Genomic DNA, 144,179 nt, shown 5'->3' on the forward strand with positions numbered 1-144,179 from the left:
TGTTTGTAATCATGTCATTATATATGTTTTTTATCTTATAGGTGTTGTCTAATGTTGTAAAGCGCTTATAGCTTCTAAAGATTAGGCGCTATATAAAGTCCTCATTATTATTATTATTATTATATATAAGTCTGAACATAAATGTTAGTACACTATGTGCATGTTTCTTATGCAAACGAACGTCCCGTGCAAGGATTGGCGTCATAAGCCACCTGAACGCGCAAAGAACAGAACCTGCCCTTCCAACCCTCGGATGACCAGAGTTGTCCTCGTCGACTCAACGGACGAACAAAAACACACGTTTCTAGTTTATATATTCGCGTACATGCTGCTATGTATGCCTTTTCTTTATCACTGGTATACTCGATTTAGTTAGGACAATTTATAAAATATGGAGAAAGCACCTTGACAGACAAAAAATAAACATTAAATAAATGATAATATACATATTCTTAGAAAAGTAATAAGCTGCTTTTCGCTATGTGTCAGAATCTATAGAATTTGCATCCCCAAAAATGTTTTGTTTTAGGGCTAATATCTCATAATCTCAGTATCAAAGAAGCATGAACTAAAGTCAGCATATCAACAGAACATTTAAATATATACCATTTCCTCCGCCTGCCATACATAAGTTTTCATAGCAAGACCAGTGTATGTTGTAGTTATACACAGAGTAAGGCAACTTGGTTGACAACCGATATACCTTCCGTTTCAATGGCTAATATAACAAATCGGAATAACGGAAATTTATTCCACGAACGCAATTTTTAAGGTAGCCTCTTTGTGAGATTAGTGTACCATCAACTCACATATTCCGTACAGTATCCGAATTACTGAAATTACCATAAATGTACTTCTGGGAGAATCGTGATCGTCCCAACATGCATTGCAATCCATTGTCTTAGGCATACTTCGTATTCACGCAGCTATGGATGACAGTGGTGACTGACCAAAGAGAGGCCAGTGGCTCCAATGGCGACTCAAAATGACCAGCTAATCCGGGAGAAATTGTCCAAATCCCATTTTCTCTCATCTGATGCTTTGATCGCAAACACCAACACATACCCACGCAAAGAACTAAAAATATCCAAAAGAAAGATAAATGTATCTCGTCAAAATTTATCTAAACTTATTCTACTTACTGCACATATTATGAGAGAGAGAGAGAGAGAGAGAGAGAGAGAGAGATTTACCAAAGTCAGTCATGAAAAGAGATAAACATGACAGACGTCAATTTTATTCTTCTAACTAAATGATATAGTAACACTAACGTAACTAGCATCATGAAGAAATATCCAGATTGCTAATATTTATTTCTGATTGGATTTGAAAAGGTAAAAAACAACTTTAAGTGCAAATTGAAAATTACGACTGTGAACAGTAGAGTCCGAATCAATATTATGACAAACAAACCATACAAACACGGCAACAGCGTTATTCGGATTGCATGTCTTATAAATAAAGCAAAGAGCGAGCGTTTCCATCAGCAACGCTAACAGTCCGACAACCAGTCAAACTATCATAAGCCCTTGTGTAGCCTTGAAACAATCTGAAATGAAACGAAAAATGTCAATGATGCTGACTACTTGGAAATGGTGATCGTTCATTCCTATGCTAAAATGCATATTTTTGTGTATGACTTTTTGCGTTTTTCATCTTGATCGGTTCACGAGTACATTTAAACATCTTGTAGGAGGAGGGAGCTAACACTGCGAGAAATCAGGGACCATGGATAGACAACCTCTTACCTGGAAAAATATTAGTTCCTGACGCTGACACAGGAACCGATAGGGTACAAAATAAATATTTTCTAAATGAATAGCGTCTCCTACCTATAGCATCAAAAGTATGTTTTTATATTGTACTACATGTTTTAAATATAGCTTGCATGATTGACATAGAAAATTATTATATACTAAATTTTTCCCCGTTAACTTTACATTGTCAAAATCGTTCAGTATTACCCGATACTGAACTCGCGGGACAATACAAATATAGCATTCACGTGCATAAAGGAACTACTTTCTATTGTAAACAAACAATGGACGCAAACGCAAGCACTTTTGATTTGTACACAAATCATGTTGACTCGCGTAAGAGGCTCTTTACGTTGTAGTTGTTTAAATTTGTTTCTGAATGAACTAAAACATATGTTTCGTGGACTGCCACATACCAGCTGATTTGGCACATTCCGCGTTGATACAATGTTACTGATTTAGGCTAGCTACATTATATAACAGACGCAAGATAAGGTCCTTACAAATAACATACAAGTGACAAGTCATATACTCTCTTCTTTGGCTGGTGATAAGAATGGCAAAATAAAATATACTTACAGTTTTACATCCTGAATTTCCTCAAAATGCATTTTCTTAATTCTGCGGATCCGAATTACATGAGCTATGTCATAGGTTTTCAAACTGGATTACACATTTCGAAAGTGTGCTGTAATTGCGATGATAAGTGCAATTGCATCCTCCTTACTGCACTCAAAATGAAATAAACATTAAATTCCATAGCGTCTTTTTGATAATTGCAATTGAAAGACTTCATATTTTTCCCACATTATGATTTCAAACATTCAATGACGGAAACAGAAACACATTTGCAGATGTCGCCACGCTTCTACCAAGCTTATTTAAACTTATGTCGAGCGCGCGACTAAGTTCAAATTTATCTGGACGGAGTTATGTGCGCAGTAATAATGTTGATTTGTGTAATGATGAATGTGCGCTTGTGTATTTAGTTTGTAATGCGGCATACATTCATTTACGTTGTTTCTTGTAGTGTATTGTGTTTATATAATTAAACCTTAGGTAGAATAAACAAATGAGCATATAATAAAAAGGTTACTGCATTTGTATGGGAAAATATGAACTCGTTTTGTCGGAAGGATATACTGCACTCCCAAGGTCGTGCAGTATTCCATCCCAGAACTCGTTCATATTTTCCCATACAAATGCAGTAACCTATAAGTACTATATTCTAATACAGAACGGTCTAAGTAACGTTTTGTGTATGCTAGCAACAAATGCTCAAATTCAAAATAAAATTCATTTTATAGCTACATTTTCAGACCGTGATTTCCCATAGTTATATCACGAGGATCATTATTTTTTCCTGCACAATAAATCGTATGCTCCATAACAATATCTCACAGACGTCGTTGCTATATATTCAACATATTAACATATTCATAATATTGCACCATAAAATGTAATGCGGAATGTTGACGTAGTATCATGAAATTAGTGGTAGAGAGAGATGCGGAGTTGAAGGTGTATCTTTGGCATGATTCCACATTAAGACTTCGTGCGTACACTGCAAAACACATATGATATAATCTAGCCAGTACAAATACACATTTTCCTGCGCTTATTAAAGATGCACTAAGATGGTATTTCTGAGGGTTTCAGGCGATTCCTCAAATTTCCATTTTAAGAGTTATATCAGCCTGATTTCCATAAGGGAACATTAATCATTCTGTGTTAAGCTTAGAAAGAGAATGAATTTCCTTTTGAAAGAGACTTGTTGAAAGACGGAAATTTGAAAATGTACTGCACTTATGCACTGAAGATTCTATCTATTATCAAGATCAAGTACAGTCAGATTGAAATTATGAAAGAAATGCTAGCCAGTGTCAAACTATGAGAGAAATGACAAGTCAGTGTCAAACCATACGATAAATGTCAAGACAGCCTCAAACCATGAGAGAAATTTCAAGTCAGTTTCGCAACTATGAGAGAAATGTCAAGTCACTGTCAAACCATGAGAGAAATGTCAATTCAGATTCAAAGATGAAGGAAATGTAAATTAGGTAACACATCATGAGCGAAATGTAAAATCGGTTTCAAACTATGAACGAAATGTCAAGTCATATCAAACCATAAGAAAAGGCAACCTACTTTATAGTCAGCTCAAATGAAATGTGTGATGAAACAGCCTGACACACTATTAGGTTCTTCAGTGATGCAGTGAAACTGCTGTAATATATTTTCGATCTTTAAAATTTAACTGCAGTAATATTGTATTGATATATTAAAATTATACTTCTGTAATATTAAATTGATATATTAAAATTATGCGGTTGTGATATCTAATCGCTATGTATAGGTAATTAAATGAGTATTGGAAAAAATTGGTCCCGAATTCATGTGATAAAGGATGCCCGAGCTCACGAGTACATCCTACGCCACATGAAGGGGGGCTCAATATGTTTCAATACTCAGTAAATAACCTTTTTATTATATACTTCAAATAATCATATTAATCGTTCTGTTATATTAAAAGAATAATATAATTGAAACAATAAAATTATTTTGTTTTATTTCATATTTCACGTGCTCTTCAATTTATAAATTAAACCTGAGCACCGCGCATTAATATTCACTATTTTACTAATATGAACAGCAGATTCAAAGTACGGTATAAAACAATGATATTCAGAGAGAATAAAAGTACATTGTGTCAAAGGTTAGTATCTCTCTCTCTCTCTCTCTCTCTCTCTCTCTCTCTTTCTTGCACATTTAAGTACTTGGATGTAGACCTATTCATGGTTTATATATTTAATTTTGGTGGTGGCTACATTATATATATGTTTTTTAAATTTCAATTGGGATTGGACGAGAGCTATATCTAACGGTCACATTTGAGTATAGAAACCTAAAGTTCGTTAGTCATTCAGTAGATCTGGGTGGATGTTGTCTATTGTCCTACGCTCTCTGTTCACATTCCATAACCATAGCTGACCGCTTTTTACATCTCGCTCCGTCGCCGCTTCATGGTATTGTGCTTTTTCTGATTTCAAATGTCATTTTCCACGTCACCTAGATTTTTGTTGTTGTAGACCTCTTGCCTCCACCTTTATATCTTCTTAAAACAGTTGAAAATATACATATAACTGTTCTAGACTCATCTCGAGTAAACCGTTGAAAACGTCAACATTTTGGATCCGGTCAGCGAGCGTTCGTAGCCATTTTTATTTCGACGTAGACGAAAGTAGTTCTTCGAACGCGGGCACCTTATCACCTTATAAGGAAGCGGAGAATATTTTTACTTAACACCGGTCAATACCTTTGGGTATTGACCCATAGCAACAATGTTAAATTAATGGGATTATTTATGAAGTATATGTTAAATTAAAATTATACGATTGTGATGTGTTGTGATGTGTTATTGATATATTAACATTATATGGTTGTGATATTTTATTGATATGATAAAAGTACACAGCTGTAATATTTTATTGATATTAAAATTTATATGGTTGTGATATGTGTTTCCTTTTTTAATGATAATCTTATTCATGGTCGCTGAAATAATAATGAAGCCAACGTTCAACGTTAAAACTAGTTATATGGTAATGCATTACGTGATCCAAGGAAAATGGATTTTTTTAAAGTGTATAAACTTTGTATCTGTATCTGTGTCTGTCTGTCTCTGTCTCTCTCTCTGTCTCTCTGTCTCTCTCTCTCTCTGTAAGACTAGCTGCCTATTTCTGATGCAGGGTGTCATCTTCCAACATCCACGTGCACTAATTTTTCTTTTCATTTTGCGAGCAGACCCATGTAATTGTCTCACGATTTTTATGTCATCACTTTACAACCAAGATGGCGTCACTAATACAATTATACTTACAACAACACAAATGAATAGGACCATCAAGACAAACGAATTTGCACACACACACACACACACACACACACACACACCAAACGAATTTGCTACACTCATTGTGCTTAATGTCAGTTTGTGTTTTGTTTTAATCTCTCTAAATCGGTTTTCGCCAGTAGGGTTCTCAAACCTAAACCACTAACGGTCAGTGTACAGTCAAAATTGGTGTTAATATCGTTTGGTGCTATAACAGTAGATATGTGTACACTTACTGACTGATACATATTGTTTTTAATTGTGGCTGAACTAGGCAAAATTTACTACAAACTTGAGGTTGACGTGTCAAACAATAAAACTACAGTAAAATTCACTATATATATGTCTCACTGAAGTTATTTCTCGTCACTTGAAACGAAACCGAAACTTTATATTCGACGGTCAATGTGATAAACATTACACGAAGATTTGCTATATTATTCAAGGGAAATCTCTAAGTCATACAACTATACATTACCGACAGAATGGTTCTGTGTTATAGTTATTTCCACTGTGAAGGTATCACGGTACCAATTGTTTTTCCATATACCTCAATGCTAATGTTTTGTGAAATAAATATACTTTCTGTCCTACTTGGGCATGCATGTCACACACTGTCATATAGAACAATGCTAGATTGTCAATTTGACAATGACATAACCAGGTACTCCATTGCATTTAAGAGAGATAACTCTACTGGAACTAGACAGGGGTAAGAGTTATCTAGTCACAACAAGCACATTTTCAGTCATGTGTACCATATTTTAAAAAAATCATAAAAAATACAAAATATGATCTAGATAGAAATTAACACAAACTCACATGTTGCCAAGAGGCTCAACTTTTTTTTAAGCCAAACAGAAAGTACAAGTCTTACATAATGCACCAATCACAGCTAGTTTTGTTCTTTAATTCTGAATACAATGTTCCATACACCTTAAGCTCCGCCCACCTGGACTTGCGCAATTGGTACCGTTATACCTATAGCAAACCTTAATTTTTCCAATAATCTGTGAAATAGTTCGGGACTGTATAAGTAACAAATATACTTAGTCTCACTTGTGAAAAACAATTTGATGAGGTACTAACCTATGTCTTATATGAATGTGTATAGAAATGTCATTGAGCTGTTTGAACTATTGTTTTCATACTTTTGCTTCACCATCAAAATCATCTTTTGAAATAAAATGAATTCTTTCAACTATGAGTTGTATCTTATTCATATCAGCAATTATTGAACTTCACATAGGTGATATGGGATAAATCACATTATATCATATTATGTAATAACTAGGTCAAAGGTCAATGTACCAAATAGTATGCACCTGTCCTACTTCAAAATGTACAATTCACCTAAAAGAAAGGAATTTATATTTGTTTAGTAGGTGCAGAACTTAACATCAGAGACAGGTGGACATGACCCAATCTTATTATAAAGTATAAGCTTTGACCACTTTACACTATCTACAGATACAAGAGGTCACTAACCACCAGTCCTCACACAAAGGTCCACCTACCCATCCTCTTTGTAACACAAATAGTAAGCTTTCCTCCTTTGTAATGTGAATAAAATTGTTTCAATAAGCCAGTCAGTCACCAAATATAGTAAATCGCAGCTTCTAAGTGGTTATGTTTGGATTGGGAGGTGAAATTAGGGGAATAAAATACAGAAAAATGCCAAATATAAACACTAAGTATAGCACATCAAATGGAGTTAAAAACAGGAGGAAAGTGTTTATCTAAAAGGGAGAGGTAGCTTATGATAAAGGAATTAAAGGTGGCAAAATCAGCAATGCGAAAAATGAGAAGTGAAAGTTTGATGACCTTACCTTGGACAAATATATGGGGCAGGGCCCAACAGGTCCAAGGACAGCCCAAAGGCAACTGTGCTATAACATCCCTTACAGGACCCAAATTTCAAGTGAAGTTGTCTTCATTTCCATCTAATATAAAAGGGTGAATAATTTAGATAATATAGATACATATAAAGTATATTTCTTCTACATAAGAATTTAATAATAATTGGCATAAGATGGAGAGAAACTTATCTCAGAGCCAAGCAGAACATACCTTATCAGTTTTTAAACTTGTAAACTTTACTGTGAGAAATTATCAAATTGCTTCTACTTACATTTGCATCAAGATTGAGGGCTAATATAATACTTCACAAATCTTCTCTTTATTTTCATAATCAGTCACTGAAAATGTGAGATTTTATTTCCTTGAAATGTTATGACTGGTGTAAGGGAGATAACTGAATGATATACATAAGGTGTGGTAACCTTGAATACATTATCCATGTAATATAGATGAGTTCATCAACAACCTGTATTAACTTCATTGCAATTAAATTATCTCAAAATACATTACTGACAAAGTGAGAACCTAACATTTAGACTCCTATGTTTAGTGGAGACCTCAAGAGTCATGTAATTTTAATTTCTAAGATGACGCAGCTCTTTCATATCACATAGTTCATATTTTCTACAATGCCGGCATGTAGAGTGCAGCCTTCCATAACCATGCAGATATCATCTCATGCCAATTTGGATTCTTGCGATGGGATGCAAAGTTTCAAGAACAGTGTGGATTTGAATGGAATGAATACGCACTGTGTGACTAAAATGGTTATCATTCTGTAATGTTGGACCAAACATGGAAATTCCACAGGAGCAGCTTGACAGAAAGAAATAGGATTAATTGAAAGTCAATAGTAGATTATAATTGGGCTTATACAAGTGCCAATGGGAAATGCTGACTTAAGGAAACTGTTCTTGTTTGTTGGTATTCACTGCTACTTCAACAAAAGGGAATGCAAGAGAACTGAACTAACTACATGAACAATTTCAAAGCAGGAGAGTGTAAAAAAAAAAGGGACAATTAGAGCAGGACAATTCAAATCAAAATGGGAGGGAATACCAAATCCTTAATAAATTACCTAAAAATTACTCATGCCAGAACATCCCACATGGTACAAGTGATCTATCTACAAGTGTACTTAGAATGTTCTCTATCCTGGTTTATGGCATGCCTTACAAGAACAAGATAGTTGTTTTTGTACACATGATTTTTCATCTTTTGCAGGTACAATAGCCAATATTTGGCCAAAATCAACTATATTATGTTTACATAACTTATTTTGTTGCATGCATTCCAATCTAGGAGGTAACAGCACATACATAAAGGCATCAGGTAACACAAGTCTATATCTATCATAGCTATAGTTATCAAAAGTCCCCATCCAAAGCCATCTTGTGCTATTTTCTAAAGATTTCATACATTTTATTCTTAAAGAACTTTCAATATTTGACCAAAAGTGTTCAGCATACATTTGTTTTCCTACATCAAACTAGTATAGTTCATAAATGCCGCCCACATGTATGCGTTTCTATGGAAACACTGTGAGGCTATTCTTTCCTTTAGGTATCACGGTACCAATTGTTTTTCCATATACCTCAATGCTAATGTTTTGTGAAATAAATATACTTTCTGTCCTACTTGGGCATGCATGTCACACACTGTCATATAGAACAATGCTAGATTGTCAATTTGACAATGACATAACCAGGTACTCCATTGCATTTAAGAGAGATAACTCTACTGGAACTAGACAGGGGTAAGAGTTATCTAGTCACAACAAGCACATTTTCAGTCATGTGTACCATATTTTTAAAAAATCATAAAAAATACAAAATATGATCTAGATAGAAATTAACACAAACTCACATGTTGCCAAGAGGCTCAACTTTTTTTTAAGCCAAACAGAAAGTACAAGTCTTACATAATGCACCAATCACAGCTAGTTTTGTTCTTTAATTCTGAATACAATGTTCCATACACCTTAAGCTCCGCCCACCTGGACTTGCGCAATTGGTACCGTTATACCTGAAACAAATAGAGCAATATCGAACATTCATCATTTACATCTCTAATTTACGAATCATGAAGTGTGCTCTGTATGCCAGTCTGCATATCTAGTTACAAGGCGATACCTGTATCCGCTATTTAACCGAATTCCAGATGACTTTTGTATTCCCGCTCAACATGAAAATATCAACATATGCAACTTTTCAGTCTGTGTAATTCTTAAAACCTATTAAGTTTTTATTTTGGTTAAGTAATATTCAATTAGTTCTTTCATTTCCCAGTTATGGAATGATATGATGCTTTCAAATCCCTTAGTTAGACACATTAGTCCTCTATGCTTTAAAATCCATTAGTTAGAGACATTAGTCCTCTATGCTTTAAATCCATTAGTTAGAGACTTTAGTCCTCTATGCTTTAAATCCATTAGTTAGAGACTTTAGTCCTCTATGCTTTAAATCCATTAGTTAGAGACTTTAGTCCTCTATGCTTTAAATCCATTAGTTAGAGACTTTAGTCCTCTATGCTTTAAAATCCATCAGGTAAAGACTTTAGTCCTCTATGCTTTAAAATCCATTAGTTAGAGACTTTAGTCCTCTATGCTTTAAATCCATTAGTTAGAGACTTTAGTCCTCTATGCTTTAAAATCCATCAGGTAAAGACTTTAGTCCTCTATGCTTTAAAATCCATTAGTTAGAGACATTAGTCCTCTATGCTTTAAAATACATTAGTTAGAGACTTTAGTCCTCTATGCCTTAAAATCCATTAGAGGCATTAGTCATATATATGCATTAAAGTCCATTAGTTAGAGACATTAGTTCTCTATGCTTCAAAATCCATTAGTTAGAGACATTATTCATCTATGCTTTACAATCTATTAGTTAGAGACATTAGTCCTATCTGCTTTAAAATTCATTAGTTAAAGACATTAGTCTTCTATGCTTTAAAATCCATTATCTAAACTATTCACCCTTTTATGTTAGATGGAAATGAACACAAATTCACCTGAAATTTGGGTACCTGTAAGGGATGTATAGGTTATTTAAAGTATAATTGGGTAAATAAACGAAATGGATTTCAAGACGTGTCCAGTGTCTCGATATACTAGCCAAGATAATGACATGTCCAGTGTCTCGATATGCTAGCCAAGCAAATCACATGAAACTGGATGACAGAGAGGTATATACTGGTATTACTATTACGAACAAATGTGCCAGTTGCATTTGCAATTGTGAAGTAGCTGATACATTCGTGCTTAAATAACAGACACAGTTGTAGATTAGCAACTTGCATGTACAAATTTACGTTGATGTAATTTAGAATACCTGCTATGATTACAAAACAAGACATGTTAGAATATTTATTAGCTATGGCAAATAACACTTTCTGTACTAGATCAATTGTTTAACAGAGAATTGTGAATGCGATTCGACAACGTCGATGGCAGTCATACTTACCTTAAAAATGCAAGTCAAAATTATATAGAACTGTCCCAATCAATATTTTATGTCTATTTTTGCATGTGTCAATAAAACTGCAAAGAAATCAATTTCCTTTTTCATTAAGTTTGTCCTACACTTAAAGAACATTGATTGAGAAAGGGATCATCATCCCTCATTGTTTCATGAATTATACAATTTTTAAGCCTTTGTAGTTATTTAGTAGCTAATCTTTATTTTAAGTAACATTCATATTAATGAACAATTGTTTGCCAACTATTTAATATATATCAACATTTAGATGCAAATCGTAGGCAGGTAGCCACGTTTAAAATCGAGTGACATCACCTAACTGTACCGGTCCGAGGTCGTCGGATGATAAAATTCTTAATGCAGTTCGTCTACTAGTACTGCATAAAGCCACCATTATGCGGTTCTGTTATGATTACATTTTGGCCGACATATTGATTGTCTGATTAGCGAATCCTTTGACAATAAGTACAGTAGCCTGGCAAGGATTCGCGTACTAAAGAAAAGTTAAACGGCTGGATTATCCTATTAACTAGACTCGGATACACTCGAGAAGTCCAACCACTCCTTAAATCCATATTTTCCTTCCTTTGGTCATGTTCAATTTGTTCCGAGCAGGATGATAGTAAAGATGTCATGTGTACTGCTTTTTGTCCGTCATATTTTATGTCGAGGCTGCCATTTGTATTCTTGATTCGCATAATGAGTATCCAACTGCTGTTTATACTTGTGCTCCCTACACATTTTGTCCTTGTTTTCTTCAATCGTTGTGGATTTAATGTGTGACGTTTATGAGATCCGCAAGTTGTACATTGGTTTCAGCCCTTCACATATTTTTATTTTGGATCACATTAAATACATAATTTATTCTTTCCCTCGACGGTAATGACACAACTATCTTACTATTTCAAATCGATTTAAGTTATATATATGTCATTTTAATTAAATACATTACATAGTACAGCATCTTGTCGACAACAATGCAATTCATATTTTTTAATCTTGAATTCAACAAATCAACAATTGCTTTTCTGTCATGTTTATTTCTACTACAATATACTTAGACGACATTTATAACTCATTCGAAAGTGTAAACAACCAGGAAAAAATCTCGATGCTGACATTCTAGCTTTAACGAACAAGACAGTAACAATTTGTTATGCCTCTGAAAATAGATTAATATTTTTATAAAGCGTATATCTTGTCTACCATGATGTTGGATGCTTAAAACCTTAAAGGTTATCATTGTGCCTTACATAGGCGGACCCTCTTCGTTCGCGTTTTGTCACTTTGCTGTTTGCTACATACTTGTATAGCCTAATTTCTTTTAGTGATTTTAATCATACCCCAACTACATTTATTGTTTATTGTTTTCGTATCCTTTAAGGTAATTTTGAATGCTAAAATACAATAAATTATGAATGGTTCATCAAGAAGCTATTCCTAACTACTTCCGCACGAACTGATGCTCTCCACCCACAGTGCTGAGTCTCGAAATGCGAAAATAAAAGACTCATCTGATTGACAGATAAATTTAGCGATTACGGCATTAACACGTAGAACATTGTAGATCTGATTATAATCAGATTGACGGCGAGCCTTGAGAATAGTTTACTTCTATCAAGTCTAAGATGAACGCTTTATTACATTAGTTTTCATTTATTCAATTGTGCACATAAGTTAAACTATATTAAAGTCATGTTAGGGTGAATTTCAAAGTTATAAATATATTCGTATCAAAGACTTTGTAACGCATACTTGCTGTAGTTATACCGTAAATATAATTTCTATATACTTTATTCCTTTCCTATGGTGTGGCAATCTTGCGAAAGTTACAATGGTAGAACTGTTACTAGATTAACCTACAGTAACTTAAAAACGTAACTATAGTTATTAAGAAAAGCAGTAACTAGTACTCATTTATTTTTAAAATCTACTACCACATTTAAAAGTGTCCAGTTGTTTAAGTATGTAAATGCCATGCTAATGAGAACATCTTTAAGTCCAGGAACACCCAGATTCGTGCATCTTCAAGTCCAGGAACACCCAGACTCATGCAGCTTCAAGTCCAGGAACACCCAGACTCGTGCATCTTCAAGTCCAGGAACACCTAGGCTCTTGCAGCGTCAAGTCCAGGAACACAAAGGCTCATGCGGCTTCAATACAAGAGCATTTGTAAACGAGTATAGCAACCGAAGGAAGTTTATTTTTATCAATACACAAGCTGGCTGTTAAACCTGAATTTGTTTTTGTACATATGGAAGAGGTCACGACGTTAATGATCATTCGAAGTAAACAGTTTCTAGTTACAATATATATCGTAGACGTCACGCTGAAATAAGGCAGTTTTATGTATACTGTGTACTGTTCGTTTCGTCACTGTAAACAAAGAAAACTTCAATTATCCTTTCTGTATTTCTAATTTTACAAATGAACTAAAAATAAAACCAACACATGCTGTAGGCAATAAAGTCTACTCTGAATGAATTATTAGCTTAACTCGGATATTTAGTCAGTGTCGATCAGCTGAATAAAACAATAATAAATCGTTTGCATATGTGTGACAGAAGGGATCTCGGATCAATCAATTAAAAAAAAACAAAAAAACATTAATTAATCTGGTGTTAACCAGACCGTCATGCAGGCTAATGTGTGGGCTACACTATCGGATTGATCAACAGAGACCACGCCAATGTCATCGACGATAATATGTGTTAGTAATTATGCAGGCAATTAAACAAAAAGCCCACGTTCATCAAAATAAAGCTTAGGTAATTCACAAACGAGGATAGATACATGTAATGAGGATACATAAGAGAGAATAAAGACAGACAATGAGGATACATAAGAAAGAATACAGACAGACAATGAGGATACATAAGAGAGAATAAAGACAGACAATGAGGATACATAAGAGAGAATAAAGACAGACAATGAGGATACATAAGAGAGAATAAAGACAGACAATGAGGATACATAAGAGAGAATAAAGACAGACAATGAGGATACATAAGAGAGAATAAAGACAGACACTGAGGATATTGCAATTCACGACAAAATTCGATATTCGAAACAACATTGAGTACACTGTACCTGATACAAATCGGATTCACACCTGACATTGTAAGAGAAAACAAATGGTTGTTTTAAAAAAAAAAAAAACATTATAAGTAGAGGCAAAGTGCAAAGCGAAATGATGCAATTGCCATCATATTTAATTTGCATATTAGCGGTGCCCAAGATAGAAAGAAAACTTGAAGTTTGTTGCCACGTGTTTACACAACAGGAAAATGTTACTCAAGAGAGAAAGAACGTTTTAAATGTTGAGCACTTTTTTTGCATATAAGACGATATCACAAAATATGTTTAATCTTTGAGCACTTATTTACGATAGAACACGATATCACACTAATCTTTTAATTTTTGAACACTTATTTATGATATAAGACGATATCACAATTATGCATAAATGTACAAGATAGGTTATAAATGTTCCTTCGACATCCACTGACAGACAAATAGAGTATACGGTGCTTGCTGGCTGGATCGATCGATAGATAGATAGATAGTTAGATAGATAGGTAGATAGGTGGAGGGACGGACATACAGACAGAAAGACAGACAGATAGATAGATAATCACTGTACGAAATTATTGGTCATGGTCAGTACTGGCCTTTTTATTAAAGCAAGTTATGTTCCTAAATATAATGCTATTATATAGATCAATGTAAACTCTGTATAAAGATAATGAAAACTATCATGTATTTTCAATCATGAAAACTCTCATGTACTTTCAATCATTATCCGCTCTATAACATAGTTTTAGTCATATCTATGATATATAAAAGGAACCATTTAAGTACAGATGACACAAAAATAGAAAACAATTCACAGTAATAAAATATGACAAAATCTGATGCAGCACACTCTGGCCTTTCCGCCACCGATCGGAAATACCTCGTAAATACTACAGATGCACATACCTTGTTTAGGGAAATACGTCGTGAGCATATCGTGTAAATCGATTGAAAGATATATTATTTGCTAAAACGTTTTCAGGCTTCCTTTCTCATATATTGACACAATATATAACTTTCCTTTACTGAACTTGTACAAAGAATTCCATAAAGGTACTATAATTCGTTTGACATGGTTCAGTTATTCCTATCATCTTTAGTGAGTGTCTAAGTTCTCTGCCATTTTATGGGGATTACACCCTTTATACTCTATCACTACATCGAAGTATTCGGAACTGTAATTCTGCAGAAGAGCCACGAGGTGGTCCGATTGATGTAAGTCTTTTTGTACGATTATGAATGGTTAACAGTTAATTCGCAAACACTTTAGATTTAACATAAGACAAAAAGTCATAATTTAATTGGTTAAATGATCATATGAGAGCTGCCAATTAAATTCCAAAATTAAACAAGAGTCCTTCGAAGGGACTAAGGCTCTACTGGCTGAAAACAGGTCCCAGAAATTTAACATAAGATTATGTCTTCCTTATAACTGCAGAGTGTTGAAACCATCTTTGATATTCTTCAGTGATGACAACAATTTGAAACTAACTGCTGCGGTAGACACTTTGCATGATACCATGACACAGTGTTCATTTACAAGGCATCCAGACACTTCGCATGATATCATGACACAATGTTCATTTACAAGGCATCCAGACACTTTGCATGATACCATGACACATTGTTCTTTTACAAGGCATCCAGACACTTCGCATGATATCATGATACAATGTTCATTTACAAGGCATCCAGACACTTTGCGTGATACCTTGAGACAATGTCCATTTACAAGGCATCCATTCACTTTGCATGATACCATGACACATTGTTCATTTACAAGGCATTCAGACACTTTGCATGATACCTTGACACAATGTCCATTTACAAGGCATCCATACACTTTGCATGATACCTTGACACAATGTTCATTTACAAGGCATTCAGACACTTTGCATGATACCTTGACACAATGTCCATTTACAAGGCATCCTAAGGAGTCTTCCGATGGAGATCCATGTTGACATGTCTTTGAGGATGACCATTATGGCATTCATATTAGAGATCGGACCTGCATCATTTTCATTTAAGACCAACTATACTTATAAGAAGACAACCACAATGTTACCGTTCATTCAGGAGAAATAGCGATAATAAATGTTTCAGTCAGTTTCTATAACAGGAAAACTGAATGTCGAATCGCAAAAACTGGGGGCAACCAGATATTTATAAGAAGTTATTTAGAAAAATCGCCATGATGATACTTTGATCCATTCAGGAGAATTAGTGATAATAGTCTTTCAATATAACCGCTCCTGTGACCATATTTGACATCTGATTTACACCCCAACATTTATTCTGAAACAAATAAACACTTCCTGTGATGTAAACCCCAACGTTAACGTTACTTTTTCTTTCAAATGGATTATAAGTAATAAGATTTTCAAGATGGTCACTATGTCGGTCACATCTGGCCTCAGATCGGTATTACTTTCATTTAAAACCACCAGCTAGACACCATCATAGTGGAAACCCCATGTTTAGGGGGAGCACCGGCTAGATATCATCATAGTGGAAACCCCATGTTGAGGAGGAGCACCAGCTGGACATCATCATAGTGGAAACCCCATGTTGAGGAGGAGCACCAGCTAAACATCTTCATAGTGGAAACCCCATGTTGAGGAAGAGCACCAGCTAGATATCATCATAGTGGAAACCCCATGTTTAGGGGGAGCACCGGCTAGATATCATCATAGTGGAAACCCGATGCTGAGGGGGAGCACCAGCTAGACATCGTCGTAGTGGAAACCCCATGTTTAGGGGGAGCACCGGCTAGATATCATCATAGTGGAAACCCGATGCTGAGGAGGAGCACCAGCTAGACATCATCGTAGTGGAAACCCTATGTTGAGGAGGGGCACCAGCTAGATATCTTCATAGTGGAAACCCCGTGTTGAGCAGCACCAGCTAGACATCATCATAGTGGAAACCCGTGTTGAGGAGCACCAGCTAGACATCATCATAGTGGAAACCCCGTGTTGAGGAGGAGCACCAGCTATACATCGTAGTGGAGACCCCGTGTTGAGGAGGAGCACCAGCTATACATCGTAGTGGAGACCCCGTGTTGAGGAGGAGCACCAGCTAGATATCAACGTAGTGGAGACCCCGTTTTGAGGAGGAGCATCGATAACAATATTTTCATGCTGACTATTGTGGCGGCCATAACAGACACCAGATAAACACCACATTCATTTAGGGCCAACCAGGCATCATAACAAATCTTCTGGTGAAAACACCAAGTCAATGTCTTTTCATTCAGGGTTAGCGATAACGAGGTTTTCAAGACGACTACCGCGACGGCCATATTTGACATTAGATCGGCCCCTATTTTCATTTAAATAATTTTCACATCATACTCTATAACAGACTGGCACCATTTTCTTCATTTAGGAACAACCAGATATTTTATTTTCATTCAGGAAAAGTAAAAACGACTGGATAGTTAAGGTGGCCCATCAACTCGCCATCGTAAGAAATCTTTTAGTGAAAACCCTATGCATATTCGATCAACTATTTCGGAGGAGTAGCTACAAGAGGATTTTCAAGATAATAAATGCGGCGGTCATACTGCACGTTCAATCGGTACCACTTCATTCAGGCTCAGCTTGGCTATGCGACAAAATAGTGTTTAAGGTTTCATGGCAATCCTCCAGATAGCTCAGGAGGAGAAGCGATAACAAAGCTTGTGTTAGCGGACGGACAAACGTACAACAGACCATCCCATAAGCTCCTCTGGTTTATGTCGAGTTGAGGCAAACCCCACTACTTTTATATGTACACATTAACATGTATCTGCTCTTGTATCGCTGATAACGATTTTACTAGCTTATTAGTCGAATCCAACTGAAAACGGCACAGACCCAGATATGCCGTGGCATAATACGCCGGCAACTCTGGGTATATGTATCTTGTGAGGAACAATCAGCAGAACAATTAAATCTTGGCCAGATTAAGATCTATGCTTTTTGCAGTGGGATTCAACTTATAAGCGAGTACCTATAGTTGAAAATCCATGACAATTTTATGTCTTTACAAAAGACGTGTTGAGTGCAATATTTAAAGGCAAAAAACGTAATACAGATAGAGCGTAATGTATAAACATTGCTAGAAAGGACAAAGAACACATACATTCCTATCTACCTCGTACCTGCATATACATATAAAACAAAAATGGTTTCAGAAACACGTTCTGACTAACAAAATTATATTATAAAGCTTTCCATCCATCCATATATATATATATATATATATATATATATATATATATATATATATATATATATATATATATATAATGCAATTTAAGGTTTCTATGGGGAAAATTAACACCAGACTCGACTGTTCATTTTCAAATTCATATGTCATGAATATACATATGCTATGACCTACACGATCGATTAGTGATGTGAAAAGTAGAAGTTTTAAGCGATATGACGAATCAAACAGCTGGAAGTTCAACATGTCCTCTACAGTGGGATATCATGACGTGGCGCCATCAATTTTATTATAGCATTATTAATAATTAAATTCAAATAAAACAGGACAAACAAATAAAGCCTATAGAAGTCAACTGCAAGTGGACCTTGCATTTCTCTCCTGGTAGACATACATGTGCATTTGACAGATAAATTTGGATAAGTATTCTATTTAAATTCATCTAGTGCTGTTGGTTGCATATGTCATAAAACAACTGTTTCAAAGTTTCTCCCTTTACTTAAAAATCGTTTGTTCGCAAATCAGCATAATATGTGCCAATATGGCCATATGCTTTCAATCAACCAAAGTGAGTCAAAGGTTTCCTCTGAATAAAGTTTTTTTAAAAAAAATATTTGTCAGATTTTGGTAAATGCAGACATACAGCATGACAGAGCGGCATATTTTAAATCAGTCTGAATGTCGTTCAAATTGGGACAGATAACTGTCATACTGGACAATGTATGTTAAGCGGACATTTTAAAGAAGTTATTAAAGTTGTTATTTAAACTCTTTGCTATTTTTAGTAACAGTAGCCACATTTAACGGCAGATTTCCGTCATTTGCGTAAATTTGAAATCCCATTTTTGTAACGAGGCTTTATTTACAATTTGATTAAATACTGAAGAGTGGTTTATAACACGTTGCTAAAAACAAATAAACAAATCCATTTTTTGATACGGCGGCCATATTTTTCAAGGCAAAATGTTTGTATAAAGGTCCATACACTAGCCTGCGTTCAGACAAATTAGGATGATTTATGCAGTGAAATTTCTGAGAACAAGTAGCTTCGTTTCTAGTTTGAGTGACAACGGCTATATCTGACAGCATTCAGATTATTTGTAGAAATGTCTTTAATCCAAAATGATTTCTGTAAGGACAGCTCGAACTATATATAGCCGTTTTCGTCGAGAAGTCAACGTTTTGTTTATTGTTTCTAACGGCAGTTATATTTCTTAGCGATTCGGCAGTATGTATATAAATCTGATAGGCCTTTATGCCAGAATGCCCTAGGTAAACTCTGGATGAATTATTACGATGCAATTAAGGAGTTGAAAAAATCGATTGTTTATAATTATTAATAATACATGTACAGTGCAAATTTGGACTACCTTTCAAAGTTGTAAAATGTCCATTTCCACTGCTTCTTTAGTCTTAATAGAGACAACTTTTATCAGAACATGAACTCAATCCCATGCTTATCGGTATTTGCAGTGTTTCCCGCCGTGGTGAGTTTAGTTACATAATAGTTAAGCTCCGGTGGCCTAGGTGGTTAGACAGCCCGCTTCGGATGATGGAAGAGGTCGCGGGTACGATCCCTGGCCGTGTCATGCCAAAGACTTGCAAAATGGTACTTAAGCTGCATTGCTAGGCGCTCAGCATTAAGAGTTTAGTGTTAGGGCTGGTCGGCCTAGTGTTAGGATAAGGTGACTGGGTGGGACATCATGCCATAATTGTCACAGCGACGTTTAAAATCAAATTCACACATAAAACACAGTGGGGCGTATTGATCAATTACATTATTCAAGGCTTTACTTGCACACATAGGCACGTGCGCAAATATTTAATAGAACAGATTAAATCGATTGTTTTCTCCTGCATGAATATTAAGAAACTAAACAATCAATAGGTGACGAAATAGCTGTCACAAACCTGTCACGTTCATTAAAAAAGCGACAATTTGGCAGGGCACCCTGCTTGGAAAACTTTTTGATGTGCACTGATCCCATCGTGCGTGGATTCTAATGTATAACGCTTGAAATATCTGCTACATTCCGTTTTCTACATCAATACTAAGAACAAATCTATTTTTTCTACAGCCATTTTGGATGATGAATAGGATACCGTTGCATACAATTCCCACGCTTACTATATCCTGTTCCCAGGTTAAGCAAAAACAGAAACAATTGTCAAAAAAATTGCACCAGTAAAGAATGAACAGTGGGGAAAACACACATAATGCATGCCCTTTTAAACTATAAACAATGTCAATTTCCGCTGCTTAACTGATTTTACAAATGACAGTTACATCCTTCTCTCTCTCTCTCTCTCTCTCTCTCTCTCTCTCTCTCTCTCTCTCTCTATATATATATATATATATATATATATATATATATATATATATATATATATATATATATATATATATGTGTGTGTGTGTGTGTGTGTGTGTGTGTGAGAGTTTACTCAGCCCTCAATAAGAATCCATATGTTTATGCAAAACAATTTGTTTCATGAGCCTATTCTGATTCACTTATACACGTCATTTACTTTGGACAGTAGATAAAATATGTATACACAGCATAATAATAAAAAAAATGAACAATAACAGTAGAAAGTAGGCTGGGCATAATTGCTAATACGTATTGTGGTGCATGTAATTTGCTAATACGTATTCAGTGAGTAACATTTATATCCTTACCATACGGAAGAAGAATTAAATAAATGATACATGTACAGATACGCATAAAAGCGACAAATTCTTGTCACTGTGTGTCACAATCTATATAATTTATAACAAAACAAAAAATGTTTCAATTTAGGACTGTAATCTCATAATCTAACTTTAGAAAAAGCCTGAAACACAGCTAGCTTCTCACCATACATTTAAATATATGCCGGTTCTTCCGCATGTCAAACAGCTTTTCGGAGCAAGATCAGAGAATTTTGTAGTTGTACGTCTCGCGAGACTACTTCGTTCACAACTGATATACATTCCGCTTCCATTGACTAGTATACCAAACATGAGCAACGTTAATTTATTCCATGAATACAACTTATTAAAATGGTCCCCGCGGAAGATTCGTCAACCATCAATTCACATACATATATCCGAATTACTGAAATTAATATTGTTCTAATTATGGGAGATTCTTCATCGTCCCAGCATGGATTTCAACCCCATTTCTTAGGCATACTTCCTGTTCATGCAGCTATAGATGACAGCGGTGACCAAAGAGAGGCCAGCAGCTCCTATGGCGACCCAAAATGACCAGCTAAAACGGACGAAATTGTCGAAGTCCCATTTTAGTTTAGCTTTTCTCTCATCGGATGCTTTGATTGCAAACACCACCACCGCAACGCCGATGCACAGAACTAAAATGTCCAAAATAAAAAAGGAAATACATTTCGTCAAAGATTTTTAATCTTATTGTAAGTTCTAAACGTATCGAGAGAGAGAGAGAGAGAGAGAGAGAGAGAGAGAGAGAGAGAGAGCTGTGATGGTTTTACAAAGATCAGAACTGAAACCTTTACAACTACAAGACGATATAAGATGGACACATGTACACAAAGCGTAATTAAATAAATATAAGCATAGCAACAATAAAGTAACTCATATTGTTAGCGAATATAAAACTTGGTAATTTTCTCAATTTATTGCCCGATTTGATTTCACAAGGTAAACAACATTTTGAAGCGCAAGTTGAAAATTACAGTTGTTAGCAGGAGAATCCGTATCAAAATTAGTAACGCCATTTTGATATTACCATAGGAAATTCAACTTACATCCAACTACAAGCAACACGGCGACAGCGTGATTCGGATTGCAGTTTTTGCAAGTGCAGCAAAGAGCAAGGGTCGCCACCAGCAGCGCTAACAGTCCGACAACCAGTCCGACTGTCATTAGTCCTTGTGTAGCCTTGAACCAATCTGAAATAAAAGGGAAAATGTTAATGATGCTGACGACATAGAAAAGAGGATGACTATTCATTGCAGCACTAAAATTCTTTGTAACTGTCTAATGTTAAAGTGATGCTGATGCAACGAAAGTAAATTATGCATATGCTGTGCAGTACATATTACAAAAGTTTGCTTTGCACATATATGAATACTCATGACGGGCCCAAGTGAACACTTAAACATTTTTCAGGAGGAGGGAACCAAAACCTGGGATATAAATCTGTGGCCCTGGGTGGGCGACCCCTTATCCTTGAACGTATATGGTCCAGACACTGACTCAATGAATGATGGGATTCAAAACGTATGTTTTTTATAATGTATAATAAACGTCCTGCAGAGAGCACCGAAGTCTGTTTGTTATTGTTGTACAACATCTTGTAAATATAACTTGCATGGCTGACCAAGAAAACTAGAATGTTTTAAAAAACTGTCTATTTAAAGTTGCGTGCATGCTCGCAACAAAAGCTCAGATTCAAAATAAAATGCTCGCTGAAAATACAGGTAAGTGGTAAAAGCTGCGGCGAGGCGCACGGAGGGGGAGGTGCGTCATACCGTCTTTAAAGTTTGTGCGTACATTGAGTTGTTAAAGCAAAACACTTAAGAGCAAAATAACTCCAACTTCTTCTACTCTTATTAAAGTGCCACTATGGCGATAAATCTTATAATTTTCGGGCTGTTCCTAGAAGTTTTATTCTAAGAGTTAGAACAGCCTGATTTCCACATGGGAACGTCTATCGCTTTTTATTAAGAAAAATATTTGCCTTTTAAAGATACACGTATAAAGACGAAAGAAAAATCCTCTTTTGTAAAATGTTTAAATGATACGAACGTTCCACTTGTAATTAGTTTTTAAAATGAACTGCACTTCTGCACAAAGGATTATATCAATTATCAAGATAAAATATCAATTATCAAGATAAAATAAAGTCAGGTTAAAAAAATACGACAAATGCAAGTCAGATTCAAACGACGAGACAAATGTAAAGTCAGATTCAAAAGATGAGACAAATGTAAAGTCAGATACACAAAATGAGACAAATGTATATTCAGATATAAAAGATGAGACAAATGTAAAGTTAGTCTCAAGCCGTGAAAACAACGTAAAGTTAATCTCAGATCATAAGCAAAATGGCGACCTGCTAAAACGTGTGTTGATTTAGCTTGATGTCATTTTGATAATTTCTTCTATGCTGCAATTACATACCATGGTATTTCATTGATAATTTCTTCTATGCTGCAATTACACTACCATAGAATTTCATTGATAATTTCTTCTATGCTGCAATTACACTACCATGGTATTTCATTGATAATTTCTTCTATGCTGCAATTACACTACCATGGTATTTCATTGATAATTTCTTCTATGCTGCAATTACACTGCCATGGTATTTCATTCATAATTTCTTCTATGCTGCAATTACAATACCATGGTATTTCATTGATAATTTCTTCTATGCTGCAATTGCACTACCATGGTATTTCATTGATAATTTCTTCAACGTTGCAATTATCCTGTTGTGACATTCTGTCGACAATTTCGTAAATGATGCAATTACACTGCTGTAACATTTCGTTGCCAACTTCTGCAATGTTGCAATTACAGCAGCTGTGATAATTTATTAATAATTTCTTCAACGTTGCAATTACACTGTTGTAATAATGTATTTCCTTTCTCAAGGACTGTCGTATTCTTGAGCACAGAAACCATATTTAAGCCAATGTTTAAACGCTAACATTAGTTATATGGTAGTTTGACACTTGATTAGAAAATATATGTATTTTATTAGTGCATTGACGCTCTCTCTCTCTCTCTCTCTCGCTCGCTCGCTCGCGAATACCTGGTGCATATTTCTGATGCAGCATGTCATCTTCAAACATCCACGTGCACGAATTTTCTTTGCATTTTGCTAGCAGACCCATGTGGTGTCTCCCGGTTATGATGTCATCACTCTCTAACCAATATGGCGTCACGAATGCAATTATACTTGCAACAACACAAATGACCAGCACCATCAGGCCAAATGATTCTGCTATACTCATTGTGCTTAATGTCAGTTATTCTTTTGTTTTAATCTCTCTAAATCCGTTTCCGCCTCTAAAGGATTACAGCTGAAGTAACTATTGGGATGTGCACCGCATTTTTGTACGCTTGCTTAGTGATAAATTGCACGCAATTTTCGATAAGCTAAGCAAATCTTCCTGTTAACTTTGGGGTGACATATGAAACAATGCCACTAATGTTAATTGGTAAATTGGTCAAATTTATTCCTCTCTGAATTTATTCTTCATCAACTTAAAACGAAAACTATATTCGATATTCACACGCCATATACGCACATTTGTCAAATTATTCATCTGAACAACCCAGTGTCTGATTCATACAACAATATGCTATCTGTATAATATTTTTATGTTATAATTCTTTGGACTGTAAATAAAAAAGAGCAATATAAAAAATGAATCATTTACATCTATAATTTACGAACGATGCAGTGTGCAACAAAGGCCATTCTGCATTTGCAGTTACAAAGCCACACATGTATCCTCTAGATAATCGAATTCCATATGACTTTTTATTCCCGCTAGACCAGCCAAATATCCACCGATGCACCTCTTCAGTCTCTGCAGTTCTTAAGACCTATTTTTTGCCCGCTTAGTTAAGAATATTCAGTAAGTTCTTTCAATTTCCCAGCTAGGAAATCGGTATCACCCAAAATAATCCAAGAAGATGGAATAGATAGTTTGAACATCACAGTACAACCTTGGTAAGGTAGATCAAGATGTGCTAATCCAACAGAAAGCTATTCCTAGTACTTCTGAAGTTTACGGTATAACTAGCTCTGATTTCGAAACCAAAGATTTTGTGAAGGTTTCCATGGAAACACTGCTTGCCTAAAGAAAAGAAAAAAAGTAGTCAATATGTATTCTCAGAGGTGGCCTGCGTTTCCATAGAGTCCATGGAAAATGCATTATCATAATAGAAACATTTTAAGTTTTTTTAACACACAGGGGTGCTTCTACTTACTTTTGAATTTCTACAACCGTGAGTTTTGATGTAAAATCTGCATTTCTACTGTACAGGTCGCACGCCCCTACACGAACAAATTTTCACGAACTAATATTAATGGAGATTTTATGAAATACATTAGAATTGTTACGCATAAACTGGCACACGGCTAATGGACCTATCAAAATGTACCAGGCTGTTTATTCGTTGCTGTCGGACATATCCAAATGTACTCCATTCATTACTTATCGCTCCTGGAAGTGTCAAAATCTATTCGACTCTTCACACATTGCTACCGGAGATGATTCAATTTACTCGAATCTTCACACATCGCTCCTGGACCTGTCAAAATGTAATCAGCTATTTACTCATTGCTCCTGAACCTGTCAAGCTGTACTCGATTATCACTAATCGCTACTCGAGCTGTGAAACTGTGCTAGATTATTCACTCATCGCTATCGGATATATCGAAATGAACTCGATTGTTCGATTGTCGCTACTGTGCTTTTCAAAGCTAAATCGATTCTTTACTCATTGCTATTGAACCTTGTAAAGTGTGTTCGATCAGTCACAAATACACAAACACATAACCAAACATTACCAGATGAAGCTTAACTAAGACGCTAGTTCCATGATCAGACAAAAATGCCTTAAAACCTTTAGATTCGAGACATTATTCCTGTACATTTAGGGCTTTTCACGCTTCTTTCACCTATATGTTGTTTCCTGCTTTCAATATCTGACATCTATTTCAGTCTTTGACCTATTTGTCTATGTTTCTCTATCTTATCTCAGTGCGTCAGTTATGACAGATCCAGATCTCACCGTCTCAGTATTCGACTCTGTTTCTGTAGCTGACGTTTGATTCTGTATCCGATATGTTCTGCGTCCGACTTCACTTTTCAGTATGTGTACGCGCTGTTTCAGTATCCCAGTTCAATGGTTAGTATCCATCCATTGTCACTGTCTCAGAATCCGACATTCGTGTTCCGGTGTATGACCTTTGTGTTTCTTTACCACACTATTCAGTATTTGTTATTACTATTCATTATCTGACTTCGTTTCTTTTCTGGATCTCTGTTTAAACATCAGCTCTCTCTGTTTCTATATTCGACATTTCAGTGTCGGCACCCAGTCATATAACAATTTACCCGACATGAGCCCATATTTATATCTAACTCCTATAGATAAGGATTTAATACAGACATATGTCATTATCACCAGCGATATCGAGCATCAACGTCAGTAAAAATAATAATAATAATATCTTACGCGTTAATGTCATGTAGCTATCTTCACTATCAATGAAATCGTCTCGAACGTCTTATAACTCTCAGTTGCACTTCTAGGGATCCGATCTCTATTCCATCACAGTAATATCACTAGAAGATAAATTACTAAACTGTGAAGGATTAAAAGCTGATGCAATACAAATCCTAGTATCTCTTTTACAAGTACTATTAGAATGTACACAAATTAAGCCAGTTACAGAAAACGAATTCATCTTCTTTTTAATAATCATTGCGATTCATTTTAACCGTGGAAGACTTGTAAATATTCGTCTGTCAAAATGAAAGATATCAGTATCCGACGTATGCAAGTCACAACTGAACCCATCAATGTCACTTTGTTGCCGAAAAGTAAAAACGAAAACAGTGTTTTTTATGGAAGCAGCAAGATACTTATAAAATGTGACAACTACGGAGACTAGATTGATATTGTAAAGGTCTCCCAAAACAAAATTGTGCCGATTCGAATCCTGCCCATACCACGTCCCAGTAGGCTGCCTTGGTTTGTCGCTGGGCAAGGCCCTGTTTACAATAATATCGACACCATATAACCCTAGGATGTGTTGATGTCACTTGAACCATTAGAAATCAAAGGAAATGAAATGAAAACAGTCCAACACCAAATACAAAAATACCTGACCTAATCGTCTAACTGGAAATAAGTCCCTGACCTACCCCAAGTGTCCAACGAGACATAAGCATCTGATCAAATATAACTGTCTAACTATACATAAGGTTAAATATCCGACGTCAGCTGTATTAGGCACGCTATCTCTAGACTGAACTATATTAGGCACAATATCTCTAGACTGTGAACTGTATTAGGCACGCTATCTCTAGACTGTGAACTGTATTAGGCACGCTATCTCTAGACTGTGAACTGTATTAAGCACGTTATCTCTAGACTGTGAACTATATTAGGCACAATATCTCTAGACTGTGAACTGTATTAGGCACGCTATCTATAGACTGTGAACTGTATTAGGCACGTTATCTCTAGACTGTGAACTATATTAGGCACAATATCTCTAGACTGTGAACTGTATTAGGCACGATATCTCTAGACTGTGAACTATATTAGGCACAATATATTTAGACTGTGAACTGTATTAGGCACGCTATCTCTAGACTGTGAACTATATTAGGCACAATATCTCTAGACTGTGAACTGTATTAGGCACGCTATCTCTAGACTGAACTATATTAGGCACAATATCTCTAGACTGTGAACTGTATTAGGCACGATATCTCTAGACTGTGAACTGTATTAGGAAGGAGATCTCGAGACTGTAAACTGTATTAAGCACTAGATCTATAAACTGTGATCTGCATTGGGCACGATATTTCTAAACGGTGAACTGTACTGGGCACGTGATAAAAAGTGTGATAACTATTTCACCCTAACATACCATGGAAAGTGCGGTTGGTAACTATTACAGCCTAAATGACCATGACCAGAATGGTATGTAACTATCTCAGTCTAACAGACAATGAAAAGGATGGCACGTAACTATTTTAACCTAACAGACCATGAAAGTGTGATAGGTAACTAGTTCAGCCTAACAAACCATGAAAAGCGTGGTTGGTATCTATTTCAACCAAATTCCCCATGATAAAAATATTAGGTAACTATTTCTGCCTATTGGCCCATAAGTACTGATATAATCTGAAAGGAGCGGAATTTAGATATACGAATAATTATCAATGACATCATTTTAGAACTTGTCATTCAGCGCAAATCTCTAGAATGTGAACTGTATTGGGCACGAGGTGTCTAGACTGTGAACTAGATTAGGCACGATATCTCGAGACTGTGAACTGTATTAGGCACGATACATCTAGACAGTGAACAATATTAGGCACGAGCTATCTAGACTGTTAACTGTATTAGGCTCGAGATCTAAAAAATGTGAACTGTATTTGGCACTAAGGTAATAATAATAATGATAATAATAATAATAATAATGAGGACTTTGTATAGCGCCTAATCTTTAGAAGCTCTAAGCGCTTTACTACATCGGACAACACCTACAACATACAAAACATATATAATTATATGATTACAAAAAAATAAACATCATGAAATTAGAAGAAAAAATAAATATTTAAGGTAGGAAACATTATTAGGTCTTTAAGTTTGTTTTTGAAGTTGAAATAGTGTGTTTAAGAGCACTCTTGAATGTGATCACTGTGTCTTTGTGTCTAAGTTCAGTGGGAAATTCATTCCACGTTGCTGTTCATATGACTTGGTTTTCATAGTGGGAATAATGAATATACCATTGTCAGAAGAAGAGTGTAAGTATCTTGCTGGTGTGTACACATGGGTGATGTCAAATAGGTATGTTGGACTGGAGTCCGTCAGTGAAGCGTAGCACAGAGAACAAATTGTGTGTTTGATTCTGGATCGAATATATAGCCAGTATAGGGTACAGAGCAGCGGGGAGGTGTGCTCTGATCGTGGTACTCTTAAGTATGATCCGAGCAGCTGTGTTTTGAACTTTTGAAGTTTCTCGAGTCCATATTGAGATGAACCATACATAATTGAGTTACAATAGTCCAGTCTTGAAAGTACTAATGAACACAAGTGTTTTAGTGGCATCAACTGAAAGATATTTGCGAATGGAGCGGATTTGTCTCAGCTCAAGATATGCAGCCTTGCATATGTTCATGACATGTTGGTGCAATGTGAGAGTACTGTCGAGAAGACCTAGGTTTCGTACTGACCGTCTGAATGTAATGTTGGTGTTACTGATATTTATTGTTTGAGGTAAAGGATGTGAATGAGAAAGTCTTTGTGTTGTGATCAGAATGGCCTCAGTTTTATCATCATTCATATGCAGCTTGTTAAACGTCATCCATGATTGTACATCAAAAATGCACCTCTCTACACACTGGATGGTAGCATCAACTTCAGTTGGGTGGCTAGATTTGCATATTTGGGTGTCATCAGCGTACACTTGGTGAGACACTGGATGATCATCTATGACACTTGAGATCGGCCGAGTGTTTAGAATGAAGAGATCAGGTCCAAGAACAGACCCTTGTGGTACACCACAACATAGATTAACTGGGCTGGAGTGTATTCCCATTTGCAGACAAAATTTGTGTCCTGTTGACCAAGTAGGACTTGAACTACAGTAAGGCTGTATCATGAATGCCAAATACATTCTGGAGACGGTGAAGTAATATATCATGGTCTATTGTGTCAAATGCTGCAAACAAATCAAGGATGGTGAGGACTGTAATCTTTCCGCTGTCCAACGCAGAGAGAATGTCATTAACTACTTTTAGAAGAGTAGTTTCAGTACTGTGGCATGGGCGATATGCAGGTTGTACATTGCTAAAAATACTGTTTGAATTCAGATGAGATACAAGCTGGGATAGAACAACCTTTTTTAAGATTTTTTATATGAATGGGAGATTAAAAACTGGGCGGTAGTTCTTTAAATTGTTATGATCTAGTGTTGGTTTCTTCAGCAGAGGATTTACAATGGCAGTTTTGAAAAATGATGGGAATTCCCCGGATGAGAGAGAGGTATTAATAACATTAGTTAGTGATGACAATACTGGATCTAAGCACTCAAGCAGCAGTGATGATGGAATTGGATCAAGTTCACATGACTTTGGTGCACTCTCATTAGGATTCCACGTACGAAATCCATAGAGACGTATTCAAATGCTGCTAATGGTTGCCACTGAAATTCTGTATCTCAACTGTATGGTGACGACGAGTCAATTGAAATCGTGTTGTCAAGTTTATCTCCAATGGTTTGTACTTTGTCACGGAAAAATTTTGCAAACAGGTCCGGAGGTCGACTGGACAGAAGGTAGTTGGAAGTGGTGTACATTTGTCCCTTGACATTAGCTTGTTAGTAATCTCGAAAAGCTCTTTGCAGCTGGAACTTTCCATGATCTTAGTTGTGTAGTGGGCTGATTTCGCTGCATGGACTATATTTGTGACATTCTTCTTAGCGGCTTCATTGATTTGCTCATGAATAGTGAGTGTGGTGGAAAGCCAAAGCCCTCTGGGGCATGTTTGTCGAGCAATGAACGCAGGTACTTACTGAGTTGTTCTGCTGTAGGAGGTAAGCAAGTTGTTAGGTTTGCTTGGATGTCGTGCATTAATTTGGTTCTATTTATGATACGGAAGTTTCTGTTAGTAGCAGATAAAGGTGGAGGGTTAGGGACTAATACGCCAAGATGGCATATAATGCAGAGGTGATCTGATACAAGTTCGTGGGATACCATGGAGGCCCGTATAATGTTATCATCAGGTCTATGAAGAATCCAGTCTAAAATGTGACCATGTTTATGGGTGGGTTGGTTAACTGACTGTTTGAGGTTGCAAACATTAATGGAATCTAGAGCTTTGGTATGTTTGGTTTTCCGGGACAGTCAACGTGAAATTTGAAATCTCCAAGAATAATCAGGTTGCCACCTATCGAATTTCCATACTCCAGGAGATTCGGAAACTGCTCCAAAAAGAGAGATTTAGTTAGCTGGGTTTTTTTCTACTAGGAAGAGGGTGGTACAGACAGAAAAAAATGGACTGACCTTTGCTCCAGTGTGAGTGTGGTTTGGACTAGTTCAAACGATGTGGTAGAAATTTAAAGTTGTGGTGTGGTTAAGACGTTTGATCATGGAGTTCTTTGTGATGACAGAAATTCCACTTCCGCGAGAGTGGCGGGGAACGACTTGATGGAGTAACCAGTGGGTGTTAGATCCGCGCACTTGGACTCATCGCCTGATGTTTTTAGCCATGTGTCTGTCAGGAAAAAGACGTCGATATTCTGGTCGTTGATAAAATTAACTATTTATTTGCGCTTTTCCGGTGGTCCTACTCATTGGGCATTGAATAATGCAATACGCAGACGTATCTCTTGGATAGTTGACACAAACGTTGACGATTTAATAGGGATTTTAATTAGGTTAGCTAAATTAACGGTCGAATTTTTCAATTGTTGAGCCGGAAAGGCATAAGGGAGATAACTTGAATTCTTCTTCCTGTTCTACGCCAGCCAGTTTTGAAACAACGCTTCTTTTTTTCGCTTCTGTTTACATTTAAGTAATGATGAATGTAGTCACAGTTCGTTTAATCTAGAGTACAGTGTAGTGTGGAGAGCCAAGGAGTGGCCATTTAAAGCAATTAATGAGGGTCCATCATAGCATAAACGGGTTGACTGGCGAGTATCACGTGATGGCGGTTTGTTCAACAAGAAAGGAAGTTGTAGGAGTGGAGCAAGACAGCTGATAAAAAGTCTAATTGTTCTCGTTTCCAAAACAAGGAGATGAAGAAACACATACCAACTGAATAGCCAATACACGATGAACACAATAACGTAGACGAAGACAGGCAACAAGCACACATGTCATGAAAACGGCACAAGAAACGGAACAGCTGCTTCAAGCCGGTTAAGCGATAGTGGCCATCTTATGGGAGTTTTAAGTAATATCGCTTGGGAAATCAGTCTAAATTTCTGTGGAAGGCAGAATTTAGCTTTGGGAATTTTCAAGTATTTCTCGATAAACTGCAAGAGACGGTCCTCTGGAATAACTTGAGAGACACGGAACCATACATAGATGTGGCTGCATGGAAAAAGATAGTTTCGAACAGGCACAAAGGGAAAACATAACTCTATACCTGTGCTATACATTGGAAAATCAGTGCAGACTACTCCCAACCTAAGGATGATGACCAGAGGAGGATGGAGAGAGAGAGAGAGAGAGAGAGAGAGAGAGAGAGAGAGAGAGAGAGAAGAGATACGGTACGCTGATCTGTCACCAACAGTGATTCGAAAAGGACTGGAAGCAGCCAAGTTATGCTGACATATCGGCAATGTGAGCTCGATCATTCACTCGATTCTATGATGAAATCTGCTGTACCGGTATCAAAGAAAGTCTAATTGAATTTCACATAAATATTGTAATTCCATTTCTAAGAGAAAGTGTATGTATGTATGTATGTATGTATGTATGTATGTATGTATGTATGTATGAATGAATGTATGTATGTATGTATGCATGAATGAATGTATCAATGTATGTATGTATGTATGTATGTATGTATGTATGTGCGTATGTATGTATGTATGTGTGTATCAATGTATGTATGTATGTATGTATGAATGTATGTATGGATGTATGTATGTGTGCATGTATGTATGTATGTATGTGTGTATGTATGTATGTATGTGTGTATCAATGTATGTATGTATGTATCAATGTATGTATGTATGTATGTATGTATCAATGTATGTATGTGTATGTATGTATGTATCAATGTATGTATGTATGTATGTATGTATGTATGTGTGTATCAATGTATGTATGTATGTATGTATGAATGTATCAATGTATGTATGTGTGTATGTATGTATGTATCAATGTATGTATGTATGTATGTATGTATGTATCTATCTATCTATCTATGTATGTATTTATGTATGTATGTATCAATGTATGTATGTGTCTATGTATGTATGAGTGTATGTATGTATGTATGTATGTATGTATGTATGTATGTATCAATATATGTATATGTGTATGTATGTATGTATGTATGTATGAATGCATCAATGTATGTGTGTATGTATGTATGTATGTATGTATGTATGTATGTATGTGTGTATGTATGTATGTATGTATATATGTATGTATGTATGTATATATGTATGTATGTATGTATGTATGTATGTATGAGTGTATGTATGTATGTATGTATGAGTGTATGTATGTGTGTGTATGTATGTATGTATGTATGTATGTATGAATGTATCAATGTATTATGTGTGTATGTATGTATTTATGTATGTATGTATGTATGTATGTATGTATGTATGTATGTATGGTTTTACGGTACCTCAGCATGTCTGTTTTCGGTGCCAACCAAAGGTAAAGTTCTATATATGTTAAAGCCTTTGGAGAAGAAAAAAAACATAATTTTTAAATTTGTTATTTAGGTTTACTGCATTAAATGAATACTTGTGTTTTAACCATTTTACATACAGCTACCTATCATAGATTCTAAAGTGTAAATATTTTCTCTGAGGTAGTATAGGTCATATTAACGTTAGTATGGTTAAATCACAAATTTTCACCTCTACAGCATGTAAACATTATCTTGGTTTCCCTGACTACCAAGATAAGAAAACATGATCTCCTAGCTAAATATACTGTATATTGTATACTTGCTTCATAATGTAGTGAGATCGATTTCTTTCAGATTCATAAGTCATATAAAACTCATTGACCGCAAAATGGGATTAAGCATAATTATTTATTTATTTTTTTTGGGGGGGAGGGAAGGGATAAACAGGTAGGAGTCAGCTATTATGTTGTACGGATTTATGCCAAAACATCTTTAGATGTGCCTGCCCCCGCTGGAGCCCAAGAAGCTACCGATAACCTATTATTTATCTTCTCTGTCAGTACTATGAAAAGCAATGTGACTATGAAACCAAAATGACTGAATACAGAGAGAGAGAGAGAGAGAAAGCGAGAAAAAGAGGGGTGGGGGCTCTCAGTGATTTGTTTTTATTTAAATTATTGCTATCAAGCTTCGCCATGAATATCCATACAAACTGCGTGTTGTTTAATATTTAAAATCTCCATTTTTTTACCGATATGTATAACCTATAGAAAAATATTCTTTACATTTTCTGGGAAGGTTAAGAGAGGTATTGGTTTGCATAGCGGTTGAATATTTATGTCATGAAATAACGGTCTACAGTCAATCAAGAATTTTCAACATATAAATCAGTTAGACTGACTGTGAAACAAAATTGTTGATTTGGAATATTCAATCGAAATCAATACTTCAATTGCCTTCAGATCACTGATACACAATCTGAATCTATTCGAGTCTAACAAAGAGGTACACAGCTGATGAGTTGCATTGTCACTGAATGACTGGCTGGAAGCAAATGTCATAAAACATCCGAGACAATCTACGAGCTGAAACCAAAGTCTCTCATTTTCACCAAACCATATAGTGATATCTTCTGTTTCAACGATTATGCTTTCCTGCACAATGAGGCGGAAATTAGATTTTAATAGGATGCTAAAAGATGAACTATCTTCCACTCCATTTTTAGTACTCGTGACTGCAATATCCAGTCAACACAGAAATAATGACTTGCCCAAATGCTTGAGGGAATGGTGTTGTTGCCAACTCGGCTGTATTAAATCGGTGTATTTATGCCATCGTAGACGCCACGGTTTGTGCGTACGCATGGATATATGTCGCTATGAGACAGGCCATTTAATTTATTTACTGATGGTGGTAGGGGTGGGGGCCTGAATTAAGAGCAAAAAATCCAGGCCTCAATCAAATCGAAACAAATTATCTTGCAAGGATAAAAACCGGAACCTTGAATATGATAGCTGAAAAATGAATTATCTTGAAATTATAGAGAAAACACAAATATATATATTCCGGCCCAAGACAGTAAGAATCCCAGCATCGCCACCCCCTTTCGGAAATTCTGAGAGTTGCCTTTGTTTGACGTAAGCGGTTTGGGTGGAGGCATAATGCCGGAGGGAAGCGTGGAAGAGAGTTCCGGAAATGCAAGGAGAGCACGGAGACGAGGAAACCGGAAGTACCAAAGGAGAGAAACGAGGCGGACAGATGAGTAACAGAATCAACACCGAAGGGAAACACACTCTCTTATGACTGTAGTTTCATATGAGGATAGTAATTGGCAACGGAATATGTCATTTTGTTTGAATTTGTCGAAAGAACTATGGTTGAGAAATTGTCGATGAAATAGTTGAATACGTTGGTATTTTATTAAATTGTTATACCTTTCACCTTGAGTCTTTTATACACATAGGCCGTCGGCATTGCTGACTGGGGGCTCGGAGCTATTTCAGATTTTAACTGCCCACCTTTTTCGGTGTTATAAATAATACCGAAGGAGGCTCGTGACAAATATTAACTGCCATGTAAAGGTTTTCTTAACTTTTGTATTTCTCATTTTCATCCGTAATGACCTAATTACAGAGTATGACACGAGTATTGTTTGCAAGATGAAAACACCTACTGAATCACTTATTATATTTTAATGCTGAAGGTGAAAGTTACACCCTGCAACGAATTTGGGTTATCTATTTTGATTGCTTTCTGTGCTCCTGACTAACAGGGATCTTTTCAACTAAGATCACGAGCGTACAATAATTATCACCTCCAAAGGTCGAGCATGAAGCGACCCCTAGAAAGTTTATGAAAACAATTTGATGAGAAAACGTACTTGAGAAACTTCTTTCTCATAATTCTCATCAAGAAAGTTTCAATGCACAGTGATAAGAAAATATTCTCGATCTACCTATTTGACATCTAGATGAAGGACAACGTACGTTTTTATATGAAAATGTCCTCAAAAGGTACACTTTGATATGAAAATGTCCTCAAAAGGTACACTTTGATATGAAAATGTCCTCAACAGGTACACTTTGATATGAAAATGTCCTCAACAGGTACACTTTGATATGAAAACGTCCTCAGCAGGTAAACTTTTATATGAAAACGTCCTCAGCAGGTACACTTTTTATATAAAAATGTTCTCAACAGGTACACTTTAATATAAAAACATCCTCAACAGATACACTTTGATATGAAAACATCCTCAACAGGTACACTTTAATAAGAAATCGTCCTCAACAGGTACACTTTGATATGAAAACATCCTCAACAGGTCCGCTTTGATATGAAAACGTCTTCAGCAGGTACACTTTGATATGAAAACGTCCTCAACATGTACGCTTTGATATGAAAACGTCCTCAACAGGTACGCTTTGATATGAAAACGCCCTCAACAGATACACTTTGATAAAACAACGCCCTCAACAGGTACAATTTGATATTAAAACGTCCTCAATAGGTACATTTTGATATGAAAACGTCCTCAACAGGTACGCTTTGATATGAAAACGTCTGCAAGAGGTACAATTTGATATTAAAACGTCCTCAATAGGTACACTTTGATATGAAAACTTCCTCAACAGGTACGCTTTGATATGAAAACGTCCTCAACAGATACACTTTGATATGACAACGCCCTCAACAGGTACAATTTGAAATTAAAACGTCCTCAACAGGTACACTTTGATATGAAAACGTCCTCAACAGGTACGCTTTGATATGAAAACGTCTGCAACAGGTACAATTTGATATTAAAACGTCCTCAATAGGTACACTTTGATATGAAAACTTCCTCAACAGGTACACTTTGATATGAAAACGTCCTCAACAGCGCTCTTTGAATGCTTGTATTAGTTTACTGACTGAGTTTCGCGTTAAGTCGCGTAGAGCAGCAATTTAATCATGCATGACACTGGTATTAACTGACGTACTTCGTCTATATTTCTTGTACCAGACAGAGCGATCGTTCATGAATCGATTAATCGGTTAAATTTACAGCTTTATCAGGCTGAAACAACACGTTGCCGCATGTCGTATAGTAATCGTTGCTTTCTGTATGATTTTAAGTGTATAAAAGCAATATACAGAAAACTTATTCGATCGGTTTTGATAATGGTGAAATTGATTCTAACATGTCAAAAATGTTATGAAAATTTTAAATAATAACATCCTTCAGTTTCGATCTCAAGACCTTAGTGAAACGTTTCAATCGTTCATCCTGATATAATTTTCCGGTAAACGTATATCATTATACGTTTCAACCTCGCATTTCGAAACAACTTCAACATGGTTATTTTGTAAGTAAAAGAACAATCAAGTACCTCGTGATTTTATCCTACTGATGAATCGGTCTTGAAATATGGCGTTATACCACACAGCACCAAAACCACAATATCGTTTAAATTAATTACGAACGTTTAAATTTCTGCCGGTGATATCAGTTCTTGAGGAATTTCATAAAAATCTAGGAGATGATTTATGCAAAAATATATCAACTTTGTTTGTCCTGTTGAAATATAAATTTACGGTTAGAAAAACTGCTATTAATGGAAAAATCACATAAAAAAATACATTTGTCTTTTACGCTAATGTCAACGTGTTTTTTACTGACGATTAAAACATCTCTTACTTGAAACCCAATCACCTCCACCAATTTACTTAGCTTTCAGAAGTGCTGATGGTGCAGCTATTTAGAACAATATTTTATGTCATGCAAGAAGATGCTTTGAAACGGTATTTTAAGCCTTCCACTAACAGCTGCTGTTCCGTAAAACACCGAACCTGTATGTAATCCAATCAATTGAAATCCCTGAAACTGAAAATCGGTAGGGGTGATATCTCTCGTGGTGTATAGAGCACGCACATGGAAACGCATCCTGTATAGAATTAAGTACGTGTAAGATATTGGGTTTAAGTGCTTCCCAAACGTGATCAATATGAGTCCAATCATATGCGCGAGCTACTAAGGATTCTAGGAAAGGAAAGGGTGTTGGACATAATTACTGTCATGTATATCTGCATTTTGTAATAACATAATACATAGCTAATATTTCTCTACGATCATAGGTCAAATATTCAGATCATTATTATCGGAGGTAAACATGTTTATCTAAAGCTGAGTCTAAGACATAAATTTTTCACTTCGAAATTCGACAACCTTGAATGTTTTAGAAAGGAAACTGACTTACATCCTGCGTCTTATTGTGCAAAAGCTTTTTGCACCAATGGTGTTTGCTTGCAAAAATACTCATTCCTACCTTAACACCCGAATTGGAATCAGTCTTACCGTTGAGCTCATTTCTTTTTTCCTTTTTTGGTTTGGGTGGATTTATTTATTTAAATTATTCAATGGAATTACAAAGTGCTCATTAATACTTATTTTACTAAATCATTATTTGGAATTAGTGTGGACCTTTTGTATTATATTAGTGTGTTATATCACAAATGTTAACATATATAGCCATATTCCAAACCATTGGCACATTAGCACATTCGAAACTAAAAGGCGCAAAGGCACACCAGCATATTCAATACTGGAATTTATTTTGAACACCAATGATATTCATTTGGAACTCTCTAAATCTGGACTTATGATAGAACTTTTTGGACTAATTAGTATTTAATTCACAACACTGTAACTTCTTTTAAATTTTCACTTTGTATTCTAGTGAAATACATTATTTGTTGAATTTTACAAAAATTATTTGTTTTCGCTCTTTTCCATTACTTACTTCAGGGCCATAGAGTCGTAACAATTAACTACGTAAGAAATTAAGCAGATAATAGTAAAGCTTACTTCATGTTGTTTCAGGAAAGGATCACAGTGAATCGCGTACGTACTGAAATAAATCAGCGATGCCAAATGGGTGTCATTTTCATCTAGGACCAACCATCAGAAGGTTTCTAATAAAACTACATGCTGATATCACTTTCCGTTTTGTAGGATTAATTAAATAATGAAAACAAATTTTTAAAAATGAGAGCCACATTGGTCATGTGGGAGATCAAACTGACATCATTTCCATTTACTACTAACTAGACATCAAACGAAGTCTTTGTTAAAGTCGCAACCTCGATATAACCAGACATGTACAAAAAGTAGTGACAACATGAATTTTAAGATGGCACTTGCGGTGGCAACAGATCGACACCATTTACAAATAAGACCAATTAGAAGTCATAAGAAGTATTAAAGTGACAACCCCATGTTCATATGACTACGTACTGAATAAGAGTAACGATGACGCGATTTACAAGATGGCCGCTGTGGCGAACATCTTGTACATCACATCGGTAACATTTTCTTGTATGACCAACTAGATATCATAAGAACTCCCTTTTTAACATTCACTCAGGAGGAGTAGGAACAATACGAATGCCAAGATGGCAGCTGTATCAGACATACTGGATGTCCGAGCGGAACCGTTACCATTTAGGACCATCTAGATGATGGAATAAATGAGTGTGCACGTTTCTTGTCAATCCAATAAGTAAGTTAGGAGGAGTAGCGTTAAGAAACTTCTACTAACGGACGAGCGGACTGCGGACAATAAACTATCCAGCAAGCCCTTCTGGTATATGACCAGTAGAGTTAACAATTAACAAGCCGTTGATTAAATCTGAAACTGCGTAAGACTGTTTATGTCTACTGCATGAAAAGCTCACGAACGGAATACACTCGTTTTAACAGATTAAAGCCCAGGACGGATAGGCGGCATACATTTACTTTAAAGCAGTGAAGATGCTTACGAACATAATTTATCTGGCGTCTGGAGTAATGTAATCACATTATTGCACATGTTTATTCAGAGGCAAGTAGGCAATTGATAAATGGTTAGTAATGCAGAGTGTAGTTTATGTCAGCGCTACCATGCTTCAAGTCCTACTTAGTCAACATGACACAAATTGTGTCAATAAATGGAAAACATTACAGCCAAGTTTATCTATATTTTGGTGTTACACAAGGATCTGCTCTACACCACGTTCTCTTCATTCCAGACACTCAGAGGCTCTCAAGTGTCATAGATTGAGATCTGGTGTCTCACCAAGTATACGCTGATGATACTCAGATATACTAATCTAGCTGCCCAATTGAAGTTGAGACTATTATGGCATAAAGAGGTCCATTTCCGGTGTGAAATTATGGATGAAATGTAACCAGCTGCAGATGAATGATGATAAAAATGGAAGCCAGGACGGTCACCATGCAAAGCGTTCTCATTCACACCCTTTCCCTCAAAACATTAACTATCAGCAATACCAACAGTAAATTTACACGGTCTGTACGAAATCTAGGTGTCACTCGAGACAGTAAACTCTCATTACATCAACTTGTAATGAAGCAAGGTTGCATATCTAGAGCTGAAACTGATCAGCTCCATTCGCGATTTCTTTCGGTTGATGCCACTAAAATACTTACGTGTTCCTTAGTACTTTCAAGACTGAGTTAATGTAATTCACTTCTGTTTCGTCTCAGTATCTTTTTAAAAAAAAATTCAGAAAGTTTAAAACTTGACTGCTAGGATCGTCCTTAGAGTACGAAGAACGGAGCACACACACCGCCCCCCCCCCCCCCCCCGCCGCTCTGTATCCTTCACTGGCTACCCGTTCGATCCAGAATCAAACAAAAAATCTGTGTACTATACTACATTTCGTTGTCTCGCTCCAATAAATCTGTCTGATTTCACGCACCTTTTCTGACACACGCATTCGTATTGTTCCCACTGTTAAACGATGTCATACGGATTACGTTCTTTGGCGTAGCAGGGCCCATCTACGTGGAACGAATTTGCCTTGGATCATAGACGCAAGGACACTGTGACCTCATTCAAGAATGCCATTAAACGCACTCATTTCAACTACAAGAACAGAATTAAAAGACTTAATAATGTGTACTTCCTTAATTGCTGTCAGCATGTATTATTTTGCAAATTTCATGGTGTTTGTTGTTTGTAATCTTGTTGCTTATGTTTGTATGTGTTATCTAATATTGTAAATCGATTAGGGCTTCTAAAGACTAGACACTGTACTAAGTCCACATTATTATTATTCTTATAGTTATTATTATTTATACATATTTGACATATCTATATAAATAGAATTCCAATTTGTATGAATTGATTGCGTTTTCTATGTTTTGATTGGATGTAAACAGTCACGTGATACTGATCTGGAATTTTTTACACATCGATAAATTCTGCGGACTACTTTTGTTTACCTGTTTCCAGATCATTTGATGTGACGTTTTATCTACATCAACGCCTTACACCCTCATAATAAGAACAACAGTATCCCACACAACCACTCCTGTGATTTCCGATTAAAAAAAATGACAAGCCACAGATTAAAATAGACCATTAGAAGTTAAAACAATGTTAATTCCACAGAGTTTCCTGCACTCCAACACTCACCCATTTTGCTGAAGAAGGCATATGGCAGGCTTTAGAAGCCAATCTTCGGAAAATATTGCATTTCACCTCGACAACATGTTACAGCAGAGATTATTAAGGGTCAGGGTCATATGTTAATGGATGTCACTAAAAATGGACCCGATTTTGCTTTTGAAAGATCGAAATGCGTAGAACATAACAACGACGTTGCTATAACAACACGTGTCATACGCAAGCCTAATTTTCGAAGAAAAAAAAAGGGAATATTCCTGGTTTAACCGCAACAACCATTTTTTATATATTAAACTAATGGTCATAGCAATATATCGATGGCATGACCCGCTATGACATGCTACCCCGTATCACTGTATAAAGAATCAATGAATCTTGGCTAGCGAAGATAGGGCTATGTATTCTATCGCAGTTAAGAGGCTAATGAAAAAAAAAACTTCCATGTACCTAAAAGTGAATGTTTTGTTGGTTAAATCTGCTGATCTGATGTTAGAAAGGAAGTAAATTGGAATTATAAGGATTAAATGATCATGGTTGGGTATTTATCGATGTGTAAATTTTACATAATCACTCACAAAGTAAATAAAGTCCGAATAAATCCTATAGTATAATCTGATCTGACCAACGTGCAAGTCACACAAATTAATGCTAGCGTAATGCAGTCTTTTTCGGAAACACCATACTTGTGGTTATTTCGCAAGACAATGCATCTTCGTCTGGCGTGAAGACTATAGCAACCAGAGCAGTTCTAACTTTTCGTAGTACTGTAGTACATTATACAAATATCAGCGAAAGTATACACTTGGGACTTTCTCATCAATTTAATCTCCACAATACAGTGTATATCTGTCTTAACATCAATGTCGGATTGTGAATATACGTGACAAGAAACATGTTTCAGAGTGGTTTAAACGGAAACGCATTATGAAAATATATCCAGGCATAAGTCTTCTTGATATCAAACAAGATCCCAAAGTGGTTGGCTAACCTGTCTGACATCTGCCTATTAACTAAATGGAAGTGTTTTATAGCAATGTGTTGTACTGCAATTGCTTGCATGCTTCTCTATTGGCAAGGGGGATCATAATCCATATTGGTGTACACGTCGTCATCATTTACCCAGAATGCAATGTCCTCAATGACGTAATTTCAATCAAAGCATGTCAAATTATGTCAATTAGGCTTTTTTCGGTGGTGGGGTGGGGATGGGGTGTTTTGATACAGCTTTTATGGGTTTTGCTTTCAACCCATTTAAGTTTATCTAGTTACAGTAACATCTTTACGGGATGGTGGAACGTGACAATATGTACAAATTAAATGCCATGATGCTTTTGTTCCTTTTTTGGTTTTGTTTTGTTGGAGTTTGTTTTCCTTTTTGGTTGGGTGAAGCGGGTGCGTGGGCACATATTTGACCAAATTAGTTTGTTTATTATTTATGAGATGTAGATGTTTGAATCATAGACTATTTCCAGTTACTGTGGCAAACTCTAATCGGACTCATTTGGAAACTTCAATGCCTTCATGCCAGAATGCTTCCTGGCAAATCTCGTCAAAATCGGCTGATACGTCTCTATGACGTAAACGTGTAAAATAAAATTTCTATCTTTAGCAACGGCTGAGTTATTGATTGCGGAATGGCATTATTTGTAATAATTGGCAAAGTCTTTATGCCATAGTGCCTTCGGTCACATTTTGACAACTTATTATTCATCGGTTTTTCTTGCAAAGATTTGGACGGATAATACCCGTACCACAATGATGTAAAGTTGCTGGTCAAATAAGAGCGTAACACTCGGTTCATATTGCATTTATGCGCTCTTTTCTCAACAATGGCCTTGGCGCATAATGTGAAGATTTGACCTCTAAACGTTGCAGGAAGATGTCTAAAATTTTGTACTTTGTAGAGATGGAGAAATGGGCTGATGACACTAGAAGTTAGCACGTGGCGAACGTCACACTTATATAATGACAACGTCATAATGAAGTGTATCTCAACCGCCTTACGCGATCGGATTGTTTAAACCTCGTTTTGAACTGGATTTCTGTGAAAACAGATGCAAAGTGGGATCCAGTCAACATACTCGTTTATTAATGCGCAGAGTGTACTAAGATCTAAATAACTCTGAGACTGAGATCAAACCAGCTTTCAGGCACCGATATATTCTGATACAGCATGAGCTGTGAGGAGCAAGCGGATTTTGTATTGTTTTCTTTCATAAAGGTTTTTTGACCGCTCCGGTGGCATAGTGGTTAGAGCGTCCGCTTCGGATGCGAGAAGTCGTGGGTTCGATATCCTGCCGAGTCATACCAAAGACTTAATAACTGGTACTAACAGTTGCCTCGCTTGGCGCTCAGCATTAAGAGGTTAGTGTTAGGACTGGTCGGCCTGGTGTCAGGATAATGTGACTGGGTGGGACATCATGCTACATGTCTGCGGCATGATGCCCCAGTGCTAGACATCACTATAAACTGTGACACTGTAGACATCGAAGCGATATGACTGAAAGAAAGTTAAAGGTATGTTAAAAATCCAAATTTTGCACACACTCATAAAGGATTTCTAATTTTGCCAGGCCTCGTTCTGTAAATTTGGTAAAGTTATGTTTTGCTGTGTAGGAAATGTTGCCATTTAAGAGTGTTTCACTTTCTGGCAACGGCAACGGCAGCCATACTTAATGGCGGTTCAGCAACGCCTGTATCAACTCAAAGGCCTTTATGTCAGGATGCGTTCAGTAAATTTTGGAACACTCCTCTTCTATTGCCAAGATTTGTACCACTCCCTTCAACGTTTTAGATTTACCAGCGGTCCCATGACAGAAACAGAACAAACCCTTTATTAATGAGAGTTAATCTCAGGCCGCACATAGGTGGCATATGAGAATACCACAAATGCAACAATACTGTAAGGTAATATTACTAACATATGAAGATACAAGTCACATCACTGGTCAACATTTACAATTAGAGCCAAATTAACATTCTGACGTAATATGGGATCATTTGGGTACAAAAATACAGCATTGTCATTGCTGATTACAATGAATATCATGGAGTGCACAAAAGCTGTACAACAATAGGAAGAAAAAAGGTATATCATTATGAAGTAACAATCCGTTTCCGCAAATAGTAAAAAAGTCATTATGACAGTAAGAAATGTGATATTGGAAAATTTTGCGATTATTGATAGCGAATAATGTTTGTATCTTTATAATAGAGGGTTTGCGGGGGGGGGGGGGGAATGTTTATCATCATACCCCATCAACAAATGGGCAAATCTTGCAAAGTAATTTCAAAGCGTTCGTGCTATTACGAATCTAGGGTCATAACCCAAGTCAAAGAAAAGAAAGGAAATAAAAATAAAAAATAAAAAAACCGCATAATTTATTTCACTAGAACACAAAATGAACATTTAAAAAGAACCTACAGTGTTGCGAATTAAATCCCAAATAATCTAAAATGTTCTATCACTAGTGCTTATTGATAAAATTCTAATAAAATTCCGGTGGTATTCGAAATAAGATCCAGCATTGGGTGTGTTCATGTGCCTTTAGGAGCATCTGACGTGGAAATGTGCCAACAGACTTTTCATGAAACACAATAATAAAATCCAAGATGTCATTGTATGAATTCGCTATAATTCTACGTTAATGTTTCTGTCCAAAATAGGATAGATGAGCACTTTGTATTTCCAGTAAATAATAATCTGAAGAAATACAAATAAACCCAAAATACAAATGATTTCTGATTCAAATGTTATCGCAAGAATTAGTAATTTCTCAAATAAGCAAGATTATAAACCCGTATGTATGACATAGGTCACAATTAGAATATTCTGAAAATAACTTTCTACTTAGTGGACGTTTCCATTCTAAAACATTCTGTTTTATTTACAAGATAAAATCTGTTAATATAATTATTCAAACGACCGAGGTAAACATCAGCTATAACGAGTTATTATATGGGTGATATAACGAGTTATTATATGGGTGATATAACGAGTTATTATATGGGTGATACAACGAGTTATTATATGGGTGATCCGAATGTCCCAGATTCAGGCTATGATAAATATGTTTACATTAATAATAATCTGAATAGTTAATCCACAATCACAGGGAAAATATTAGCTATGCATTATGAGTTTACCGCAGCCAAAACTATATCAGTGTCCCTGGTCAGGTACAACATTAACTTGCCAAAGTCCAATATACAATTTTACATAACACATGATCATGGAGAGAGAAAATAACAACAATACAAATTAAATATACATAACAATGTCAGGATGCAGCCTACCAAGTATGGTTTCGAGTGGTTTAGGCTGAGTTTTTTTTTTTAGAAGAAGTTGATGATAGTAATTACTGCCGAGCCCTATCATAAGCTTACTTGATGTTACAGCCAGGCTCTTGAGGATCAGCAAAACAAAATATAATTTATTCCTACCACATATATATATATATATATATATATATATATATATATATATATATATATATATATATATATATATATATATATATATATATGAGCTGGGCGTTGTACAAAAAGAGGCAAACACAACACCCTCGGGGCGTGGGGTTTATTTTCCGTCAAGGATACGAGATTAAAGGATAAAGAAGAAGAAGAAGAAAGAAAAAAAAACAACAACAAGAAAACCAGACACAAAGACCCTAAATATTCAAACGCTACAATTCTCGCGAATTGTGCTGGCCACCATTGGCCTACACAAAATGCATATGTTCGTCTAGAGCCGCCGATACGACGAGTCGGATCCAAGAGCAAGCGGCACAGACCCTGATCTGACGTCGCATACTGCGCCAGTAGATCACGGCCTCTGTTGTTTGTTTAACTGATTACTCCTAACAAAACTACTAGGACCCATATCTTGCGGCACATTATGCGGCGGCGGACGTAGGTGCATCAAGTTTGCAATTGGATTGGACTTATAAGCGAACAAAGACGGTATGTAAAACCGGAACATAGTGCCGGGCCTAAGCTTTAAGAATTGAAAAGAATTAAAAAGAAAAACCCCACTGATGTTGCAGATTGATTGATTATTGTAAATGAGTTAATAAGTCTGTGTGGGGTTTTGTGTTGCTTTGTTTCAATTTTCAACTGCATCTGTGGAGAAAGAAATTTATGTCATTGCGTCAGTAATGTCAAAAAGCCGAGTTAAAAATATAATTTCAGTTAAGTTGATTTTTTCGTCACATTAGATACTTAAGTGTACCTTAAAATACAAAAGAACAATTCTCTACAACATGTTCAACATCTTTACTAATTTAATTTGTATAGAGGATGAATTCCCTGAGGAAATTCTCCTTTCAAATTATAAAATGTTTCACATCCTTGTATCATTGCCATCCTTAGTGCTCGATTAAGCCTTGCGTTAATCAGTCAGTAACTTTTTCAAAGGAGAATACGTGTTAAACATTACAGCTCCTGAAACCATGATCATGTTAATTATAGATACAAGTCGTCAGTATTTGACCCGTGCAAGTCAAGGTTTGATATAAACAAGTCAACACCTGACAAACGTTATATCAACGGAGAGGCTGTTCTGAGATAGGACAGTAAAATCCAGTTATATCAACGGAGAGGCTCTTTCGAGATAGGACAGTAAGATCCAGTTATATCAATGGAGAGGCTCTTCTGATTGATGAGTGTAAAATCCGATTATATCAATGGAGAGGCTCTTCTGAGAGATGAGCGCAAAATCCAGTTATATCAATAGCGAGGCTTTTCTGAGAGATGAGTGTAAAATCCAGTTATATCAATAGTGGGGCTTTTCTGAGATATGAGTGTAATATCCAGTTATATCAATAGCGATACTTTTCTGAGAGATGAGTGTAATATCCAGTTATATCAATTGCGATACTTTTCTGATAGATGAGTGTAAAATCCAGTCAAATCAATAACGAGGCTTTTCTAAGAGATGATTGTAAAATCCATTTATATCAATAGCGAGGCTTTTCTGAGAGATGAGTGTAAAATCCGGTTATATCAATAGCGAGGCTTTTCTGAGAGATGAGTGTAAAATCCAGTTATCATTGGAGAGGCTGTTATGAAAGGAGTTAAAACACAGATATATCAATGAAGAGGCTCGTCTGAGAGGATTGTAAGACCAAGTTATATCAATGCAGAGGCTGTTCTGAGAGAGGAGTGTAAAATGCAGTCAATTCTGTTCTGAGACAGGAAAGGCTCACATGAAAGATTTAGCTAAATTCTAGCTATATCGTAATCGATAGGCTCTTCTGAGAGAAGAGTGTAACATGAGTCAAATGACAAAAGAAACAACTATCCTTGAAAATAAGATGCAGCTTTAATCGTATAAACCCTTTGCGCACAAAAGTACTAATTACTCTGTTCAAATTGCCTTGGAAGTATTCAAAAGGGTTAGGTACCACAATGCCTCTTCTGGCTCGAAAATTCATAAATTTTCAAGAACGTTGTGTAACCGAAACTAACATGGTAAACAATTTCAACATCTGAATCGATTTTTAAAAAATGGATATGATGTCAAAGACACGTGTTCATGACGTCACATTTGGCTCTGAAATAGCCGGTTTGTGCTAAAATTGGTGCAATTTGTAAGAACTTAAAGAGGTCCACATGCGGGAACAAAGTTGATATTTTTTGACAGATATAAAGATATGCATGAATTACCTTTTACTAAATTACAATTTTGGATTTTACATCTGGGCCATGTGAAAAATGATAAAATGTTAAGTATGTCGACATTCATTGCTACCTTGCACCTCTACATTGGTCAAGCCTTAACTACACCTGAAATGACGTTTATGCTACATTGAATGTAAAACATAATTTTGACATATACCACAATAACCATATTTCTACTGCATCGTGTATTTATATGGTATCGTGTTCACCCTGTGAAATAAGCATTTACTTTCCGTTCCTAAGCAAATGGGGGGAGGGGGTATGTTCGTAAAAACCAGCATATTTCGCCATATTTCTGCATCTTTAAAAGATCTTGCAAACGTACAGATCATTGAGAACATGTTTTATCTTTGCAAAGATGACACGTTTTAAAACCATTTAACACATTTACAAATTTCAAACTTACTATCTATTGCGCCCCACCTTAACGAAACGACAAATGAAACAAACCGTGTTTTGAGCTCATCCTTTATGTCCCTCGCCATATGGGACACAAAAGTACAAAGTATCACAAAATGACATTTTCTCCTCAGTCATTTAAAACAATAATTGACATTCAAAATTGTCGCCATCTATTTGTAATATGTTTGCCCTTTCCTTTGTGCGTTTTTGAAACATTCTGAATACTTGAATGAGTGAATTAAATATAGAAGAGGCGCATTGAGGGAGTCGACACACAACTACCAAGAAGGTATTGTTTTATAACGGGTTTTAAAAGATAATGATGATATAAATAATAATAAAACAGTGTGTATTTTTGGACCGGGATCATTTTAAATAGTATGTATTTTTTTCATTCGTTTTGTTGACAATATTCTACCATTTTATGAATTTACTTCATCTTGAACTTTGATGAACCTATTCAGAGTGTGAAATAATTATATGAATCCTAAACATGCAGGCTGAAACTAGTTAAATCATCATTGAAAAAAAATTAAAATGCAATATGTGAAAGTATTACAATTTAAACTTCCCATTTGATGAATTACTCCAATACCGTGTGTGTGTGTGTGTGTGTGTGTGTGTGTGATTTGGATTTTTAACGTAGCTTTAACAATTCTTCAGTCATATCGCTACGATGTCTGCAGTGTGGCAGTTTATAGTGATGTCTGGCGATGGGAGATCATGTCGCAGACATGTAGCATGATGTCCCACCAGTTGGTTGACATTGTAATATCGGATAGTTACCTTTGGCTTTTCAATGCAAGAATAGAACCAACAAATAAGAAATACATACCCACTAGGGAACACATGAGATGTGATGTGATTTTTTTGATTTTTTAACGTAGCTTTAACAATGTTTTAGTCATATTGCTACGATGTCTGCAATGTAGCAGTTTATAGTGATGTCTAGCACTGAGGCATCATGCCTCAGACATGTAGGATGATGTCCCACCCAGTCACATTATCCTGACACCAGGCCGACCAGTCCTAACACCAACCTCTTAATGCTGAGCACCAAGCGAGGCAGATGTTAATACCATTTTTGTAAGTCTTTGGTATGACTCGGCCGGGAATCGAACGCATGACATCCCGCATCCGAGTCGGACGCTCTAACCACTAGGCCACTGGAGCGGTCTACTCCAGTACACAACTTTATAATATCCTCTACTGAGGACCAGATTTCGGTCTCCAGCTGACAATAAAACGGGGGAAAATATGAATGCAGAAATAATCGAAGAAGTATTTACTAAAGAAATGGATTGTATCGCAGTGTTAAGATTTTTTACTCTTCTTGTAATGCAAAGACATATAAACACAAATTCAAAAGAATGACTGCAGAAATCGGTGAAATATGACCAAAATAGTTAAGGCTACTTAAAAAATCACACACACACACACACACACACACACGACTGAGCTTAACCCAAAGAACCCTACATGGCAACACGCTATCTATAATAATCTGCCTGCAACGATTCAACGACATCCTCGTGGTGCAGACGTAAGGTGTACGACTATTGCTAAGTACTGCCAAGTATTAAAGCATTAGTTACATGGAAGCGTATTATTTTAACTTTTTCGATTTTAAATATATCAATATGTTTTCATTTATATTTCCTTCACTGATTTAAATCTGTCCCTCTTGCACTGTCTTTCTTACTGTATTTCATTTTCATGTCATCTATCCAAAGATTTGAATTATAGCTTAACAATGACCTAATCCAGCTCATTATCATTCCGCTGTTTCCTGATTTCTGGTTAGTGCAATTCTTTTGCTGATGATCATTCGTGTTTTTGTGGTGCGTGTGTGCGTGTGTGTGTGTGTGTGGGGGGGGGGGCAGGCAATAAGAATGGCTATATCGAGAAGAAGAAAAAGAACTGAAGGGGATGGAACCTTTTGGGGTCTATCTTTCGCATCTTTGCCGGTGTTCATTTGCGGGGTTTCTGATCAACTATAGCTTCTCCATTTATTCAGATCAAATTATAAACGAACAGTTCCATTGCGGGCCTCACCATTGTTGGAAAAGTGGCCTTGTCTTTGAGTAAACAACCTCTTTAAAAAGTCTCTATGTCCTTTTTTGGGGACTCTGTACGTGCGTACGAGCGCGCGCGTGTGTGTGTGTGTGTGTGTGTGCCCGGATAAACGCTCGCCTGAATTTATATAAATCATTTTTATGCACGAACTCAATATTGATGTACATGCAAAACATATGGACTTTTCCACATAAGAAATGTTACCAATTTTCCTGTGCAATTGTTCATTATAACACTAATATATATGTGGTGCACGTCTTTTCAAGGTTTAGTTCTATGTCCACATGCTGACACGAAGACAATTGTTACGACCGACAACTTGAAATTCAACGCCTTGTGATATTGGTCATTTGAAGGTCAATGGTTCGGGAATACAAACCTCATAAAGAGCAAATGCTACGGTGTATATTTATAATCAATCGTCCTTAATTTTCATGTCATTTAATATAACATTCAAAACCTCGAAGATATTACACGATTACACAAACCTCCATTATCGAGACCCATTTGACATATAATGAGAGTCCAGTGCAAGTTCAGTCACCGTCTTGACAATAAATGTTATCAAAACTGGCATCCTCAGTCGGTGCAGGAATTAGCCTGTAACATACATATTAAAAGTGTATCTCATGGCCATACGATTATGATGTACTTCAGATTTGATAAATCTGAAAGTACCTCATAGCTATTGGATTATGACGTCTTTCCCATCTGATTCAATTCCCACAAGCAAATCAGAACGTGACTACATAGAAGCCAATGGAATGAAAAATTCAACATGTAATTGGAATTAAGCCAAAGTTATTGCAATTTCGAAATCGGAGCTAAGATTCACTCTGAGAGAAATCGATAAAACAGCCTTTAATTTTACCGTGATGCATTACTCTTTGCTGTTGCAGTTACAAAAGAATGGATGCCTTTGATGCACTGTATCAGTTAACAACTTCTATTCACGTAAATAGTGCACTTTATCTCACTCAGTCTAAAAATGCTCAATCCTGTCTTAGCAATTTAATGAAATACATGCAAGTGCAAAATGAATATATATCCTATTTTCAGGTGTGATCTGAGACCGATGGATCATTAGCACCGTAGCAACAACCGTGACGCACGCCGACCTTCTAAATTTCATCTCCAACATAGCAACAGCATTGAGACAATAACAATAATGTCCTAAGACGGAGTTATTTTGACTCAGATTTTCCCATGTTATCTTCAATTTTTGTAAGTAATGTGTCATGTTTTCCTAATATCTGACGTTTCGTTGTTTCTTTGGATACATGACATTGCATCTTCTTGAACAGACTAAGTTTAATTCACTGTTAAATTAAATCGCCCTGCAGGCATGTAGCATATTCAGGTTTCAGGTTTCATCGTATAAACGACATGTAAAATGTTAAATAAATTTTTGAAATAGCATATTATTATAACTGTGTTATTTATATAGCATAACAGGATGATAAATATTCCGTATTTTAGTATATAACAGAAAGGCAATTGACTGAGCCTTTTTCGTTGATATTGGGCCCTAGTTTATTTTGACGAAGTGTCATCGCAAGATCCGGCATCTTTCGCAACATGACCATTGTCCAAATGTTTTTAGATAATCAGTTAACAACTTATCAATCCTCTCTCTGTGAAAATCTCCAATAATTGCATAGATATTATTGCCAAATTGACGAAAAAAATGTTTAAAGCTTCGAAGTTTACTATCAGAAACAGATTATCACCTTATATTTTCAGCCAAAAATTTGGGTGATGATGACAGGATGTGCGGCGGTGAGGTCACTGAGAAAGGAGGATAATTACAGTGAAGATGTCTAGCTTAAAAAATAAATATTATTATATGTTCATTTTTGTCTCAGTTAACTTTATATTGTCAGAATCGTGCAATATTCTACGATATTGCACTCGAGCTCACTTCATATTGAACTCACGTGAATTATAAACTACTTTCTATTAGTAAAAAAAAAATGAACGCACACGCCAGCACTTTTTATTTATTTTATTTGTGGATGAAGTAAACTAACTGTTTGAGTCATTTGAATGTAGAGATACCAACATGACAATGTGGATGAATTCATAGACTAAAAAAAAGATTTTCAACGAAGCAGGTATTGAATGTGATATCAGAAATGTGCAGCGATCGTGGTATGATAACTACTTTATAAACAAATCATGTACACCCATGTAGTATGTGCTTTAGGTTTTGTTGATTAAATTTGTTTCTGAATGAACTAAAGCAGATGTTTCGTGAACTGTCACATATCAGCTGCTATGCCACATTCGGTGTTAACTATTTTGGTACAATATTTCGGATTTAGGCGCGCCATAGACGCCAGATTTCATGAAATTGTTCGGTTCCTACAAATAACATGAATGCGACAAGGCATAAACTGGCTTCCTCAGCTGGTAATATTAATGGCAAAAAATATACTTAAAGGTTTACATCCTGAATTTCCTCAAAATTATTTTCTTAGTTCTGCAAATCCGAATTACATGAGCCATGTCATGGGTTCTCAAGCTTGATTACACAGTTCGAAATTGTACTGCAATTTCGACTATATTCCAAGTGCAATTACATCCTCCTTACTGCACTCAAAATGAAATAAACATTATATTCCATAGCGACGTTTCGATAATTGCAATTGAAAGACTTCATATTTTTCCCACATTATGATTTCCAACATTTAGTGACAGAACAGAAACACGCTTGCAGATGTCAACACGCTGTTCATTTCGCCGCTGAAATCCGATGTACTTCATGTAAAATTGGTATAGATAAATCGGGTCCATAATCACAAAATTTCGTAGAAATGATAAAAATACCAAAATCTATTCATACCAGATCAAATGGAAAAGTTGTTGCAAGTCAGAATATGACTCCAAATTTCAATTTTAAGTAGACCTAAACGTCTTTTTTTTTTCTTCGAAAGTTATGTCTAGCGCGACTAAATTCAAGTTTATCTGGGCGGAGTTATGAGCGCATTAATAATGCGGTTGTTGTGTAATGATGAATTTAAGCTTGTATATTTTAGTTTGAAATACGCCATACATTCAGTTGCTTTGTTTCTTGTAGCGTATTTTTGTTTATATAATTAAGCCTTCGGTAGAATAAGAAAATGAACATATAATAAAAAGGTTACTGAATTTGTATGGGAAAATATGAACTCGTTTTGTCAGATGTATATACTGCACTCCCAAGGTGGTGCAGTATTTCCATCCAAAAAACTCGTTAATATTTTCCCATACAAATACAGTAACCTGTACATACTATAAATTAAGTAAAACATTGGAAATGAGGACCTAAACATTAATACATTTAAAAAACAATTTATGAAATTATTTACAAGCATATAAAAGACTGCCTCCCGTCATTTTGACAAATCTTTGATGAAATGGCATGGTTGAAAAAGAAACGAAGTGGAACAATGTTCACTAGAGGAAACGAATCCACTCGCCAACAGGCTGGGCCGTTGCAAGTTCGTGCTTAACAAAATGTGCCCCAAGCGAGCTTCGCCTATGTCGCCCAACACTCAGGAAAAACTGTATTAATACAGCAGACTTTAGACGGCCCTGCCAACAGAAGCACATTTAAAACAGCCGAGCTGAGTGAAGCCTAGGCAATAGGAGTTTTGTGCTTGGCATAAAGACACCTCACGATAGCGGACACTAACCGATCTTAATATACGTATCCATTTCATTTTACATGGTGTTCAATACAGATGTTCAATATGTGATTCCGTATCGCACACCTTAATTATCCGTATCGCACACCTAAATTATCCGTATCGCACACCTAAAATTTCCGAATGGCACAACCAGTCCAGAAATACAACATGAAATATTAAAAATAGTTCACTTATAAAATGTTCAGAATGATTGATTGCGATACATTTTAAATTATTCAAAAATGCCAAACATGTTTTGAACTTTAAGAAACAAAGTAATATCTGGTCAAAATGGACTCGTTTGCCGCTGGTTATCATGGGATAGTACCAGAAGTAGCGACGGGAAGTTTATTTGAATATCAGAGTAACTCGGCCGTGAAGTCAAAGTGGACAAATCAATGTCTTTGGCAGAATGTTTGACAAAGAGTTCTGAGATGAAGCTGGTGTGCAAAGTGTCATCAAACGAGAGAGAGAGAGAGAGAGAGAGAGAGAGAGAGAGAGAGAAAGTACTTTGCCGCTGAAATCTTGTATTAAATTTTTTTTTAAATTCGAGACAAGACAGAGTAAGAAAGAGACATAACTCCCTGAGTCGGGCAGTCAATCAAACTTCAATGCATAGTTAGAAATGTCCCACTTTTGGAGAAACCTTTACACCATGTTTAACTACCAAGAGACATCCCACTATGCAAATTATCTCAAATACCGAACTTAGATTAAATCTATTTCAACTTTTAAAACAATGATCTGCAGAATTATATTTTGTGAAAAGCAATTTTAAGTGGAAGGATTTACATTTTGTCTATTACAATTGCAGGAGATGAATATGTTTAGTAAACATGATGATTAAACTGAGAAACATTTTGCAACATAAAGGTAGATGTATTAAAGAGAGAAGCATCTGTTTTGATTGTGACGCAAATTTAGAAGATTTACATCCTGTAACAATGATGCTGAGGTTTTTGTCGTTACTGGGTCACATGAAAGGAAGTTTACGTTTACATTTTAAATTCTTGCGACTTTTTAAGCAGAAGATAATGAAAAGAAAACAGAAAAATATTACAATATTGCTTAGAATTTACTTTTTACTTATATCAAAACGGATGTTAAAAACCGTCTGTTATAAAGAGGCCGATACTTAGAGATCTTTTATGCCTAAATCACGACCTTACGTTCATCAATATTTTCTTGTATTAAATGAAAACATAACAATCAGAGAGTTTGACTGCAATGTAAGTGAATGAATTTTCTGCATACAATTAAAAGTATTTAATTACTGTTGTCTATAAATCTGCCATGAAATTTGTTTGGAAGTAGAGCGTCTTTCCAACAAGTAGTATGTGAGAAAATGGACCACGTGATGGTCAAAAAGCTATGTTCCATTTTTTTGATAAGTTAGGACACAATCACTGGCCGGGGACTGCAGATTAAATCCATTCAAATGTCCCATAATCTTTTTTAAAACTCAAGGAAAAAGAGTAAATCCATATCTGTAATACAGACAGACCTGTAATATAACTGCTAAGTCTAGTCCCAGTTACGTATATGTACTTGTTGAGGATTGTAGATTATCCTTCAACAAAAGGTCAAATTTATGATTAAGGTTTTAAAAGTATACATTTGTGTGAATAAAAAAAAAATATGTAATAAAGACAAAACAAGATAAGTGTTTTGATCCGAGCTGGTGGAACGAATTCGTTTGACACAGCGAATGAACATATTCACGGCCTCTGCATTTCTACAAGGTATCAAATTCGTTTTTTCCATCCACTCGGAAGGAAACAGATATGCAGTTTTATGTATGTGCAGGTTTGAAACACTGACAAGTCTATGCAGGATTTGAACCATCAGAGGTCTGTACAGGATTTGAACCATCGAAGGTCTGTACAAGATTCGAACCAAAGGAGGTCTGTATAAGATTTGAACCATCGGAGGTCTGTACAAGATTCGAACCATCGGATGTCTGTACAGAATTTGAACAATCGGAGGTCTGTACAGTATTCGAACTATCAGATGTCTGTACAGGTTTTGAACCATCGGAGGTCTGTATAGGATTCGAACCATCGGATGTCTGTACAAGATTTGAACCACTGGAGGTCTGTACAGTATTCGAACCATCGGTGGTCTGTACAGGATTTGAACCATCGGAGGTCTGTACAGGATTCGAACCATCGTAGGTCTGTACATGATTTGAACCCGACAACCACAAGTTGTGGTTCTCAGTTAATAACTAGTCCACAAAGTAGACAGAAGATATTACGGCAACGCATCGCCCATTTAGATTTATGAACATTCACAGTTTGATCAGTAAGGTCGAATAAATCTGTCCGGATGTAATAATGTTAAAAACACAGAGGATGTATCAAACAAATGACTAAAGCGAAATCAGGCATGCATTAAGATGAGGTCTCCGTCACCAAGTTTTGTTTGCTTAATTTATTCTCAAACAAATGCATCCCAATACCAATATGCATGACTCTGCGTGGTACATGGTCAAAGATGGGGAGCTGTAACGAACGCATAGCCGATAATAAAATCGTCAATCAAATTAGGTCGCAGTCACGAACTTTTTGTCAGGCTTGGGTTATCTTTTTGAGACGCATCTAATTTTCATTTGTGTGAACGTTTCTGGAAGGGGGGGGGAGGGTCCGAGAGATTGAATGTTTAACGAACAGATATCTGAAAAACCAAATGTCACTCCAGCTTGAAAAGTAGGACACTGTGTTCTAGTTTCGGAATTCTTAAATTACACTCTTTAGGATACACCAACAAACTATGTTTAACGAGTGACAATGACAAGGGAAAACTCTTGATTACTCTCAGGCTGCAATACACAATGTATGAGGTAACATATTAGTATATCACTTGCTGGCGTGTACCATGGACGATATATTAGCATAACACCATGGACGATGTAATGTTTTCCACCGCAATTACAATTTAACTCAGATTGACAGCAAAATTACCGCAGTCAATACTCCAACGGAATACGAACAAGCACAAGCTTAAATGCATGGATTTTGCGATCAGTGGAAAGACGAGGATGTAAATCACGATAAATGGAACACAAAGTAATTGGAAAGACAGGCTATAAATCACGATAAATGGAACACAAACTAATCAATGGTAAACTCATTACTTTATAATGATGAACCTGTTGTACCTTCTCTTCTTGAAACAAATGATCGGATATTAAAGTGTTTGTGACGTAGTAGCTTTTTTTGTTCTCTGGAATAGGTACATTCAAGAAGATAAAGAATTCATCATCCACACAGTTTTACATATAACGTTTGTGCTAGGAAAATTTCATATCCAGGAAAATATTCTCATCTTCCTTCTTTATTTATAAACAATGATTACATGTTCGAAATTTTAATATATTTGCATTTTATTTCAATCTGGTTAAAATCAGATCTCCTCTATCCTACATGATGATCTGACAGCAACCGCTTAGAGGTCATGTTCTGGTGACCTATGCTATTACCGTAATCGCTGGTTTTATCAGCCAATCAGATAAAGTCTTTCGCGTTTGAGAGTCTGAACATTTGGCTTAAGATCATCAATGTGCGATTAACGATTTGATTCACTTAAAAAAATTATGGGAAAAAAAAGCCGAATATCCATTGGCCAATTCAAAGAGTAACAAAACATGTCCCCTAAGCTGTCGCAATCACGTCTACACGAAGGACAGTGGTCTGATTTAAATCAGAGTGCCTTATATTATTATGTGTCCTGCAACAATAATGTTGCAAGTGACAAATAGTCCAATATGTTGTGTGTGTAACAAAATGATAGTTACAAAAGTCATTAAAGCGTGAAAATTTGCTGATGGCTCTATGTTTCTTTTAATTAATTTGTTATCTTGTCTCCTTGACTTAAATACTACATAAAGCCTGAGATACTGACTGTGTAAACAAGTGATTGCCGCCAATAAAAAAGTCGATAAACAACAAATCGCGAAATGAATTTAATCACTAACCTATATTTATATACGGTTGAGTTACCGCATTGAGCTTGTCCCGTATATCAATTTTCACATAAAGGGTCAACGATATTAAAGTTGAAACGTAGGGATATCTGAAAATATACAAGCCACTCACTCACGACAGAAAATAAGGACATAGTACCCTAGTTTTGGCATGGCCGAGTTACTCTTCTTGATATGCCCCCATGTACTAATAATCTTCATGAATGTAGGCGATAACGGGTCAAAATTCTAGGTGTAACAAATGGATAACTGAAACAGAAAAGCAACTCAAGAGTGAAATTAGGTCAGTGTCCTGGTTGTGGAATTACGGATTTCTTTTATCTTGAGATCCAAGATACTGATAGCGTCACGAACGAACGCTCGAGCATATACTTTGCTCTTCTTTTATTACTTTCCATAAACGATATCTTCGTATTCTATCGCAAGTGTTTTGTATCAATTTTACTTTGTATTAACTGATATACGAATATAGTATAGTACATTGTAAGTATATTCATTTTGATAAGGACCATATGATTTGGAAGATTAATTGCTAACGTATTAAAAACAACAGTCCCCACCGCACCCAACCCCAAACTTCGGTGGCGAGGAGATAAAATAAAAAAGCTTCAACATCAGCAAGCTGAAACAGAGACGAGACAGGTCCCGTCTTAGATGCGATCAATATGCTGCCACTCTGACCCTCGAGTGTCAGTCAAAACAAACGATGAATCCTAATATATTCCATAGTTATGTGATGTGGAGGACATAATCTGGCATTACTCGGATTCTAGCTGAGGGATAAATGTGCATCGTAATTTACGTACATCTGGGATAACCTTAAAGAAATTTGATTTATTGTCATGCAGTAGTGATGAACGCCTGCAACTCACATCAAACTACTAGCAGTATGCAGTAGTTTATCATCATCAACATTATCACCATTATTATTATTATATAATCATAAAATCTTGCATTTTCACGAAAATACTCTTGCTTAAGTCTTAGAAAACTTGAGCGTTTCCTCATATATGAAGAGCTGATACATAAATAATTTTAGTAATATTTCAATTATTTCCTAGCTACACCTTGGCGGATCGAACAGCTATTTGTTTTAGTGCTTTGCCCTAGCTACATCTATAGGATTGCATGAGTAGCCTCCCTTAGTATGTAATGCCCACTAACCAATAGTGTGTAACAGCGGTGCATTGTACATCGGCCGAAAATGGTGGAGCCAATTAACTTCATAAGAATACTTTGTCAGTTTAACATTGGAAGTATGACTACGTACCAGGGAGAAGCCATTATATGTTTGTTTGAGAGAAAAGTAGTTGTACAAACACGGTCCGGCAGTGGAAAATTGCTCATGTATGAGTCGATTCAGGTTGAGTGCTCCTCTTGTCTCGACGTTTGATTGGGTGCGGTGGCTTGTTGCTGCATCCAATGAAATTTACAGACCCGAAGCACAGAAATATATGCTTGATACGTCAAGATTTAGACAGGGTTAACATATCGGAATCTTGGCTAGCGAAGATGCAGCACCGTGTCCCCAGTGATATCCTCAGCTTGACCCATGACCTCCAATCCCTGCCCTAACAGCCAAACAAGGATATTATTTACTACAAAACTCACTTGCCATAGTCGACAAAAACTACGCAGTACATAAATATTCAACACCACCCTTTCCCCTAGCCCTGGCAGATCCATATACACTTCATCAAAGTGTAGAAGATGATGCCACCAACCAGATAATTAAAATACATTTGCTAGCAAGGAAGCCCTAATTTCTTTACACCTTCAACAGCACATGCTTACACAAGTAACACAATGCCTAAATATATAACACATCACCGTCACCATATCCAGGTAAACCCATTTATCCTTCATCAAAGTGTAGGAAACAATGCCACAAATCAAGATAATGAAACTTATTTCAAACATAATGCAAGCCACAATGCACTGAAACTTATGTTCGAAGTGACTTGATTGTAATGACATTGGATCTTGAACAATATGTGTTTAAGTGCGTATGCATACGCATGATGATCCATTCATGAGGAGTAGCGATAACAAGATTTTGTGGTGGCCCTATTGCACGTCAGATAGGCGCCATTTTCATTTACGGTCAACAAGACATCAAAGGATATCTTCTGGTGAAAACCCATGTTAATAAGACTTTCTGTTAAGGATGTGGTGCGGTAACAGGATTTTAATGATTCCTGTCGTGGCAACCATATTGGATATTAGATAAGCGCCATTTTTATCTAGGACCAACTACACATCATAAGAAGTAATGGTACAATTAATATGACTATCCATTCAAGAGCAATAACACTATTTTCAAGATGGCTGCTATGTCATCAACATTGGACGTTAGATCCTTAACAGTCTGATTTCGGACCAAGACATCATAAGAAGACTTGTAGTTAAAACGTCATGTTGATATGGTCATCCATTCAGGAGAAGTAGCGATAACAATATTTTCAAGATGGCAACTATGACAGCCATATTTTATGTGCTAGCAACATCATTATCATCTATGACCAACAAGACAATCGGCTGAAAGCATATATAAGATTCATGGCAATTCCCTAAGTAGTTTAGGAGTAAAAACAACAATCTTGCTCTAATGGACGGACGGACAACGGACAACTGACCATCCAATAAGATCTTCTGGTCTATAATCAGTAGAGCTAAAATAAAGAAGTGACAAGGCAATTGAAGAACGTAAGTTAATAGATATGAAGTATATATACGTTTGTAATTATTGCGTCAGTGGGTGAATTTTTTTTAGACAGATTAGTTATTGCAGTCTAGCAGAGGAGAGTGTGGCCTATTTTCATGCTCTAGTGATCATATACGGTACATTTGTCAGACACAATTGCATTCCCCAGTTGGCAGATCTCATAACCCGAAATTATAGGCACACTTTTGATTGTAATCGGCAGTAGATCTGAATAGAATATCAGAGTATAGTTCCAATCACTCAGTAAGTCCATAAAGGCACCGGTGAAAATTAAAATTTGTTTTCCTTTATACTACGTGACCGTTCTACCTGCTTTAACGCGGATCTCCTGGAAATATGAACAGTAATTTTAGTCTTTTATTTTATATCTTTTTTGCTCAGCGTCAAGAAACACATTATATTAATTAAGGAAGGTACTTTGATGAAAGCGTACTTGAAATCCACAAAAGAAAAGTATACCTGTTTAGCCGAAGAATCCAACTTTAAAACAAAAATGCTGCAGTGCACAATCTGTGGATGTTAGCGGCAGGTGCGTTATGCGGACAGTTTGTTGCAGTCGAATCAGGCTGGATAAGAAGGTAAGAATCACATATCGGTGAAGAATATAATTGTTACATGTGGATTTTGCTGCACTAGAAGATGAACTCTGTTGCGTGCAAGAATATTTACGAGTCCAGATTGCTGTTGTTGTTGGGTTTAACGCCATTTTCAGCACACGATGGGCTATGCATGGCGGCCAGTAATAATGGTGGAGGAAGAAACCGGAAAAAAAAAACCGGGAAGAACCACTAACACAGGAGAAGCTTCTTGCAAGCTTTCTCACATACCCACATTGGCCGAATCTTAGACTCGAACCAACGCAGACAGAGGTGAGATGGCAGTGATCCGTAACGGAGAGCACGTTAGACCACTCGTCCACTCGGGGCCCTCCAAGTGATGACAAATCTGTTATTGTTGTTGTTGTTGTTGTTGTTGTTGATCTAGGGTTTAACGCCATTTTTCAGCACAAGATAGGCTATACATGGCGGCCAGTATAACTGGTGGAGGAAGAACCCTGGAAAACCCAGGGAAGAACCACCGACCCACGAGAAGCTACTGGCAGGCTTTCCCACGTACCCACGCTAGCCGAGCCTTGGACTCGAACCCACGCAGACAGAGGTGAGATGGCAGTGATCCGGAACGGTGAGCGCTTTAGACCACTCGGCCACTCGGGGCCCCTACAAATCTGTTACGAAAATCTACTGTGACATGGTTTTGAGAGCAGCGATCGGAGGACTTTCTGCAATAATTTAAATTTGAGGACTTTCGCAATAAATTAAATTTGAGGACTTCCGCAATAAATTAAATCGGACGACTTTGTTTCAGACAGTTTAGTGGATAGGAATTGGACATGTAAGACATACGTCTACTTCAATTGTACTTGACCGACATGTAATGGAGATAATTTGCGACAGTCCACTATCCACGATGCATATTGTTTTGACGTCACGATGTACCATCTGGTTTATCGTCGATATATTGATCAATCCGATTCGCTGTTGCAATTAAGGTGTCTTTTGGAATTGACAAAAAAAATTTTTAAATAAACATAACATAACTATGACGATTTATATATTTAATAGTCGAGATGTCATAAGATTATAGAGATGTCATATGACCAATTTTAAAAACCTGTCCAATGTAATCAAACCAACCCCAGGAAACAACAGCTTTCCATAACTGGAAAATAATTATTAGTGATTAATGACGTATACGCAAGAATATATCGATTTACTGGTAGATAAAGTAACGACATAAAATTCTGATGTCAGCATAAATGAAACTCATATTGTCTAAAAACTTAATAAACTATGCCAAAACATGCAACATAGCCGAAATTATCTAAGGTGGTAGAGTCCAGTTTCATAAACTGGCCCCTGGCACATTTCTAAACTTAAAGCTATGGTGTGAATTTTTCAGCTATTATTGTTTACTAATTATGTTGATAGTGAAATACCAATAGTCGGCTAGGAAGAAGAGCTAGCCTCCCATAGCAGTAAACACATGTGTTTGGAAGAAGTAGACTATCTCAAAAAAAAGCTTGGATGACAACTATTTTAAACTGCATCAACCTGTTTAGTACATACTGTTTTGCAGAACTGTCATCTAGGAACAGGGTTTGTGTTTGCACTGTGAGCATTAATTGGTGTCAAAAATGACCTTCAGGCGTGAAAATTATAGATATAAATTTGGGGTTGGAGTGCATAAACTTCTTCTGCTATGAACTGCAGTTGACTTCTCTGGTCAAGTGGATAATATTTTTATGCTTTGTTTCAATATAGGTATCCAAAATTATGGACCTTTTTTTTACCTCAATTGTGTATTTGATTTTTTTTATGCTTTGTATACAAGGTCGCTGATTGCGGCATTAAATTTGTACATAAAAACTGAGGGGCCCCGAGTGGCCGAGTGGTCTAAAGCGCTCTCCGTTACGGATCACTGCCATCTCACCTCTGTCTGCGCCGGTTCGAGTCTCGGATTCAGCCAATGTGGATATGTGAGAAAGCTTGCCAGTAGCTTCTCATGGTTCGGTGGTTCTTTCCGGGGTTTTCCCGGGTTCTTCCTCCACCATTAATACTGGCCGCCATGTATAGCCTATCGTGTGCTGAAAAATGGCGTTAAACCCGACAATAACAACAACAACAACATAAAAACTGGTCCCTGCCCCCTAACCAACGATGCGGTACGGAGCAGAACTTCTTTCACAGTCGAAGGGCTTAAAAATATGGCAAGATCTAATGTCAAAGAGGAAAATCATCGACTGTGCAGAAGGTGAGAAAACATCACTTACAAGAGTGTTAGAAAGAAAGAAAACTTCTGCTAAATATCGAACGTTCTACAAATTTCAAATTTAATTAAATCCAGTTCGCCACAAGAAGTTAGATTTCATGTAATCCATTACAAGAGGCGGAAATCTAGTGTTTTTAAAACAGGGGTGGGGGGAATACAGGCTATATTACTGCAAGGGAATTGTTCACAGTGTCGCTTAGCGACAAGCATACAAAAAAAAAAAAAAGACAAAACAAATACACGAACAAATATGCCTCTGTCACTGGTACAATTAGGATGGAATGTCATGTGACTTCATTGCAAATGTATGAAGGTTAGTGAAACGTTTACGTTTACCATTCAACACAACTCACTCCAGTGTCCTTAATGTATGCACTACACCACTAAGTTAAATGGGATCATGTCTGATTATTGATTAATTATTCCCAAATACTGTTCCCTAAAGCCGCCAGTCCCTCTACCCCTTCTCCCCTCTTCACCACATATAAAGTTTCTCCAATATTAACCAATAATTCTTTACGCTGGAGAACTTAAAGGCTCTAAATTCCAAAGACATCTGTTACAGAAGGTTGCACATCTGTTTAAAATATAGCACAGCAGTCCTATAACACTCAATACAAACACTTCAAATTACAGCTTTTACATTACCCTAAGTGCCCTTTGAAGAGTGGAAATTTCACTCTATGTTCAGCTAGCAGTTATAATGCGGAAATCATGTATAAGGTGTTTAGTAAGCTTACTGATTTTGTCCATTTCCTGCCGACTCAGGGATCACGTTTTCAGTGGTTGTACAGATTTTGTCCACCCCCTGGGGGGCTCGAGGATGTAAATGTTGGCCATATGTGCTCTGTTGCTTGTCTAAAGAAGCTATTACAGGAGGTAGGAGCTGCAGTGTATAGGTGGTTAACCTGCCGGACTAGTGACCTAAGCTTGCAAGTTCGAATCTTACGATAGGATCAGCTCAGGTCGGCTACGGTGAGATGTACTTCACGAGTCACTATACTACAATTGGCTCCGCACTAAATATCCTATTTGTGCTGACGTACCATAAAACATCTGAGAAAAAACCCAAACCAAACATATTTTTTTCCAATTTAAAACCTTTGAAAATAAATTAACATCACAATGCATGAAATTGATATCGTCAGTTGTCTTCTCCTGACTACATGTACTTCACAACTATTTCAAATATTTGATAGTATTTTCTTTTTTACATCACTTTATTGGTTAAATATGGACTAACTATGCATTTATGCTTTACGTCATCATAACACCGTAAAACTTGTTCCAAAACTAAATCCCTATCTCAAGGCATAACTTCATTTTGAATGACCCCAATACCCAAACGGGTGACACAAATCACACCTACATAAGTATATTATTGTTAACTAGATTATCGGGGCCCCGAGTGGCCGAGTGGTCTAAAGCGCTCACCGTTCCGGATCACTGCTATCTCACCTCTGTCTGTGCGTGTTCGAGTCCAAGGCTCGGCTAGCGTGGGTACGTGGGAAAGCCTGCCAGTAGCTTCTCGTGGGTCGATGGAACCGTTCTCCCTGAGTTTTCCAGGGTTCTTCCTCCACCAGTTATACTGTCCGCCATGTATAGCCTATCTTGTGCTGAAAAATGGCGTTAAACCCTAGAACAACAACAACAACAAAAGTTAACTAGGTTAATAAAATCGCGATATAATTCTAAGTTCAGTTAGCTCTTCTATTTTATTACGAATACAACTCTCTTATATGTCTCAATCAAACGAGTTTAACAATAAAAAATAGTATATGGGTCACTCACACGAATTTAACAATGATAACAATTTTTATTAAATGGGTCAATCACGAGAGTTTAACGATAGTAAATGAGTCGCGCGCAAGTTAATGAGAAAACCTTGCTAACATTTGAAATGTTTCATGAATAAATTTGCTTCTCTTTTGTATGCAATACAATGTACGTCTTTGTTGACAAGATGTACGATTTTAGTCATTACAATTATAAAATTTTACATTGTACCTGAAAGTGTTTTCACTATATATTCAGGTCATTGTTTGCATGTTAAGGATCAACTAATTAATGTCATTGGTTTTATACCCTCTACTTAGTCTTATTTTTGTTTCTCTCTTAGATTTACAGATTTGTATAGCTTAATTCCACATGGTTTACATTTGATAAATGAATTTTGTAATTTAGTTATGTATATTTACATTAGCCACTGGTTTCGCCATTTCGTCATTTTTTCCATCTTTTCACCCAAAGTATTTGTTAATTTCTTTTTCACCCAAAGTATTGTTTTAAAATTTGATTTTCTCTTTTTCTTTATGTCTGTGTCAATTTATTTTCTGTCAGGTTTGGTTTATTTTCCATGAATAATCTGAAATATATAGATGTAACCCTATTTACCACTTTCCACGTTTCGATACATTGTACTGGTGAGGTTGCTTGGAGATGGGTTAATGCAAGCAATTTGGAGCCTGACCCCATGATCCTATTGCTTTTATAGAGATACAATTACGTTTAAAGTAATCAAAAGAAATCAAATAGTCAGCAAAACAGGACAAGGAAATGTTCATTTATATTTCGTTCATTCGATCGTTCTCAGGCAATGAGTGTGTGCTGGAGTAGTAAAATGGCAAACATCGCTCCTTTTTAAAAAATGAAGTGAAAGTGAAACAACTTTTTTCTTCATTCATTAAACTCTCTTATACGCATGCCGTAAAATTTCCTACTTCTGTACATGTATGTGTCTTGTCTCAATATTTCAGTCTGCATTCAGTTAAAAACAATATGGGCTTGTATTAAGTATCAACACATCAGCGCTTGTTTTAAATACGAAAACAATCAAGGCCTGCGTTAAGTATTAACACGATCTGGGCTTATGTTCAATATCAAAACAATCAAGGCTTGAGTTACCTACCAACACAATCATGGTTCGAGTAAAATTCCCAAACAATCTGGCCTTGCATTAATTACCAACACCATTAAGGCTTGCGTTAAATACCGACGTAATTAGGGTTTAGATTCTGATTCAGAGGAGATTATTATTTTGATCTAAAGATAACATATTATTTTCTGGTACTCTAAAGTAGATGTCAAGACCAGTTTTTATTTGGATCCCCACCCACCACCTTCCGGGCTTCTGGAAGTAATTAGCGTTCTGTATAGCAGACGCTTATAGCTAAAATCGTAATATTACGTGTGCAAGCAGCTGGCCTATCCATCACTGACATTATATATATATATATATATATATATATATATATATATATATATATATATATATATATATATATATATATATATATATGTGTGTGTGTGTGTGTGTGTGTGTGTGTGTACGTGTGTGTGCGCGCGCGTGTGTGAGAGAGAGAGAGAGAGAAGAACGTATATCTATATCCACTATATCACGACATTGACTTTCTAGATGCAAAATAAAATTGGACTACGCCCGTCTATACGCCTATTCATCACATTACAGACCGTATATACACTATATACTGTCTCTGCCCTTGCTGCTTCAAAAGCCATAAACAGTAGATAAATCAATAGGCACATATAGAAAGCCAAAACAGTAGACGGATTGATAGGTACAGACAGAGACGTACTTAGAAAGATACAGAGATAATGAGACAACAATTATATATAGATTATTTCATTGGTTGTTCTTCTGGAAAAAGAAGCAAAGTTACTGCACGTGATGACTGACTGTCGGATGATTTTATGGATGTACGTTATATGAGTATAATTCTCTCCTCACACATCTTGCTTCACGGAAGCGAAATATCCAACACAATTATACCCAAACGAAGGACACACACACACACACGCATATGTATGTATGTATGTATGTATGTATGTATGTATGTATGTAATTCGTCCTACGTGTGGGCGTATCACTAACGCGATCACAATTAATTATTTTGTTTGTAATCGAAAACAAACCAATAATGCATCGGCATATCAGGGTCTACCTTGTTTGTTGTTTGCTACCAACTTCCTGCATATACAGAAAATGTGGGTCTATGAAGTTTGCAGCTGGATTCAACTTACAAGCCAGTATATGTGGTATTACTGCGGTATACAGATTTGTAATGTCAGATCATAATGATGAAAAACGAAGACTAGCTAGCTTATAATCAGGAATGGACTGACACCACGTGACTACATAGGTTACCTTAAAATGTTTAAATACCCAATAGCACGTGATGCTGCCTAACACTGAAGGTGTACTCAGCAGAACAAACACGACAGACCCTGATCTGCCGGTCCTGATTAAGTTCCACGTGAATTTTGGCAGAAATCCCGTTATCAAAGAATCGCTGAAGGATAGATGATTTAAAGCCGCCACGCAGCTGGAGGTGCTGTTTTCCATCGCATGAGCATCGTGCCAAAATGTGAATAAAAAAATGACATCGAATAAGTGAATAATCACACCGAGAAAGTGTGTAGAGGTGCATGGGAAGTACACTGACGGGATGCACTACTGTAGCATTCACTAATAAAAAAAAATAACATTTATTTTTAATGCGCACTAATAATAATAACTTTATAAGTATCTTTTAATACAAATTCAATGTATCAACTTGTATCAATAAACTATTCATGAGCCTGAAATAAGTATAAGTCATCGAAGTTATAATTAATTCTATAAGTCATCCAAGTTCTAAATAATTCTATACAGTCATCCAAGTTCTTAATAATTCTATAAAGTCATCCAAGTTATGAATAAACGGACAAAGTCATCCAGGTCATACATACGTTTATACAGTCATCCAAGTTATGCATGATCGGACAAAGTCAACCAAGTTATAGATAATTCTATAAAGCCATCCAAGCTATCAATGATCGGGCAAAGTCATCCACGTTATAAATAATTCTATAGTCATCCAAGTTATGTATGAGGGTCCCAGTGACTGGGTGGTCTAAAACACTTGACTTCACCGCTCATTGCTATCTCACCTCTATCCATATGGGTTCGAGTTTCGGGTTCTGTCAAATCTGGGTATGTTAGAAAGCTGCCAGTATGTTCCTGTGGGTTGGTGTTTCTTACCGGGATTTTCCCGTATTCTTCCTTCACCTGTTATTCTGGCGGGCATGTAGCCTATCGTATGCTACAAAATGGCGTTAAACGCAAAAATAACAACAAGACGTTATTTATGGGTCTCACAATCCACAATATAGCTCATACAACTTAAAATTCGGTCTGTTTGTAGTATGCACAACAAAAGGATTTCAAAATCATATCTTTAATATTCCGCTTTCTTGTGGACCAAACGCCGTATAGTCTCAAAATAAGCACAATTTTTAACTTGCATGACACAAAGTCAATGGTAAACGTTGCAGTGGTCAGATGTAGTCAAAATATAAAGGTCAGGTCATTTAAGTAAAGGTTGGTAAGGCGAAGGCTAAAAACAGGCCTACATTTTTTGCGAAGTCTTTATCTTTGTTAATATGACGTGTATACACCTCATAATGTGCATTTATACGAAACGAAATAGACACCGAAACTAGAGTGCGTGTGTACACCTCATAATGTACATTTCGAAACGAAATAGACACCGAAACTAGAGTGCGTGTGTAGACATCATAATGTGCATTTCGAAACGAAATAGACACCAAAACTAGAGTGCGTGTGTACACCTCATAATGTGCATTTCGAAACGAAATAGACACCGAAACTAGAGTGCGTGTGTACACCTCATAATGTGCATTTCGAAACGAAATAGACACCGAAACTAGAGTGCGTGTGTACACCTCATAATGTGCATTTCGAAACGAAACAGACACCGAAACTAGACTGCGTGTGTACACCTCATAATGTACATTTCGAAACGAAACAGGCACCGAAACTAGAGGGCATTAAACTAAAGAGCGCTTATAGTTTGATGGCTACGGATCGTGCAGTCTTACCCTATTTCTGAATCCAACGCAGAAAACCCGTTCATGCTGCCTGCTATAACAATTGTGATTTGATCGTTTCCAAGGAAAATGCTGACAACGGTTCCCAGGAGGTAAAGACCAGATTCACATGACCCAATCAGTACAAGTTAACTTACACGATCGATTTAACAATGGAAAGCCGATAGAGGCCCCAGTTATATTCGGCTAAAAGAACTGGCCTTAGGACAAAACGATGCCAATACGGGGGTATGACTTACACTTACAATTCGATATTGATACACGTGATACACCTAAACGTCTAGAAAAAAACCAAAAATCTTTGCGCCATAAAGGCCGACAAAAGGGAGGGTTGGCACCGGGAATATATCCCCGGGGCCCTGGCCGAACAACACTTTTTAATTTGATAAATAAAAAATTTGTTTGAACAAGAATTAGGAGAGGCCCAGGTGTTTCTTACCCCAGGGCCCGTGTACGTGAATAAACTGAACCAAGCTTATACCTAAACCTTAAACATCATGGAAACATAACATACAATTGTACAATGTCATAAAATTGCTGTATGTACTTTAAGAATTGGATCCAATTCTTTATGGTTTGGTAAGAGATTCCAGAGCAGGCGTGAACGTGACGAATCGTGAAACATGATGTTATGATGAGCGATTCTTAGGTTGGTTGTTTGCTTGCTTTAGCAGCACTTTTAATACATTATTGGTTATGTCTTACAAAGGAAATGGGAGCTAAGTACCACTTCCTCTGAGACAACCAATCCAGGAAAGACCGAGCGGGTACCGGACATATGACCCTTGGAATTCGAGTTCCACGCTCTACCAGATAAGCTACGGGGACTCCCAGAGCGACTCTTATTTACTAAATCATTTTTCCAATCTTCTTGTTTTTCCTCTTTTGTTACTTTTTTTTAACACTGTTCCATATCCACAGTTGTACTTCTACAAAATTACTAGTGTAGAAATATGTGTACTTTCATTAGCCCTTGACTTTACAAAGATTTATGGTCTCGCCAGTGGCTTCTTTTCTTACTGATTTCTTTCGTTATTACTAGGCGGCAATAGCTCTTCCAACCAGAGACGTGCCACTTGCACATCAGTGGCCGGTCATGTTAGAAGTGCAATGCGTCCCTTTATAAAAGTAACTTGTTAGAAATTATTTATGTTCCCAATATATTCAATACCAAACCAACGCTGAACTTTCAAAAGTGAACACATTCATTTAAAAACTTGACGAGTTAGAAACTTATATGTCTTGATTTTGGTTGTTGATTTTGTTTTGCCAATATAAAATATTTATATAAAATACTGCTATAAAATTTGGATTAATGTTTGCAAAAGTAGCACGTTCTTTTAGCGAAACGCAACGCGTTACATTTTACACTGAACATGTTCCCTTTAGGCTGATGATGACCAATTTACAAACCATTTGATCGGTTTAATTTGCCACCGACACTTTCACTGCAATCACGTCGAAATGGAATATTCTGTTAAATGATAGCGTACAGCATCGCTTGGAAAAATAATATTACTAAACACTTAATGGGCACTGAGGCAAAGGAAATCAAATAAATGAAGAACTTGACGATACAACAAACCTGTTTGGACCAAAGATTATGTAATTTGTCAACACGCATGATCAAAAGTAGTGCAAAATTAGTTGCATACTAGTATCACTAATGCTGTGGTTTCTAACATTTAGATGTGCTAACGCTGAATTATGGGCCCCAGAGTACATCAATGAAATCATTCATAATTTTATTTTTCACTGGTCGAAGCAAAAGTCTATGTGATGTACAATATATTTTTCGCAAAGGCCACACACTTTGACCCTAATGTAATATACGGATATCACGAAATGTGTCACAAATAGGGTCAAAATACTGAAAACAGGCTACTATTACTTAATTCTACAAATGATAGTTTTGGATAAAAGTATTTAAGTTTCACCTATCAAGGTATTGTTTTAAATATATCCATTAATCTAGTTTAATATTTGTTTTTGTTTTCACCCTTATTATCAGGCCCGGCCCTAGGGCAAGGCGAACGAGGCAACCGCCTTGGCCACGCGCTTTCAGGAAACAAGAACAACGCGCTGAATGGAATACTACCTTCTCATTGGCCAACTGAAAATAAATTATAAATAAGCAAGACGTCATTTTCTTTTAACCAATGAGAGAACATTCAGCGCAATCTCACTCGCGTATTAAGCGGGCGCGATCACGGTCATGTCGAGCAGTAGCGTGGGAAAATGGTTTGGCATTCCTTACAAGTATGATAGCAAGCCAAACTTTGAATATGCATACAAAGTTAAATGCCTGAGCTAAACATCGGTACGAAATGTATTACTCTACGCGAAATATAGCTTGAAATAACAACGTTTATTCTTAAATGGGTCGCACGAGTAAGGAGAGAGGTGTCCTCCCTAGTAGTTATTATATAGTACATGTATGAAAGGCAAATTGTAAGCAACGATAAAAGCCCCTGTGCACTAATCAGGGCCAGCCTTAGGTCGATTGGACCGACTTGCCCTGCGCTGACAGGGGCCCCGCGCGTTAGTCATTTTTAAAAAATATATCAATAGAAAGAAAGTAATTTTAAAGCGATGAAACAAAATTTGGAGATCAATATAAAATAAAACGTGTTTAAAAGTTTATTTCCAAATGCGCACAGTGGGACCCACGCGCAAATCCAGGGGACCCCGCCAAAATGATCCAAATCGGGCCCCGCGTTTGCAAAGGCCGGTGCTGACACCAATGTTTGGTTTCCACTCAACCTGACCCTTGTCACTAAGGGGAATTTTGATGCATTTTTACACCATTATGGAAAAACACTACGAGTGCCCGAGGTTTACACAATATAGCACAATTATTAGTTGCCTGTTACTATTTTAACCTCACGTTTTCGCACGAGTCCAAGTTCGTTTATAGTTTAGAATTTTTGCCAATATTGCGAAGGGCGACGAGCACAGCTTGTTTTGTCTTATAGTTATGTGCAGTATCCACGAAATTTGGATCAACCGTCATGTATGTATGTATGTATGTATGTATGTATGCGTGTGTGTCAACATATCTAGTCGTCCACCCGTCCATATCACAACATATTTGTAATGAATCAAAACAAGCAGCTTTGATACGGATTGATGTTGAAAATTCCCCAATGTACTCACCTTCAATCTGTGACTGAAACTTGACATTGTCCTCGAAGTACCATGTGCACTCATTGTCCACACAATAAGCCCACAGTCCCTCATTCGTATTATGTATGGTTCGGTATTCTAGCCAATACGGCGTAGCGAAAGCAATCATAATAGCAAGGTTCGTCAATACAAGAAATATCAGTCCCACGATGGCACCGCACGTGTTCTGCATTCTGCTAGCTGTCCTGTTTATGTGAAGTAGACTCTTTGACCGTTATCAAGATAAAAATGTTATAACACTACAACTATTAATGGCGTACAAAAGAGTGACAGTAATACGTATTTGCTACTCCGTAAGAGAATGCACAGCTAAACGTTAAAATCTATTTGAGCAGCACTGGTTAAAATCCCTGACGTGATATAATAGCAACACTGCCGAGAGACATGTTATCTAGGGCTCCAGAGAGCAGTGGTAGGATAGAATACTAGGCAGGGACGCTGAGTCAATGATTGTAAACAGTGCCCGCTCTGGGTCACTTGTTGTATGATGCATGGGAGTGTGGTATATCAGCCTCCCCGCTGTTGCTATATTTAGGTTTGAGGCACAGTACGGCTGCTGCTAAGAGTTAATGGGCGTTGCCATAGCAACAAACCGTCGATCCGGCCTTCTTAATTGGCCAGTAAATCATATTCGTATTTTTCAAGCAGGAAAATTTCAACAACAGATGATATCGCTTAGGTACCACCTGCACACTGGTGGAAATGCAACTGTAGATAAGGATTAGCTAGTTAGTTAAAACGTTATGATCAAAACATTGCCATGCTAAATTATTACGTACACAGGTAAGTTTCTTTAACTCTTCCAATTTTGCTTAAAATATGTATTCGTCATCCTGCCGCTCCCTATCATCGTTTCCATTGTTGTCGTCATTTTTTCTTCGTCTACATTTTCACAGCATATAAGATAACAGCAAAATCAAGAGCACAAGATTAGCAAAATTAATTGTTTACGTAGGGTTCTCCTGTCTGAACTTTGAAATAGAGGATACTCCATAGAGTGGGACTATCTGTAGCGGTAGCTACCAACTCACATTGTATTAATATGTTTGGAACGCAAGAGCTGTTTTAATATGAACGTTGTTATTATATGATGTACAAACCTGTTAATAAGACGTGTTATTGTATTTTGGTCCTTATACAAAACGCAAACTTCTTTGGGATGTTGTCGACCTTCTATTTGCTACTCCGATGGCCTAAGTAGTTAGAACGTTTGCCTCGGATGCACGAGGTTGCGGGCTTAAACCCCGGCGGAGTCATACCAAAGGCTTTTAAAAATGATACTAGCAGCCCCCTAGCTTGGCGCTCAGTATTAAGGGGGCCGGGGGCAGTTTTTATGTACAAATTTAACTCCGCAATCAGCGACCTAGTTTAAAAAATCATAAGAAATCAAATACACCAGTGAGGTCATAAAGGTCCATATTTTTAGATACTATATTAAAACAAAGCATAACCGTTCAAAAAGACGTTACATCTTCACTGTATTCAAACGAAACACATGCAAAATGGAACATGACTGTGTCGAATGTCAAAACGAAATATTCCTGAAATGCTTTTAGAAATATTAAACTATATATTAACAATTAACTTTTTAACTTGAAAGATAACCAAATGATTGATTTCATCCCATAAAAATTAAAAATTATTAAATATTTCTGCTTGTTTGTGTATCCATTTGTTTATGTGTTTGTTTATCAATCGATCTTTTTGCTTATGAACGAATAACAAAGATTGCTGAAATTTAAACGTTTTATTTGAAGAAAACAAGCAGAAAAGTCACGCATTCTGTCTCGTGCGTTTGACATGCACAACAGTATGTGATGTATTATTATATTCTTACGCACAAAATGAGACGTGCCTTCGTAATTATGCGGGAAGAACAATGTTATTAGGTGCCGATTTGAGGGGCTAGGGGCTCAAAATGGCGGATATAGAAGTACACACGTTTTGTGACGTCACGTGAAAACAACGGATACATGCATTTTTCACGTCCAAATGCCATTTTGACAGCATGTGGTGCTCTCAGTGCAAACGCAAGCCCTTTCCATGGATGAAAAGTTTTAAAAACACTGTCTATAGTTTGATGCAACTGAGAATAGTTGTCATCCAAGCCGTTTTTTAGATACTCTAGTTGCCCTGAACCCACCTGTCTACTGCTATGGGAGGCTAGCTCTTCTTCCTAGCCGACTATTGGTATTTCACTATCAACATGCTGCAGAGTAGTCCTACATGTAAGACCTGACACTGATATTTATGTTGTGGGCGTCAAGGTCTTACAGTCTAAGGGGGCAGGGTCCAGTTTTTATGTGCAAATTTAATGTCGCAATCAGCGACCTAGTATAAAAAATCATAAAAAATCAAATACACAAGTGAGGTCAAAAAGGTCCATATTTTTAGATACCTATATTAAAACAAAGCATAAGAATAGTATTCACTTGACCAGAGAAGTCAATGGCAGTTCATAGCAGAAGAGGTTTATGCACCCCAACCCCTATTTTATACCTGCATTTTTCACATCCAAATGTCATTTTTGACAACATGTAGTGCTCACAGTGCAAACGCAAGCCCTTTCCCTGGACGAAAATTTTGAAAAACATTGTCTACTAAATAGTTTGATGCAATTCAGAATAGTTGTCATCCAAGCCGTTTTTGAGATACTCGGCTTGCCTTGAACCCACGTGTCTACTGCTATGGGAGGCTAGCTCTTCTTCCTAGCCAACTATTGGTATTTCACTATCAACATACTGCAGAGCAACTATGGAAGGTGTACATGCCTGACATCAATTTCAAGAACAACACAAGCCCAAAACACCTAGTTCACAAATATATCCATATCTATAAATAGTAAACAATAATAGCTGAAAAAGTCACACCATAGCCTGAAGTTAAGAAATTTGCCAGGGGCCAATTTACGAAACTGGACCCTGCCACCTTAAGGATTTGGCTCAAAATGGTTTATGTCAAAAGTTGTGTACATATCACATATTTAGACATTATCTAGTACAATGGTATAAAGGAAAACTTTTTTTTGCACCAAACTAAAAATGGTATTATGCTTTTAAAAAAGTTACCTCTTTGCGGCAAAAAGCACTGCATTATTTACATTGTGAATTATGACTGACTGCATTTCTTGAAAGATTTCAAATTGTTTGCAACCTACAATGCTCTTGGTCTTTGTTTACCACCATAGCATCAGTACAAAATCAAAATTCCTTTACAATGTTTCATGAATGTCAAGAAGAGATCTGGAAGTTATAAATTTTAGGAGGGAATAACAGAAATGCTATGTTAGGTGTCAGTGACAGAAGTGAAATTTTCTCTAAACTATTCTAGCAAACTTGAAGAAATCACACATTTAAGTAAATCATGTGCTTTAGAAGTACTCTTAGACGGATATAAAAGAAGTGGTTCCTAACTTTTCATTATCATTCTGGAGATGCTAATAGCAACATCAGTGTTGTGTCAGTGTATATTGTGTGTGTGTGTGGTGGGGGGGTAATCGCAACACAAGTCTAGCTAGTCTGGAAAAGTCAAAGTTTAATCAATTAACATTAGACAATGCTGGAATATTGATATACTGATGTGTAGGACCCTAAAACTTACAAAGAGTGACATATCAAATAAATTCATTGATACATAGCCAATGAAATTGACCATACATATACAAATTACTCAATACAGTTTAACAGAGAAATTTCTTCTCAGATACCAATTTACTTACAACTGACTTTAATGTTTTCTGGAGTTTACAAAATCATAGTAAATAATAAGATAAGGTATAGAACAAATATTTATAGTGGAAAATCCAGTTAAAGGTAAAAAGCATATCACCGGCTTGGCTTTTGATAAGCACGTACCATAAAACAACTCCTGCTGAAGCTAAGTCTGTCCGTCAAAGTCACTCTCTTGTGCACTTAGATCAGAATGAGTATCTGGATGAGATTGAAGCTATTGTTTCTTTCAGCATGACTAACCGATTAATCCTAATCTCTTACTATGCAAACTGACACCTGCAAAAAGAAAAGAAACAAGTGATATTGATGTACTTTTAACATTCAGTGAAAACATAAGACTTTCAGAGGAGAAACTGTATGTGCATTGTCAAATGCATGAAGCTGCCACTTAATTTTAAGCTTTTCCCCCTTTGTTAACTGAACCTAGAAATTTCAAGATATATACGTAACATTGAAACATTTTCTATTATCACCCAAGTGCGAGATATGAATCTCTTAAGTCAACTTCAGAGTGGGGTCATGAAGGTAGAAACTATGTCGGTGTGCTAAAACTTTCATTCTTCTCACCAAAATATAGCAAGTAATATGCCATATGCATCATTATTTCTAAGACCGTTCCACTGGTGACATTCAATATTCACAACAGTATGTTTATGTATGATTCCTCTGAATTCTATCTGCTCCTGTGGAGTTAAATTACTTTAAAGAATACATGTTGACATGCTATGTAATTGTGTCTGTATTGAAATGTGAATAGTATTCATAAAAATAGAGGTGCAAAACCTTGACAGCTACAGAAAGTGCAAGACAATACATTATGGTTACCATTTTGTTCCCATATTTAGTAAGTTATATCCAAAATATGCTATTTTGTCATGATGTAAACAGTTCTCACATGGAGGTACAAAACACAGTTACCTCCCTCTCCAAAGAACATCACATACAACACTAAGTAATATAAGGAAAAAGGAAGGAGATATAATAAAGCTAATGCATAAAAATTATTTAAATATACACAAAGAAACAGAAGAGTATAATAGATGTGGCTGACTGCACCATCAAAAAATGATCAATTTTCCTTAAGGGGGCAGGGTCCAGTTTTTATGTACAAATTTAATGCCGCAATCAGCGACCTAGTATAAAAAATCATAAAAAATCAAATACACAAGTGAGGTCAAAAAGGTCCATATTTTTAGATACCTATATTAAAACAAAGCATAAGAATAGTATTCACTTGACCAGAGAAGTCAATGGCAGTTCATAGCAGAAGAGGTTTATGCACCCCAACCCCTATTTTATACCTGCATTTTTCACATCCAAATGCCATTTTTGACAACATGTAGTGCTCACAGTGCAAACGCAAGCCCTTTCCCTGGATGAAAATTTTGAAAAACATTGTCTACTAAATAGTTTGATGCAATTCAGAATAGTTGTCATCCAAGCCGTTTTTGAGATACTCGGCTTGCCTTGAACCCACGTGTCTACTGCTATGGGAGGCTAGCTCTTCTTCCTAGCCAACTATTGGTATTTCACTATCAACATACTGCAGAGCAACTATGGAAGGTGTACATGCCTGACATCAATTTCAAGAACAACACAAGCCCAAAACACCTAGTTCACAAATATATCCATATCTATAAATAGTAAACAATAATAGCTGAAAAAGTCACACCATAGCCTGAAGTTAAGAAATTTGCCAGGGGCCAATTTACGAAACTGGACCCTGCCACCTAATTAACTGCGCTGTGTAGCGTGTTTTGATGACGACTAACATCGTTACGAAAGTCAAATTTTCAGGAATACTTCAAACAACTGACAACTAAAATAACGACGCTTTATACAAAGTAAAGTCGTAGTGTTTTAGTCAGACTTTACTTAATCTGGTGTCTTTTCTCTAATAAATTCAAATTCTCACAAAAGAAATGGATCTATTTTCAAGTTTTGTTGGCCTACATTTCAGTTGGCTGGAAAGCGATGAAAGCCAGGAATGCCAAAATCGGGTTAAGTTGAAATATTATTCTTTAACGAAACAAATAAAAATATATTATGCCTATTGGAACTGTAAGTAACGGTTCGTTTCGTTCAAGAAACTTATCCCTAGCATGTACGTCCTTGAACTTCCTTCGGCATACCTCGACTACTCTCGCGTTGCAACAAATTCAACTGTATGTTAACTTAACATGAAAATGCGTCCATTTGCTAGTATCATATTTTCATTCCGCCAAGATAATGACAGCAGAGTAAGTATATTAATTACACATAAATTAGTGGATGAGTGTCGATATATGCTGCCAAGCGTGTGAGATGTTCCTGCAATTTTGATTACTCATTCCGATGTCGTTGACATCGGAACACGCTATACAGGACCGTTATTTGGATAGTAAGACCTAACACCTAAACAAAATCAACATGTGCTATGTTTTACATGTAGGACTAACTGCAGAGCAACTACGGAAGCTGTACATGCTTGACATCAATTTCAAGAACAACACAGGGGCCCCGAGTGGCCGAGTGGTCTAAAGCGCTCTCTGTTACGGAGCACTGCAATCTCACCTCTGTCTGCGTGGTTTCGAGTCTAGGATTCGGCCAATATGGGTATGTGAGAAAGCTTCCAGTAGCTTCTCGTGGGTCGGTGGTTCTTCCCGGGGTTTTCCTGGGTTCTTCCTCCACCATTAATACTGGCCACCATGCATAGCCCATCATGTGCTGAAAAATGGCGTTAAAACCCCACAACAAGAACAACACAAGCCCCAAACACTAAGTTAACAAATATATCCATAGCTATAAATAGTAAACAATAATAGCTGAAAAAGTCATACCATACATAGCCTTAAGTTAAGAGATTTGCCAGGGGCCAATTTACGAAACTGGACCCTGCAACCTATGAGTTTAGAGTTAGGATTAGTCGGCCAAGTGTCATGATAACGTGATTGGGTGGGACATGATGCTACATGTCTGCGGCCTGATACCTCAGTGCTAGACATCACTATAAAATGTCATACTACAGACATCGTAGTGATATGACTGAAAAATGACATTAAAAATCCATATCACTCACACACCCGCGACCTTATAGTAAGTGCAGACGTTTTTATGTGCGGTACCTGTTTCCTTATATCGTGTATTAAAACGGAAAACAATAATCGGTGGAAACTTCCTTATACACATGTAGTCGGTGCAAGGTGCTTTTGATGATGAAAAAAGGCAGAACATTTTTAGGCGCGATAAGGGCCTAAGCGGATAGTATTGTCTCACTACACTGGTAGAATAACGTCGTAACATAAGTATGACTTTAAAACTGTTTGAAAATATTTTTAAATATTCATAAATTGGAGTAGAAATCATTAAAAACACTTCATCAACATTATTATAGTTTATATCGTCCATTTCATTAGCTGGTGGAAATAATATTACTATCTATACGAACCTCTCAAGTCATCCAGTAGCATAGTGGTTAGTTTTTATTTGTATCTTTAATGTAAAATTATTCTTATTTTGCTGCAATAGGGCTTTTTCTGATGAACATTCACCAAAAACAACTGACCATTGGGACCAAAGAGTTAAAATTTTGAGAAATTCTGGACATCTTTCGCTAAGTTCATTATTCCAAAATTTGTTTGATTGAAAATATCAATAGAATAGAATCTTGTATGATTTTGACTAACAGAGCGTATTAGACTCGGAATTAATACCAATGGTGATAGAGTACGCTTGATTTCAAGCAAAATGTTTAACCAAACTGATATACAATCCATAATTCCGGGTTACAGAAAAATGAAAATAATTCTACACCGAATATGCAAATAAAAAAATAACTAATGATTTTTGTAGAAAGCATGTTTGATTGACATAGTCAGGTATATTCCGGATGTTGTTTGTAATATTTTGATTGACATAGTCAGGTACATTCCAGATGTTGTTTGTAAGATTTTGATTGACATAGTCAGGTACATTCCGGATGTAGTTTGTAATATTTTGATTGACATAGTCAGGTACATTCCAGATGTTGTTTGTAAGATTTTGATTGACATAGTCAGGTACATTCCGGATGTTGTTTGTAATATTTTGATTGACATAGTCAGGTACATTCCGGATGTAGTTTGTAATATTTTGATTGACATAGTCAGGTACATTCCGGATGTTGTTTGTAAGATTTTGATTGACATAGTCAGGTACATTCCGGATGCCGACTTTCATACTGAACCGACACTACTAGCAACATCTATTTCTTAAGTTCAGTTTTGACAGCAAAGAGCTTTTTGAATTGTATTAATAAATATGATCAAATATTCTGAAATGTCAACATATAATTAAAATAAGAATAAATTATATTAGTTAGCAAAATTATGAACAAATAAGAAACTGAACAGAAGAATGGATAACTAACTTAGATGATTTCACATAGCAACCATTTGCGACTCTTCAAATATTAACTAAAACATATTCAAAATGCTTTCTTTATAATAAATCATTGATCACTTATTTTTGACTCAGAATTTATTCCATAATATAGTTAATGTACACACCATTTCCTTTAAGTAGTATTAATCAAGATTTGTACTGTTAATCACCCTAATTTATATTTTATTATCTTACTACCCTTTATACACACCATTTACGACCCCGTCGCTCCGGAAACATAATATAATTTCACTATAGCATCGTTGTTTTTGTGCTTTTAGGTTCGTTGGTTATATTAATTTTGATACATGCTATTTTAGCAGACAACCTTTATGTGGTGCTCTTGCGCCGTAAAATTCACAACCAATCAATCAGTTAGACATTTCCTGAACTTGCAATATATATATATATATATATATATATATATATATATATATATATATATATAAAATTCTCTCTCTCTCTCTCTCTCTCTGATTGTCTCGTTGCGTGCTCACACCTCTCGCTCTTGCTACACCACGATGCATTCGTGCATAACAGATCTTTGAATGTGCTTGACACATTCTTTGTATGTATGGCCTGAGTATGATTTGTTCGCTATACCTTTTTCTGTTCTGTCCTGTAGTTCAGTACTTCTTTAAAAACATATTTTAATCTGATTAGAGCTTAGCGACAAGTGAACTAGATAAATATAACACATCTCCGCAAACTCCCCTAAATCTTGTTTAACTCGTACTGCTTTCTCTGTTTTCATTCTTTTCGCCAACATTTGATTACAGTATCTAAGCCATGACTGCACGATGCTGTCAATATCTTAGTTTCCACACATGCATTACTTTGATATTTCTGAGAAGAATAAATATCACAACAAAGCGTGCTGACCGACAATTGTTTAAAGGGTACTCCATATCAAAGGAACTTTTAGCAGAGAAGATGCTTTTACATTATTTAGTAAACATAAAGGAGAAAGAAAAAAAATCAATCTACAACCAAGCATACATTTTCACATCTTATGGAAAAATATAATCTATTGGTATATGGAACTAAAATAATAAATGTCCGAAACTCAACGTGTTGGGCTTGCTTTAATTTGTGTATTTCAGGTTTTACAACGTGACAGATTATGTGTATCTCTAGTTCCCGGAAGGTGAGGTGCCATTGTTGGTACAATCAAAATCCAATTCAAGGGGAGTAGCCTCGTTTCCGAAAATTTCTTTATAAGTACTCTGCTAAGTTATTTCCCTTCCATCATGCAACTTCACTTTTTAACTTTCTTGTTATTCTTTTTTCTTTCAACATGTTGTGCCTGACAATCTAGTTTGTATGTTGTTTTCAACAAGATTAAGTAGGGTTTCTTTTCTTCTTTTGGCTGATGTTTGCTTTCAGCATCGGAAGCCTTCCTCTTATAGCAACCAGAAATGATTTGGTGGTGGTTTTATGGCTTTATTAAAATCACGAAATAATGGATACAGAAAAATATTCTGTAATATGGATATTAAATCAGTTTATTTCACTCTCGTGTAGATATCCGTTGTAGTACAAACATGAATTGTTTTAGCGCTAAATTCGATGCTTGAACAGAAAACATTATATAGCAAGCAAAACAAAAAATATCCATATATTTCGTTTTTACAAGACGTTTTGTTAAGAATTGAGAAAAGTATCTTATGTCAAGCTATGGATATTACTGGGTTTTTTTAATAGTTTAAATGCACCAAATGTTAGTGTGTGTGTGTGAGAGAGAGAGAGAGAGAGAGAGAGAGAGAGACAGACAGACAGACAGACAGACAAACCGAGAGCGAGTAAGACAGAGAGACAGACAGACGGACAGAGATATTTTGATTTTTAACGTATCTTTAACTGTATTTCAGTCATATTGCTAGGATGTTTGCAACGTGGCCATTTGTAGAGATGTCTAGTATTGGAGCATCATGCTGCATACATAAATTATCATGTTCCATCCAGTCACATTATCCTGACACTAGGCCCACCAATCCTAACACTCACCTCTTATTGCTGAGCGCCAAGCGAGGCAGCTGATTATGATATTTTTTTTTAAGTCTTTGGTATTATTGGGCCGGGGTTCGAACTCGCGACCAAATAATGGATACTCTAACCACTTAGACCACGGATAGGTCTTATCTCTCATGTACATAATGTAAACGTACTTTGACAGGTGACTTAAATCCTACCATGAACAATACCATAGACACTTATAAGTACTGGAATATTAATAATCACAAGGCAAGGGAGAAAGTCTTTGATCTATATCAGGAATTTTATCTAATTGATACTTGGAGAGAATTTAACATGGATACCCACAAATCTAGAAAATAAACTGCTCAAAACAAGTTAGGTTAATATATATATATATATATATATATATATATATATATATATATATATATATATATATATATATATATATATATATATATATTAGTCGACATTTAAGAAGCTTTGATCAAATCCGGTTACAGAACATAACTTATTGGTGGCTGATTATTAAATCTGAATGAAAACAATATAGAAGTTTAGTAATTTGCATAATATGTACAAATTGTTAAGCAAACTGTACACCATGTTGTGGAACGCTATGCGGAAGCCCCACATGGCATTTCACAAGATACATGATAAATCCCACGTGAGATAAATCGACAGAATATTATTAGAAGGACCTATATAGTATGAAGAAACATTAAGTTGCTTGAAACAGGTGTCAGACAACAACAGGCCAGGTTCAGACGATTTTATTATTGAGCTTTTTCTTTTTCTAAAATATTTTTATTCTTTTTAACGAGTTGTCATTTCCTTGTCAGATACATAAACCATAGTTACAGTATATGGAACATTCATCAATACAGAAAGAGGGAATATTTACAAGTCTATCGAAAGGTGACAATGAAAAGCAGCATCTTAAGACATGGAAACCAATAGCATTACTATATGTTTCATATAAAATAGCTTCCGCTTGTATAGCAAATAAATTGAATGGCATCTTACTTCACCTTATAAATGAGGATCGTTTTGGTTTTATTAAAAACTTATATTTTGGGGCAAGCATCGCAACAATGAACGATCAAATCTTTTACATAAAATAAAATAACCAAATAATTCCGGGTTTATTGCTATTGATTGATATCGAGAATGCCGTTGGTTCGTTTGCATGGTCATGCATTAAGAACGTTTTATATTTCCTCTATTATAAACTGTATATCAACGTATTATAATCATACTAAATCATGTCTCTGCCTGACACGGTTCGAGTCTTAGATTCAGCCAATGTGAGTATGTGAGAAAGCTTGCCAGTACCTTCTCGTGGGTCGGTGATTCTTTCAGGGGTTTTCCCGGGTTCTTCCTCCACCATTAATACTGGCCGCCATGTATAGCCTATCGTATTCTGAAAAATGGCGTTAAACCCAACAATAACAACTAAATCATGTATTACAGTAAATAGCTGCCTCTCTTCTTGGTTGTCCATACAAGTAGGCAGGGTGACCCCTTATCTCCATATCTATTTATCATATTTACAGAGATACTGGTACACATGGTAAGAGGAAATCCAAATATTAAAGGAATACAAATGTATAATAGAGAATATTTAATGCAGATGATACTTTATAATCTGGATGGGAATGAATATCAAATCACAGAAGTCTGAACTTGATCTTTTATTTATTATTTTTACTTTTCTGAACTTAGCACCATATTCACAAAACTAATGTTACCCAGTTTGGGAGTAAAATTCGAAGTCTCAGAGATATCATGTAAATTGGGGAGACAATGATGCTGCATTACTATGTGAAAAGTATTCATCTAAACTTAGACAAATATCGTAAAAAATTATATTAAATAAATTAAAGAAATTAATAACATCTTAAACCAGTAGTCGAAAAAAGCCATCACACAATTTAGTAGAAAGGTTATTTTAAAATATTTAACATTATCTAAACTAAGTCTTCTACTTCTATCTTTACAACCGCTATGAAAAGGTCTAATCGAAAATAATAATATATTTTATACATTTGTGTGGAATAATTCAATTGATAAGGTTCGAAGAAATGTTGGCGTAAATGAATACGATTCAGACAGGGTATCTGAAAATTATATGTGTATTTGCATCGAAGAAGCATTGAATATCCCTTGGATTAGACGCAGGACCGGCGTTTGTGGGTGGCAAGTGGGGCTACCACCCCAGGCCCCGCTCTTGATGGGGCCCCGCGCTTCAGGCCTAAGGTCGTCCTTATGAGTTTGTCAAGCTATATTCTCCGGTAAATTGGAAACGCTGATAACAGGCCGCACGTAATGGACGCAAATCGCGAAAGCTGATATAGTCTAGTCATAATAAGTGTTTGCAGTAGCATGCCAATCGAGATACCGATATTCTGGCCCCGCGCGGTCATGGTCGGCCCATGGCCCCGGTTACTCCTAACGCCGCCTCTGAAATTTAGACATTAAACCGGAGAAAGGCAAGACAATAATTTGGCAGTGCCTTAGAAAAATTTGGGTAATTGGTTTCTTAGACGCATGCAGCGTTACCATGGTCAGTTCATATTTTTTTTGATGGTGGCTGGGCAATGCATGTATCTCATCGTAGGTCGGTCGCAGCGAGATACCCATTTAGCACGATGTGCACGGGTACTTTACCCCTGGTCGTGTACATGTTCTTTTTCTTTCTTTTATTTATAGGAGACATATTGTCTTATGCGACACAACGATCGCTTGGATGTGTGAACTATGCTCATTTATTCGTGTCGTATATTTATATGTACCATATTCATTTTTTATATTTATGAATCTGTTTTCATTTCAGAACATGTTCAGCATGGTAGTCTTATATCGTATACAGTCGGTAGGTTTTTGAGTCTACTTGTGCATGTGTAATTATTTATTTTTCATTTCATAAACATCCATCCACTCACAGAGTGTTTTTCTCTGTCCCAAAAATTCATTCGGTTACAACCATGTTACACTTGCAACTGCAGCAACAAAACGAAACACATTTTAGAGAAATCTTGCCAAAATATCTCAAATTTCCTCTTGTTTGGGGAAGACTGATCGAAGCATAACATTAATTAGTTCATGCTTTCTGAAGAAATCTGCTTTGACATGGATCAATTGTGAAAATACTTTGAGTTGATACACTTTTTTTTTTTTTTTTTTTTTTTTCATAATCCCTCAAGGCGCAATCACAATGTTAGAGTAGGGATCAAGTCTGTTTTTACTTTAAATGTATAAATTGATTTGGACATGGAATTAGAAGAATTAACGACTTAGTGGACACGGAGGACAGTGGTTTAGTGTGAAAGAGTTCCAGGTTTGATTTCAATTAAAAAATAGCTTAGTAGAAAATAGTCCAACTAGACTTCAGCAGCAGAGAGGGTGAACAGACCATAGAATTCCGACAAACAAATAAAACAAACAAATAAATCATCTCGTAGAAAGGTCCAGATTTTACAAATGAACTTTCCTTGAGATGTTTATTTTTGCAATGACCGATTGTGCTAATAAAACCTCAGTTCGAAATAGTAGCTGAAAAAATAAAGTACTCTACGTGTTTATTTATTTCTTGTTTATTTTTTTGACGACCAACGTTGGTAGGTACCCTCTCTGCTGCTCCTCTTCTGCTGATATTAATTAAATTATTATGTTATAATAAAAATGGTACATCCAGAATCTCATACTGCAAGAACAGCTCGAGAACGATTAGAAACAATTAAAAAATTTCTTCCTGTCAGAGACTCATTTAGAAAAAATCTGCAAGCGCAGCAAGAATCAAAAGTTGAGTTTGAAGAAGACACTAAAAAACTATTTAAACCCGTCACTGCAGCTACTGAACAAGTTACAACTGTCATCAAAGAAGATCTTCTTCCGGTATCAAAACAAACTGTGGTACAGGCTGAAAAAATAGCAAGAAGAACCAAACAAACAAAAAAGATTTTACGAGACCTTCCAACTAACATAGCCGCAGCTCAGCCTCCACCTGTTGATGAGGAAATACTTGAAGGTATTGGAGAACTTTGTGCTGAAGTCGCCGATGTGAGAAAAAAACTTGCATCTGAACCCAAATCAGCAGAAGAAAGCTTAAGATTAATTGCAAGATTTAAAGAAGGAGTTGTTGAGGAAATTAGAAAAACTGAAAGAGAGAGATTACCTGAAGCAATATTAAATAGTATATCTAATAAATCTAGTATTTTAAAACCCGGTCATGAAAAAACAAATGATGATAATTTCATTAAATGGATATATCGCGTATATTACAATAAAAAACAAGCTAGAGGTCAAGAATTTAAAAGACTTAAAGAAGAAGTAGAAAGACTTAGAGGGAGACGGGAACAACCAGAACAAGGAGAGTCCTCCCAGTATCAGCTTCCTCCACCTCTGCAACAAATAGAACAACAACAATCTTCTTCGCCACAACAAAGGTTGATGTCGGAAATTAAAAAGGTTAAAGAGTCATTTAAATCACCCTTCTCGAAGAAAATTTCTGCACCGAAAATGACATTTACACCGACAGGTTCACCACATGGATTTCGAGAAGGTGACTCACCCCCGGACACCACTGAAGTACCTACTCCGGTAATGCAACCACCACCCCAAGATGAACCTAAAACAGGATCTGGTTTATGTCCTGATAATATCATCAATGACGTGTCACGGTTAGAAGTTCTCATAGGAGGAAAACGAGCTGGAAATAATTCACCAGAAATAACCAATGAAGCAGCTGATATTTGTCGGCGACTATTTCAAGGTGGCATCATGGATATCGGCGTTTTCCGAGAACTTATTGATGAGCTCGTTGATAACTAGTTGTTAGATAAATGGTAAATAAAATAAGATGATTGTGCATGATAATCATCGTAAACCCACACAGGTTAGAGCGGTAAACTCACGATTACCAATCTATAGTGTTATTTACGGAGATGGACTTGGTGATGTCATTCGAGGATTATTCACGAGGATAGCTCCAAAAGTAGCACCTGTTGCAAAACAATTATCGATGAAGGCTATTGATATTGTTCGTGATAAAGCTCCTGGTGCAATTGTCAATGTTGCTGGTAAGGCGTTCTCGGCGATCAAGGAAAGATTATCACGATTATTGCGACGAAAACAACAACCACCGGTGAAACTGGCAAGTACTGAGGTGATGCCCTCAGACGTAAGTAAAATAATAAATCAGGCTGCAAATCAAAAACTAGCGGCGATATCTGAAGAAGCAGAAAAAAATATAACAGCAAATTTAATAGCAGGGAGCGGTCTTCGTCGACGATGATCATCATTTGGAAAAATGGTAACTATAATAAAAATGTTCAGGCGCGAATCAGACCCAGCATTTGATATGGAGGCACCTGTCCTTAAGTACGAGTCAGTACGTGATTATCAATTTTATTCTTATGACGCAAGACTACCAATTCAGCGGGGGAGAATCGAATTACAGGTTCATGATACAAGTAGATATTTCTTGCCCGCTGAGGCGTTTATTGAAGTAGAAGGTAGACTTGTAACGAATGTTGTAGCTGATACGGCATATGCTGCTAATTTGCGTGTTGGTTTTGTCAACAACGGGATTATGGCACTGTTTGATAGCGCCACATACATGATTGATGGAAAAAATATTGAATCAATTCAGAAGGATGTCGACGTTGCTACAACAATAATTGGTCTGGCGAGATATTCTGACGACTTTACAAGATCAGCTGGTCCAACAATGATGTTTGCTAAGGATATCACCGACAACGCTGATCATATCAGGTATGCTAAAATACGGACACCACAAAATACTGCAGTTGATCCACAACCAGTTGACTTTGAACACGCAACCAGACCAGCTGCTGATTTTGATATTGTAAAAGGTGATAGCGCGACTTTCAACTTAGGATTTGCAACACGCCAAACAGCGCTGTCAGGAGATAATAGAAATTTTTCGTGTGCAATTCCATTATCTCACATCTTTGGATTTTGCAGAAATGTTAGAAAGGTCATCTTTGGAGCTAAACACACAATTGTGCTCGTAAGAAAAGGTGATGATAATGATGCAATCTGGCGAGGTGGTGGTATTGCCGATGGTAAAGTAAATATATCAAAACTTTCATTGTGGATGCCAGTAATGACTCCATCTATTACTGAGGAACAAAAATTACTATCTTTTATGGATCAAGGCGGTAAATCATTGCTATCATGGTTAACAGTAACCACAGATGCTGCTCAAAGCAATATTAATGGTTTATTTACATGGCATATAGCATCACAACAGGGTGTTTCTGCACCACGACATATTTTTATTGCATTACAAAATATTAACCGGATAAATAATCAACAACGTTCACATATGATATTTGACAACCTTGGAGTTAATGAAGTTTCTTTACGGATAAATGGACATCAAGAACCAGCCGAGGATATACAACTAAATTTTGTTCAAAATCATGTAGCGCGCGCATATCATCGTTTAATGTCATTCATGGGACGTGATCAAAATATAGATACCGGGTTGCAAATATCACAACTAGATTTTACAGGTCTATATCCGATTTATTATTTTTCACTAGAACATCTTGATTTATCCAAACAATCTGTTGTTGATATACACTTTCGAGCCCATGTTACTAACCCTCCTCCTGATATACCCGGTCCACCAGTTGTTCCCGGCTTCTACAGAGCGATCGCGGTCATACTTAGCGACAAGGCCATGTTACTTGAAGGTGGCAGTGGTCGAATGAGGGTCGTTGATGCACCGGTGGAAAATCTTTAATCGTGTTATTTAGAAAAATATATTTTATATAAAAATGTCGTATGGTCATGTTAATGTTACTCTGACCCCGGGTCAGGTAAAAAAGCTTCAATCAAAAACCGCCAACAAATGCGGAACTAAAATATCACTAAAACGAGATCAGATTAGTGGTGGTCCAAACAAATTATCGTTGACAAATAATCAGATTAAACATTTCAATAAAGCCCTAGAATCAAAAACTGGAGTTCAATTCCATCTCTCCCCGAGCGCCATCAAAGACATGGTTAAAACAGGTGGTATATTCCCACTATTTGCGGCCATTCCGGCATTACTAGCTGCGGCTGCTCCGGCCTTAGTAAAAGCGGCCGCGTTAGGTGTTGCTGGAGGTGTTGCTGGAGCGGCGGGTAAAAAAATTTTCGAAAAAGCTACTGGTGGACGATATAACAAAAAAAAGGGACGCGGTCTAAGATTACCGGGATCTCGTTGGGGGAGAGGCCTAAGGCTTCCAGGGTCATTTCGTTAAACGTTCCATCATCAAATTTTGATTTACTTGATGCTGCTAAAAAATTAAAAATATCTGCCTTTAGAGGTGTTTTTATGCGAGATCAATTACCGAAACAACCAAACAAACTAGAAACAGGTATTATTAATCTTGACAAACGTTCCGGACCTGGTACTCATTGGGTATCATACGCGATTGATCCGCGTGGAATTGTTTATTTTGACTCGTACGGGTTAGCTCCACCTGTTGAATTTATCAAGTATGTCGCACCACTCCACGCAACAACTAGCGGTTATAAAGTTTGGTATTCAACGCTACCCACACAAACAATGACAGATCCGCCAATATGCGGCCGTGAAGTAATTAATGTACTCGACGCCATATCAAAATCATCCAAGCCGCCACATAAAGTCGTGCACGATTATACAAGCAACCGATATGTTGCGCGTAAAGCATTTTAAACAACGGATCTTATATAATGGTTGACATTTACGGAAGATCTTCTACTGGTAAGAAAATAAAATCCGACGTTGATCTGTCAAAGTATGCGACTAAAGATGACCTCGCTGATATTATGAACCTTGCTGGAGTTGACCCAGATGAAGTTGTTATTTTTCAAGATCGATATGGTAAACTAAAAACCAGCAATATCAAATGGAATGATATAGTCCGGCGAGTACTCGGTGCAGTTACGGATAATATTCCCGTGTTTACTGATAGCGGCAAAATCAGAGATTCAAGTATATCGTTTGCAACAATTAGAGATGAAATTGTAAAAAGTGTTGCTAATCGCGTGAGAAACACCGGTGACACAATGATGGGTGAACTCAGCATGAACGGAAACAAAATAGTAGTTTTAAGAGATCCAACATCTGACGAAGACGCAGCAACAAAAAAATACGTTGACAACGTGGATGGTAAACTATCCACGCTACGGGCCGAGTATGACGTTCACGCGGGTGCTTTTGCAAGATTTCGCAGAAACCATCAAAAAAACACAGAAGAATTCTTCGGCGCTCCGCCTGTCGTCAACATAAAACTCGTTGATATCAAAAGTAACCTAGACACGATCAAACGAACACAACTAGACATCGTAGCGGGAATTCCTGAGATTATCAGTAAAACCAATCTGATTAAAATTTCAGCTGAAATAACTCCCTGGCATATCACAAACATCGTATGCACGGTATCATCGGGATTTGCAACATGGTCAACGCAGAATAAAAATATCAAATATACCGCAACAGTCACTGGCGTGTACAGGCTATCTGTGTTTAGTGCTGCAAAATTTGAAATATTTACAACGTTTCCATGGCGTTATTCCACCGACAGGTTTTCCGGGGTTGTATCTGTTGTATTAAATATCGGAACCGAAGAAATATTTATTCTGGAAGCAGATGATAAGAAATTAACCGCAACATCTTACTGGTGGTGTTTGGAATTTGTAGGTGAAACACCTCAATTGTTTGTATAAAAATATATATGGACGGTGCGCAATACAGATACAATCAAGCGCGTGAATGGCAGGCGACGCTAAAAGATCAAGTTGATCAATATACAGTAAAAGTAAAAAAATATCGACGACGATTGGTTATCGTTGATGTGATTGTTTATTCAGTATCCGCTGTTGTTGCTGGAACCGGTGTAATATTATCAGCGTTGACAACGATGGCACCAGTAGCTGTAACTGTTTGTATTTCAGCAGCAACAACTATTGCAGGTGTGCTTAGTATCATCACAAAAAAAATATGTACTTGTACGAACGAAAAATTATCCGATTACAAAATAAAATTACATACAGCGACGGTAGCATACTCGAAATTATCCTCGTTGTTATCAGCGAGTCTCAGTGATGGAATTATATCTGATTTCGAATTTTCAATGATGACCAAAATATACGATGAAGGTATTAAAGATACAAGTATCAATAATGACAGAATTACTCCAGCAGATCGTGACCAACACAACTCCGCCAAAGATAACGATGATCTCGGTAAGTTCAACTAATCCTGAATTTAGTGTTAATTTTCCTACTGCAATTCCAGTAAAAGAAATAGCACTAGCACAATTACGGGTATATTACAGCTGGCCAAATATCAGATCAAAATCATTTAATGGTACACCAGCAAATAATTCGCTCGTATTTACTAACAAGAACAAACCCGATGGAACACCTGACTGGGTTGTTGTTGGAATACCAACCGGCAGTTACCAGATTGAAGAGATCGGTGAGGAATTTGCGCGTAGAATAAAATCAATAACGGGAAAGGAATCAAAAATATCAATAAACGTTCATGAGCCGACGTTGTCCTCGACGGTTGAAATAAACTCGCCTGATTATGCCGTTGATATTTATCAATCTTCAATCAGATCAGTGCTAGGATGGCCGGATGTTCCCCCGGTGCATAAAGGACCACCAGAACCAACTCGGGATGATTTTACGTCAAAGACCAGTCTTCGTCATGATATTAAAATGAATTCAGAATGGCTAGATTACATAGAAGTAAAACCAGGATGGAGGGGGGGAACACCTGTATATGATCCTAGAGCTCTTTTGTATAATCTTAATGAACGTGTTATTGCTTTGAATATTGATTCTATATTTGCTTCAATAAACTTAGACCATGAAATACAGGTAAATAATTTACGTGATAGTTTTCAAGAGTATTTATTTGATTCAACATCCGCGCGCGATAATATTATTAGGTACATAGAAGTTTTAAATTATATAGTTAATTCTTCTGAAGTTATCTATAACAGAATTAGAGATATGGTTCTTAAGTCATCAAGCGATTATAAAAAATCCTTCGCAGCCAAGTACAAAATACCCGAAGCTGACATTGTAACGTTTAAGTTTCCTGATTATAATCCGGATAAATTAAGAAAATCTGTCAATGATGTCATTGATGAGTTTTTTCCTAAAATACTCCATGCATGGAGAAAACTAGCACCATATCCAACTGTTCTCAGACATGATAATGATCCACACGGCGGCGGAAGACACGTATCCCCGCGGATCGTTAATATAACATCGACGGTCGCGGTCAATCTGGTTTGTGACGTAATCGATGGCAGCTATCAAATAGATCTTGGAAGATCAAATCAGGCTCAACAAGGATACATCCTGTACACGTTCACACCACAAGTTCCTCCTGGAAATTTAATCGTGCAAGAACCAACTAATCCCGTGTATTTGCGGTGTCACAATAATATGTTAACACGAATCAATTTTAAACCCACAGACCACCTTAATCGCTTGATTGACATACGTGAAGAAGAGCTTGTAATAAATCTGTATGTAAAGTCGTAAGACTTTTGTCTTAAGGATTTTTGTCGTAAGGACTTCCGTCGTAAGACTTTATCGTAGATCTTCATGTGGAGGAAGGTTTTTACACGCGAGGATTTCTTAACAGTTAGAAGAACATTTGTAACAGAGATCAGAATCAAATTCGATCAACTTAAAAAAATATTTTATTATTACTGGCACAAATTTGTGTTTGGTACAAATTAATCGGCCTAGGCAACTAAAAAAGCTAGTCGATGAAAGTAAAATTAAAATTTCTATCACAAAAAAAATAATATTTATTAATTTTCCTGATTTTTACTGAAATTGTACAAATTACTTGATTTTGACTACCAACTACCCCCTCAGAAACATAAAAATGCACGAACTACTTGATTTTGACTACCAACTACCCCCTCAGAAACATAAAAATGCACGAACTACTTGATTTTGACTACCAACTACCCCGTCAAAATCAAGAAAGTTCTAACCTTGTCAAATTGTTCCTAACAAATTTTATTTATTATAAATTAATTTTATTTATTTATTTACTGAGATTTTTATTTTTTTTTTACTAAAATACAACGAAATTGCTCAATTTTCCTGATTTTGACTACCAACTACCCCGTCAGAAATCAAGTAATTCGTGCATTTTTCTTTGATTTTGACTACCAACTACCCCGTCAGAATCAAGTAATTTGTGCATTTTTCTTGATTTTAGTATAAAAAAAATAAATTAATTCAGTAAATAAATAAATTAATTCAGAAATAAATAATTTGTAAAATTAAGAAATTGTACAAATTTGTTAAATTTCAGTAAAAAAAACAAATTACTAACCCATCAAATTCAGAAATAATATTTCTGATCAAAGATCTCAGTCATCTTCAAAATTACTACCTTGGATCGTTTCACCAGTAACGAAGTTACTCTGGATCGTTTCACGATCTGACATTATTTTTCTTAATAGTCTTATGCGAGTACTAATCGTTTTCTTTGCCTCATACTCGTGGGATAATAACGATTTAATTCTTTCTACGGCGGTAGAAAGAGGAACGAACTCCTTCACATGATCATCTTCTACGGTAGCTAGCGACTGAAACATTGCCGATTGAATCCGTTTCATGAGACTGTATTCAGATGATAGTGTGTGTGTCCCCATGGTTTTACGTTCTTGTAAAATCTCAAAGTCAGAAACTATTTTTTCAGGATTAAGTTCATCAGATATATTAATTCCATCTTTTTTTTAATTTTTTAATAGCGACAATTACATCATTGATATTTTCATGGTTCATTATATAATATATAAATCTTTAAAATAAAAAAAATATCCCTAGAACACCTATCGAGTGTTTAGCGAGTTCGTCGGGATGTTTCAGGGACAGCACAGCCAAGAACTCGTAGCTTGCCACCGCAATCTACCAAGTTCATTAGGCAAATATTCCCTCTACGAGAGCCCCTAACCCGCCAAACAACGGTCTAGAGGCCCAAGAGGGAGGACGGCACAACCCTCATAAACTCGTAGCTTGCCACCGCAATCTACCAAGTTTAGAGGTATACACATAACATATAACTAACTAAGGACAGCACAGTCCTCATTAAACTCGTAGCTTGCCACCGCAATCTACCAAGCTTAGAGGATATACATATAACATATATACAATGAATGAAGAGCCCCTATCGAGTGTATTAGCGAGCTCAGATTATGAATGAAACGGCACTAACTAAGGACAGCACAGTCCTCATTAAACTCGTAGCTTGCCACCGCAATCTACCAAGTTTAGAGGATATACATATATACAATGAAATGGTTATATACAATGAATGAAGAGCCCCTATCGAGTGTATTAGCGAGCTCAGATTATGAATGAAACGGTACTAACTAAGGACAGTACAAACATGTACGCTCAGCAAAATCACACCCACAATAATTAATCCAGTGGGTGATACGAAAATATGTATCAACCACAAGTCAATATTGTGGTTTGTGAATTTGCTGAGCGGAGGGGTTATTGCGGTTCCCCCCACTATTATAAAAATCGCAATTATGCGCACCACCGACAAATTGTCAGCCATGGGGATTCGATCCTGGACCGCGAGCGTCACAGTCCAATACCATACTGATCGAGCTATCAAACATTGTTACGAACATATGTTTCGGAAGTTAATATATAGCTAGCTATATAGCTAAGGAACCAATATTTACACTAAACAGCGGTTTCTGAATAATAACAGTTTCTGTATTTAACAGTTTCTGTATTTGTAGCGGTTTCTGGATAATAACAGTTTCTGTATTTATAACAGTTTCTGAATAATAGTTTCTGTATTTATAACAGTTTCTGAATAATAGTTTCTGTATTTGTAGCAGACCGAAAATCAATAATAACAGTAGCATTAATGCACCAGTCAAAGAACTTTCCAGAATTGTAAGTTCAGTGAACACACAACTGCAGGTCAATTACAATGAGTAACGGTTTCTGTTTCACACACAACTTCCTACGGATCAATAATATTATCATGTGTTGTATGATGGGAAAATATTTAAAAACCATAAATAATACTTATGAGTCTAATGAGTTAGGTTCGTCGGCACTATACGATGTAATTAGTTAAACTGACTAATTACGATCATAAAAAACCAACCATCTACGAAGAAAACTATATATTACAAAGTAATCTCCCCTTAAATCAAAAATTCAGTAGTGTATGGAGGACCTACTGTGACATAAATTAAAAAAATTAATTCAATGTAGTGATGATAGTTAATAATGTGGTGATGATAGTTATTGATACTGAAAGATGATTTTCTGCTTATATTTTTTCGAGAGAGCAGATCTGGTTATATTATCTGCTACATTTTGTACTGAACGCGAGTTAATATCAAAATATGTCGCAGCCGCGTTCATAGACTGAAACATAATTACTTTACCGGTTTCTATGTTTGTAGAAATTACCCCCCTCTTTCCGATTGTCTTATATCTTCCTGTATTACCACATGCAGAGTTCACGCTTCGAGTGACAACACGAAGGTTGGATAAATTATTGTTTTGAGGATTTCCATCAATATGATCAATAACAAGACCGTCATTGATCAAACCCTTGTGACACTCGTATGTAAATCTATGACATAGATATCTTCTCTTTCCAACTGTAAATCTAAGATAGCCAGTATTAGAAACATTACCAACTTGTCTCTTCAACTTGCGGTGTCTGATGATACCATTAATATTTGATTCATAGTTTGTTATAACAGGATGTGGGACAAATATATTTTGCTCCATTATAATAATATTATATGTTTAAATCATTGTTTGTCTGAAATCTTGATATATAATCCTCCACGGATTTTATAGCGTTTTCACCGCTATTATTTTTTTTGTCATAATATCTTTTAAGTTCTCTGAACCGTTTCCCGCCGCACTTCCCACATAATTCTGTCTTTCCTCGCACTCCAATACCACACCGTAGACATGGTATTGGTCCTAGACTTCCTCGTCGTATGTTTTGTGAGTGCATCCAACAAAATTCCTTTCTACAGGATTTGTTGCATCGATTTACTGAGCCGATCATCAACCATCTACATTGGGACATTGTGTATATATATATAATTTTCTTTATTTAAATATTTGTTTTAATTATATGAACGAGTTTGAGAGATTATCCCAAACTAGGCCTGTTAAGTATAAATTCAACCTTGACAGATTATCTTCTGACTTGCCAGTACGAGATCTGGTTGATCCGAAAAATAAAAGTTTGATCTCGAAAATTCATGACGCTAAGAAAGAATTTTACACGGATGGTGCATCTCATACATGGTCAACGTTCAAGATCATACGCAACACTGTCACGGACGCCACAATGAACGACAAGCGAGCGGCAACTATCATTAACTACATCGCTGAATACGAGGGCAATCAAAAATATTTCTTCAGAGTAAAATTTATTGTATTAACAGAAACAGGTAGTTGGATTATCCGTGACAAATATGATCCTGTCCTTGGTAATAATAAAACTATCATATTAAGTAAAAATTCCAGACCGGGTCTATTGACTGGTATTGATAAACCGTATTATGAGCGAGCGTATCCTGTAACAGCAGTTATTTATGGAATTTATGAGATAAATAAAAAACCTAACGTTGATAAACTAGCGCCGATGAAATTATCATCCTTGACCTTGTCAAGGCTAAATTGTGTAGCTGAACGAGTAATAGAACACTTTACAAACGCGATGCGTGGAAATGGATTAACCGATTTAAGGCGTGAAAAAATAAACTCGTGGGCTGATTCAGTTAAGGATAAAGGTGCTACAATAAAAGATGTTGCTGAGTTAGGAAAAATATTAAAATTTCCAATAACCGTAGCAACAATAACGGGAGAAGTACTGTACCAGTCGAAATATAAATCGAAAGGAGCTCCAATCAATATTATCGATCATAACGCGCACGCATGGACTAACGCAGTAACAATATTTCCACGTGATCGAACTGTTAGATTTTACCCCACAGATATGGCTGTGGCAGATATGGCTGTGGCAGATAATTCTGGGGCAGATAATTCTGTGGCAGATATGAGTATGTTTGATTTTATCAACGAAATAAGTAAAACCGATCCTGTATCGGTATGGTTATTCAAAAGTAATGAGGAGGGTGAATTTGATCAGTTTGTCAAACCGAACGGTGAAATATATCGCACAGAATCCCTCCATGACGAGATGAAAAATCTTGCGACGTTTTTACAGTGCAAACACGCGGAAAATACTGACAAATTACTAACTAATTGTTTTACCGTTCCATCTGTTGCGGCTCATTTCGCCAGAGAACGAAATTCATGGAAACCAACACGATTTGATTTACTCGAGGACGTACGTGCAAGTTGCGTCGAATATGGACATGGCGGATTATGGAATACCAAATACAATTACAATGATGTTATTTCGGTTGATATGGTTGCATGTTATCCAGGAAGTTTTCTGGGATACGGAGATTGTTCTACGTACTTTGAAAGATTTGGTCACCCTACAAACGAGATGACGCGAGTGGCAATTAATGGACCATTACCTGATTTTGATCTGACTGGATTCGCCTGTATTGAGTCGTTCGAGTTTAACGAAAATCTTCACAAGATTTGTTATGTTTGGTTTGGCAGACATTTTTGTGAAAAACGTTGGGCACCTATAGTTCTGTTGCGATATATGCTAGATTGTATGATACTGACATCGTTGGTGGTCAGTGAGGCAATTATATCATATCATGCACAGACCAAAGTTTGGTTGCCCATGTCAGATTCTGAAGTTATCAGCGAGTTTAAGGAAAAATATCCTGATGTTTCCGAAGATGATATTCCTAAAATTCTCGAGATTAAACTCAAAACCGCAAAAGATCTCGGTAGAAAAATTATAGGTAAATTTACTCAAGGTGGTGCATATGATTATAAAAGACATCACGCACGATTAATTTTAGATGATGCCGAGTACGATTTTATAATCGCTGATACAACGGCGAAAAATACATTTGTAAATCGAGAGAGTGTTTATTTATCCGACGGAACAAAATTAGGTACGATCGTTAGTTACATAAATGACGTATCCCCGCAATATACTCATCTAAGATCTTCCATGTTGGCTTATGTTTCTATAAATTTATTATCGATGATTAATAGATTTCCTGAGACCGCAGTCAGAGTCGCAACAGATTCGTTTTATATTTCAAGTAAATATTTAGAATCTGTTATGAAATTTACAAGTAATGATGAACGATGGGGTTCGTGGAGAATAAAAAAGGAACTATTACACAATTATGCAGAATCAGCAGATGTTCCAGTGAGAGATGTTTATCGTGAGGGTAATAAAATATCAGAAATGTCGAAAGCACCATCGTTGAGTGATCCAATAACCAGATATAAGACAGTATATCTCAATGGACCTGGTGGATGCGGCAAAACAACTCGAACGATTAATGTTTTTAGAAATTCAGATATAATCGTGCTGACACCCACACATAGACTTGCACGTGAGATGAAACAGCGGCAAGTACAATCGTGCACGTATCATAGTTTCTTCCGATGGCGCGGGGATACATGGACTCCTCAACGGATGGGGGAAAAATATATACCTAAAATAATTATTTGGGATGAGATATGCACGGTGTCATTGGATACATTAAAAATGTTTCTTGATTGGTTGTTGACGAAAAATACCGCTATAATAATGTGTGGCGATCATGGTCAACCTCCGCCCTTTGTTGGACCATCTCCACATGATTGGTTAAAAAATTTCGTTGATTATTACGAAGAAATAGATGATGATCATAGAGCTCTTGATGCAAATTTGAAAGAGTTTAAAAAATTAATCAGATTACAATCAAACAAAATTCAGTGTGAAATAATACGTGGAGTGATCTCAGAGACATCAATGAGTGATTTTTTGAACTCATGGAGACCCAACGATTTGATCGTAGCAAGTAGAAAAATAATCAGAGACGCTTTACAACAACAGTTATTTCAGCTACATAAAGAACAATATTCAGAACTACCCGTACCGTTGTGTTATAGACCATCAGATACACGAAAACAGAATATTAATGTTGATATTCCAGGACCCTTGACAGAGTCAAGGAAACAGAATCTCGTATTAAATGATATTGTCGCCGTTGATATCAGTGCGGTCGAAGATGCATTACACGCTGACAAATCTCCATGGGTGTTGGGATACGCTATGACAATCCACTCGTCTCAGGGATTAACTATTTCTGATACACGAGTCTGGATTATAGACGATCGTATCGAGTGGTCAAATTTAGTTTATTTAGCGGTATCGAGGGTCAGAAATATATCTCAATTACGTAGAATTATAATTCCTGAAATCGTTGATAAATTTAACATCATCGATGATGATATAATAAGAAAAAAATTAATCGGATACAAACAATCTGACAAAAAAAATAAACGCGACTTTGATCTTGATGTTGAATTTATTATTGAGTTAAAACAGCAGCAGAACAATCATTGCGCAAGTTGTAATTGTATAATGTTATGGCGGTATTCGAGTAATGATTCAAGACAATTTACCGTAGATAGGAAAGATAATAGTCGCGGTCATACACGAGAAAATACCATGTTAACCTGTCTTGAGTGCAATCGACGTAGAGGCGCTAGCGCCTTGGGTGCAGGCACCCTTGGCGCTAGTTAAGTGATCGAAATCACCGGAGTGATCGCGGCGGTAGTTGTGTATCCGCGGGAATTATTTGTAGTTGTTCACGTGTAAATCCACGTTGAGGAGCAGCAGAATCTAATCTGTAGATTGCAGGTCTGGAAACGCCTACATTTCTTCCAGTGGATCTTGTCACGGTAGATATTTTGTGTGTGGTAACACTCCAAATAGGATCAGTTGCTCTCGCGCTACCACCTTCAAGTTCACCAGGCTCATATAAATATCTGACTGTGACATCACCTAATATTTTTTGTTTTCCAGCATCTTTCCGTTGTGTTGGTATATTTTTTTTTGTGACCGCGCTAATGGGTTTCATGTTGGTTGTTCGTGTGATTTCATTATTTAATACAGCTATCACGATTGGTAATCTTGCAACCCATTCACGAGATCTTTTATCCTGAATAAATTCCCTCGCGTATTGATATCCAAATAACCGTTCAGCAAGTGTTCGATTAAATCGCTCAACAATTGCTTGATCACGGTGAATTGCAGTATGACCTCGTCGTATTTTGGTATTATGTTGTTTCATCAACGATGATACTGGACCAAGAAATTCCTTACCAGGATCAACCTGTAGTAGCTGTGGCCATCGTAGACCACCTTGTGGTCCGAGTCCTCGTTGATAAATTCGTTCAAACGAATCAGCTACTTCAGATGATGTTTTCGCCGATAGCGGCTCTGCTTCTTTATATCTACTTGCAACATCAACTACGGTTAGCGCGTATTTGTACGTTTTTCCACGTACAGTATCATGCGGTAAAAACAGAATATCAGCTTGATGAACTTCATTAGGAACACTGACATCGAAATACGAGTACTGAATGTGTTTAGGACGTGGTAGATAAATTTGCCATATTGCTTGTTTAGATAACCACGTTTTAGCAGTAGAATGTTTAACCGATGCTGCATCAGCGAGTTTACCAATTGCTGCTTTGCCTCTCCAGTATCCTCTCGGTGAATAATAAATTGATTCCATTATTAATTACCAGCCCCAATCGCTAATTTACCTTTCATCGAGGATCTTACTAACCAATTAGCTAATGATTCTCTAATATTTTTATTTTTTATAGAATTTAATGAATGAATTAATTTTACATCTGCAATATGCCTATCTTGTAGATTTTGACTTTTATAAGCTACATCATGAGCATGACAAGCTCGATCAATAGCGTTTATTGGTTCCTCGCCTGGTTTTGGTTGATCTTGATTATCGAGCCTGATATCAAGTCTGGTACCAGGACCGCAATAATTATATCCTGGTAGATGTTTTTCTCCGCTGTATTTAGCCCATGGAGCACCTGGAAACTTTGACATCAAATTAGCAATATCACCACCCCGCTTATTAGGTAAAAATGAAAATTTCTTTCTACAGCATACAGAACATTTTCCACCGTACGCTATTTTTTTGTTTTTTGTTGTAACCGTAGCTAAATCAATAGTTGGAGTTTTAACTTTACAGCGTAAACAATATAAATTCATGTTATAATATATATGGATATAATTGATTTCTCAGCAACTCGGCAACGAGAGCCAGTTAAACATCATCCTGCGCTACCGAACTCCATCAGAATGATTATCATAGGACCATCTGGATCGGGTAAGACGCAATTATTACTTAATCTGATAATGAGATGGTTGAAATGGGATAAATTATATTTAGTAGCACCATCCGTTGATGATCAACGATGTTATGATGTACTTAAAGATTTCAATGAAAACGCGCGATTACTGGATGAGGATAATGATGTTATAGAGTTTATAACCGATATTGATGAAGCACCATCCGTAGATTCCATAGACGGATTTATTAATAATTTAGTTGTATACGACGATGTGATGCTAGATAAACAATCAAATCCAGCCAGAATATTTTCCCGAGGTAGACATAAAAATACAGACGTGATCTATGTTACTCAACGATATACACAAATTCCAAAGGTGATCAGAGACAACTGCAACATTTTAGTTGTGTTTAATGGCGTAGACACACACACGTTGCGAAATATTCATCAAACCTGGTGTGGTGGTGACATGGATATAATTAAATTCAAAAATTTCTTCTCACGAGCGCAAGCTACCCCGCATGGATTTATAACAATAAATTTACATGATCCAAGAACAAGATATCGTGTGGGTATTGATAAAATATTTGGGTAACAGGGGGAGCAGCAGAGAGGGTACCTACCAACGTTGGTCGTCAAAAAAATAAACAAGAAATAAATAAACACGTAGAGTACTTTATTTTTTCAGCTACTATTTCGAACTGAGGTTTTATTAGCACAATCGGTCATTGCAAAAATAAACATCTCAAGGAAAGTTCATTTGTAAAATCTGGACCTTTCTACGAGATGATTTATTTGTTTGTTTTATTTGTTTGTCGGAATTCTATGGTCTGTTCACCCTCTCTGCTGCTACTTCATATTGTAGCGAAACTAGTGCAAATGTATTTAGAATAAGCGGATACAAATTGGGTAAATTGCAACCTAAAATGGCAAGTGGCACTTAGAATCTTGTTAAATAGAAGGCGGTGATTGACAGTAAATGTTTTCTCTCATATTCAAGTTAACAAAGTGTCACACGTAAGGTCTATGTCATGTTGTGTGAGAATTATTTTAACAATACATGCTCATGTTTATAAATGTCCTCTGATAGAATTCGTAATTCAAAGTACTTTAATGTCAGTAAGTGTTACATCATTACGACTTTAGATATATTCTGCAACAAAGAAACAACCTGTCCATAAACTAGCCATTACGTTACGGTCAAATTTGCAGTTACTTCCTTCGAATAACCTTGTCGCAGGGCGAGAAACTGTTTGTTGCATTTAGCAGTGCTGTCACCGGTCGGCATAGGCTTGGAGGCCGGAAACCCGACTTAGTTGGCCTTGTGGACGTATAATTAGGCATTGATATTTGTATGTGTGTTTCATAATTTATAAGGTAGGAAATGCGTAGGAATATCGCTGATGTTGATAGTTACTATATAGAGAATTAGTGATATGCGTGAATATATTAAAAGTCGCGATATTGGTGTTGTTCTTATAGCCTTTATTATATTATAGAACAAGCGTGTGTGGAATATTCACATGTGAGTGTACGAGTTGACCTAATGATTTTATTGCCATTATGCTGATAAAGATCTGTGTGTGTGTTCGAACAAGGAGGAACCTTTGTACGTCCATTCAAATTCACAGGAAGCTTTTTGGTTGGAATCGGACGCCACCCGAAGATTAGAGGGGAGAAGACGTGGCGCGTACGTGGAGATAAAGGCTGTGCAAGTCAGTAGGGCTAGAAAACTAAGGAAACGAAGCTACCGAAAGTATCGACAAGGTGGGCCGAGAGAACAAAAACGAGGGTACCGGAAGTACCGACAAGAGGAGCCGGGAAACGGAACAAGGGTACCGGAAATACAGAAATGATTACAAGGCGGATGTTACGGACGAGTAGCATAGAAGGGACACGGGAAGGAAACCCTCTCATCTTTAATTTCGCTTGAAGAAATAATTGGCAATTTGGATAGGTCGTGTATTGATTGGAAGCAATTGCCTTGAAAAACTGGCTTATAGTTGTGGAATACTGTGATATAATTTATTAAGTTTTTATACATCTGATCTTATTAATTTTTATATTTTAACACCTAGACCGAAGGCTTTGCTGACTGTGCAGGTGTCGGAGCTGTATAACCTTTAAGTTGTCCCTCCTTCTCCGGAGTTAGTAATTATTGAGCAGGGGGCACGTGCCAGTCGATTCATATAAAGATTCTGCATATAATTAACTGTTCAATTTAAAAAGAATAATAATTCAAACGGGTATAATATATAGTGATTTGTTTGGGGGTGGGTAGGGGAGGGGGGTTGTGGACAACATTCTGAATCCAGATGCCATTTGTTCTGGGAATTTAACACAGTTTAGAGGCTTGGGTAGGCTTTGTGCTTCTGATTATTACTTGTAACAGTGAGTTTTGAATATTACTGCACGATAGCTGAAGTCAATATTGTCGCGGACAGCATGACACGTAACAATTAACTTTAACGTTATAGCTACGCCTCCAATATATAGCTAGTATGCGATGGCTTAACCCTCCGTGTTTAAGGGCATGATCGATTTTAATTAGGACCACCTGGTATAGCGGAAGACAGATAGAGAGTATTAACTAGGGGGCTAAGTAGTTGGAAAAGTCAAAGTAGAGACAATCCAGAGATGATTTATGCCATTTGGAAGTGTCATAAAATGATATTTCGTCCAGACATAATAATAATGGCGGAATAGAAAGAGATATCACAACTTCGATGGACGTATTAGATATTTGGCGGTTACACAGGGTTAAGAAGGATGGGTTCGGCTAAACGAGGATTGTGCATTTCCCAGGTGCAATTCTTTGTTTTAAATATTCACCAGCGTGGATTTATCCAGTCTTAAGTTTTCATATGAAAGGGGAAGCCTGACTCTGAAGAAAACTTAGCAAGTATCTTTTCTTGCTAGAAAATTGTTTGGAAGTTCAGAGACACGTGAAAGATATTCGGCCTCGTAGAAAAGAAAGCGGGTCTCGGAAAGCACAAGGGGAAAATTAACTCTATATGTGCACCACGCAGTGAAAAGAACAGACAACCAAGCTACGATTGATGATTCGAAGATGATGGGGAGATAGAGAGAAGAGACCAAAAGAATACGACGAATTGACCTGTCAACAACGTTAACTTTGAGAGGCCCGGAAGCAACCAAGTTATGCGGGCAGTTCAAAGATATATATGGTCCAGCGACAGACCTATATTTGAAGCTTTTGAATGTTAGTCTTACGAGATTGACGATTCCAATTTCTATCATCTGAAGAACGATTAGAAAAGATGACCATTGAAAAGATATGAAAGTGTTAAGAAATAGGACAGATTGTTAGAGTGCTATAAGACATTTCTTCCAATAAACAAGATTTTTTTTTAATTGCATAGCTAGATAGGGTATGCTGTAGATCTCGCAAGCATAAATAATCTCTCCATTTAAAATTTCAAACCCCTCGTAAAGCCCTACCGGAATATTGATATGAAGGATTGCATAAAATCATGGCTAATAGAAGATAATATTATGATAATACACATTTTAGTTTAAATCTTTAATTTATTTTTAACATCAGTTATTATTTGTAGTTAATCACAGGTAGTATTTGCATTTGATACAAATATTTGTAATTAGTTTATTGTGCTTATTTTAGTACTAATGAGAGCTGACATCATGTCCGTGTGTTGTGCTAGCCGTTTAAGTTTTACTAATGTGAATCATTTGATTAATTTCCTGGAATTTTATTTTAATTTTGCTGTAGTTGGAAATCTTAAAAAGCATCTTTGCAACCATGCCTGCTGTGTTTACTTAAATTGCAATCTGGCTGTTATAATGTTTAGAAAAACATTGAAAACGAACTTTGACCTCACGATATATGAAGATTATCTTCCTTAGTTCTCATAGTGATATTTCACCATTTATGCGTTTTTTTTCAGGATCTTTTGTAAATGTATGTCATTTCTCACCTTTATTATTTTCTGTCACTTACCATATTTCCCATGTTCTTCATATAATCGATCGTATCTCTCTCTCTCTCTCTCTGTCTCTCTGCCTCTCTCTCTCTCTCTCTCTCTCAACAAAGATAGAATACTCTTGATGTTGACAAATACGTTTAATTTCCACTGACTACATATTTAAAGTTTAATATTAAGTCCGTAAGATAAAATCATCGCTTCCTGGGCGTCCTTGATGTGTCTGAAAATATAGCATTACATTTGCATTGATCTCGATACATTTCTGAACAAATATAAATGTTCATTACATGCTATATTTATAGCAAATAAAAGCTACGGAGTCAAAAGTACATTATTGTCATCGTTATAGGTATGTCTGTAATGTCGCTGTCAAGTAAACAAAACACAAGCTATTTCACTTTAGATAAATTAATATTGTTGTCAAATCACTTATATTGACTAATAAATGTTAAAACATCAGAACAGAAACAGTGATATCCATGAAAGGAAAATAAAAACATAGTCTATATCAGACAATTGTCTTTCGTTTATCCTTACGATCCTTAGCCTGCTGCATATAATAATAACTATAATAATAATAATAATAATAATAATAATAATAATAATGACAAGTAACCGTTCCGGTGGCCTAGTGGTTAGAGCGTCCGCCTCGGATGCGGGAGGTCGTGGGTTCGATCCCCGGCCCAGTCATACCAAAGACTTACAAAAACGGTACTAACAGCTGCCTCGCTTGACGCTCAGCATTAAGAGATCAGTGTTAGGACTGGTTGGTCTGGTGTCAGGATAATGTGACTGGGTGGGACATCATGCTACATGTCTGCGGCATGATGCCCCAGTGCTAGACATCACTATAAACTGCCACATTGCAGACATCGTAGCGATATGACTGAAAAATTGTTAAAGCTACTTTAAAAATCCAAATCACATCACATCACATCACAATAATGATAAGCACTTCCCTACTTACTATGCAACGAATTTTACTTTAATTACATTATTTCTAATAATCTTTGATACGTTTGTTTGCCTTTTTTTCTATATTATGGTTCTTTCATCTATCCATTGATACACGCACAGATACACTAGAAGGAACGAGGAAGAAAACTGAAAGACCTCAAGAAAAATATATCCTTCAGCTCTTAAAGAATAATATTGGAAAAGAAATTACTTGCAGTAAGGTAGATACAGATCTAGAAAAAAACGAACACAGACAAATGAATATACGTAAAATGTATAACAGAAACGACATATAATCGGAGTAATCAGGTGAAGGCAGGGGTGGATTAAGGCTCACTGGTGCCCTAAGCACTGAAAAATCTTGGCGCCCCCGTCCTTTCCACGCTTGGTGCCCCCCTCCTTTCCACGCTAACCCAGTCCATTTTAGTTGTTGACCTGTCTGACCAGATATACAATGCAGGTTGCCGCAGTACAAAAATGTATTCATATGATAACACAATATACTGTACAAACTAAGCCAAGCTTAGGCTACATAAAGTTCTACAAAAATGCAATACACCTGGGAAGATAACCCTAGGGTGCACCATGATCAAGAAACAGAACATTATGATCAATTTGCACTAGTTTTATCAATTTTTGTTACCAATCTTCATTCGTTATTTTTTTCTTTTCACCCTTTTCTCAACTTTGTGGTGCCCCTTTGGCCCTGTTGCCCTAAACACGTGTTTAGTCTGCTTAACGGTTAATACACCCCTCGGTGAAGGTCCAAAATAATTTTTCACGGTATATAAATCGCAGGTAAATGGCTACACATTTGAAACTAGAAAGAACGCATACACACGCATGCAATTACCGACGCATACTCGGATATCAAATGAGTTGACCTACTGCCTAATCTCTATGACAGGAACATGTGCCCCTTGTAACACCTCCGATCTCTCGGATTACACAGCGCCATATGGGTCGAGAATCCGAGCAAATGTGGATACCATCCGCACATTCGGAATCTGACTCGCAACCTGAAAAATACAGAGGTTATCCATTGCATTAAGTCATCATGTGTAGCTCAGACATAAGTACTACTTTCTAAAATGTTTCAGTGGCAGATTTACAAGGGATGACTCCGGTATGCACCACCTTCTCATATCCAAAGATCATGTCCCCCCCCCCCCACACACACACACATGCACACGAAGCCTGCACCTGTAACTGGAGTTTACACATTGATCCCCACAGTTGTCGCCTAGTTTATCTCTCACCCACCCACCTCATTAAAATCCTGAATGTACTGATATTGACACTTCCCAGGGGTCTAAACCAATTTGCATGACTACACCTCAAAATGACGAACGCTCTGGGTGAGCTTGGCGTGTAGTTGATTTTCCCTTAATTACAATGTCAACCAACTGGTAGGACATTGTGCTACATGTCTGCGACATGATCTCCCATCGCTAGACATCACTATAAACTGTCACACTGCAGACATCGAAGCGATATGACTGAAAAAATTGTTAAAGCTACGATAAAAATCCGAATCACACACAAACACACACACACGAGACTAGTCCGCGATGCCATAAAGTGCCTTGTAATCCGGTTCCCTATGAATGACGCAAAAACGGACTATTTGCTTGGTCTCTTAAATATCTTGTTAACGCCGATTCCTCCATATTCGAACAAAATGATACAATGATACATAAATACAGATTGCACATACCCTTGGTTTATTAAATATGTTTTTATATGCCTCAGTAATCTATGTGGAACTTGTCACTACTTCAAAACAAAGTGAAATGGGATTGTTATTTTCTATTCAAAACATTTTAGTTTTTGTTTAACTTGACACAAGCGCCTCCATCATTAAAGCTGGCCGCCATGTATAGCCTATCGTGTGCTGAAAAATGGCGTTAAACCCTACAACAACAACAACAACAACTTGACACAAGCGTGTTCTAGGATCAATGAAATAGATAATAATATTGATACATATGTACAAAATGACATATTTGTATTCATATAGTCTTACTTGTATGCATCCATCCATACACACATAAATGCATACCTTTAAACAAATATAAACGCGTTCGTGCAAAATCGGGGATATAAGATACCAAAACATGCAAAATAGGATATTTAAATTACCAGAATACACTGTATAGAAAAACGGATATGTACGATATCAAACTTGCCCAAAAAAAACCAGGACATGTACGATATCCCAAAATACCCCCAAAACACGCAAAACCTACATTTACATTATTAAAACATGCTAAAAGGGACATTTACAATACCAAAAGCATGCAAAACGGTATTTATAATACCGCAACATGACGATACCAAACATGCAAAACGGTATTTATAATACCGCAACATGACGATACCAAACATGCAAAACGGTATTTATAATACCGCAACATGACGATACCAAACATGCAAAACGGTATTTATAATACCGAAACATGACGATACCAAACATGCAAAACGGTATTTACAATACCGCAACATGACGATACCAAACATGCAAAATGGTATGTACAATACCGCAACATGACGATACCAAACATGCAAAACGGTATGTATAATACCGCAACATGCAAAAAAGGACATTTACGATACCAAACATGCAGAAAGGGACATTTACGATACCAAACATGCAAAAAAGGACATTTACGATACCAAACATATAAAAAGGAACATTTACGATACCAAACATACAGAAAGGGACATTTACGATACCAAACATGCAGAAAGGGATATTTACGATACCAAACATGCAAAAAGGGACATTTACGATACAAAACACGAACAAATGCCCCGGACAGTTATCAACACTAATATTGTTATCAATTCTTGCGTAATATACATGTATCGACGTCTGCATTTCGTAAGGCATCTACCACAAATAAGCGCGAGACCGCTCCGGTGGCCTAGTTCTCAGAGTGTCCGCTGTGGATGCGGGATGTAGTGGGTTCGATCTCCGGTCGAGTCATACCAAAGACTTATAACATTGGTACTAACATCTGCCTCCCTTGGCGCTCATCATTAAAAGGATAGTGTTAGAACTGGTGAGCCTGGTGTCGGGATAATGTGACTGGATGGGACATCATACTGCATGTCTGCGGCATGATGCCCAGCGCTAGACATCACTATAAACTGCCACAATGCAGACATCGTAGCGATATGACTTAATTAGTTTTTAAAGCTACGTTAAAAATCCAAATCACACACACCAAATAAGCGATAAGTGCTGTTTTGTAGTGTAACATTTCATCTGTTGCATTTTCACTTGAAATGTACAACTAATGTAGCCTAGCAACCACTCTTACTATACTTCTAAAACGATCAAAATCTAAAGAAATAAGTGCTGTCTTCAATATATCCATGTCTCACCAACCTGGAACAAAGAACACTCGGCTATTATGGAATGTGACCAGTACTTCCAGACCCGTACTTAAGGCCTTTATATGTTTGTTTTAAACTGTGTTGAGAGAAAGTCGACCTAGTTGATTTTGGTCTAAGCAGTGTTGAGAGAAAGTCGACCTAGGGGAATCTGGTTTAAACTGTGTTGAGAGAAAGTCGACCTAGTGGAATCTGGTTTAACTTGTGATGATCAAAATCTAAAAAATGGACATAGATTTCATTTCGGTACAAGAAAAGTCAATCAGAAATATTGAGATCATATCAGACAAAAACAATAATTGCAAGTAAAGCAAAGGTTCCTTAATAAGTTTCTCAGCGAAATAGATTTCTGCCCGGTATATGTCAACGTAGTGATACAATTTTAGGTCGACTTTTGCAATAATAAACAAAACCAGATGAAATGGATACTAGTTCATGCTTTAACAGTGTTTTACAATCAAATTATATATCCTCCTGTTACGAAAGTTATTACTAATTACCACTTTATCCTGTCAAAATGTGTCGACTTTGAGAGTTTTGGAAGACGTTTTGTCCTGCTCAGGGATTGCTGAGCGTTTCATACACCTCTACCCTTGGTAATATCACGTTTTGTAGGCCCCATTCAATCCTACTCTACTGTTGATTAAACTGTTTAAGGGTTTTGCTTGCCATCAACTTTCTCAGTGGCAAAGTCATTCATTAGAAGCCAAACCCTTTTGTTAATCAGAACGAAGGTCCCATGGTATAGATTTCGGAAGAACATCAATGGTATCAAATGTGAATAACGTTATTATGATATAGTTTAGCACTCCAAATTGCCTCCTTGCTCAATAAGCATTTCGTCACAATTCGTTTTAATTTTCATATACATGACATAATTCCACTTAAAACGTTTTGGATTCCATGATGAGCGAGATTCCTCCCATGAAATGTATTGAAAACATGTTAGTCAATTGGTTCCTAATGATGAAAGTCAAAAGAATGCACTTAGTTTGGTGAATGTTATAAAAAGTGTTCTTATGATGGTGTAACGTATACATGATTAAATAGGCAGGTAGTATAAGAACATCAGCGTGGACACCTGAAGGGGCCAGACTTCAAACCGCGAGATCGATTATTCGTCTTCAGTGATAGAAACAAGCGCCTGTGACAAGAAAATATGCTATTTGTCCCTGTTTGTACATAATGACCTTTCGTGACATTTGTATCCTTATAATGGTCATCTAGCATGCGGGCTGTTAGAATTCAATTGATAAGTACTAAAATAAAAATTTCGTCCCACAAACTTTGCTGCTGCCAAAATAAAGGTTTAATAAATCAAAAGGAATTTTGCATTTGCAAATCGTCAAAAGTTATATCTCAACATATTTCTTATCGTTTGCATTCCAGAAAACTACATGAAAGGAAAAAGTACAATACTAACCTTGAACTGCACCATTCTGGGCACAGGTGCATAGTGTATGATCGCATTGTACGTGCCAGCCACTTCCACAAATGACAGTGTTAGAGTCACATTCTGCGGTGGTTGTGCAGGCTTGGCTGTATGCTGTATGGAAAATAGCAAGTATATAATATCTGGGATATAGGTTGCAGAGACAATAATAGATGATTGGTTATTAACCGAGTCAGCATCTTAGTTTCACTTTTGCCGACGAGATAAAATTTATGAAATCGGTAGAACTACAAAGATGTTCCTTGTTATATAAAGTCATCTGAATATATTCATAACATAAATATATTCATTCACAATTTGTAACAGGTGGTGGAAAAGTTTAAATTCATCAGCGGGAAAACGAAATTTTCACGGTATAGCATTGTATTGCAGTGTATATTTTAATTGAAATTGTGCAGTATAATGTTTGTATTTATTATTAGACTTAGAGTATATCATTAATAAACTATTGAATATGAAGCAAAAATAATTAATGCACTAATTTTGATTAAGGTGGGCCGAAAGCATGCTCATCATCCAACATAAAAAACAAATATTGAATGGTGCATCATAACCTTTTTCTTATCATATATATATATATATATATATATATATATATATATATATATATATATATATATATATATATATATATATGTTGACCATTGGAGTGGGGAACACAATGAAAAGGTCACCGTACAGTTAAAAAATTTCTGGTTATCAATTAATCTAGGGACAATAAATATCATGCACAAAAAAAGAAAAGGACACACACGCACACATGCACGCACGCACACATGTATGCATACATATATCACACAATCTCTATCGACTAACCGATATAAGGATACAGCGTAATGGTGGCACAGCCTTTATAGTATTAAAGTATTTGTTCCTGTTTATCATGAAATCTGACCCAAATAAATATAACAAATTGCACAATTTACGTGTTCATAAATGAGGCCCAGTTGAGCAGAAATTCCTTTTTATTTAACTTGGGAGTGTAATTTTCAACATTTTCTTGCATCAGGACCTGGGTTGAACAGGTTGAATACTGGGAGACGTCTACATAGAATCTTAAAAATAACTGCATTTGTGGTTAAAAATGTTTTTCAATCTAAGCTCAAAGCCACCATTTTGCAGTGAGTCTCAAGGGAGGATACAGTAGTAATATGTACAAAAAATGCTAAGCCGTAACAAATATTAAAATTAGTGCACAAAATCTCAATGCTAAATGAAACTATATATATATATATATAATTTTGTATTGTATTATTAGACATAGAGTATATCATTAATAAACTATTGAATATGTAGCAAAAATAATTATATATATATAAATATGACAAAATAAGTACCTACCCACTAGGGAACACACCAGAAGCAAGGCAAATGACTTCATTTTGTAAGGAAGAAATCTAAAACTGGACTGAGCAGCTCTTACACCTGTTGGTGATTTTGATGGAAATAAGGTCATGACTGAGTCACGATATGTCACAACTGATTGGATCACGATTTGACACAAACCTGCTTGAGACACGTTTAAGCTGATCTTATCTTTCTAAGGTTGAAAATTTAGATCGGATTTGTACGTAGGTAATTGTGAAGGACCGCATTGCAAGAAAAAGCTTTTTAAGTCGATGCATATGTTATTTATCATCATCATCATCGTCGTCGTTTTCCTCCTCATCATCACCGTCTTCTTATTGCTAATAAGCCGTTAACATTGCTGTAAGTTAGGCTATCTTTAATTCTCTAATTCTCTTACTTGTAGTAGTAGATGACACATAGCTTATTAAGTCCATCATCTAATACCCTCAAACTAAATTGCAGTGACATGACGCTTTTAAATACTCCCCACTGAATCGAAGTGAAACGACGTTTTAAGTTCATCCACTGATACCCCACAATGAATCCAAATGAAACAACGTTTTAATTCCACCCACTTACACCTGACACTGAGTAGAAGTGACACAGCATTTAAACTCCATCCACTAAAAAATCGCATCGACAGTACCCCCACCCCCAAACTGAGTAAACAGCTCATTGTGCATTTCGGTTTTATGTTGGTAAGAAATAAGTTTATTTGACTACTTTTATTTTACAATAAATTAGAATAAAACCTGATTAGAGAACATCTAATTCCAAAAGTAATCCAAGAATAATCCATGAAAAAAAGTTTAGAATTTTTAATAATGAAATGTTCTAATGAATTCAAGTTCGAGTCCCGACGAAGAATCCAAGATGGAAGATGATAACGTATGCTACATCCTGTACAACGTTGTTGTCTAAAATTCATTGTAGAAACACAAGAAATAACACCCCAGTGTTGGAAATCCGAATAAAAATTTTAAGAAATGTCTTGTTCAAGAATTATGTATGATCACACATGTATTTCCAGGAAACAATTAATCCTTTTGAATCCAAATAATTCAAATAAACATTAAAATAACTCCAAACTGACACAACAAAAGAACACCCTGAAATCAAGTGTTGTAAGGCCAGACTGAGAATATTTCTCTAATAAAATAATTATACAGTAATTCTGAGGCGCAGAATGGGTGCCCGTACGATGGTCACATGATCATTTTTACATCACGCACTCAAAACATGGCCCGGACGAAAACCAATAAAATATTTTTAAAAAAAAGGTGTTTACTTCATTAAAACTATTTACCAGCCTAGGGTTACGAATTCAATACAGCCTCGATCTCGTCCTTATTATTCCCACAATAAAAATAAATTAAGAAAAAGAACTTGTTACGTAACTGTTACTAATGTTGATACGTAAACAAGATTTTATTATAATAGCATGTGCAATAAAAATAAATTTTTAAAGCTGACAAACAAACAAAAAAATGAAAATAAATATGAACTATATCAGATATATGTAACAGTATATGCTGAGGAAGTCAAATGTCTGCTTAAGTTGTTTCCTCAAACAGGTGTCAATCCACAACCAAGATCCCATGACAAGGCTGAAGAGCATAAGTCAAGCCTTACCAGACGCACCAACATTGGTACAAGGCCAACTGCAAAGAAAGTCCAATCCAGCTCCTTGGATTTCGAAGCTGATTGCTACACCACGATGCTACACCACGAGAAACGCATAACAGTTCGACATTCGAAAATACCGCAAAATAGGTCGGCACACAAGACACAAAAGATTCAGTGTTATGAATATCTAGACATGATGCAAAACGAGAAGGAGGCCCCAAGTAGGGACACCTAAAACATTATAGCGTACCCTGAATAATCTTCACACACCGAAATGCAAAGCACTGCACAAAACATTACTTGGATAATCCCAGCGATACCGAGATCGTAACGGAGTTGTTTTTCTTGGTCTGTTTGATTTGGTTAGCTTGATTACCAAAATAGTTTCGATCCGGAGTTTAGAGTTCTTGCTACTATATAAAACATTTAGCAAAGGCAGCCACTCCACTGGCAGATACATCCGCTTTTGCATGGGCCATTGACATTGCGTCATCTGATCGTCCACGCTTTGTGAATGCGTTCCTAGGGATGCTCAATGAATCCTTAGAAAAACACAAAGGCGACCAAACAAAACCTAGTCAACAATTTACAAGTTTGTTTGTCCCAATCAAACCTTCTCGGTTACCACCACCCTGGGAAATGTCTTGTGGTGACGAGCACGTTTGGTTAATGGAATGGTGCCTTCCTGAGACTGATCCAAGGCAACGTTGATATCCACATTGAGCCAGGACGGTGCATATCAAACGTCAGAACAACCCTTCCAATTCTGGTCCAGAACTCTCGCATATGCGAGGTCAACACAGACATCAAAAGCTTCAAGCGGTTACATCCCATCCAATGCGTCGAGACCTATCCATCAAACCTATTGGGCACAAATGATATATCTGGCAGGTGGCAGCACATTTCTATCCCGTGAATCGCATTATTTCGCTGCCTAAGTCTGACACAGTGGTAACTGCAGACCACCGCTCAGACAGAGAGAGAGGGAGTTTGAAAGCTTCTAAAGCCATATATTTGTCTGGATTTGTGGGAACTTGGTTCTACTAATCTGATTTTCAAGAGGTTCATGAGTTTTAGCAACCCTTCTGGGTGCTCTGGCAGCCTAAAGGTTGAAAACACCTGATCTGTAGGGATATCTACGACCAGCAAGGTTAAATGCCCGACCGCAGCTACATTGTGCCTATAGATCTGGCATTTGCTTTAGCGATAATAATCATAGAGGGCGAACGGGAGTGCTTTATGGCAGTGAGCGTCAACGAAACCGGTGCTATGGATGATCAAAAGCGGTGATAAAGTTAGCACTGTTCAGTGGCGAACGCGCATTTAACTCTCGAGTCTTCATCAAACTTTGTCGTTGAGATGAAATTCGTACGCCAACTCCACATACAAAAGATATTCTGCGCGGTCGATGTTGTTGGTTATAACCGAGCCCAACTGCACTTTCTACCATGCCTAGAATTTGTCAATGTCTGTCAAGGAAAAGTTTTGCCTCAAATACCTCCGGTGTTACGAAAAATTTGTACCCAGTTAAAAATGTGTCCCGGAACGTGATTCAACATTGCACAACGTGAAAACCTGTCCCTGGTATTGAGAAACGTTCTCATGCCGCTAAATTTCAACGTGTTAGTGAAAGAGACAGATATGTCAAGCCACGATGGCTTGCTACCTTTCAAAAAGTTGACAAACGCATCTATGCGAGACACATTCTCGTTGTTCAAATAGGGTTGTTACTAATCTGTAATGAAATAATATTTGAAACAGTCGTATGGCTGTGCAGTACCCATGCATTGTGAGTTTTGTGCGTAAAAACATGAAGGGTCGACACTGATCATTTATCAAAACGCCTTGCTTACATTTGTTAAATATGGAATGATTTAAACAAAAATATGTATAGACTTTCTTAGAGCTTTTCCAAGTGTAAAACATATTTCTTTAATATTGCTTAGCAGCAGAGAGGGCAGACAACCTCTAAATGGTTCACCCGTATTTTCGCAAAATACGCCTTCCTGAGAGATCGCAAAACACCCCCCCCCCCAAAAAAAAACGCGATATCCAGCGTAAGAAAACTCCGTCGATGACAAATTGGCTTACCCGGTTATCGCTGATGGGGATTTTTTCTTTGCGATACATCGAAGGAAAATATGCGATTGTGTCGGTACCAATTTGGAGGCGCGCCCTCTCTGCTGCTATTATCCAAAAATCGTATCAAGACCGACTCGATATCGTGCTCGAGGATTGTGCAAATTTATTGTTATAAATCTGTGCGGGGTTGACTGAGCAACACTGAAAAATTTCTAAATTTATTCATGTCCATGTCGCCGCTACACCAGGTCTGATGAATATTTCGTAACGTGTGAGTATCAACTCCGTTAAACACGTTGAGAATATTGCAATTGTCTCTGATCACTTTAGGGATTTGCGTATACCACTGGGTAACATAAATTACATCAGTGTTTTTGTGTCTGCCCCTGGAAAATATCCTAGCAGGATTGGACTGTTTGTCCAGCATGACATCATCGTACACGACTAAACTGTTAATAAACCCATCAATATCATCAATGCGATATCAGTGATAAATTCAACAACATCATCACCGTTTTCATTTAACGATTTTGCATTTTCATTAAAATCCTTTAGTACATCATAGCACCGCTGGTCATCTACAGACGGAGATACCAAATACAACTGATCCCACCTAAGCCATCTCATTATCAAATTAAGCAGTTATGTTTTACCACTTCCAGATGGTCCAATTATGATCATACGGACATAATTTGGTAGCGCAGCATGATGATTGACTGGATCTTGTTTTCGTGTTGCAGAAAAATCAATTACATTCATGATATATATAAAAAGAATATGGATTTCTATTGTGTGAAATGCAGGGCGCGTACCCCAACAGGTGATCTAACAACCATTACAACAAAAAATAACAGATCAGCGGTTATGGGTAAGTGTGAACGATGCGGTACAAAGAAATTTCAATTTATTTCCGCACAGTCGGGTTTTTAAAAAAAACCCAGGAGGTGATATTACAGCAAAATTAGCAAAGTTATCAGGGAGTCCGTGGGCTAAATACCCAGGAGAAAAACATCTTCCAGGATATAATTACTGCGGGCCTGGAACCCGACTTGATATCAGACTTGATAACCAAGACCAACTAAAACCAGGCGAGGAACCAATAAACGCTATTGATAAAGCGTGTCATGCTCATGATGTAGCTTATAAAAGTAAAGATCTACAAGATAGACATCTCGTAGATGTGAAATTAATTCATGCACTAAATTCCATCACTGATAAATCTTTCACGGAGAGGTTAGCTAGTTGGTTAATAAAATCCGCAATGAAAGGTAAATTAGCATTAGGTACTTGTAATTAATTATAATGGAATCGATTTACTATTCTCCAAAAGGATACTGGAGGGGTAACGCAGCAATTAGTAAACTCGCTGAAGCAGCAAAAGTTACACGTGTTACTGCTAAAAATTGGTTATCCGGACAGGCAATGAGGCACATTTACCAACAACCGCCTAAACAAATTCACTTTGAACATTTCAATGTCAGTGTTCCTAATGAAGTTCACCAGGCTTATATATTATTTCTACCACATGATACTGTTAAAATACAAAGACGTCAAATAACATACAAGTATGTGCTAACTGTAATTGACGTTGCAAGTAGATATAAAGAAGCAGAACCGTTGTCAACAAAGACAGCAGCTGTATTTGCTTCTGCGTTTAAACAAATTTATCAACGTGGACCCTTGCAATGGTCGAATCTGCTACATGTTGATCCTGGCAAAGGATTTCAGGGTGCAGTATGATCGCTGATGAAACAATATAACGTCACCATCAGACGAGGACATACTGAAATTCACCGTGATCAGGCAATTGTTGAACGATTTAATCGAACACTTGCTGAGCGGTTATTTTGATATCAATACGCGAAGGAATTCATTCAAGACAAGAGATCTCGCAAATGGGTTGCAAGATTACCAAGCGTGATAATTGCATTAAATAATGAAATAACTCGAACAACCAACATTAACCCATTAGCGCAGTCACAAAGAAAACATATACCCGTACAACGACGTGATTTTTCAACACAGCCAGTGCTGGGTAATGACACTGTGAGCTATTTACATGAACCCGGTGAACTTGAAAAAAACTGGTAAAAAAAAGAGCGACTGATCCTATTTGGGGCATCACGACACACAAGATATCTAACATAACTAGATCCTCGGGTAGACCAGCAATCAACAGGCTGGATTCAATTCCTCCTCAATGTGGATTCACACGTGAACAATTACAAGTAATTCCGGAGGACACACAATTACCGCCCAAATCACTTAACTAGCGCCCCTTCGTCGATTACATTCAAGACAGGTCAACATCTTATTTTCTCGTGTATTACCGCGACTGTTATCTTTTCTATCTACGGTAAACTGTCTTGGATTATTACTCGACTACTCCCACAACATCACACAATTACAGCTCGCACAGTGATTATTTAGCTGTTGTTTAAGCGTGTTAATAAATGCAACGTCGAGATCAAAGTCGCGCTTAATTTTTTTTGTCACTTTGTTTATAACCAGCCAATGTTTTTCTTATTATATCACTGTCACAGTTGTCATTGCCGCTAATTGTATCGGTCATTGACTCATCTAAGATAATTCGTCGTAGTTGAGATATTCTTCTGACTCTGGACACCGCTAAGTAAACTAAGTTTGACCATCCGATGCGATCATCAACGATCCAAACAACTGTGTCAGTGATAGTCAGTCCTTGTGATGAGTGAATTGTCATCGTGTATCCTAGCGTCCACGGGGAATTATCGGCGTGTGAGCATCTTCAACAACATTGATATCAACTGCGACAATATCATTCAACACAAGATTCTGTTTCCTTGACTGTCCTGGTATATCAACATCAATATTCTGCCGTCGCGTATCAGCTGGTCGATAACACAGGCAACATTGAGAATTTCTCTTTGTGTGGCTGAAACAACTGCTGTTGAAGTGTGTCTCTGACTATGTTTCTACTTGCCACTATTAAATCGTTTGGTCTCCATGTTTCCCAAAAGTCGTTCATAGAAGTTTCTGAAATTATTTTACGCCCTATTTCACATTGAATTTTGTTCGGTTGCAGTCCGATTAATTTCTTGAGCTCGTTTAATTCTGCATCAAGAGATCTGGACAACAAATTTTTACAAAAGTCATGTTACTGAAATAAAATTAGTCAATTCTTATCAATTTTTATGTGCTGAACACGAATATGACAGTCAAATTGCAAAATTGGCTCTAGTTTTTTTGTAATCTGCAAGAAATTAATGTTTACATAACGAAATGCATTCCAATAGTAAAAGGTCAACTGTAATAGCCTACCTATAAAAAATCAAGTCATTGACTACATCTTAGATTTCTTCGCCTGTCTCTTGTACAGCTGTTCGGGAGCATCTCTGAGGAGTGTCCAGCAGTAGTCAGCCAGCATTGTAGTGGACCATTTTCCCTGGTATCTTTGTTCCATTGTTGCGATATCTTGATGAAAACGTTCGCCGTGTTCATCACTAACAATACCACAGTTGCTAGGAAATAAATCCAAATGGGAATGAAGGAAGTGAATCTTTAGAGACATATTGCAGCCAAGTTTCTTATACTTCATCAACATGTCTTCTACTAGTTCCTTATAGTTTTCTGCCCTAACATTTCCGAGGAAGTTTGTAGAAACTAGGCGAAAAGCATTCCATGCTTGTTTCGCGTCACCTTCCAGCAAGTTGTTGAACCGGTCATCTTTGAAAAGCTCTCGAATCTGAGGACCCACAAAAACTCCCTCTTTAATCTTTGCTTCGCTGAGTCGAGGGAATTTTTCATGCAGGTATCGGAATGCTGGCAAAGTCCGGTCAATGGCTTTCACGAAGTTCTTCATCAAACCTAGTTTGATGTGAAGGGGTGGTAGCAAGATTTTCTGAGCCTCAACCAGAGCTGGGTGTTGGATATTCTTCTCTCCAATGGCTACATTCTGCCTGTGAGTCCATTCCTTCCTCATGTAGTGCATTTCCCTTGCTCGGCTATCCCACTCGCATAAGAAACACATGTATTTTGTATATCTTTGCTGCAGTCCCATTAAAAGGGCAACTACCTTCAAATCACCACAGAGGTGCCAGCTGTACTTGTTATACTCAATGGAATTCAGTAGCTGCCTTAAGTTATCGTATGTCTCTTTCATGTGGACAGCATACGCTACTGGAATAGATGGAAGAATGTTTCCATTGTGCAAAAGCACAGCCTTGAGACTCAGTTTCGAAGAGTCCACAAATAGTCTCCATTCTTGTGGGTCATGAGTGATTTTTAAAGCATTCATGAGGCCCTCAATATCGGAACAGAATATCAGATTACTTTCGTTTCTGAAGAAAGGCTCCAATTGCTGGTGGCGCTTTCGATATGCAGTAATTGTGACATCTTCTTCTAGAAGATTCCATTGTTGGAGTCTTGATCCTAGCAATTCTGCCTTGTTCTTTGATAAGTCCAAATCACGAATCAGGTCATTTAGTTCTTCCTGTGTTATTATGTGTGGGGTTGATGATGCACCACAGTGAAAATCTGGATCACTACATGCTGATGGACCAGGAGAAGAACAGGTCAACTCACCTTTGTCTTCGTCAGATGAATCAAGAGAATATTGTGCTGGAGGTTCTGGAATAGGAAGTCCCTCACCATGTGGAACTGGTCTCAATGCAGACGGAATGTTTGGGTAGACTATTCTCGACTTCTTTCGCTTCGTTATTCCGCCGGAAAGAGGAGGAACCAAGCAGAAGTAACAGTCATTTAGGTGGTTGCTTGGCTCTCTCCACACCATTGGGACTGCAAACGGCATTGATGACCTTTTGCAATTCAACCACTGTGAAAGCTGTGTTGTACATGTAGCACAGCATATATGCGGAGCCCAAGGCTTGTCTTGGTCACCAACCTTGCATCCGAAGTAAAGATGATATGCCTTCTTCACTTGAGAATTGATACTTTTCTTCTGGTTGGCAAATGTCACTTCCCCACAAATATAGCAAAAATTGTCCGCGGTATTAACACACTTTCGAGGCATTACTGTTCTTTATTGTACGTAAATGGATAAAATAATAAGTTTTATGTAACAGTAGCTTGAACTGTCTCGCACAACGTCTAAAATATTTTAAATGCTGAACCTATCTGATTGGGCTTTATATAGTACACTGCTTACGTCAGCTTCAGCAGCCGCCTGGCATTAGTATAATAGGCCTACACATGTATAGTACACTGCTGACGTCAACTTACTTCAGCAGCCGCATGGCATTAGTATTGCATTGCATCAGAAAATGATGCAATCAACTGTGGATGATGTGAGCATGATGGTATTATGCAATGTTACATCATTATTCCGGATGTTGCTGCAGTCCTACTGGAGAAATTTACACAGTGAAACATAGAAAATGAGGTATATGAATATCTTCAAAACGAGAGCCAATACAAATTTTTCACGGTTATATTCGTGTTCGGCACACCAAAATACTACAGATTAGGGCCTTTTCAAGTCAGTAATGATTTCGCTGTTGACCAGTGATTATAATCATCAGTTATCTCCGAGTAATAATCAACAAAATTCTTCAACCAGTCGTGTGGAGATGGTCCGACAAACAGTGGTGGTTGACCGTATCGCCGCACATTATCACAGCTGTCTTCTTCAATAACAACCAATCGAGAAATGTTTTTAATATTTCCAATGACATTGCACACTTCATTCCAAATGATGATCTTTGGCATATATTTCTCTCCCATTCGATCTGGAGCCCACACACCGCCGCTGTATTTGAAAAAGCTGTGATAAGTACAAGAATTAACCCCTCGTTGTTTCATCTCCCTGGCGAGTATGTGTGTTGGTGTTAGCACAATCATATGATCGCGTTTCCGTCGAAATGACTCGCTTACCCGAGTTGTCTTACCAGAACCTTACGGCCTGTTCAAATAAATCGTTTTGTGTCTGGATACTAGATCATACACGGATGGTTCCGACGATGATTCTAATAATTCTGATTTGCAATAACTATCTTTAACCGCAACATCTGCGGATTCACAATAACAATGTAGCATTTCCTTTTTTATTCTCCACGAACCCCATGATTCATCAGTGCTCGTGAAACGAGCCAGTAATTCTGAATATGTTTTTTTTTCAAGTAAAATGAATCTGTTGAAACTCTAACTGCAGTGTCAGGAAATCTATTTATCATCGATAGCAAATTTATAGAAACATAAGCTAGCATCGAAGATCTTTAATGTGTATATTGAGGAGATTGTCCATCAATGTAACTAACAATTGTGCCCAACCGTGTTCCGTCAGACAAGTAAGCATCTTCCCGATTACAAAATATATTTCTCGCAGCGGCATCATCAATTATAAATCTAAGTCAATATCATCTATAATCAATCGTGAGTGATGCCGTTTATGATCATATGCACCACCCTGAGTAAATTTACTAATTATTTTTCTACCGAGATCCTTTGCGGTTTTCTCACTGTTGCTGAGTTTAATCCTGGGAATATTAGGGCCATCAACAACAATGACATCAGCAGAAACGTTTTGGCATATCCGTGCATATTTTGCGAAGAATTCATTGAGATTGATACGCTCCGTTGTTGGTAACCAACTCGAAGTCTGCTTCCGATATGATATAATCACTTCACTGACCGTCAACGATATCAATATGCGGTTGTCTATCATATATCTCAGTAACACTATTGGTGCCCAGCGTCGCTCCGAGAAGTGTCTACCAAACCAAACATAACAGCAAGGATGAAGATTCTCGACAAATTCAAACGACACTACACGAGCGAATCCTGTCAGGGGGAAATCGGGTAACGATCCATTAAACGCCACTCGTTTCATCTCGTTTGTGTGATGTCCAAATCGCGCAAAATACTCACTATACTCGCCCATCCCTAGAAAATTTCCGGGATAACACGCATTCATGTCCACGGAAATCATCTCGCTGATATCATACTCAGTGTTCCATAAACCGCCGTGACCATACTCGACACGACTCGCCTGGACATTTTCGAGAAACTCAGCGCGTGTTGGTTTCCATGAATTCTTTTCTTGAGCAGCATGGGCAGCAACCAACGGCACTGTAAAACAATTAGTTAATAATTGCTCAGTATTTTCTGAATATCTCTGTGCTAGTTTCTTTACGATATAATTCACCGTTAGGTCTTACAAATTGATCATATTGGCCATCTTCAACGCTCTTAAACAACCACACTGACACGGATCGTTTTTACTTATCCGTTTGATGACATCAAATATGTTTTCCGGGGAATTTTTCACAGAGTTCTCTGACGAATAATATCTCACGACACGATCTCGTGGAAATATTGTTAACGCGGAGGTCCACTCGTGAGCGTTATGATCAATAATTACAGTTGGTGTTCCCTTTCCTTTATTCGCTGATTCATATAAGACCTCTCCCGTTAACGTTTATATTACCATTGGAAATTTTAATTTACTCGATAACTCATCGACATCGTTTGTTGACGTTCCTGTATCCTTAACCGATTCAGCCCACTTCGCTATTTTTTCACGTCGCAGATCAGTTAAACCGTTTCCACGCTTAGCATTCGTAAAATATTCCATTGCTCGCAAGGCTACACAATTCAATGAGAATCTCATCGGAGCAAGATCATTAATGTTAGGTCTATCATTTAGTTGATAAATTCCATAAACAAGCGCAGTCACAGGATACGATCGAGCGGAATATGGTTTGTCAATCCCAGTTAACATTCCTGGGTTGGAATCTTTACTTAATACAGCTGTTTTTCCATTAGCAAGGACAGGATCACGTTTGTCTCGGATATTCCACGTATCGGAACTAAACTTTATTCTGAGAAGATATTTCTAATTGGGGTAATCGATAATCGCTTTCGCTCGTGCATCGCTCATTGTAGCATCAATAACCTCGTCGTCGTGTATAATTTTGAATGTAGACCACACGTGAGATGCTCCATCATCACGAAATTCTTTTTTGGCATCTCTGATAATATCAATCAGATCAGTCAGGGCTCGCCTTCACGAGTCAGGGGTTAGTCTGTCAAGATCGAATCTAGAAGCTTTCCAGGGCTTGATTTTGGATAATCTCTCAAACTCATCCATATATAATTAAGACAAACATTTAAATAAAAAATATTATATATACAATGTCTCAAACAAGAAAACTGTGCAAGTGGCTTAAGGTAGGATCTGTGACTCCATGTGGCAAATCCTTTGTAAACGAATTCTACGGGCAACATTCACAGTGTGTTCGTAATGGAAGCTTAGGACCAATACCCTGCTTACGATGTGGTTTCGGAGTCCGGGGAAAGACACAGTTGTGAGTGAGTAGCTCTGGTAAGCGATACAGGGAACTTAAAGATATTATGATAAAAAAATAATGATCCTGACTCTGTCAGGGGCATAGTTATAGCGTGTGAAGAGGATTATCTAAGTTTTCAGACAAATTATAATTTAAAAAACGAAGCGTCTCGTAATGGCGTAGTTAGGCACTGTAGGCTGAAGAAACCAGTTGGTATAGCTAATAATTCTGGTTATCTTATGTTCAACGTTGGGAATAAAAGAATATATTACAATCACATGTTTGTATTCGAATGTTTCTTTGGAGAGATCAAAGACGGCCTTGTGATCGATCATATTGACGGAAAAAATAAACAATAATTCATAAAAACTACAAGCTATCACACAATGCGAGAATGTTGCAAGTGGGAATGCTGGGAGGGGGAGCAAAAAGCCTAGGGCTGGTTCAATCTTTAAATATAGCGACCGGCGAAGAGAGAATTTTTCAGTCAATGAGAATGGCTGGCAGACATTTTGGTTTTCACCAATGTTCAGTCCAACGTGTTGCAGATGAAATAATCAAATCAACTTTTTCATATCGGTTTGGAAGCTGGATTTCGTTTTCCTATGTAGATACAGATAACGGAGATAACTCTGCAGCGATTGTGTAAAAGTCAATTATGGAATTCCCGCCCTGCCCAACCCACGTCATTACCTTTACAGGTGATATATTATCCAGAAAAAGTAGAACTAAATTCAGGTTCTATTATTTCTTTGGTGTGGCGAACCGTCTATTATATACACACTACAGGTAAACAATTCTCCGTGTTACCTGTACGATTACAACATGGAAGTAAAACATCTCCAATTACTTCCCGTAGATTTTATCAAGGATTGTCAGTACAGGTAGGCGTTTATGATAAAGATTCATAGACAATATACTTGTTTTCTCAGGTTTATCAAATCTGACTTAACAAACTTGTGTATTCAGAATTAAAATTCAGAATTAGAATTCAGAATTAAAATTCAGCTGCAAATTGGTAACTGTCTGTAAACGGTTAACTATATAATAATTTTAAATTCCATATCAGTAGATTAGAGCCATGGCGCAGTGGATAGCGCAGCTGACTTTCGTTCCTTGACTCTGTCGAGGGGTCGGCGGTTCGAATCTCGTAACGGGCATATTGTCGACGGTACCGATTTATAGGATTTTTCTTATATAAGCGGGGCTCCAACAGAAGCAGCCCCATGTACCCCCCTCTCACCACGTCAAATACCGTGATCAGAACGTTTTACTCACCCGGGAATTGATCGTGGGGGTACATGAAAAGTGCGCCCCCCAAAAAAACAGTAGCGTGGATGCATATGCTCTAAGTCACATGGGTACCCCACAGAAAGAATATTTGGCTAAAATAAATGGTCATGGGACCCGAGAAGATAAAAAAAAGAGATCTCAAAAAAGACAAAAGTCTCAAACAAAGACAAAAGTCTCAAACAAAGGACTCCCAGGCCAGTGCAGGAAACCATGAATGATAACCGCTCATCATAGCTACTGTTTATTTTTGGTCTAAAATACTTTTCTTGTAAATATATAATATTCAGTATAATGAATTACGAAAATATCAGTGATGTAATTGTTGCTATTAAAAAGTTAGAAGAAAATGGAATTAATATATCTGATGAATTAAATCCTGAAAAAAATTATTATTGAGTTTGAAACACTGCAGGAGGATAAACAATAAGGAAGATATATTCTGCCGGCTCAGTATAGATCTATAAAGAAAATTCAGACGGCTATGTATCAATCACTAGCCACAGTAGAAGAAAAACAAATAAAGGATTTTGTTTCGTTGTCTCGTGCAATTGAAAAAATTAGGTCGGAATTATCTCTTGAATATGATTTATAAAAGATAGTTAATCCTCGCGTAAGGCGACTAAGAAACATTATGTCAAATCCTGAAGCGATCGAAAATGAAAGTTTATTTTATCAAGGAAATCAAGTAATTACGTGGAAATGAAATTGAAAGTAAAAATAAACTGATTACAATATTATTTTTTTGTTTTTCACTGACAATTGCTGGATTTCCATGATTTTTACTAGTAAATACCCTATCAGAATTAGCAAATCGGTCAATTTCCATAATGTTTACTAGTAAATACCCTATCAGAATTAGCAAATCGGTCGATTTACACGATTTTGACTACCTAATTACTTTCCAAATTGAGAGCGTCGACAGATTTTCAGTAAAAAATAAATTTCTTATAATTCTGAGCGACAGTAAAAAAAACTATCCACGTTGACTGTCAGGGGGATTATTTTTTACTGTTTTCTTGAATGAGATCCTTAGGATTTCACAAGTAAATTAATATTAACTATCTCATTCCTTAAATCCAACAAGTGGTCGGACTGGTCAGTTAGTTTGAAATTTATTCTTGATAACAGTGGATTATGACATAGTAGATAGACTGGATTGATCGGCTCTTGCACAATCAGAAATCCAGGTGGTTCTTTCGGGGTGAATGAATAAAGAACAAATCCTTGCTGGGCTAGATTTGATACTGTCGTGTCCGTGCTGTAGCTGCCATCGATTATATCACACACAAGATTGACCGCGACCACTGAGGTTATATTTACGATTTCCGGAGATACATGTCGTCCTTGCCCTTCTGGGTCATTGTTGTGCCGGAGACTAGTTGCCGGTGGCAGTGTTTTTTTGTACTGCGTAAGTATATCGGGGTGATTTTGGTGGTGGATTTTCTTAATTCGTCTGCGTTATATCCGGGAAATTTATAATTTGGCAGCGTAAGTTCTGTTAACGAGTATGCGGTTAAAAACTGGTTTCTGTGGCCAGTTAAATCATCAGGGAGATCAATAGTTGCCTGGACTATTCGCTGCTTAAGATATTCCATGTCGGATACAAGTTGATTTAATATTTCTACGTGTTTGATGATTTCACTACGTAGCGTTAAATCAAAATGGTGTTCTTGGAAACTTTGCCGTAGTTGCTGTAGTTGTGTTTTGTTTTTGTTTAATTTCATCGAAAGATGCAGTAATTTTTATTAGGTCAATAATTTCAAAATATCTATTAAACTCGATTACTCCTGGATACACTCCTCGTTCACGAATGAATTTCCAATTTGTATAGTTGATGACATTAAAACTCCCAAAACTAAATTCAGCACCCAACGTTGCACATGCTATATCAGGCAGATGTTGTTTGTAACGGGGTTCAACATCAAGGCATGATTTATTGTCCGTGACATAATCAGACTTTTTAGGTTCTGGCGGTACTGGTGGCGGCGGCGGTGAGATTTCAGGCCCTCCTAGCACTGTTCTGATCGATGATTGATATATATCCACGGCGTAGTCAGGATAGTTTATTTCGATTGCAGAAGACAGCGTTGGTTCATGAACGGTTATTGCTAATTTGGATTCTTTCCCGGAGATATTTTTTTATTCGACGTAGTAATTCCTCATTGATTTCATCAATTTGAAAAGACCCGGTTGGTTTTTCAACAGGAACATTACGGTTGGGTGTGCCATCTTGTTTATTTTAATTTGCAAACACAAACGAATTATTTGCTAGTAATCCACCAAATGATTTTGATCTGATATTGAGCCAACGGTGATATACTCTCAACTGTGCCAGCACGATCTCGCTTACCGGAATCGCAGTTGGAGAATTAATACTGAATTCAGGTTTAGTCGAGCTTACTGTTATTATTGAGGTTTTCACGGGGCTTGTGTTTGCGGGTATCTGCTGAAGTAATTATGTCATTGTTCATTTTCGTTGTTTTCAAATGGCGGACTTGTTTGTAGTCTTCGTATATCTTTGCCATGTTCATGAATTCGGAATATGATATAGTTGTATAGTCGAGGCTTGATGATAACAGTGACGATACTTTTGAGTATGCTGCTGTTGCTGTGTTTAGCCGCGTGACAGCGTCGTGCAAGTTTGTGCTCGTGCATGTGGATATTTTTTTCGCGATTATATTAAAAACACCTGCCGCGGAGGCTGATGATAAAAAGCATATTGTTACTGCGATTGCAATTGTTACTGGCGTTAGCGCTGATAATATTACTTCAGTGGATACAACTAACGGGGATACCGAGTGTACTAACGCGTCCGGCACAATTACACGCCGCTTATATCTTTTTATTTTCAGCGTATACTCGTTGATGATATTTTTTTTTCACTCAGACTGCCATTCGCGCATTGATCGTATCTATATTGTTGCGCATCTAATGTTGTTGTTGATGCTGTCATTGACTTTGTCAACGCCATTTATTATTTTACGCAGTAACCAATTGAAGTGTTTCAGCTACGAATTCCAAACACCACCAGTAAGATGCTGCGGTTAATTTCTTATCAGCTGCTTCCAGTATTAACGTTTCTTCGGTTCCGCTATTTAATATGATAGTCACAACCCCGGAAACCTTGTAAGTGGAATGTCGCCAGAGATATGTTGTGAAAATCTCAAATTTTGAAGCACTGAACACAGACAGTCTATACAGTCCAGCGATTGTTGCGGTATATTTTATAGTATTATTTTGTTTTGACCATGTTGCGAATCCAGATGATACCGTGTATACTATGTTGGTAATATGCCCGGGAGTAACTCCAGGTGGGATTTTAATCAGATTAATTTTGTTAATGATCTCAGGAATTCCACTTACGACATCTTCGATTGTTTTCTTGATTGTGTCGATGTTAGTTTCAATATCAGAAAGTTTCATATCAGCGGTGGGCGGAGTACCAAAGAATTCCTCTGCGGTTTCATTAATTTTTTTCAAAGTTTCTACGGAGATTTGCAAACGCGCTTACGTGAACGTCATACTCGGCCCGCAACGTGGATAATTTACCGTCAACGGTGCTGTGGTTAACGTCAACATATTTTTTCGTTGCGGCATCTTCGTCGGATGTTGGATCTCTTAAAACCACTAAATTGTTTCCGTTCATGTTGAGTTAACCTGTCATTGTGTCGCCGATATTTTTTAAGCGATTAGCAACTCTCTGTATGATTTCATCTCTAATGGTTGCAAACGATATACTTGAATCCCTGATTTGTCCGCTGTCAGTAAATACAGGGATGTTATTCGTGACCGCACCGAGTACTCGTAGAACTATGTCATTCGATTTGATATTGCTGGTTTTTAGCTTGCCATGTCGGTCCTGAAAAATAACAACCTCATCTGGGTCTATCCCGGATTACGTTAAAAGATTGTCGATTTCATCTTTGGTCGCATATTTTGATAAAGCTTCATCGCCGCGTTTTTTTTTGTCTTTATTTCGATGAGAGATCTTCCGTAAATATCAACCATTATTCTTTAGGGATTGTTTGAAATGTTAAATCGGTCCGCGGTATACTCGTGCACGACTTTGTGAGGCGGTTTGGTTGATTTTTGATAACGCTGCAAGCACATTAATTACTTCACGGCCACATATTGGTGGATCGGTTAATGTTTGTGTTGGTAGCGTTGAACACCAGACTGGAATGGGAGTGGAAGTGCTTCGAGCGTATTTTAGAAATTCAACTGGCGGTGCTAACCTATACGAATCGAAATAAACAATTCCACGTGGATATATCGCGTAAGCAACCCAGTGAGTTCCTGGACCATCGCTGTTATCGAGATTAATAATTCCAGTTTCTGGATTATTCGGTTGTCTCGGTAAATGATCTCTCATAAAAAAAACCTCTTACATTTTTTATATTTAATTGTTTAGCGGCATCGAGCAAATCAAAATTTGACATCGGCGTCAGCGGCATTTGGGATACCATGAGGGCGGAGTTCCTGGAAGTCTTAGGCCGTATCCGTACCATGAGGGCGGAGTTCAAGTCTTAGACCCGCTCCCTTTCTTTTTTGTATCCCTGTCCAGTTGCTTTCTTTAATGCCATTGCAGCTGCTGTTCCAACAGCACCTAACGCGGCTGCTTTTGCGACAGCTGGGGCATCAGCAGCTATTATCGCTGGTAACGCTGTGAGAAGTGGAAATATACACCCGTTTTAATCATGTCGCTGATGGCTTTGGGGGCGAAATTAAGCTGAACTCCAGTTTTCGCTTTCTTTGCTTTGTTGAGGTAATTTAGTTGAGTTTTAGTCAACGATAACTTGTTTGGGCCACCGCTAGCAATTTGATCCCGCGTTAGTGTTATCGTTGTCCCACACGCGCTTGCGTTTTTCGATTGTAATTTTTTCACCTGACCAGGAGTCAAAGTAACATTAACGTGACTGTATGGCATTTTTATAATTATCGCGATTGATCTAATTGTCTACATGTTTTCCACTGATGCATCGATAACTCTCATCCGCCCACCAACACCCTCAAGTAGCATTGCTTTATCGCTGAGTATAACAGCAATTGCTCTGTAATTAGCTACTGCCCCTCTTGTCACATGAGCTTGAAAGTGTACATCAACGACAGATTGCCTAGTTAAATCAAGATGCTGTAGTGAAAAGTAATAGATTGGATATTTGCAAGCCAGTATCGATATTTATATCACGCGCTAGATATTTTGTCAAACGATGATATGCACGTGCAACATGATTATTATCAAAATCTGACAGTATGTTCTCAGATGGTTCTTGATGTCCGTTTATTTTTAAGGAAACTTCAGAAACGCCGAGTTTGTCAAATATCATATGACTCCTTGTTTGTGAGTTTCTTCGTGCAACATCTTGAAAAGCAATGAAAATATGTCGCGGTGAAGAAACTCCCTGTTTTGATGCTATATGCCATGTAAATAAACCATTATTTTTACTTTGAATACTATCTGTTGTTACTGTAAGCCATGATAACAACGATTTACCACCTTGATCCATAAAAGAAAGTAATCGCTGTTCTTCAGCAATTGCCAGAGTCATTACCGGCATCCACAGTGATAGTTTTTTATTTCTACTTTACCAGCGTCACCTATGGGTCGCCATAAAGCATCATTGTCATCAGATTTTCTGAAAAGCTTAACCGTATGTTTTGCTCCAAAAAAATGCGTTTCGGACATCTCTACAAAATCCAAATACATGCGACAGCGGAATTGCACAAGACAATTTTCTACGATCAACACTTAACATTAATTTACGCGTTGTAAATCCTAAATTAAATTCTGTATTAGCACCATGAACCACCGGCCACACATCAGCGTCAGCGTTGTTGGCATTATTTCTTGGTCGTCTAATATTGTACTGATCATTGTTAGGAAAATCAGAAGTGTCCTTAGCAAACATCATTGATGGACCAGCTGATCTTGTATAATCATCGGAATATCTTGACAAACCTATTATTGTTGTAGCCACATCAACATTGTTCTCAATTGACTCAGTTTTTTTTCCCGTCAGTGAGATACGCAGCGCTTTCAAACAAGGCCATAATTCTGTTATTGACAAAACCGACTTTAACACCATCCACGTATTCTGTATCATCTGTTTTTATAATTTCGCTTGCTACTTTAATAAATGCTTCAGCGGTAAGAAATATCTACTTGTATCTTGAACTTGCAATTCAATTCGTCCTCGTTGATTTGAATCTCGTGCGTCATAAGAATAATACTGAAAATCACGCACTGATCCATTTTTAAGAACCGGTTCGTCCATGTCAAACGCGTTGTCGGATTCACGTTTAAACATTTTATTATAATTTGTTATCGTCTAAAATGAAGACCACTTCCCGACACCAGACTTGTATTTATTTGTTCAGCCCCTTGATTTATCAACGCTGCTAGTTTTTGATTTGCGCCTTGATTGAGTACTTTACTGACATTTGCAGGCATCACTTCGGTGCTTGGTAATTTCACTGGTGGTGGTGGTCTACGTATTAATCGTGCTAGTCTGTCCTTGATTTCCAAGAACGCTTTACTGGCAACGTTACCAATAGCACCAGAAGCTTTATCACGAATAATATCCATTGCTTTCATCGATAATTGTTTTGCAATTGGCATTGCTTAAGGGGCCATCCTCGCGAATAAACCCCGAACAACATCACCGAATCCATTTCCGTAAGTCATCCTGTATACTGGTAATCGCGAATTTACCACCCTAACCATGATTGGTCTACGATGAGTATTGTGTACGATCATTTTTATTTCATTATTCATTTATCTAACAACTAGTCAATGTGATAGTCATCAACGATTTCATCAATGAGCCACCGATAAACATTAATGTCCCTGATACCGCCTTGAAATAATCGCCGACAGATATCAGCTTCATTAATTATTTCTGGTGAGTTATTCCCAGCTCGTTTTCCCCCTATCAGGACAGGCAAGAAGACCACTTCCCAAACCACTTCCAGTTGCTCCTTCTTCTGATGTCTGCCTGCTTTTCTTAAATAGTCTTAAGGGTGATCTTTCTTCGTTTGCTTTTTTAAGTAGCTCCTCAGACCTTTAAAGTTCGGACATCAACTTTTGCTGCGGTGAAGAAGACTGTTGTTGTTCTATCTGTTGCAGAGGTAGAGGAAGTTGATATGAAGGTTCCTGCTGGGAGAGTTGTTGTTGTTCTAGTTGTTTCACACTCTCTTTATAAAGTCTCTGTATTTCTTCAAAAAGACCTCTGTATTCTAAATCATCATCTCTGGCCTGTTTTTTGTTCTTATATATGCGATATATCCATTTAATAAGATTATCATCATTTACTCTTTCAAAACCGGGTTTTAAGATACTAGATGTATTAAATACACTAATTAATATTATTTTTTTTCAGGCAATTTTTCTCTTTTAGTATTTTTAATATCCTCGACAAAACCCTCCCTAAATTTTGCAATCAGTCCAATATTTTCTTTTATTGTTTTAGATGTAAGCTCTTTTTTCACGTCGGCAAATTCAGTGAGAATTTTACCAATACCCTCAAGTATTTCTTCGCCGACGGGTGGAGGTTGAACTGCAGCTATATCAGCTGGAAGATCTCATAAAATCTTATTTGTTTTTTTAGTTCTGGCTGCTATTTTTTCGGTCTGCTCAATGGTTTGTTTTAATATTGGAATAATACCCAGCTTTTTCCTCTCCTCCTCATCCTTAATATCTCCCCATATAGCTCTTTCAGTAGTCGCTGCAACTTTTTCAGTAGCTGTTGGTTTAAATAACTGTTATGTACCCGTAGCAAATTCAACTTGTGCTTGCTGACGTTCTTGAAGGTTTCGTCTTACAGAATCACGAACAGGAAAAAAATTTTGATTGCTTCTAGTCGCTCTCGGGCTAGTCTAGCGGAATGTGCTTCTCCGATATTTGCCATTATTGATAACGCGATGATTTAATTAATAGCAGCAGAGAGGGCGCGCCTCCAAATTGGCACCGACAGAATCGCATATTTTCCGTCGAAGGCTTATTTTGCGAAAATACGGGTGAACCATTTAGAGGTTGTCCACCCTCTCTGCTGCTTGCTTGCTTAATTAATTTCGTTTTTAATGAGGTTTACTTTTGTCCATAGAATATTGGACATTTTGAAGAATTATGAAAAATGTAGTTTGACGCGGTGATTTTGGTCGATAACTTGAACTTTGTCAAAGGGTCACGTGGTACTTTGTAATATCATTCTTATCTACGTACGCCGCTGTGAGCAGTTAAAGCTAGATGGGGTACAAAATGAGTTAAATCTTCTATCTTAGTGACATTTGGCGGGAATCTAGCGGTTGGCGACATCAAACACTATAAAAAGTATAAAAAGTAGACGCAGCAACAGAGCGGATCATTAGTCGTTCTTCGTGCACATGGCGAAGTAAAGCGTACAAAATATCGAACAATCAGAACTTAATGAAATGACGAAATATTTTCTTAGAAAGGAATATTGAAAATATATAGGAAAGTCGATAAGCAAGGTAGATGGTTTTCTGCTACAAAAAATGATGCTTTCTTCTGTCATAATACACAAAGACTGCGAGTAATTACTGCAAAAGAAACGTGAATAGTACTGGAAAGCATCCACTCTACCGAGCAAGGATGGCATCTTTGTTTCAGTAAGTGGTTAGTGCAAGTTTAAGATTTAAATTCTATGTTTTATTAAAGAAGCAGGTTTCCCTTTCATAAAGATAAACTTGGGACCAATATTGATATTAAGTAAAATTTTATAATGTCAGTAATTTCTCAGAAAACCAACGATATCCGAGAGAACTTAAAGAACGTGTATTGTGAGTATAGAATTATGGACAAACAACTGCTTGGCACAAGAACAATATTTATATGAAACAGATCATGGCTTCCAGGTTTTGGGTCATCACGATTATACATGTAATACTCATTGGAATGAGGGTCGTTTTCCATTCCGATTCATACATTGACATGATTAATTAGTTGTGTTGTATTCATCTCGCTTGTGCATAATACCTAACTGAATATTGTTAAAACTAAAACTCATCCGACTTTTCTGATTGCCCCTACAAATACATTTAGGCTTTAACAAACAGATCCCTCAATTAAATATTACCCCCACCCTAGCCAAATAGTGTCTATTGTAACTAGTATAGTAAAATTGAACATTTTCACCTTCACTCCCTTCAAACACGTACACCATTCAATAACCATCGTAGCAAAAATACTAAACATGTTAGTGGAACAAATATTTGTTCTGTGAATGCAATAATACAATAGCATGCACCTGTCCAACTAAAATATCACATCTCGTGTACGCTATACGTACTCCATTTAAACCATTGTTAGCATTATTGCTGAACACTATTTGAAATTTTGTTTTACACAGTACTCAAGAAATATTTATAATCGAACGTTAACACATCGAATATTTACAGCAAACCCCTCTCGGTAGTATATTTCAGTTATTTTATTTGTGAAAAGAAACCTCGTGTTTATTATGACGCTGACAAAGGAGTTTTACGGTAAAGCATCTAAATATTCATGCTGTTCTTTATAGTAATACATTCTCATAGCATTGCTATTATGTTAAATTTTAAAATGATCTCTTATGACATACAGGGAGGAATATATGTAAAACAAACCAATTTGCACAAGAGAAAAAGGTGCAAGGGATCAAACACCCGGGGTTTTCTTACTATGGAATACTTACGACGTTGGAGGCTTACATTACATTTTTTTCCGTTAATCTGTCCGAAAGTGCAGTCATTGGATAAGAGGCCCAGATACATAAGCACATTATCAAGTCATAGACATCGGCTCTGTTTACTTAACGCTTTAAAATAATTGTTTACATGTTTGAATCGGTTGCTGTGGTGCGATGGTTTAGGTGATAGAAGTTAAATTGGAACGTTATGAATTCGATTTCCGGCAGAATCGAAAGTTTTGTCGCAGATTTTTGATCGAAATTTTATTGACCGTAAAACTCCAATCTATATATCAACACGGATTATTTTTTTTAGATCTAAAGAGTTGAGTTTAAAATATTGACCTATTGAAGATATATAATGGTTTGAACATAGGCAAATCGACAGTTTTAATATTATCATTGGTATTACTTTCAAACATCAGTAAAAGGGAGGTGCTAAATATATGTTAATAGTTTTCACAAGAATTTCATCAAGGCTACATTTTGAACATTTCTTGTTACAACTGTCTAAAATGATAACTAAGATCTTCATTTCATGATAAAAATCCCAATACTGCACCTTTTAAACAAGTGTGGACAGGAACAAAAAGCTGACACTGAAGCTTTAATAGTACCTGTTACCGATGTAGTAAGAGTACTGCAATAGCGTTTATAGATTCCAAGTTATCTCCCGCGTGCTTTGGCGTGCTCCAATCTGTGTATAACGCACGCTTTCTTTCTTATGACGTCACTTTTCTTCCCGATAAACATTCAATAACACGTGAACATCATTATCATGTGAAGGAAACCAATGGTCAACATGGGGAAATAACTTGAACCTCTGCAACACAAGTCGGCACTCTACCACTGGGGTTAACCAGTCTGTTGTTAATTTTCACAATTGTATTTTATTTGAAAGTAATATTACGATTCCGAATTTATTTCAAATTTAAAAACAAATATTGGTGCATTTTACGCGAAACTTTGCATGCATGTTATGTTAAAGATGCACGTTCTGATGTCGGGAATATTTCATAAATAATATTTTATCAAATGAAATATAAACCAGTCTGAAATTTATTAGACATTCGTAATATTTCCAATAGTACAATTGTAAAAGAACAGAAGATATATAATCGTTACTTTTCAATACGCTAAACCACACGTCCCTGTGGTGCATTGGATAGGTTTCGGGATTGTCATGTTAAACTGTCACTGGTTCGATCCTGTCAAGCATCACACTGTTTTAAACAAATATAATGTGAACAGTTGAATATCTTTTTCAAACATAAATATTGTCATTTTGACTCGCCCTTACATTAGTGGTCACTCTGTGATTATTTGTTTACTACGAAGGCCTACTCCATACTTTTTCAGTCTTCCGGATAAGACGTTAAACTGAGATCCCTGTCCCCGCAAAACCTAAGTATGCAGTAAGACTGTTTTTGCACACAAATTCAGGTTAATGCGGTCTCGTGATTTACAAGTGACAAAAAGATCATACAACGGTATTATTGAAAAGGTTTATTTAGTGACGTCAAGGAATATGTGAGTTGCATTTTTGAAAGTCAGAGAAATGCATCGCTTCTGTCACGTTTGCCTGCCTGCGATTACGTAAGTCAGGAACAAAGGAATGGGTTAGCGCAATGAGTATGTCGACCCTGCACTGTTGTGGCGATTTTGTTTGTACAAGAACCGTCCGTTAGATGTTAAAAACTCTCATGTAGATGTTGAAAGCTTTGTTCTAAGAACAAAGGACCCTCGATGCTATTGTAAATATCTCCGCTTTGACAGATGTCCTGATGCTCGTCTGTTAAGCTCGACCGACAAGGGTATAATTGACATCCAATCATAACTGAGGAAGGGTGGGACCATCAATTCGAACCAGAATTTAACAGTCATTTGGACTGATAACGAATTAGTGATTTGTAAGCTATCGTACTGGTCAAGCAGAATATACTCACTCCGAGGGAGCCACTCGTGATTTGGCGGGAAAACTCTTAGTACATTCTACTACCAGAATTGAAAGCTTATACTCTTTCTTGAGAAGTACAGTCTGTTGTTTTATCGTCTGAAAATGGCAAGGACAAAGCAAACAGTTTAGAAGTACTGGACCCCCTAACAGGACTATCTTTACTGTCCACTACGGACTCCAAATCACAAGAAGGGTAAGATTCAACATATCAAATGTCAAATATACAAATATAAAAAAAAATACCATGGAAAGTCAAAGTCAAGCAAACGAAACCAGAGCACGTGAAAGACGAGGCAATATGGCGACCAGAAGAGAAGTGAAGCAACTAGAGAAATTCTTTAAACTGAAAAGGATAGATACGCATGAAGAAAGCTACCTGCAATGCACATATAGAGAAGGTACACAAGAGATAGATATGAGGCACATACAAAGGAACATAATACCTAGTATCACTTCGGTAATGATAGCAATGAAGATAGCACATCCAGAATGTATAAACAGAGTGTATTCCATAAACCCTAACGGATACAAAGGTTAGATCGTAAGACCGAAAGGGAAAATCCGATTTTGCCATATGAGAGATCATTATTGGGAAAGAAAAAGTGACAGTAAAAGAACCAGCACCCCTGCTAAGAGAAATAAAAAAAGGATCAGGAGAACTACATGTGACAGACATCCCACTTGAAATTCCACTAGATGAAATAGTAAAAAGGTTTGAGGAAACATTTCATATTCCAGTAATCTCAGCACGGAATAGAACTATAGAGACAACAACAATACCAGACGGAACACGAATACTAGAAATCGATAAAAGTGATATGAAGAAGATCAAGAGAGCTTTCTACATGTTCGGTTTCCTAGCCAGGTCTTGGTACAAAGGATGCATATATGACCGTACATGCAACAGATGTGGACAAATAGGTTACACATCATTTAAATGTCCCCAAAACCAAGAAGAAAGAGTACCAACAACAACAACAACAACAAACACCTCCAGCAGACAAATAGCAACAGAAAAGATGCAGCCCCAACAACAACAAATATCACAAGATGGGAACGGACAAGAACATTATAAGCAGCTACAGCAACAACAGCAACAGCTACAAGTACAGGTAGAAAACAACCAACAAGAACAAATAGAACCTATACAAGCAACTAAAAAACAAAGGATAGATCAAATACATCCTCAACAACAGCAAGAAAATATAGAGCAACAGGAAAGAAAAAGGTCACTACAGAAAGAAACTACAAACGCAAAACAAGGGCAGAAAATTCAACAACAGCAACACCAACAGATCCGAGCCCAGATTCAAGTAGAAAACAGACAACAATATAAACAAAAGCAACAACAACAACAAATACAGAAACAAGCAGGAAATAACTACGCACAGAAGACAACAGATCCAAAGAAGCAACAACAACAGAAACAACTAGAAGAAATAAGTCAACAACAAAAAGACACCCCAAGCCAACAAGTTATTGAAACCAGAGAACAACAACAACAAAGGACTCAACAGCAATTAGAAATTAAGAACCAACAACAACAACAACAAACCTTGCAAAGCCTACAAGGAAAAGACAATAGACCAGTAGGATCACAACAGCAACAACAAACCATGACTGTACAGCAATGTACAGAAACTGCAAAACAACTGCAAGATGAACACTCTTATATAAAGAGTTTAAGAGAAGATTCATTACAAGAAGAAATCACAACTTTCCATTTACAAGAAATCCAGAAAACTCAAGTACCTCAAATATCAGAAATAACAAAAAGCCCCATGTCACCGCAACAAGGAAACTTAGATCCACATGAACATCCATATTGGAGGAGATTAAGAGAGGAAGAAGAAAAGAACAAGATAGAGGCACTACAGATAGAAAATACAATTAAGAAACTTAGGCAACAAAATACACAGGAACATCCATTTTATAGGAGATTAAGAGAGGAAGAAGAAAGGGAAAAGATAAAATCGCTTCAAATAGAAAATGCAGTTACAAAATAAAGAAATTTGGATCCACAGGAAGAATAACATAAAACAAAAACTACTGAAGAAGATTAACGAACAACAAGCCCGGAAGTACGAAAGCGCTCAGAGAAATGACGAAAAACAAAAGAAAAGAACAAAGAAGACAAAAACAAGAAGAGGAGGAAAAAAGAATGGAAATCGAAACCTGGTTTAGCAACAGATGAAAGAAAGCTTCGTAAAGGAAGCTTTTGGGGACAGACTACCGGATAGCCAAGTCCCGAGTCTCAGAGGGACAGAATAGAAGTAGGCGCAGAACAAGCCGAGTTGAAGGAGAAAGAGAGAAAGAAGGAGGAGGAGAAAAGGAGACAAAAGGGGAAGAGGATAGGAAGAATCGGAGAACGCCGGAAGGAGGAAAGAAATTGGCGGAGTAAACACAGATGAGTAGTAACCAAGTACAGGGGAAAGCCATCTCACACTATAATCACGTGATGAAATAGGTTGTCACATGGTCGAGAGGAAGTAGATTGGTTGAGAAATTAATATCGTTTAATTTGTATTAAATTGTTATTCTTTTGGATTTCACCTTTGTGTTTTTAATAATTTAATTGTCGGTATTGCTGACTGGGGGCTCGGAGCTTTACCTTTCTCTATCACTAATTTCACTTCCTACAATAACGAGCCAGGGTGGGAATTCCACAGTAATTCAAATAAATATTGGGAGCATTTCACCCCAACGCATAACAGTGAGTCACATAGAATTTCACAGCTTCAAAAGTCAAGAAACCTCTCCAACCAATTCCATTTTCATCGAGGGCATTGTATCTAATTGGAATGTACTTTGTTGGCCATTAGAAGCAACGTATAGGGGTAATTACAATTTTGATATGTTTAATTATTGTAAACCACTGTTTGTTATTGTGTGTGTGTGCGTTTAATATTTTGATGTTACAGATTTATTACAGTGATGCCCAGTGTCGATATACATGCTGTTCTGTGGTACGCATGGTGAGTCAGTAGTATGCGAATTGCTTGCATTGCACGTGCCTAACATGCAGAAATGTAGGAAAATAATTACTAGATTTTCTATTTCAGAATTATTGAAAATATTTTAAAATAGAATTAACGTGTATGACCATTATTCGTTTTAACTCATCATCAAATTAAACATTTTCGCTGGTCGCCATCGTCATTTGAGGCTGATCGAAGCCAGTTTTGGTCGTTCAAGTTTTATTCTTCTAGAATTGTTTTTAAATGGTCTTAAACGTCCTACAGGAAAAGAGCGTTTCAGTGGAATATCTTGGAAGAAGGAAGTCGTGTGATCTTCTGATTTCGGAAGCTCTCAATCACACCTGATTTGTTTCTTCAAAATATGCTCTCATTAGAACACTCGAGTTTTAAACATATCTAGCTATCATCAAATCATATTGGTGAACTAGATCAATAAAAGGGGCATATTTGAATCAAACTAGGTAGAAAATATTGCATTACGATGAAGGTTTAATCAATAAAATAAAGTTCAAGTCCCTTTGGTCGCATTCATTTTCCTATCTTACAATATATTTTCAATTAACAAATACAGCCTGGTTTTCACGAACTATTTGACAAAATATGTAGAAACTGAGGGAATTCCAGATATATTTGCAATTACAGTGTGAATAAAATTCATTTGCACCCAGATATGTTCATTATGGACGAGGGAAGTGGATTATGAAACAAACTAAATGATTTATTTTGAATCAAAATGGGACTTGATCACCAAATTGCATCTACTTACCATCCCTAGCCCAGAGGTTAAATGGAAAGATACAAAAAATATTGTGTTACATGATCTCGTCGTATGTAAATGACTAATCCAATAAATGAGACGAACTATTGCCACGTATTTAGATTGCCGATAGAACGGACGACCATGTCTCTAAAAAGAAAAAGTCGTTTTTATTTGCTTATGGTAGACAGGCGCTTTTACCTATTGATTTTGATATATCTAAAGTTTCTGAGAACGAGTCGGACGATAACACTTTGAACGAAACATGCGACACCTTCATACAGTTATCGTTTAACAGGGAAATTGTTTGAGACAATATCATGTATATCGGATAAAAACAAGAAATATCGTGATACAAATATAAACAGCGAGGTCGTCATGCTTGGCGACAGTGTTATTACAAATTCAAGAAAAGCAACACGGAATGGGGACATGTTGATGGGTCACTGGACTGGACCCTTTACAATAGATTCAATAACAAACAAGTGAACATTCGCTTGGAAGGGTATAAGGATTTTAGTACATGATATAAGGTTTAATGCGTGTGCGATTTTGATTTTTCACGTAGCTTGAACAATTTTTCGGTCATTTCACTATGATGTCTGCACTGTGGCAATTTATAGTGATGAATAGCACGGGGGGGGGGGGGGGGGGCATCATGCCGCAGAAATGTAGCATTATGTCCCACCCAGTCAAATAATCTTGACACCAGGCCGACCAATCCTAACTCAAACCACTTAATGCTAAGCGCCTAGTGATGCAGCTGTTAGTAACTTTTTTTATAAGTCTTTGGTATGGCTTTGCCAGGGTTCGAACCTGCGACCTCCCGCATGGGAAATAGGTTTAAACAATGCAAACAGAAATGACGGAATGGTGAGCAAAAGATATCCTCCATGATAGAGATATAACGCCCAACAACATTTCAGAAAACAAACTACCCTTTAAGAAAAGAAAGGTTGAACTAGAACTTGAATATATGGTTGAACAAGTTAGCATAGTATATTCAGGTAGCACACGTACACCCAGTACAATTACTTTTCAGCAAGAGGACAGCAAATGGCAGAGTGATAAATCAAAATATTTCATCTGACTGTTAAATACAATCAGAAGCAAATGAGTTTTTCCCGTACAATGAAACTATGCAATGACGATCAAGACGATGACAATGAGAGAGGACGGCAACTGTCGTACATTAAGTTTTTTTCTGTTTGAGGTACAAACGTATCACCTTTATGTACGTGATGCTGTTGTAAATTTCATGGAAAGAAATAATACACCTTTTAAACGAGTGAAATCTCATTCATTACACAGATACGTCAGTCAGTCGTCGTCAGTGAGTCTACTTTAGTCAAACATTTCATGATGGAATTTCTACGTGTTCGGTGTCATATATATTAGGACAGAATTTTTTAGTAAAAGTAATAAGATTGAAATTTTCTCTAAATTGTATTAAAAATAATTTTTGATTAAATTATATTGAAAGTAACTTTCTATTAAAATATATTAAGATTAAATCCATTTATTTTGGTATTATAATTATATACAATTTAATAAAGATTGCGCCATTATGAGCAAAGGCAAAACTTTCTATACATTTCCATTGTATCATAAGTCAGCAAAAAAAAACCCACCTGCTACGTTAGATAGACGAACTTGATAAATGCCAAGGATCCCTTCTAAATGGATAATTGAGCTGACGTGGTAGAATTGTCTGTCTAATGACGTACACAGACCCAGACGATAGTCTGTAAGAAACTATGAAGCCTCACTTTGAGATTCTGTTGAAACCCAAGAACCATACGTATGTCCATATTTGGTTACTTCTTAAGAAACTGATACAAAAAGCAGGAGATCTGTTTGACAGTCAGTTCATTCGTCAGAATCTCAAAGAGGCTTGTGTCGTTACAGCATCCCGAGTACCTCCGCTTGCCAAAATCCCCAAGATGTAGCCGTACTTACACCGTTATGAGTGGCACCCTCTTTCAAGAGAGCCCGGAACTCATCTCTCTCTCTCTCTCTCTCTCTCTCTCTCTCTCTCTCTCCATGGGCAAAGACATTTCTTAACTGATGACTAATTTCTTCTCACATCAAGAAATGAGAAGATTTTTTCCACTTCAACGGCTCTCTTATTGTTTGTCTATTCGGATTCAAAACTAATACACAGAGTTTGCTAACG

General features: G+C 36.9%; 1 protein-coding gene and 1 long non-coding RNA gene across 3 annotated transcripts; both read right to left on the bottom strand.

Annotated features, from left to right (window-relative positions):
• Positions 1–14,632: 14,632 nt before the first annotated feature.
• On the bottom strand, positions 14,633–73,314 carry LOC149783560 (uncharacterized). 2 transcript variants are annotated; one of them, XM_089931827.1, is made up of 3 exons: positions 72,769–73,314; positions 22,041–22,184; positions 14,633–21,629 (listed from the first exon to the last, which is right to left on the bottom strand). In XM_089931827.1, the coding sequence occupies exons 1-3, from the start codon at positions 72,968–72,970 to the stop codon at positions 21,442–21,444; spliced, it is 534 nt and encodes a 177-aa protein (XP_089787953.1). In that variant the 5' UTR covers positions 72,971–73,314; the 3' UTR covers positions 14,633–21,441. The 2 variants fall into 2 exon arrangements, with proteins under 2 accessions (XP_089787953.1, XP_089787954.1); XM_089931828.1 differs by lacking the exon at positions 72,769–73,314 and adding an exon at positions 24,056–24,655.
• Positions 73,315–106,298: 32,984 nt separating this feature from the next.
• LOC149783561 (uncharacterized) lies at positions 106,299–113,434 on the bottom strand. Its single transcript, XR_016414031.1, has 4 exons — positions 113,331–113,434; positions 111,960–112,082; positions 108,026–108,156; positions 106,299–106,400 (listed from the first exon to the last, which is right to left on the bottom strand). It is a non-coding gene; the product is annotated as an uncharacterized LOC149783561 (long non-coding RNA).
• Between the last annotated feature and the right edge of the window lie 30,745 nt (positions 113,435–144,179).

The sequence above is a fragment of the Sinohyriopsis cumingii genome, chromosome 14 (genome assembly GCF_028554795.1).
Source record: "Sinohyriopsis cumingii isolate HCF-2022 chromosome 14, ASM2855479v2, whole genome shotgun sequence".
Classification (NCBI taxonomy): Eukaryota; Metazoa; Mollusca; class Bivalvia; order Unionida; family Unionidae; genus Sinohyriopsis; species Sinohyriopsis cumingii.

Bases quoted from the DNA above. Each gene is read 5' to 3' on its own strand.
- LOC149783560 (XM_089931827.1), bottom strand. From the start codon at position 72,970: ATGCAGAACACGTGCGGTGCCATCGTGGGACTGATATTTCTTGTATTG. The intron at 22,185-72,768 runs GTGAGTACATTG...CTTTTATTTCAG, and splicing joins GTTTCAGTCACAGATTGAAG to ATTGGTTCAAGGCTACACAA. The intron at 21,630-22,040 runs GTAAGTTGAATT...TGGACATTTTAG, and splicing joins CGTGTTGCTTGTAGTTGGAT to TTCTGTGCATCGGCGTTGCG.